This window comes from Nymphalis io, chromosome 22 (genome assembly GCF_905147045.1).
Source record: "Nymphalis io chromosome 22, ilAglIoxx1.1, whole genome shotgun sequence".
Lineage (NCBI taxonomy): Eukaryota > Metazoa > Arthropoda > Insecta > Lepidoptera > Nymphalidae > Nymphalis > Nymphalis io.
Genome location: NC_065909.1, coordinates 6,180,610 through 6,308,828, shown reverse-complemented (window position 1 = coordinate 6,308,828; position 128,219 = coordinate 6,180,610). Strand labels below are relative to the sequence as shown.

Here is a 128,219-nt window from a genome sequence, read left to right as displayed (position 1 = left end):
CGTCACGTGTATAAACTTTGCGTTTAATTATAATCGCACCTTTATGCCTTTTGTTTGTGTTAAATGAAATTATCTACCAACTAAATTCTATTCGCGTCTATCAAAAACAATATATTTTTACGACTAAGGATTTCAAACGACTTATGACCTTCATCGATCAATGTGATAGGACTTTGTGCAGGCGTTTCTGAGTGTCACTTATTATTTATTTACTGCTGAGCTATAATACTATTATAACTATATTTCATATAGGTTGAGTCAGCCAGTCGGAATCAGAAGTGCATAATGCACAGTGCCCGTGTCTTTAGACGATGCTGACCACTTACTATCAGATGTAGGGTTGCCAGGCGACCGATTTTAGTCGGATATTTTAACCTTATATGTATAAGTAACCAAATTTCCCTTTTTTTGCAAGAATTTCGTCTTTTTTTTGTTGATATTGATGATACAGTATGTACCTTTCGAATAATATATAAGTTTCATACCCCTACTTTTGTAATATGTTCTTTAAATTATATAATATTTTAGATTTTTATGCTGATCAAATATATATACATTGTAAACTAACAATAAAGAAAATTATCAGTATAAATAATACTATATAATCTGTACTGTTATAGTTATTACGCTTTGTTCAAAGAAAAAAAAACATACTTTTTAATAAATTTATACGACGCACTAAAAACTTAAATAAACAAACTATTTCTCATAAATACACTAGAAGTACCGACAGCGAAGAAGTTAAGAACGTATATTGCTGCGGCTTCTAAGATGCTCTTCGTTCATACTTTTATTTTGTTCTTTAGAATGTTGTCTTTCTTATGGTGTATTTCTATATTTACGAATAAAGTGTGAATAAAATAATTCTGTATAACTATTCTGTAAGAAGAAACTTATCGCAGAAAAAAGTCGTGAAATGTCATAAAGTGATAATAATAATAATTATAACATTTCAATAATACACGCATCAAAATAGTATACCGCCATAAATCGGTGGTCAACATTTCACGGGTGAGTAATATAGTGAGTTCTCAGAGAATATCACTGCTGATTCTGGAGGCAGAATTTTGGGCAATAATTTGATAGTCGAATGAAGGAAGCCATATCACATGAAATGCTTGTTTTAAAAACAATACTTATTAATTTTAAGCTGCATAGTTTAAAATATATTAATATTAAAAAAAGTGTATCAAAATTGAGCATTTTTGCAAAGGGTAGGGGACCATTTACTTGTAAACTACCTAAAAATATATATACACCTTAAAAGGCTTCACTCCAACTCTAAGTTTTGAGGAAAACCTTAACGAATTTCCTCCCTCCTTCCCTCCAAACTTCCACAGAAAACGAAAAATATTCGTAAAGAGAAAATATTTACATAATATAAAAGTCAATTTCTATGAACAATAAGTTAAGTCAAGTGGATCTGTTAGGACATTCCATTTTTTACGATGAGTTAAAGAGTATTTGTGTAATCGGTTTATGTATTTTATTAGTAAAACTTATTTTGAATCAAAAACATGACAATAAGTTTTCTCTATAGGTAGGACAAAAGAGGTTTTCTTCACAATGTTTATAATATGTAACACATTAACTCGTTATTAATCACACAAAGCTAGCAATTTTGCACCAAGATGTTTCAGAATGCCTTGGAATGCATGAGAAGGCGTTGCTCTTGCGCCTCTCTCCGGTCGTGACGAATTGCCGTCTCATCGGATTATGAGAATCAGTCGATGCATTGTGCCCATAACAAATATATATTGTGATAATATAAGTCACATATATGTGCGTGCAAGTATCACACACACATATTTTATCCGTGCAGTGACGGTGAAAGAATACATTTCACTGCCCCTCTCGTTCCCATGGGTGTCGTAAGAGGCGACTAAGGGATATCTGAGCGGCCATCTGCTCATCTGGTGGTAGGATGTTAAACATCCGCCTGGCTTGTTACTAACGTACGCATGGTGAAAAACTCGTGAAGTGGCTTGCAGCCGCGTTTCGAGGTCAGCCAGCGTACAGCCAGTGCCCGAGCGAATATTGCCGCGATGGGTGTTGGTCCAATGGAGACGGCTGTTGAACCAATGCCGGGGGAAACTGTATTGACCTGCCGGACAGGGAGATCCGAAGAAACGGCTGTTCCGCTGGCCGCCCGTGGCATAGTACAGGGGCCCGAGCGTGCCTAACCAGCTCGCGAGGCTGCCCCACCAGGCCACGCATAATCTCGGGGTGGACCGTCGTACTGGTTGGTGACCGGAAGGTGGGGTCCCGGCGGCCACTTCCGGGGGGGTTCGGGGGCCCTTCCGTCCGGCGGGTCAGTGTATTTTTCCTTTTGGCAACCACTTGGGGAAACACGCCTCCACACTTTGCCCATCCCTATAGTGGCAATACATCGCTCGCTTCACGTCTCTTTTCCATTTTTTTTTTCCCAAATGGCAGCGCAACAAAGCAGAAATGCACACACAGCGGTGCACACCCCCACCATACCCTCGCTGTTTGAGGTCGAGTTCTCTAACATCCGTGGACTCCACGCTAACCTCAACGCTGTCCACCACCATCTCGAGACAGCACGGCCAGCAATGTTGTTTCTCACGGAGACACAAATACTCCGTCCTGCCGATACCAGCTACCTTAATTATCCCGGCTACACGCTTGAAGAATCCTTCAAAGCGAAAGCCGGAGTATGCTTGTTCGTCAGGACGGATGTTTGCTGTCACCGACTGCGCTGCTTGGAGGACCCCTCCTTCTCCATGTTGGTGGTACGTGTGGACCTGGTTCGTCAGAGCCGAGTCTACGTGTGCCTCTACAGATCCCACAATGGTGACTTGGAGACAAGCCGATTATTTGACCATCTTAGTCGGGTGGCAGATGCTGCGCAAGAGCAATTTCCTAACGCGGAATTGGTGTTTTTGGGGGATTTTAATGCTCACCACGAATCATGGTTGAAATCCTTCAAAACTGACCATGCTGGAAGGACTGCTCATGCGTTTGCTCTCACACATGACTTGACCCAACTGGTTGATCAGCCCACCAGGATCCCAGACATTGATGGGCAAGCACCTTCTCTACTGGACCTTCTGCTGACTTCTCACCCGGTGGAATATCAGGTTGTGGTTCAGGCTCCTCTTGGCTCTTCGGATCACGGCCTTATATCTACCAGAGTGCCACAGGCCAAGCTGCCGCCACTAGCGGTATGCAAACGTCGCGTTTGGCACTATAAGTCGGCGGATTGGGACGGTATGCGCGATTACTATGCGTCGGTCCCTTGGAAGGAACGTTGCTTCAGTGGGAATGACCCGACAGCTAGTGCCGCTGCTGTTGCTGACGAGATCATGTTGGGAATGGAATACTACATTCCTAGCTCAGATCTCGTCAGTAGGGGTACGCGTAACCGTTGGTTCACTCGTGAATGTACCGATGCTGTATCATCTAAGCAGGCGGCATATCGCGAGTGGATCAACGGCTGCATTAGCGGGGCATCTAACATTGACTCACTGAAAGCAAACTACAATAAAAATTCCAAGTCCTGTAGAAAGGCATACATGAGAGCGGACGCACAGCGCATTGTACAGATTGGTCATGATCTTGTTTCGCATCCTAGTGGCTCCCGTAGCTTCTGGCGTCTGACCAAGTCTGTGCAAAACAATTTCTGCCAACCTTCGCTGCCACCGCTCAGAAATCCGGACGGATTGCTAGCTCACAGTCCGCAAGAGCAAGCTGATCTCCTGGCTAAACTCTTTGCCGATAATTCCGTCATCGATGATTGTAGTGCGCTGCCACCTACAATACCTTCATGTGGCCATACGATGCCTGACATCAAAATCAGGCAACGTGATGATCAGCAACGTGCGTGCGGAGCTGCAATCACTTGATGTACGGAAAGCTAGCGGTCCCGATGGAATACCAGCCATAGTGCTGAAGAAGTGCGCAGCGGAGCTGTCTCCTGTGTTACCGCGCCTGTTCCAACTTTCTCTCTCTTCGGGATGTGTGCCGGAAGCTTAGAGAAGAGCTAATGTGCAAGCGGTTCCCAAAAAAGGGGATCGGTCTGACCCGGCAAATTATCGGCCAATAGCTATCACCTCAGTACTTTGTAAGATGATGGAACGGATTTTAAACAACCAACTGATCCATTACCTAGAAGATCACTGCTTAATTAATGATCGTCAGTACGGGTTTCGACCAAAACGGTCCACAGGTGATCTTCTAGCGTACGTAACACACCTCTGGGGTGAAGCTATCGACAAGCATGGAGAATCGTTGGCTGTCAGCCTTGATATCTCCAAGGCTTTCGACAGGGTCTGGCACAGAAGTCTTCTCTCCAAGCTGCCGGCATATGGTCTGCCTGCTCAGCTATGCACCTGGATTGCCAGTTTCCTACACAAGCGTAGCCTTCGTGTTTTAGTAGATGGTTGCGCTTCACAATTCTATGTAGTGAATGCTGGGGTCCCCCAGGGATCTGTGCTATCTCTGACACTCTTTCTTTTGCATATCAATGATATGCTCTCTCTTGGGAACATACATTGCTATGCAGACGATAGTACAGTGCATGGTGAATACCACGGACGCGAAGTGGCTGGGCGGGCAGAAATTGAGGAGAGGCGGAAGGATCTTGTAATTGAACTCGATAGGACATTAGAGCTCATCGCCAAATGGGGCTCTGATAATCTTGTTGAGTTCAATGCCAAGAAAACACAGGTATGCGCTCTCACAGCGAAAAAGTCAGCATTTTCCCCTCTTCCCTCCCTCTGTGGTACTCCGCTGGTGATACAAAGCAAAATCGCCATGCTGGGGATCGACGTTCGCTGCGACCTTAGTCCAAGGGATTACGTCGAGGCTGTTATAAAAACAGCTTCACGGAAACTCGGAGTTCTGAACAAGGTGCGGCGTTTTTTCACGCCACAACAACTGTGCCTGCTGTACAAAACACAGGTACGGTCTTGCGTGGAGCTCGCACCTTTGGGATGGCTCCGCTAAGTACCTACTGGAGGCCTTGGACCGGCTGCAGCGACGTGCCAGCGAATTGCGTCGTGAGATAGCAGCACTGAGCGCTTTCTATCGACTGTATCACGGCGAGTGCTCTGAGGAATTATTCTTTCTAATTCCTGCTTCCCCCTTCCTTCTTAAGTCCACGCGAGCTGGTTCTCGATGTCACCGCCTAACTGTGACATCAATTCCATCGCGAACAAAGAAATTTGGCAACTCCTTTCTTTGTCGCACTTCCAAAAAATGGAATTCCTTACCAGCTCACGTATTCCCCTCCTCTTACAACCCGGGTTCCTTCAAACGAGGCGTGAAGAGGCATCTTGCGGGCCGGCAAGGCGAAGGCGGCTAGTGCAGAACGTTTTTCCCATCTGTACTGGCCGTCGTCGCGTTTGGACTCTACTACCACTTACCATCAGGTGGAGTAGAGTCGTTTGCCCTCCCGGCAAATATAAAAAAAAAATATGCACAATTAGTACACACACATATGTGTCTTATAATGTCTTATGCACACCCATAGTGCTTGTTGAGATTTGGACAAAAAGAAGAACGAAAACTTTACTTGCGCGAAATCGTGGCTGATCGCTATCAGCCACGATTTCGCTATCTTTTATATCATACCATATAAAAGAATGCCTAATCCATGGAAATTTTACGCTACCCACTTCTAGCGCGTATAAACATGATATTTACATAATAAATGGCTTAAATATTTCTGAAATGTACCACCAAATAGTCCACATATGTCAACTTGTCTTTTCACGTCAAACTCGACATCTATCTTTTTAAAATTCTAAGCACATGCGAATGCGTAAGTTGATTCCTGAAGAGGGTTGTGACAGCCGGGACAGGACGCACATTAATGTTTTACAACCCGAGTGATAGTATGTTGACACCTTAGTATGTATACAAGTCAAATTCCAGAGGAATTTCCACTCGGAAAGGATTTTTGACAATTCAATTGGATGAGAGACGTCAAACTTTCACAGAAATATTTCTGAGATCTTGAGATTGTTGGGATTTGTCATTTGTACAAGTCTATAATCATTCTACTAACAAACATCACAATAATTTGGATTACTGTGTTCTAGTTTGATAAATGAGTCATTATATTTACAGGTAAAAGGGTATACATTTAGTTTTTACATCTTAGTTTCAAGATTGGTGACGAATTTATCGATTTACGAATTAATCATTCCTATACCACTAGGGTATAGGAATGAGTAAAGTTTCTCACTATACCAATGCTTATGAGCGTTGGTAAACAATTGCCATTCGATCTCTTTCTATAATAAATATTCGAACAACCTATTGTAACGATTAATGATGACATATCTTGACCTTTTCTTGCTATATCGTAACTAAAGATGAAAATCTGGATAAGCATCCCTGAGCTTTTATCCCAGTTTTAGATTTATTTGTTACAAATTCATTAAGCATTTGATAATCGTTCACCATATTCACATACTCCTACTGTAGAGTACTACAAATACAGGCTTAAAGATGCGTTCTTATAGCTAAGCTGATCTTAACACGTTTTAATCAACCCACGTCTTTTTTATATTTTTAAAAGCAGCGGTCGAAAATATAAAGAACGTATTACTAACTTATGTAAAAGATTGAATGTGGTTAAAAAATTTTATAGTTAAATATAATTATACCAAATACTTATGAACATAAAATTTACATACTCAACACATATTCTATGCCAAATATCAATTCTTAGTATTATTCGGTAGTTGTCCGGTATGAAGGTTGAGTATAACAAAAGACACAATGGACATAACATCTTAGTTCCCATGGTTGGTGACGATTTGTTAGAAATATTTTTTTACATCGCCATGTCTATGGGTGGTGGTTGTTATCTAGTAGTTGGCTCATCAGAGTTCCACATATTTAATACACTTGGACAAACGCATAGTAGACAGAACGCTATTAAATAACTTTTTTTTATAGAATAGGTCGACGCAAATGAGAGACCTGTGGTCACCACCGCCCATAGACATTGGCGATGTTGGAAATAATACCCATTCCTTACATTGCCAATGCGCCACCAACCTTGAGAACTGAGATATTATGTCCCTTGTGCCTGTAGTTACATTAACTCCCTCACCCTTTAAACCGAAACGCAACATTGCTAAGTATTGCTACTTAGTGGTAGAATATCTGATCAGTGGGTGGTACCCACCCAGACGGGACTGCACAAAGCACAGGTAAATAATGTTAATATATTCAGTTTAAATAATCGTATGAAATTTTCATTTTTAAAATATCTCTATATATCTCATTACTTCGCTCGATTCGCATATAAGCACGTTTTTACTCTTCACTTGAGGTCACGAAATTGGGTCGAAAACCACGGTAATAACCTTTTACGAATGCAGAGCATTACAATTGTTGAGTTCGCCGGGCAATATAAAACAGACAATTTTAAGTTTATACTAAACATATTTTAACAAGCGGCTCTAGTAAAGTATTTTACATAATTATTACTTTATCGGGGCGCACTGCAACCTCTCATATTTAGCTTCATATAATGAACTTGTTGTTTTGTATTCCAAATACCTATATAGTCTAGGAAGTGGTCTCCGTTACCGTAGACATTGGCGCTATCAAAAATATTAACAATCCCTTATATCGTCAATGGAATTAAAATATTATAGTCCTTGTGGGCGTAGTTACACCGGCTCTCACAACCCTCAAACCGGAACACAACAATATTATATAATGCTATTTGGCAGTAGAATATATGAGTGGGTGGTACCTATCAAACGGACTTGCACAAAGTCCTACCACTACACAAGTATTGAAAGGTGTTATTCATTTAAGCATACAATAGAAAAAATTGTCATACTTGCTTTTGTATTAGAGAAGCAAGTGACGCGTTCAAACCAATACTTCGTTAATAATCTGTTCTCATAATATATTATGTAAGTTTATAGAATAGTTATACCTATATTATAATAATATGTAAATATATCAATGAATTCTCTCCGCAAACTCCCAAAGTACGCTGACAAAGGAATTGAATATTTTAACAAGGAATTATCTCTGAAAAACGGAATGACTTAATATTGTAAAGTTTCAATATTTGAATTTAATCAATTTAAGCTTTATAGCAATGTATATAGAGTTTAGTTTAGTATGCGATAAATTGTACCTGTTGCTTTAGCCGTTTAAATACGTGGAACGATGTTAGCCCTCGTTTACATACCAAATTTTCGTAGCATCTCCTACACGTTATGAGGCTCTGGTAGATTACTTTATTTTAGGTGTAATTTCAAAACATGCTTAAATTTTCTGAATAAGCTAATTTCAATTTTACGGATTTAAGCTTCATCAAAAATGTAGTGAAGTTAATTGGAAGATTTTTTATTTTTTACATGTATTAAAATCAAGTGTTGGTTTGTTTTTGTGTTATCGATAATCTCGAAATCCATCTGATAGATAATTTCGATGGAAATGCAGTGGCTGATCATTAATAATATAACTTTTATTGCGTATCTGTCTTGAAATTAATTTTTGTTGGTTAGATTTACATAATACTAATGCTCGATATGCGTTGATTTGCTGTATTAAATTGTATTGTTAAAAATCCTAACTAATAATATACCATACCCAGCCCCAGATTTATGCCTGGGGCTATAAGCACCAGCCTAATGGCAAGCTGATGAGTCCCACGTATCAAAAATAATATAATTTTACTCTAACCGCTTAGAAATAGGGTGACTTAAATGTCAAAGTGCATGGAGGCTTTGGATCTCTAAGTCCGGGCTTGCATATACCTATTAGTATATTGTTGGTGGATAAAGAATGTCGGAAGGAAATAGGATATCTTTATATAAAAGAACATTCCTGCGAAATTAATAAAAAAAAACTATAGGATTAATAATTAAGAGCTGGGATTTTGTACATTGACACTCCTGTTACCCTCTTGGGGCTTCAATTTCGCTAAACGCGATCTTAGCTGAGGCCTGCTCAGCAAAAAGAATGTATCATTCAAAATTTAAGTCTTATGTTCAAGAGAATTCATGACGATTGAGCGCCAGATATAAATAACCGTATGCAAAACTCTGTTATTATATATCTTTAAAATGTTATAAATATATAAAATTTTGCAAATAATTTCGATGATAAAAATATTAATCTTGTTTATTTGAGCCCAAAAAACCAGCTACCATCACCTTTTCATACTAGACCATGACAATAAATTAGAAGTTACTACAGTATAGAACTTAATACGAAATAAAATCTTAGTAAAGCCTACGCTAAAGTAGCCATTTTTTCAAAGCTAAGCCAATATTTTAGTAAAACCGTAACATGTTATCTAAATCTAGTTAAATCCGGTTGTAACCTATTATTAAATGCGGTGTATCAGGTTTTTTTTAGAAACTCACATCCGTCATTCGTTTCAGTTTAGACTTTCAAAGGGTTTTAAGCTTGCTATTGTGAGCGTGGATGGGAACGAACAATTTTTTGTGAATATGCATTTAATATCGGCGCCGCAAACAGGCAGAGTAGGTCACTTTGATGCATGCCATTTTTTCCTGTAATCCTGACACGGTAAAGTGATACGGGAAAACACGTTGTTAGCGCGGTATAAAGTTCGGTTGAATTAATTTTGAATTTAAAAAGCCGAGATGGCCCTGTGGTAAGAACGCGTGAATCTTAAGCGATGATCGTGGGTTCAAACCCGGGCAAGCACCACTGAATTTTCATTTGCTTAATTTGTGATTATAATTCATCTCGTGCTTTACGGTGAAGAAAAACATCGTGAGGAAACCTGCATGTGTCTAATTTCACTGAAGTTCTGCCACATGTGAATTCTACCAACCCGCAGAGCAGCGTGGTGGAATAAGCTCCAAACCTTCTCCTCAAAAAGAGGTGAGGAGGCCTTTAGCCCAGCAGTGGGACATTCACAGGCTGTTACGGTGAATTAAATTTGATATATACATATAGCCATATTGGATATATTGGATGTCATGTTTATTTAGAGTTCAATGTAGATAAAAAAGTTAACTGTATTTAAATAGATTCGGTTGTACCGCTGATACGTTTCTCGTTCGACTTTCAAAAAGAGGAAATTTTCAAAATTCTTTCGAAATTTGAAATAAAATTATATGAATAGGCATTGTACTGCAAGCGTGTATCTCTCAAATTTATTATCTGTAATCCTCTATCAAATATAATGATACTGGGCCCAGATAAGATCTCGTCTATAGAAAATAACTCATCAGTATGAATAGCGAAACTACCTAAGAAGGCACATTGAATATCAAATATGTATCTCCGCTATGCAGCTGCGAATCTATTATGTTCCTATGTAAGGCTTTAATAAGCCATCCTCGATCCTACCAGTGTTAGACATGACATATTACACGGTACAACTAATGTTAAGAGCTATAATTAATTGTTTGAGTGTAAGATTGCATTTTGCATTAATTCATCTTGTAACTAAATTAATTAATCTCAAATACCTTGTATATCTTGTATAAATTATTATTTTTTAATTTGAAACAGGTAGGCAGACTTGGCCAATTGACAAATGAATTGTAAGTCAACTCCGACTATAGCTGAATTGCAATAATGTTTTTTGTATTTAATATACCAATTTATGTGTTTATGAGAATAATTTATACAATATATATAGTATACATGTCGTAGAAGAATCATTTTCCTCGTTCTGTAGACTCGTCCTCAGAGGTTTAGTGGGCGCCATTTGGATCATATGCAAGCACAAAACATTGTTCACTTACAACAAGTGTTAATTAATAATAATTGTATTATTATTAGTATTAAGTAATAATTGTAAAATCAATTAATTTGTATAACTACTAACTAACTGTATTATCACTTCACAGTTCTTACCAACTTAAAATTACTTTACTAATACAATTAGTAATAAATATAACCGAGCAGCGGGTTCACGACACCGATCTAACACAACTCAAATCAATTATTCCATCTTTCAAATGATCCTAACCGATACCGTGTCTTTTTAGAATTCCCCTCAAAAACAAGTTAAAATGGCGCCTCGACCCCGCTCGACGCTAACCTTTACTCTGATTGGTCGTGACGTAAGACACAATATAGAATAAAACTGTAAGTTTTAAAACAATATATAAATTATAACAAATCAAATTAAATTAAATTTAAATTTGTAACTAAATATAAAAGTTCGTCCATTCTGTAACTACCTCCGACATGTATATAATATTACTAAGTTTCAATTATATCTAAAGAGAAAAAAAATTTTTTGGCGTTAAATAGCTAATTTATTTTATTTGATTAAATATATTTGACGCGGGTGAAATTGCGCGGAGCAGCTAGTAATAGCCGTGTGGTTTCTGGCAAAGCAAAAAAAGATGGGTTGTCCAAGTCAACCAATTTAGTGTCAAGCACAATTTTCATTGTTGGACTGAACTGAACAACTTGATCTTTCCTCGTATGGTGGTGTTTTCACCATACGAGGAAAGAAATAACTAAACAGCAAATTGTATTGCAACAAAAAACTTTTGTTAAGTTTTCTAAACTAAGCTGTTAACCTCATTTAAGTAAGGCAAAGGCAAGGGAATCAGAATATAAAACTAAATTAGACATATTGATATAAAATCAACATTTCCCTTAACCATGTGTGTAGCAACCTTTGTTTTTGAGAATATTAATGGTTATTTTCCTGTTTTATATCCATGGTCGTCTAATCCATTTTACATATTAACCCATTTAGCCGGCTAATAAATATTAATCTCCTTGGAACAAATACTGCAGGGTAATGAACTTTATGAATTAACGAAGATTTGTAAACCTATTATTATTTATGTCAGAATGTGTGGTTTGCGACATCAGGTGCAAACATATTTTAATTAATTTCTAAATTAATATAAAATTAACGCTTGTCACGTGTTTTATAAATTTTAAGCAGCAAATTTGCGAAGCGCAGCTTCTTATAAAGTATAATATTATATATTAAAAGCTTCACCGAAACGTGTTGTCTTCTGTCATAAGTTTTTATGATACTACCTACTAAATGATACTATTCTTTACAAAAAAAGAATAGTATAATTTAGTAGGATATTAAAATACATGATTATATAAATGGTACCTGTTTTCAACACCGTACAAACTCTTCGTATAACGTACGAGTATGATAGATCGTGTCGTTGCGGTTTTCTGTATAAAAAGTCACCGTTAACGTTCTTCCGGACTGTGATTTATCTTAGTGACGTAATCGATCAGACTTTTCTAACTTACTACTTTTTGTTTGTGTCAGAAAGTGACACAACACCTGAAGTTATAGCCTTTAGGACTGAAGACAAGTAAATAACCTCGACATTGAATGGACGCGATATCATTGGTATTGGTATCAAGACCTTGAATAATCTTTGATCTTCATTATAAATTCGCATGGAAGTGACGTTTTGCATATCAGTGAAGTTGTTATCGGAACTTTGGAAGTAAAATTAAAGTGGATATAAGTTGTTAACTGGAATATCATTTTCTTATAATCTAGCGATCCGTCCCGGCTTTGCACGGATGCAATATTTATCATTGAGATATTATAGTTGTATATTATAGTTTTTATGACGAGTTCCCTTTCGTGTACATCACGTATGTACACGAAAGGGAACTCGTCGATTTCAATTACTACTCACCGAATCCAAAACTAATAACCGTATTATTATTATTAAATAATTTTATTGCACACTAGCAAGGACAAAAAGGCAAATACAAGTCAAAAAAAGAAATAGTCATGCTATATAAAATAATTGCGGACTGTAATATGATGCATGCAAAGGGCGGAAAGATACATATATACATTTATATAGTAATCAGCAGTTATCATAATTACATCTTTTCACGTCTAATTTTGTTGGTAGTTTGACAAATTGAATAAATAAATAAATAAGTGACCGTGGTTGAAATGTATCTGGAAGATATCATGATCACCATAAGAAAACAATTTAGTTTATATAATGCCTACCATTTTATACATCTATAGTAGGAGCTGGACGCAGGTGTTATATATTTTTCAATTTACGTTTTCATCTTCCACGAATAAATTTTAAACGAAGCAAGCCGTTGAAGTCAAGTCATTAGTCGCATTTAAAATTTAATTTCCTGGCGGTCAGTCAAAGTTGATAATCAACCGCTACCGGCTTAGAGATAACTTGGCAAATCTAATCTTAAGCGCAAGATAACTTTACAGAGTAAAAACTACCCGTTGAGTATTAAATGAGAAGTTTAAATTAAATCGTTGATCCTTCAAGGTTATTCAAACATAGAATATTATAAAAGTTAGAACATTTTCTATACATGATAACAACGAGATGTTTGTTTGCGATGTTCTAGGAATAGAATGAATTTTGATGATTGAGGTTAAATTTCATTTTCGCCTCATAGTATCAAGTGACGCGAAAGACAATAGATTTTTTTTTAATTAGAGGCCGCAGACATGCTGTTCGTGCATTTTGTGTAGATTTACTATATTATATATTTATGAAAAAATCATTTTACTAATGACATTTATTTTATTTATTTTATTGACATACACTATAGTGCACTAATAACATACAATATACAATTGTAGGCCTTATAATAAGGCGTGTAGGCCTTACGAATAATTTTTAGCACAGAATGAACAAGATTAGTGTTATAGATCTTATTTTACAAATATTGAAAAAAAAAAAATCTCAATATTATGATATTTTTTATAAGCTTGCTTTTAGCACACTTGTAATGTTTGTTAGTTTGTTTAGGTCAAATCTTACAAGCTGAATTAGAACTACTTCCTCTTACTACTACGGCTTTGAAATTTTATATTTTGCTTCAGTTCCGATGACAGTGCATTTTTATGTTAAATTGATTCTACACATAGGATTGGCTAAAGACAAAGGAACTTCTTAACGGTCAACAGTATAAACAAGTTATTTGTTAAAGATTTTTTGCTGTTAATAATTTTACGATGCTTTAATTTTAATTCATTCCATAATGTAATTTTTAACAGTGTTACTATATCAACACTCTCCACTACGAAATATAAATGTAAAGCTGAATGACGTTTTTGTTTTAGTCTCCGGTAATTTATACAAAAACGGGAAAAATAATTAATTTAACTTTATTAGTTTTTATTTACAAGATTAGAATAACAAATAAATATATATGGAATATAATTACAATTTCAAACAGTATGTTTTGACTGATAAATCAGCTTGAAAGGCTATTTTGACTAATGTAGGAAAGGCCTTAAGGGCCTTAAGTTAAGACGTTGAGATTGAGAGTAATCCTTATTTAGGTAAGCCGAGAATTCTCTAGACGGTTTATATCCACTCCATATATATGTCATGGAATTTTTTTAACAAACATCGATGAAAAGAATATCGTCAGTGGAAGCAACGCTATGCTAATTGAGGGATATCTCATAGTAAATATTTGTGCTAAGGTGTTCGTAATGCAACTGCGCCGTCTATGTTATTTGTAAATTACTCAAAAACAATATGACTAACCCTCACAGGTAGTTAATTCTTAAGACGTTATTCGCTAATCGTATTGATGTCATTAAGCTTTAGATGAAAGAAATATGAGCTTTTTTAGAAACGTCAAAAGGTTTCATCGTTTTAATTTACAAACAAGCTTTATTGTTTAGTGATCTCATTTTAAGTACATTCTATAGTTAACTCACTTGATTCTGTAGATATAATTGAACGCCTTGTAATTAACAAAAATGTAGGCGCAAATGAGGTAGTAGTTTTAGTGGTCGTAAGGCTTTGTGCAGGCCCGCCTGGGAGGGTACCACCCACCCATCCGATATTCTGCCGCTAAGCAGCAATACTTAGTATAGTATTGTTGCGTTTTTCAAACCGAAACGCATAAGTGAGCCAGTGTAACTACATGCACAAGGGACAAAAACATCTGAGTTCCTAAGGTTGGTGACGCATTGGCGCGTCCTCCTGCCTATTACATAAAAAAAGCATTTTATATTACAAGTTGTAACAAAGTTAAAAGAGATAAATACATTTCCAATCAGGAAAAAAGTTATTTATTTAGAATGTATAGACATTTTTATAAAATACAAAATTAAAATAAATAGAACAAAATACACACTTCCAATCATTACTTTTGCTTACTATTGTCGTATTTTAATTTTTTTAATACAGTAAAAAAAACGGGACAGATTATTGATCCTAGTATCATAGACTAATCAATGGAGCCCTACAAATAAAGAGACATAATACTTAAATAGTGTATAAGTGTGAACGCCGAAGATCACCCTCTATTATATATATTACCTCATTCTAATAATCTAATTGAACGACAATCTAACACGACCGGAGATGCCCAGCACCAATGGTACATGTAAACTTATATTTCTAGACTTGCTACGGTAAAACAAATAAAATAAATTTAATTGACCCAACGCGGGGGTTGAATCCGCGACTTGAATTAGGCACATTTTTTCTTATTTACAATAGATAAGCAGACTGGCCAGCTGGTATGCTAAGTGGTCACCACCGTCCATAGAGATCGTCAAGTAGTTACACTGGCTCACTCGCCCTTCGAACTGGTAGAATATGTGATGAGTGGGTGTATTTATGTTTGGGTGGGTGGTACCTATCCAGACGGGCTCGCATAATACCCTAACAAGTAAATATTTAATAGAAAATAAACCTTTTTATTATAATTTATCTTTGTATATTAGACGTTGTGTTTAAGTTATTATGATATTAAATAGAAAGTTGAACGTTTAAGACGTTTATTTCAAACAAATTTAATTACATAATTTCCTAGACTCGCTTCCTCACTGAAAGTCGTCGCTGGTGATATGTATCTTTTAGAAATTGACACGTGCCTTGATAATAAATTAATAAAACATAAATTCTTGGTATATTTTATAAATTGGATAGAAATATTTTATAGTTTATTTTTTGTAAACTAGTTTTACATTATGTTAAAAGTAAGTACTTGAAACCCGATATACTGAAATACAGTTTTAAGCATTTCTATTATTTATTTATAGATTTGTTGATATTTATCAGTTGGTAAGAATTAAAGTCTATGTTTTCGGACGACATTGTGTGAGCTTACAGTATAGTACAATACGATCTATATATTCGAAACGTAGATATTAATACACAATATGTTTTAGTAACAAAACTCTTTCTGATCAGCGTACGCGTACCGGGAAATACATCGACGTTCGCTCGAAAAATGGGAAATGAAACAAATCGTTTTTTCAGAAACTTTTTCTACGACGCTTTTACAGTATAACTATTTATGATTACAAGTTCCTATGTTGTTATTTGTTGCAAAATAATGACTCCGGTGGGAGCGTTAGTGCAGAATTTGGCATTATCGATTGTGACTCGACTCGAGTTAAATTGACTCAAATTTGAAATGCTTAAAAAATTATATTCGATACATCACTAATTGATATTTATTATTCATCATGTCAGCCGAAAGACGTCCACTGCTGGACAAAGGCCTCCCCCAAGGATTTCCACGTTGGGGCCTGCCCACGCTGCGTCTTCTGGTTCGTGGTCGCCACTCGAGAACCTTTCTGCCCCAGCGGCCGTCGGTTCTGCGAACAATGTGCCCCGCACAATGCCACTTCAATTTAGCAATTAAAAAATGTGGAACGCTTCACGATTTTGGGTGTCATCCTTGCGCAGGGGCCATGCTAATCTTCTCTGTATCGTTCCAATTTTAGTATATGTACTGCCGAAGCAAGTACATATTTTGCCGTGTGGTGACGGCGACGAATATCACCACCCCATCTCATCCCGTGGGGGGCGTAGGGGTCGACCCGAGGGAATATACACCAGAGAACGGGCAGCAGCGTCTCTCTGAGTACTATGACTAACTTACTGCGATCGCCAACCCGTCTGCCAAGCGTGGCGATTATGGCATATAACCTCAATGATTCGCGCAACTATATTTATTATTATAATTATAAAAATATTTTTCTTATTATATATATAATAAATAAGAAAAATATTTTTATTTCATAAACGGAATCTGTGTTTTTGCCTATTTGATTCCATATTATTTTAGGTTTTACTTGAATTATAAATTATTTTAATAACCATCAATTACGATGTATCAAATCTGGGTGGGTATACCGTGTCAGTTTTTTTTACAAATAAATGTGTTGTTACCTACGAAGTTTATCAAAAGGTAAACCGCTTAATCTCACCTTTTTGCCTGAGCCTAAAACTAAACCGTAGGTCGGGATGGGGTTTACTATATTAATCTTGATTGACATAATTTTAATGATATTAGTACTAAAACTTTCGGTTGTTCGCAAAATTAATGCTTATAACAGATAAGAATTAAGCTGTTCTGGAATATAATCAAACTTAGAAATGACAAGTTTACAGTAAAATGCTAATTATATTAATATAAAAAAACTTGGTGTGACCTTTTTCGATACAGATGTTTCCTAATGATGTCTCATTGACCGATTTTGTCACGGATATCATTCTCGAGACAAGCCAAATGCGCAGGACAAATTATTGTGCACAAGTGTGTGCGCTCACACAAGTGCACTCTATTCCCACTCTCATAATCCGATGGGACGGCAAATCCGACATGACCGAAAAGAGTTTAGGCACGTGACAAATGACTTCACGAGCTCGTCAAGTCATCTGGCGAGACGGTTCGTGACGACCCTTGAGAACAGCATAAGCTGTCTAATTGACTCAGGAGGGAGATTGGACTGTAGTTTTTCAAGAGAGTTTACCTTTTTTGAAAAAAAGTACCACCTCACTCCCGTTCCACGTTTCCAGGGTCTTGCCATGTTGGATGACGGAATTAAAGAGGCTTGCTAGCTCTTTCAGGACCGGAGTCCCGCCTGCCTTAAGCAACTCTGTTGTGATTCCGTCATCGGCCGGAGCTTTGTTGCTTTTAAGCTGTTCTAGAGCCGCCCTAATCTCGCCTTGGTCAACGACCGGAAGCTCCTCGGAGTAATGGCGCATAAGAGGGGCGTGCTGGTCATCAATACTGATGCCCAACTGCCCATAAAACCTCTCTACTTCTCCGACAATATCAGGCCTAGAGGTAACGACCCCACCATTTTCAGTTTTAAGTTTTGTCAGACGCGGCCTCCCAAACTTGCAAGCGAACACTTTCGATCCCCGATTTTGCTCAATCGCAGCCTTGATGGCATGGGTATTGGAGCATCGGAGATCAGCAGAGAGTTTTGGTGCGCTGTCTCTTTTCTGTGGCGGAAAACACTTGCGGGATGTGTTTTGCAGTATATTGACCAGCGTGTCGGTTTACTCATCAATACTGCTTGCGGTTTCCAACGCGGTAAATTGATTTTGAAGCTCCATTTGGAACTTTTCGGAGCTTTGAGCAGCTTGGAGCATAGTAGGTCGGAGAGTAGACCTCATCATTCTCGATCTTTCAGCTTTGAAGTCGATATCTAGAGTGCTTCGAACCAAGCGGTGATCACTTCCGGTATTAAACCTGTTGATCACTGAGACATCTCTAAATATGTGCCTTTTATTGGAAATGATAAAGTCTATCTCGTTCTTTGTCACGTTATCGGGGTTTCGCCAGATCCACCTATAATACATTTTTAATAAAATTAATGAAGCTGCAAAATGTAAAAAAATTAATTACCCATATATGATATAGGTAGGTATGTATATTCAATTATAAAAATTTGGTTAGCTGTAATATTAGCCGCATATAATACAATTTAAATTTCATACATATATATAACAAGTGTATTTTATATATTATTAACCATATCCTGCGTACCAAAAAATATATTTAAATAAAATTTTCATAAGGTAAACAAATTACAAAACAATAAATAACGTGGGCGTCGATTATATTATACTGACAGTGATGAAGAGAAGGCAATTATTATCACATTTATCTAGAGACAGCCGTTATTATTATGTCTTTTTCCGAAAAATACAATAAGAATTATTCATATCAATTGTTTTATATTTTTACATTACAATATAAAGCCTTATTGGTACATGAACTTTCTTTAAAGACTGTTTTTATTGTGGTCTTTGTCATATTTGTATAAGAAAAGATATCACAACAACAATAAAAAAAAATCCGTACAAGTAAAACGTTTTTGCATCAGAAATAATGCCCTCAAAAACGCTACATAGTTAAACGTAGCAATTAAATATTACCTTGAATTTTTATTGCATTACTCTCGAAACAGTTTCACTTTCAAATATATGAAAATTTATAGATAAGGTTCGAGGACGATCGATTATCAAATTCGACAAGACAAAATAACGTTGTTCTAAATTTTTGCATTTTATATTATAAAGTAATCTGTGTCACGTGAGTGATTGCGGCTAAAGTTCGGACAATATAAGCTTTATGCCTATCGTAATAAGTATAATATTATATTGTTAATTGCTATCAAAGAGCAAATTGGGAACAGTTAATGTCAATATCTCTATTACCTGGAACAATCATGTTGTTATCGGATTGCGGTAAAAGTTACGCAACTATAGCTAAGCTAAGAATTATATTTTTTAATTATATATAATTATTATTATAATTAATAAGACTTCCATTGCTTCATTATTTTATTTAGACAATTTACAAATTATGTGACAAATTATTTTGTAGAAGACTCTATAATGTATAGAAATTATATATTTGACAAAACAAAGCAAATCGAAATATACTTTATTCAAATATCTTCACCTTTTTTGAATCGTTATTATAATTTTAATTTATAGTGACCATATTTATACCACTGTTTCTGAATGTTGATTATGTTAAGAACCGTCAAGCAACTTAGTAGTTTAAATAGACCTTAGAGGATATAAAGCAAAATTGCTTATCTTTTATTTGATTTTGTATGCGTAAACAATATAACGTTTACAAGGGTTCTCTAATCTTTACATTTCTTTGATTTATACTTGAATGCTTGAGACAAAAATTGCTTAATAAATTATCTAGGGCTGCTCTTAGTGATACTTGTAAAACCCTTTCGTTTTATTTCTATAACGGCAAGCTTTGGGCGCTTATTATTTTCTTTCCCCGCAAACTCATACTTTAAACATGTATGTATATTTAACGAACAAACACATACTATATACATGTACGTAATTAGTTTTTTGAATCAATCGCTACTTCTTTGATGAGAAGACAACGAACAGATACTGCTTCGTATTAACTATTGTCATATTATAGTTATAAGAACCAGATTCTCCAGAACAGTTTGTAAAAAATTGAGCATTAGAACACTGGTTACTGTTGGTAGGGCTTTGTGCAAGCTCGTCTGGCTAGGTATCACCCACTCATCAGATATTCTACTGCAAAATAGCAGTACTTGGTATTGTTGTGTTTCGGTTTGAAGGGTGAGTGAGCCAGTGTAATTACAGGCACAAGAGTGGCGCTTGGATATGTAAGCGATGGTTAACATTTCTTACAAAGCCAATGTCTATGGGCGTTGGTGACCACTTACCATCAGGTGGCCCATATGCTCGTCCACCTTCCTATTCTATAAAAAAAAAAACAATATATACAATACTCCAATATCGGTCGTTGTAAATAGAAAAAGCATAAAATGAGATCGCGCAACGTGAGAGGCGTTTAAGGGACGCGCGGTTGAAATCTGAACTTTTCTGGCTTTAGGTGTCCTTTAAGTGTGCTAAAAATTCTAACCATTCGTTTTTACATATTCCGACGATACTTGTCACTTTTCGATCATTTACAGAAAATAAAAATCGTGATTAACTCAGCATTAATGACTTTTAACAACTTTATATATAAACTAGCTGTGCCCGCGGCTTCTTCCGAAAATCAGTTTGTAAGAGTACATACATAAATACAGAAATCTTATTTTTACTGAAATAAAATTTAGACTATGTTACATTTGGATAAAGTACGAGTATCTTCCTACAAAATACACTTATAGCAAGAAGACATTCCAATGAATAATACTGACATACTTATTTTTATATAGCTACTCGTTTTCAACCACGGCTTTGCTCGCGTGATAAAGAGGGGGTGTCAGGTGTTAGGTATAAATAAAGCGTTTGTCCTTCTTTAGTGTTCAAGCTTGTTTTTAATTTTATCAAAATCGGTTTAGTCGCTTAGCCGTATAAGCGCAACAGACAGGCAGAGTTATTTTTACATTTATAATATTAGTACAGATGTTATTTTATTTCACGCTGATTTATAAACATCGAACTAATAAATACATAACTGGGGATAAGTGAAATTATATACAATTAGGCAAATTAGGAGACGATAATGTCGCCGTTGTTTTTAATTAATTAATTTTTTACTTTAAAATATTTTACGTTACGCGTAAGTCGTCAGCTGGTTGAGGCATTACAGATTTTATATAATTCTTGTCTCTAAATTGCCACTTTCGTCTTTGCGTAAGAAAATTGCGTTGGTATTTTTTAATAGCGTGGCGTTTTCATCTTTCATGTCTTTTTAAGTTTCTAAATGACAACGCGTACATACGTATAACGTTATCGAAATATCAAATGGCATCTAGAAGAACACCTTTTTAAGTCTTTAAGTCCGCCTTTGTATTCGTTTAAACAGGAATATAATTTTGTTATTTTTCAAATTTGTGTGTACCATACAACATTGATAAATCATTTATAATCTATTTAGAAAATAAAATACCCAAAATAAATGAGACCAACTTAAATATATTGAACTAAGTTAGCTAGGTAGGTATTAGGTAGATATGACTTGTTGATTCTACCGCCAAACAGCAATACTTAGTATTGTGGGCTGAGTGACCCAATGTAACTATGGGCACAAGGTACATAAATACTCATCCTCTTAGTACCTAAGATTGGTGGCGCATTGACGTTGTAAGAAATTGTTAATATTTTTACAGTGTCAATGTCTATGGACAGTGGTGGACTTACCACTAGATAACCAAAGTACCCATCCACCTGTCTATTTTATAAAAAAAAAATCGTATTGGTTACATTCTCTTTCGAAGTTCCCCGAATCAACCGCAAGCGATCAAACGCTAAAATATTACCAAATAAAGCGAAAATGTATTTTCTCCGAATAATCCGTTAATCTGTAACTTTATTTTTTTAGCTTCGCTTTTGCTCTGATATGTGGCTGTATAAGAATTACGCATGAATTTTGCCACCTGAAAGAAAATGCAAAATTGAACTTTATTTCAATGGTACTCAGTAAAAAAATCCCGTCACGTTCAAATTACACCGCCGACGATTAGGCTGAAAAGGATTCTTTTCCCCTGAATCTCATAATAACATCCTACAAACTCCCAAGTCACAGTAGTCTCCGAGACGCGGTAGAGGGCGGACGTGTCGCTCGCTTCTCTAACGATCTATGTGATAAAACCTGTTTTCCTGAGTGAAATATCTGTAGGCACATTTCAGTTTCGTGTGACGTGGTTACCCTGAAAACGTGCGTTTATTTCACGGTAAGTGACTGATCATTTTATACAAGGTCGCGCGTATACCTGTTGCTTAGTGTCTCAAATTGAGAGGAAGTAAATGGGAAGCGGTTCAATTTAAAACACGAAATGAACGAGCGTATGAAGGAACGATATATAATAAAATAATCGTTTATATTTTAATACTCTTGATATTGTGTATTGTTCACGATATTGATCGGCTCTTCACCACGTTACTATTTAGCCGAAATTTTTCATATAGACATGAAACGAGAAATTTGGCAATATTTTACGCGTGTTTAAACAGAAATATTTTTTGAAAATAAAAGTCTTAAATTACTTAAGCTTCATTTGTTTGGAAACATAATTATCTTGTTATAACTTAATTTTTATGTACTGCTTATACAAAATATTTATAAACTAATTATATACAAATTATTTAATTATAAGTTGGAAGATCAACATTTTTAAATTGATGAATTGTTATTAATTTCAATGTAGATTAATAAATCGTGGATAGAATATAAATGACTAACAAGGAGTTTTTGCATTAAAACATTTTAATTGGAACCTTTTTGGATACAACGCGAGAGAATGTCATAATTAGAATTTGAATAAATTATTATAAAAGTTAAATACATACTAGGAATATATTACAAGGCGTACAAAAATAATTATAATGTCTAAAACATATCATTATATATACATAAACCAATAGAATACTTAATATAAATGAAATGATATGGCACAGTGGTTAGAACACGCTAATCTTAACAGAAGCTTCCGGGTTCAAATTCGTACTTAATTTATGACATTTCATCTCGTGTTCGCCGAGATAAAAATCTATCGCATGTGTCACATCACATCCATCCGATACAAATAAAGTCAAATCGAAATAAACTTTATTCAAGTAGGCAATCACAAGATTAAATTGTAATTGCCTACTTATATATATTGAATGCTAACACCGTTTCGGTAAAACTTGTCGGTTATTAAATTAAATACAGAGACACATACAGATTGCAGCAGCCTGTTTAAATGAAACGGTTGGTGAAAGTTGGCATAGAGATATATGTCATTTTTCAATCGATTTCAAAAATTCAATCGATTTTATTTGGTAGACGAAATTCTTACGAAATATACCATCGCTCTCTGGACTGGTAATTGAATAAAGGTTATTTAGCGCTTGCCATTTGAAGAAGCCGTGGACCATTCTTCGTGTCATGCGGCGTTCGTGGTCGGTTAGTAATTATATCTTCTAGAAATAGGTCCCAAGGGTTAGCTACATAACTATATCTCCTTAGGACGACACGAAATAAGTCAAGGGCAGAGATACTGTAATAAATAAACTTAATAAAAGTCAAAGTTGTATACGACGTAGAATATAATTTATAAACTTTCATTAGACTGAGATGAGATAAATTTTGGGTACTCAAATTTTAATCGAGAAGGAACATTGGATTGAACATGTTCATATTAAACGAGGTAGAACACGATCGTGATGTATCAGCAAAGGATCTCACTTTACTTCACGGGTGGGTAAACCCGTGAAATGTTTTCAAACGACTTACGGTGATGGCTAATTTCAGCCACGGCGGCCAATCTCAAGGGAGACTATCCAACTGCGCAGGATTATAGTGCCCAAGTGTGTGCGCCAATACAGGTGCACTTTCTATCCCCTAACTCTCATATACCGATGGTAAGGCAAATCCGACACGACCGGAATGAATTTAGGAGCAGGATCACAATAACGGGTTTACGTGCTTTTAGCTTCCAGCTTCCAGACTCCGGACTGTTATAGAGAATTTTTTGACAGAGAAAAACCATATAACTTTTTATCGGCTCGACCTGGTGTTTGAACCCAGAATAAAAGTATCGAAATAGCGTGTCACCGTCAGTCGGCTTTCAACATTTCACGAGTGGTACATACATAGTAAAATCTTACAAAATAGCAATGCATGTGTGAGATAACAAAAATATATGTACTGAATGGACATTATTTAAAAAGCCATCCGATAATTAAAATCGCTTACTATTTAGCGTTTAACACTGTTGAGAATTATCTAGGAAAAAATCCTACAACATTAATTCCTAGATGAAAATTTCGCCTTATATGTAAATTGAATTACTAAAGCCCGGTTCCTATATTTAACGAATGTCTATTATTAGCTGATTGTTTCCGAGTTACGAATTCTTTCAAAACGTTTCTATAAATTACTCATTCTCTTCTTGTAACAAACAGTTGTTGGTTACTCAATTATTATTAGACAAGCATTCGTTGCATTTTTTTAATAACAAATAAGGTTATTCTTCTTTAAAATTAAAAATTTTTTATAATATCTATATTTGTAGTAGTAATATTATACTTTTGAACTCGAAGTCGATTCTTCAATTCTTAAAGTGTTTCCTTAATTTTACTCGATACTCGTTTATATATATATAGGCCTCTGCATCTTTGACAGATGATTTAAGCGGCATCGCGAAGGCACTTGCGTTCATGACTGAAAAGACCAATGCGAGAGAGGATCCTTCGGCCGCACTTCCGACAAGTGTATGCGCCCCCAGATGGGCGGGGGTTTGAAGCCCGCTCATGACGTAGGCGATACTCGTTTAGCGTTTATTTAATTATGATTAACTGTACAGTTTAATGCTAGAAACCAGCTCGAATCTACGAATAAAGGGAAACGTGACATTGGCGCCCCTCTGTTTCAAAATAGGAAACAATGGTTAAAATAAAACAATAATTAAATTGCGTGGAATTTTACGTAGCACTATTTTAAAAGATAAATTCTTTATTATTGGTTTAATCTAATTTAGTGAAAAAAGATTTTTTAAAACAATTTGATTCCCTCATTATTGCCATCAGAGCTAGGTGAGTTGCATATTCCCGGTTGGTTTACGCTCGGGAGTGCCAAGCAAGTTTACTTATTGGTACCGCCCATAAAAGCATGAAGACTAAACAATAATGATATAAACATCGATATGTTACCTATAAATGTTGATCAGGGGATCTTTAGTTACAAAATGTCTTCTTCTCTCAAATGTAGAATCAATAATGACAGAAAGAAACATAAGACCATAAATACGCAGCAAGAGTTACACATACTATCAAGATTATACCGGTACGTATATATATATACGTACCTACGTAAATATGTATGTAACATACACACACTCTTTCCGTCAGTAATAATTTTGCAAAGTTACTTTTGTGCTTGAAAAGTTTGAGGAGTTAATCTGACCTAGAGTTATTTTGTGGTTACTCACCGAAAAGGGTGTTGCTGAAGGTGATCTGGTACCTTAAAACGAGGGTTTCTTAACACCACAATTATAGCTGATACTGTTCAAGCCAAATATTTAGCAACTATTCTTATGTCAAGGTCATTAAAATGAATACTCAAATTGTTGAAATCAATGTAAAAATTATTTTATGGGTTTTGCTGGGATAAGCTGGTAGTATTTTAAAGGTACATTTTTACCTAAATTGCCGAACATTATTTATTTTCTATGCATATTTGTTTTGTGAGAGATGTTAGTTAGGTAATTGTAAAAATACCGTCTTGTATTTATATGTATTATATTGGCTATTGACTGCCTCGTTGATCTAGTGGCTTGATGTTAGGCCGCAGACCTGGAGGTCCTGGGTTCAATTCCCAGGTCGGGCTAGTAAAAAGTTATTGAATTTTTCTGTCAGAAAAGTCTCAGTAGTAGCCCGGAGTCTGGAAGTTGGAAGTGTGTTCACACCCGTGCCTCGGAAAGCACGTAAAGCCGTTGGTCCTGCGCCTGAACAATTTCCGCTCGTGTCGGATTGCCGTCCCATCGGATTATGAGAGTTAGGGAATAGAGAGTGCACCTTTGTTTGCGCACACACTTGTGCACTATAATATATCCTGCGTAGTTGGCTAATCTCTCTTGAGATTGGCCGCCGTTGCCGAAATCGATCTTATTATTACTATTACTAGCTATTAATTAACTATACAGAAAATGACATGAGTTCAAATGTCTCCAATGAATCATCTTATAGTCATCTCTCATATTCTTTGCGAGAAGTGTTACCGCCGTCCACGATACCGTACGCTAACGTATCGTCCTTACCGGTATGACCTCCACTGAAGGGCCTTGTTCTTAGTGGTGAGAGCGGCCAGCCATTAGGATACCCCGTACAGCGCTAGTGGATCCACCATACTGCGTTGGAGCAACATAACGTAGTTTTACATACCTTCTCCTTAAGAGAGGTGGAATGTGCCCAGGCGTGGGACATATACAGGCTGACTCTTTACGCTTTTATAAGATATAGGTAGTGCTTGAGAAATGTATTTCGAGGACACAAGGACTTCTTCGGATTCCACTGCATAAATAATTCAAAACTTCTTCTTATATAGACGAATCTCGTCCGAGTTTGTTAATTGAACCAGATAATCTTTAAGCTTATATATTCAGAAACCATTTGGGATATATAACTATAATCATAAGCAAGCTAATGAATATGATACTTTAATTGTTATTATCTTCTTCAAGATAATTTAATTGTGATTTTAGGGCAGCAAAATATACATACACCTACTTAAATTGTTGATACTCAACTCGTTACTTACTTTCTTCAGATACATTTAATCTTGATTCGTCTAACAAATTTATATTTATAATCCACTCACAAATGCCATAAAAGATTTGTAAGACTAGTACTGTAATCTTATTAGACAATTCTATTGTATTATCCGTTAGCAAAACGAATTTTTTTTTGAATTCAGAAACCAGGCTTAGTCACAGGTCATTGACATTTAGATTTTATTTAACCCCTTTAATAATAATAGTTCAAATCTAGAAAAGCAATGGAATAATAACAATTCGTTCATCACTTTACTAGATTGCCATACAAATATACAATTGCACGGAATGGCTAATTCATTAGGTTAGCCGAATACTCGATACCATGATCAATATTTATAATAACTGTTATTTTGGTAGACATTTATGCTATGGTGAATATTGTGGTCATGTTGTATTAGCTACCAGTCCCAACTAAGTACGGTTAAAATAAAGATTTGAAGAATGAGATATAAGCATTCGCTAACTGTTCTATTCACCAGTAATGTGATCCGTTTTACAATACGCCCCAACATTTTTTCTCGTGTTTATTTATATATATCGTAATATTATTTTTAACTATCGCAATATTATATATTTCCTTTTTTAAACATTATAAAGTTTACTGCGAGTTATCAATGTGTTGCGATTTTCTTATTGTTCGTAATTTATTATACCATAGACATATATATGACATTTGCATACCATCTTATGGTTGTTGTGGCAGGATTTTAACCATTGTAACATCAAAAATGAAGCTACGACATTACAAATAAATAATTTAAATTTGAATATAAACGTTTTAAAATGCAATAGTAACTATTTAACGCTAAAAGATTATTTCAAATCGCATTCGTAGATTCGTGCGTTCAACTTTATATGAAACTCTTCAGCTTTATCTGAAAATCTGACCTCTATCCATGCAAAACAAGAGCACGATAAAAAGTTATAAAGTGCTATTGACCTATTTAGAATGCTAGTTATTGATTGAATGAAAACGGTTGTATTCTGATGTTTTCTGTCTACTTCTGATCGGCCCGGTTTGCACGGTCAGGGCTGGCATGGTCTTTAATTAAAAAACCTTATAAAAATTAGACATGATTTAACACTATTATAAAAAAAAAACAAATAATAAAAGAGAGATAAGTATTAAATACATGCGTATGCCTTAAATGCATTTGCACGACCAGAAAAAGAGAAGAAAAAAAAAGAGACAAAAAAAACACAACCACACATAATCTAAAATCCGATCCCAGTAATTATCGGCCCATATCGGTTCTTCCGATTCTTTTAAAAATTTATGAAAGGATTATATATAATCGCTTAGAAACATTTTAGAAGTCAAAATTTCTTATATAATAAACAGTACGGTTTTAGACAAAAATCTAATACTCTATCCGCAACAGTAGATTTGATTACAAAAATAAAACAAAGTATTGATAACAAACAAATAGCCTTAGGAATATTTATCGACATTAAAAAAGCTTTTGACACTATAAGCCACAATCTGTTATTACAAAAGTTAGCGTCCATCGGTATAACAGGAGTTGCATATAACGATTTTAAATCTTATCTCACTAACAGAGTTCAGATTGTGAAAATTGGTAAAATACAAAGCAATCCTAAAAATATAACGTTTATATATCCTAAAAATATAACGGTATACCACAAGGATCGATACTGGGACCCCTGTTAAGAAATAGCGGGGGTCCCAGTATATATATAAACAACATCCAAAACATTGGATTAAAAGGTGACGTTACTCTTTACGCTGATGACACTTCTCTGTTTCATTTTGGTAACTTTATCCATACCATAATTTCAGAAGCCCAAGAAGACTTAAATAATTTAAATATCTGGTTCCAATATAACCTATTAAAACAAATTATTAATTTTTTTCAGCCAAAAATAAGAAAATAACACACCACAAGCTGATATGTAATGATAAATAAAAATAAATAAAACCTTTATTGCTGTTCTTATTTATACAAATAATTATAATAATATTTTTCCTTTTTGATGTATCCTAAACTTTTGAAGTAAGATATCGGCTCACGGTCGTTAATCTCCTACAGCTTGTCTTCCGACAAAGGCCTCCTCTAAAGATTTCCATTCTATTCTGTGTTTTGCTTTGCGAGTCCATGTTGGACCCGTTACTTTTTTAATGTCGTCCTCCCATCTCACCATGTCTACCTCTGTTTCTTTTGCCATCTCGAGGGTACCATTCCGTTACTAACCTTGTCCATTTTTCTTCCTTTTCTCTCATCATATGTCCTGCCCATCTCCACTTTAGTTGTTTATATGATGTGTATACATCTTTAAATTTTGTTTTACTTTTTATGTTTATTAGTTTTTCTCGGTCCTTTCTTTTAACTCCTGTCATACTTCTCTCTATTCCGTTTTAGCAAATTTTTATTCTGTTTCCTAATTGTTCTGTCAATGCCCAGGTTTGACACCCATATAGTAAACATGGTAGAATGCACATATTATATGTTTTCCTTTTTTCTTTCATAGGCATTTCTTTGTTCTTCATAATTTCACTAAGTGACCAATAACGTTTCCAAGTATTATCTTCTTTCTATTTCTTTCTGCATGCATTGTTCGGTAGATATTAGCTGTCCCAAGTATATATACTCCTGTACGTATTCTATTTGCTCATTATTTATTTTTATGATCTCTGTTTGCGAAGAATTTGACATTATTTTTGTTTTTGTTAGGTTTATTGACAGACCTGCCATTTAGCTTTCATCCGTTAGCTGTTGCAGCATTGTTTCCAGGGTCTTCGGACTGTCTGCAAATAAAATTAAATCGTCTGCGAAACGCAGGTGACTCAGGTTTTTTCCATTTATGTTTAGACTTTTGTTTGCCCATTCTAGATTCCTAAATATCATTTCTAGGACGGCTGAAAATAGTTTAGGTGAGATAGGGTCTCCTTGTCGTACACCTCGCTTAATCGGAAATTCTTTTTTTATACATTCTAGCGTGACTTGCCCAAGTACTCTTTGTGTAAATGTTTTTAAGAATTCGTAAGTATTTTGTTTCTATGCCTTGTGTAGCCAATGCATCCCAGATAAAGCCATGTTCCAATGTGTCGAATGCTTTGTTGAAGTCGACAAACCCTAGATAGTAAATCTTGTTATATTCTTTAGCTTTTTGCATTATTTGTCTAAGGACGTGGATATGATCTATAGTTGAAAATTTGCTACGGAATCTCGCCTGTTCCTTAGGCTGATTTTCTTCAAGGATATCGGTAATTCTAGACAGTAAAATTTTTGAAGATACCTTATAGATATTAGACATTAAGCTAATGGGTCTATAGTTTGCTATATATCCTTTATCACTTTTTTTATGTATCAGTATAATTGTCGACTTAGTCCAATCCTTGGGGATCTTTTCAGTCTTTACAATTTCGTTGTATTTCGGTGAGCTTCAGTGCAATCACTGGTAACGTAATTTTTAATAGTTCATTTGTAATGAGGTTTGGTCCGGGTGTTCTATCAGCCTTTTGTGAACTAATTGCTTTGACAGTTTCTTCTTTTAATATTTCAGGTATTTGTTCTCCGTCAGTTTGTGTATCGTATCCTATTACTGCTTGTTCCACTGTTTGGCTTTGATATAATTTCCGGTAAAATTCAGTAGCAACTTTTAGTATTTCGGATCTCTTACTTGTAGTTTTCCTATCTTGCGTTTTCATATTTAGTATCCAATCTTTTTTGTCATTTAATTTCTTCCATGCCTTTTTTATTCCTCCTGTTTTTTGTGTATAGTTTTGTATATATGTTAACCGTTTGGTTTTCCTTTCTTTCCGAAGTTATTCACTAATCGTTTTGCTTATTTCTGTTATTTTTTTACGGTTATCGTTATTTTCTCTTTGTTGTAAAAGTTTCTTACGGTCCTGCAGTAGTTGTTTAGTGTTAGGTGAAATTTCTTTCTTGCTGTTTGTGTTTGTTTGTCTTGTTACCGTTTTTAGCTGGTTTAATAGTTTATTATATTTTGCCTGTAATAAAGTGCATTTTTTTTATCGAGTTTCTCAGCCTCTAGTGATTCTTGAAGGTTGTTAAGCAGAGATTTGGTGTTACCTGTATATTGGATAGGCGTGTGCTTATTATAAAATGGTCTTGTTTTTTTGGGGCGTGCTCCTGCCGATGTTGCCCGAATCATCCTATGGTCCGTATTAAAATTTAAATTGTTTATAATGCATACATCTTTAAAATCTTTTCTATTGTTCGAAGTAATGTAATCGATTTCATTTTAAAACAGTCCATTTGGGGAGGTCCATGTAAATTTTTTTGATGGTTTCTTTTTAAAGAAACTGTTAAGAATACTTAACCTGTTTTCTAATGCAAAATTCACTAATCTTGAGCCGTTTTTACTTTTTATGCCAACTCCATAGCTTCCTATTATGAGCTCTTCTCCATTTTTGATTTGATTTTGTGTTCCAATTTGTCCGTTGAAATCTCCCATCACTTTGATATTTTTATGTGCGCTTTCGCAAGTTTTTTGGAGGTCTTCATAGAATTTCTCAACTTTTGTTATGTCTTCTTTGTTGTCTGGTTCTGTTGGTGAATAGGTCTGGATGATGGACCATTTCTCTTCCTTTTCCCCATTTATGGATATTTTTATATTAAGTATTGCGATGCGTTCTGAGATTCCTCTTATTTCTTCTGCAGCTTGCAAGATTTGTTTTGATCATGAATCCGACTCCATACAATCCCGGCGTCTCTCCTTTATAGTGTAATATAAAGTTTCCGTGATCTTCTATTCCTTCTCCAAATTTTGTCATTTTCTAGTTCTTGGAGTTTTTCAGGGGTTCTAAGAAATCGACAGTTATTAGTTGCTATATGTAGATCATTTGTTTTCTTTTTGTTGTGGATGTAGGTTAAATTTTTTATCTTTAGAGGGTAGTGGTCGTTTTCCCCCACGGGGACCAGTCGAATTGGGGGAATGTGGTATACTGTTGTTTGTTCTCTTTTCATGCTATGAGATGGTTCTGTTTTCCGTTTACCGATACTTAATTGTTATTGTTTATTATCTGTTACGGTGGTGGGGAGAGAATTAGATCTAATCCTCATTAGATCAAAAGCATTTAATCTGCTGGTGTTAGATGTTTTTAAGGTTTGTTGTTTCCTTGGTTGTGTATTATTTTGTTGTTTCCTTTGTTGTGTATTGTGGTGATGTTGACTCTTTTTCTTTTATCCTTGTTTGATTTATCATTTTTCCCCTTTATTATTAGTTTGTCATATTTTAAATATGCTATATTTCCTTTCTCTCTCTCCTCTGTTAGTTGTGCCTGTAGCTTTTTCCTTTTTTCTAAGACTTCCTTAGTATAGTCTTCTGTAATATAAACATCTTTGAGGTTTTCTTTGTTTTTAATATTTCGTTCTTTTTCCATCGGTTCACAAAGGAGAACAAAATAGGTCTTGGTTTGTCACTTGACTTTTTCCTTCCAATGCGATAAATGTTATTTACCTGGTATTCTTCAATGTTTATGTTTAAGGCCCTTTAAAAATTTCCTTTATTGATTTTTCTCCTTCATTCACTCCATAAATAATTAAATTGTTTTGTTTTTTTTTCTCTTTTCAAAATTTCTATCTCTTTCTTAAGGTTTTCTAATTCTGTTTTTAGGTTTTTGTTTTCTTTTATGACAGGTTGTAATTTTTCTTCTAATTTTTCCATTAATGTTTTAGTTAAAGAGGTTTTCAGCTCGGTTGTTTGATTTTGCATTTCTATTTTCATTTTTTCAAATAAAAGTTGAAATTGATCTTCCATTTTTAGTTTTTCCAGTAGTAGATTTATTTTTCTGGAGCTGGAAACACAAGGCGATAAAGGAAGATATGAAGGCGTCACTGACACTAAGATTGCTTTTGTCTATGTCAATGTGACTTATGCCAATTATGTGACACAATTCTTAACCTTTTGTATATATTTCTTTACGTAATGTATTATAGTGTCCACGATTTACGCATAACTAATATTTCCACCGCACTCGCAACACTTCAATATATGTTTATTGATTTCACAATGTGGTAAGGTGATCGTAAATAATTTTAAAACACTTTAAATCAGGAGCTGTACAGTTGTGATGTTTACGCTTTGACAACCGGAAACGGAACTCCGGAACGGAAATGATAAATGATCAAATTATAAATAAAGTAGGGGAAGAAAACTTACGTACTTAGGATTAATTTTAGATAGCCACTTAACTTGGAAACCACATCTTGACAAAATTAAAAGCAAATTAACATCATTAAACGGAATTATAAGAAATATTACTAGATGTCTTCTACGCCAAGTAAAGTACACGATTTATAACTCATTAATTAAACCACATTTAGACTATTTAATAGAAATCTGGGATACATCTGCCCCAACAAACTTAGCGCAATTACAAGTTAAGCAGAACCAATTAGTAAAAACACTTTTTAATTACGACTTTCTTACATTAACTCAAAAAATTTACAAATATACAAAAATAATGAACGTCGCTCAAACTTACGATTACTTTATTAGCATACTAATCAAAAAAATTTTAGATAAAAATATACACACAGAAATACAATTGAATAAAAACCAACAATCACAAAGAATGAAATTAAGAAACGCTAATAACATAAAACTATCAAAACCTCGTACTATTAACTATTGGAAGAAAAATATTTTGTTTGACGGAGAAAAACGATTTAATAATTTACAAAAAAATATTAAAGAAGCAAAACGTATACATCAGTTTAAGAGACTATTATAAATACATTTTCAAAATAATATAATATAACAAAATACATAATATGAAACAAACTGTTTAATAATGTAAAATTATTTATTAAATTTAATAGTATAAAAAGTAGCAATGAAATATAAATATATTTATTTAAATATAAAGTAAAATAAATAATAATAAATTCTCACTTACTCATACAACTTCCTAGCTGTACTTAATCCGTGTATTTGCGATAAGACTAGTCTATCGACAATAATGCAAAGTTTTCACAGATACCCTCTTCGAAATTGTATTTTTCTGTCATTTAATAATATCATGTATACACAATGCTTTGCCGTGCCGCTTAGCAATTGTTGTAGTAATATTATGTTCTCATTTAGTGAATGTGTTTCTTGATGAGAATAAAGTTTCTTTAACCCCAAATTTAGATTTTTTTTATGATTTTGGTTTATGTTGTTATTGCGATTTGATTTTTCATGGTGAAATATGTGTTTATAATTCTCGTGCTCGTTGGTAAAGGAAAACATCGCAAATAAACCTGAATACTGCCACATTTGCTTCCAACAACCAAGGTGAGTGAGCCATTGTAATTACAGGCAAAAGGGACATAACATCTTAGTTCCCAAGGTTGGTGGCGCAATGGCGATGTAAGCGATGGTTAACATTTCTTACGATATCAATGTCTATGTCCAAATCTACTCCTTAAAGGAGATGAGACCTTAACCCAGCACTTGGAAGTTTACAGATTATTACGTTATAAAATAGTATTTGTCAATAATAAAAGCATATATAGTGTCAATCTGTTCAAACATTAAGAAGTTATTTAACATTATGTAATTTAACATAAACAAATATTGTCTTACAAAGGCAAGCTATATATAAGAGATTTCTCTAAGCCACCCTAGAATGTGGGTAGCATGAATTAGTATGTAATTATACTGAGCAACAAGGCGGGCAAAATCTATCCATATAATAAAGCAGTAGAAGCCGAGTGACTGTACTTAGCAGTAGAGCCGAGATGGCCCAGTGGTAAGAACGCATGAATCTTAACCGATGATCGTGGGTTCAAACCCAGGCAAGCACCACTAAATTTTCATATGTTCAATTTGTGATTATAATTCATCTCGTGCTATACAGTGAAGGAAAACATTGTGAGGAAACCTGCATATGTCAACTTTCACTGAAATTCTGCCACATGTGTATTCCACCAACCCGCATTGGAGCTGCGTTGTGGAATAAGCTCCAAACCTTCTCCTCAAAAAGGGAGAGGAGGCCTTAGCCCAGCAGTGGGACATTTACAGGCTGTTACTGACTGTACCTTGAATAAATTTATCAAAATTGTCTGTCTGTCTGTTTAATCTAACTATTATAAGTGCTGAACGGATTTCGTGCGGTTAAAATACTTAGATTACGCTCAGCTTGGAGGAACATAAGGTTTCATTGAAATCGGATGACAGGGGATAAAGTTATCTTAATTTAAAGATAGTTTTAAATTATTTTTCCATACATATATTAAACTAATAGAAACTGTGTTTGTACTTTGAATAAATTAATCAAAATTCGAGTAGGGACGATAAAAAAGAGTAACAGGATACGAAAATGCATTTTTTTAATATATCGTAATAAAACCGATTTTAACGCCGACAAAGTCGCGGCTACCAGCTATGCTTATTTATTGCTTATCAATAAATAGTTAAATACATTACAAACAAATGAAAAGCATATGTTACATTCGATAGGTCTTAAAAAACAGAAGAAAAACACAAAATCCAATGTAGGATAATTAATGTTTTTTCTCGAGAAATTGTTATGTAAATGGGATTATGGCTCATTTGATCGACGAAAATACACGAGGAAGATAATTTCACTGGAAGGAATTAGAATTTTGAATTTAAATGTTGATTGTTTCCATAATTTTATATTTTTATTTATAAAATTGTGTATAGCCGTATGTCATAAGGTCTAAGGTTTGTTTATCTCTACTATAAACAAACTTAACTTAACCTTCTCATCTTATTTAATTCTTCTTGATCAGGAAATGTAATAATCGCTGCAAATGAATACACCGAAAAGAATCGTTTTATACATTGGTAAATCATTGTAGGAAAAACTTTGCACCCAATCAAATATAAATAGAATATATAAATTAAACACAGCTAAATATTAAAAAAAAATGTATTTTTACACGGTGGCTTTGAATACGGAAAATTTATATCTAATAATAATTTATATATATAATTTTATGTGTTGTATTTAAATAAATAATCATAAACGAAAGACATAGAAACCGTAGCATTTTTTATTCATCAGCAATAATCGATAATCGATACTACATACTAATTAAAATGTCACATGTCTAACTCCTAGTGATTATTTTATCTGAAAAAAGAAAATAAGGGATAGAGTTAATTAAATAAGATGCGTAGAGATAGTGCTGCTTTATTTTTAATTTGCTACATATTTTTATTTTTAATCCTGAAACGTAGATTGTGATGCTGCTTGTTAGTAAAAAAAACATCAAAAGCACGGACAATACGTCTATGTAGTTATAAATACAAGAATAATAAGTACAAAATTCTCAATAGCAACCCGGAGTCTGGAAGTTGGAAGTGTGTACACTCCCAAGCCTCAGAAAACACGTAAAGCCGTTGGTCTGAACTCTTTCCGGTCGTGTCTGATTGCCGCCCAGCGGATTATGAGAGTTAGGGAAAAGAGAGTGCACCTGTGTTTACGCATACACTTGTGCACTATAATATCTCTTGCGTAATTGCCTAATCTCTGCCGTTGCCGAAATCGGTATGGTATTATCTAGAAATATATTAATAATAGCTTTTCAAAGGTTTATATTTGTTATTATACAATTTACACATTTTCATAGAATTGACAAATCGACCTCCAAGCAATATTATTAAATGATTATTAACAATAATTAATTAAAATTTCTTCTCGTGTATTTTTTTTTGTCGGTGGTCGATTATTGATTATTTAGTAATTGTAATAATTCTATTAGTATAAAGTAAGACCTTCTTAAAGCAGGTTGACTATCTCTACGCATTTTATTTAATTAACGTATTTTTTTTTAAAAAACCTAAGTTTCATATTCTCAATAACAGTACATAGTTAAACAGTTCGTCACATTTCAATCAATAACTACGAATACACTATTTTCACGACATAGCATTAAACAGTCAATAATTCTATTTCGATACAATCGTATTTCTGAACGCACACAATTCATTATTAACAAAGGAAAGTAGTCTTTAGGATAATAGACATAAGGTTAAAATAACCTTAGTCAATATGAGGATATTAAATAGTTTAAGCTAAAAGTGCAAGTGCTCTTGCACATTCCAGTTTTTTATAGGCTTTTATTTTAGCTTTTGATGGATATATATTTTTTAAAATTTAACATGGGAGGCAGACTTTTAAATTATATAAAATTGATTATGTTCTGTGTATTATTTTAGATTTTTGTATATAGGGGTATTAATGCGTTTTTTTTTGCCGCAGGGCTTTGCGCAGTTCCGTCTGGGTGGGTACCACCAAATCATATATATTCTACCGCTAAGCATTTGCTCATCCGCTTGCCTATAACATAAAAAGATCTGAGATATTTGTTTTCAAACCGTTAGTTGATTTTTTGACAACCAATATATAAATGTCTTCTATATTGAGTAAAGATGTTGACCATGACTGACTTGATGGTTATTTTTGCACATATACACTGGCAATATACGATGTGTGTATGAAACCGCTTATTATAACCTAACGCGTCAACCACGTAGTCTAAGATGCTTCTGTCCTTTGTGCCTGTAATTACTATGGCTTACTAACCTTTCAAATCGGATAATAGTGTGATAGATAGGGCAGTGATCACTCAGACGGGCCTGTATATAGCCCTACCACCAAAAACTACCTCCATCGAAGTACCTCCCTTCTTAACTAACCCCATTTAAATATTTTTTTCTGCTGCGTATGTGCTAAAACAATTCTGCCAAGCCAGTCTAATTATAGTATATACATACCAGAGCCACATAAAACCGCGCATCGCAATTATAAGCAAATTGTTAGCGTTATAGGTTTTGCCTATTTTCTCTTTGAATGCTACTGTCATACCCTGAGCAGATATGGCAATTCATGCTTACATCGTAAACGCGAAAGTAAAATGCTTAATGTTATAAATATAAAACATTGCACATACAAATTTATTTTCTAATTCCATGCTTTAATTTAATTTAATTTGTAATTTAAAATAAACAAATAAAAACAATTCTTATCTTATCTTTATAATGTAACACACCTTTTGAATAAAACGATTGCCTCCATGCGAATCCAAATAATAAATATTATAAAACAAAAAAATGTTACGTAAATAAATAATCCCGCTTAGATTTTTCCTTTTATTTCCGTTCCTTTCAGGCCTTGCGGTATTTATTTCCGAACCGGTGGACGATTTTTGGCAATCAATAAGAAAGTGGAACGCTTTAATATTGAATAAAGATTTTGACTTTACTTGATTTTAACCTTGGCATATTACTACAAGCCGTATTCATAGCCGTAAGTACGTATGTTCATCTGTTTCCGCATAACTACTAAACTACTTGGATAATTCGATAGATTTTTATTGCCAAGGTGACATATGACTACGGTTATCCCCTGAATATCACTTTGTCTATGTATTAAATTAAAATATATTTATGTAAGTTGTCTACTTATTAGATATTTATTGAACTGTTTCTAGACAAGAATGTCAGAAAAAAAATTCATGCTTCGTACGTTTCAGAGCTCGATTTACATAATATATTAAAGGAATCCTTTTTGCTTTAATTTTTGAATACTAGCAACATTATATTACAGTTATTTTATAATTGGAATATCGAAATTAATCGTGAGTTATAATGCTATCATTTAATTAAATCGTCTTAGAGTGGATATGAATATTGGATGTAAAATAAGGGAGGCGTAAACAATATATATACTTACTTATAATTTGGCAATCAAGAGCTTAAACGAGGAATAAGTCACATAATATCGAATTAATTACAATTCGTAATCGAATAAATGAATACGTCGAATGAGACTTCATCGTTTTAATTATTATGTAAAATTTTACTAAACTATCATCCTTGCTAATATTATAAGCTAGCTAATTGTCCCGGCTTCGCACGGGTAAGTAAGAAGAAAAATGTATTTGTGTAAAATCCATTCTTAGTCTACGTCTACGTATTATATATATATATACATTTGTTGATTTTTGTTGAGTTGTTTGTTTGTTTTGTTTGGTACGCTTTTACGTCTTACCTACTCAACCGATCGTCTTGAAATTTTGCATACACATTGTCAGAGATATAGAAAAAGAAATGGTCGCCCCTCTCATTCAAGAGGCGAGCGGATGGAAACTAGTATAATCTAATTATTTTCATAATGGTTGATCTTCTTTACTGAAATAAAAAAACACATAAAAGTATAATTTTTGAAGATTTTATAAAATTTTATTTAACAAAATACTCTACGGTTATATTAAATTAAAATATTCAATTTTAAATGTAGCGTCTATATTTTTATTTTACCAGACTCCGGATAATCCAAACAAAAATTTACTTAAAAGTCAGTAGCGAAACCAACACCGTCTACCATGGAACGCAATTTACATCAGAAGAAGCGGTAATTTTCCGGTCAAATGCGACCTTGAAATCTTCCCTTATATATCTAGAGTATAATATTCTTAGAAAAACGAATATCTAGCAGAACTCTGTTCGTCGAAAAAAAATTTTAAGTCATTTTTTTCAAGACTTTCTGCTCAAGTTCAAGTGTCTATATTCTTGGTCCACCTACAGCACTTTTCTTAGCAAAGGTCAGCTGAAATGCCGCTTTTATCTAACTATATTTTAAAGAGAACATTGCAAACGGGATCTTGTCTATTTTGACGTTATTATTTTAACTATCTCTTTTTATTGGGATCTATCCTGTGCTGTATCAGCCGAGGTGGCTCAGTGGTAAGAACGCGTGAATCTTAACCGATGATCATGGGTTCAAACCCGGGCAAGCACCACTGAATTTTCATGTGCTTAATTTGTGATTATAATTCACCTCGTGCTTTACGGTGAAGGAAAACATCGTGAGGAAACCTGTATGTGTCTAATTTCACTTAAATTAAAATTAAAATTGCGTTTGGACTCTACTACCACTTAACATCAGGTGGAGTAGAGTCATTTGCACTCCTGGCGAATATATATATATATATATATATAAAAAAAAGAAATTCTGCCACATGTGTATTCCATCAACCCGCACTGGAGCAGCGTGGTGGAATAAGCTCCAAATTTTCTCCTCAAAAAAAGGTAGAGGAGGCCTTTAGCCCAGCAATGAGACATTCACAGGCTTTTACGGTACCTGTACTGTATATTCATACTTTATATTATTGAAATGATTTTGTGTTGTGTAGTAAGTTTGTAAAGTTTTTATATTATTTTAACGTATTTTTTTAAATATTTCAGGGTAAGATCAACCATTAAAAAATAAGTCATTTTCTTAACATTTATCCAAATTACTAAAAGTTTTAACTTTTCATAGTTCGTGCCATTAATGACTTGTTTGAAGAAACTTATATCTATGAGTGTTCGAGCTGGACCGTTTCTCAAACTATATGTAAGACGCATCCAATGGCTTTCCGCTACCCTCACAAGAACGTCGGCCCTCCTTGTACCTGCCCCCCTGCGTCTCCGTATTCAAGAACTTTTCATACTATATAATTTATTTGCTTAATTTTTCTTCACATACTTCGATAAATGTAATAAGCTTTTTCGCACGGATTTGAATTAAGTTACTCTTATTTTTTCTGCTATCTTAAGTCTAAACTACTATATCGATAAATAATAATTTACGTAAAGTACAAAATCGACTTCAAATAAAATTCGAGTATATTAAATAATTCAATAAATTAACTAAAACAATTTTTTTAAATTTCATCTGGTCAAAAAACGAATCGGGTCTCAAAAAATTCAAATCGGTTCACAAATGACGGAGTTCTGAAGTAACAAACATAAAAAAAAAATACAATTGAATTGAGAACCTTTTTATGTCAGTTAAAAATATTTCTTCATTTATTATTTATTAATATTAGTATAATAATAATATTAATCATTTATTTGCATGAAACATAGTTTTACAGATGTTATGATTACTTTATAAGAATCTAATACATTTCGCCCACGATAGGCACGCAAATACATTAACAAGTAATTAATATAAAATATTATTTATTTATAAAATAATAACATCACAGAATCACCGCCACCTACTCGTTAATATAATGAAAAAACCTATTGGTTACATATGTTCATTTGTTTGAAATATAATAGTGCAATAATACAAAAGGCTGTGTAAGTTTTAATACTAAAACGAGAACAAAAAGCGCTAATCGAGGCTCGATCCTGCGAACATTTCATTTATCTCCAAATCAGACGGCCGCTATCTCTATTGGTGAAAATCAATACATGCATTGGCGACCTACGCACATTACGAGCTCTATGAAACAGTTTGATAGGAGAGAATGTAATGTATTATTACTGGTTCTTACGTTAGCATTTCTTTGTTTTATATTCATTATATATTTTCGTGTGTATGTGTGTAATGATATTTGTATCAATGTAAATTGATATTCATATGAGTGAGGAAACAGTTTCTCTTGAAAATAATTTTATTTTTATTTTGCATACTCACTCATGTTTTTGTCTGCAATACCTGAGTTACTTTAATAAATATACATTTTGTGTTGGGCAAAAAAGTATTTAATAAATAAACTATTTGAGCTTGATTTTATACATCATGTAATCCGTAAATAGATCTTTTTTTACATATGAAGTAGGGTTTTTAATAACATCTAGAAATTTTAGCCTGTAATTAAAATAACAATTATAATATATATTAATTACTAGCTGCTCTCCGCGTTGAGCGTTGTTGCGCCGTCTTTGGTCTTACCGTAATTTTATATAGTTTATAAACTTTCTCAATAAATGAGTTATCTTATGCAAAAAGATTCGTTAAAATTCGTTTGATAAATCGTAATAGTAATGCATACATATAAACAAACTCTTAAGCTTCTTATATTAACACAGAGATTATTAATACCATCAGATTACCGTTTCGTGACTTAGTTATAAGGTAAATTAATATATAATATATTCAGTAAATTTCGAGTGTTACGTAATTAAAGAGACATAAAGACAGGTAACGCAAGTCACAACTATATTATTTAAAATTATTTTAGCATTACAGTGCTGGATAAAACTGTTTATACATATCCAAACCGCACCGCAGCTGCACCGTGGTCGCGGCTTTATACCGCCTTTATACCACAATTTCCCTTTTATAATAAACCAGAGAGCTTAGTGCAGTAGGACAAAGTACAAGTACATTTTTTAAACCATGTACTAGCAATGTACAGGCACTTAGAGCGGGACTTATCCACTAAAACTCCTGCGAAGGCCGTCTTCGGTACAAATCGGAGAGGCTACGGAATCATTTCGATATAATGCTGCTTCCGTGCCATGCTCCACTAGTGGTACTCAAGCTCTTGAAGGGGAGAAAGGCGATCTTGCCTCCCCATACTTCTCGCTAATGCTTAAGGCACTGCGAGGAAATCCCGGCTCCCGTGCTCCTCAGGGCCGCTTAAAATAGCACTCGCGAGGGAAAAACAGAGAAAAGGTACATTACGGCCTGATGTGATCGTTTCATACCTACTATTACTTTTATAAAGTCGTTATTTGTATAACATTTAGCATACAATCGTTCTTTAACAGTTTTTTTTGTCTTTACTATTGAAAATATTGTGAAAAACACGAAAAAGATATTATATACAACACTGTCGTTTTAGATAAAAAAGCATAGAAATGAGATCGTGTGTCATGAGGTAAGGGACGCGCGGGTAAAACCTGAAATTGTGCTGGTCTGAGGCGCGCTCTTAATGTATCCTTTTTTGTGGCGGTCTGTATGTTTTTGATTGCATTTGAATGCTATTTTAAAATCATTGTGATGTATGGTATTGTAAAAGTAATGATAGGATTGGTTTTGGATTTGATTTTGGATAGGATTAGGACATCGGGGAAGGAGTAAATGTGACAAATTTTAAGTCAATCGGGCTTAAATTTAGGAGATTTCGTGATGAGTAGTATATCGCTATATATATATATATATATCAATAATATTCAAAACAATATTTCAAACAAGGCATGAATACCGGAAGTGATATCTCGATCATGTTACTGCCATCACCTAAAGGTTTTGTTTACCTTTAGTTTGTTTTGTTTAGATGTTTAAATTTATATTTAATAATATGTTGATGTAATTGTTGTTATAAGTGAATTATATACTACTACTAGTTATTATATTTAATTTTGACATTTTAATTTACAGATAATATTTCTTAAAATGTCGTTTTCGCATAAGTTCTGATATTATAACCATTAAAAAACACTAGTGTTCGCTTAGTGTTCGAAAGTCAAAAAATCATTTTTGAGTAAAAATTTAAAATTAGCATTTTTTAAACGTTTATTTGTGACTTTAAATGTATTTTGGATAGGATTCAAATCAGTTGACAAACAGAAGAGAATTAATTATTGAACGATTTTGTCTTTGGTTATTTATCGAAACAGCCTGTGAATGTCCCACTGCTGGGCTAAAGGCCTCCTCTCCTCATTTTGAGGAGAAGGTTTGGAGCTTATTCCACCACGCTGCTCCAATGCGGGTTGGTCTATTTATGTATAGATATTAATAATAATATCCTGGGACATTTTTCACACACGGCCATCTGATCCCAAATTAAGCTTGTACAAAGCTTGTACTATGGAAACCAGACAACTGATATACTACATATACTACTTTTCTTTTGTAAATACATACTTATATAGATAATTACACCCTGTCCTAGGTGGGAATCGAACCTACAACCTTTGGCGTGAAAGGCAAGTATCCAACAACCACGCCAACCGGCTTGTCTATATTTAAATATATTTATATCCCAACGAGAGAGGCTTTGTATTCTTTGTATTGTCAGAGCATACCTCACATTTTGCGATAAAATGGATGTGAATAAACGAAGTTAATGGCTTGGGAAAATCTGGACAAGAAAAATAAATTAATGTTGCGAACGCTAAAGATGTCTTCAAAGTGATCATTATTTAGAAAGTGTTGTCTATACATTATATTTTATATGTTTGTTAAATTTAAATATTTCACTTTATGGGTACGGCTTTGTGCAAGCCCGCCTGCCTGGGTACCACCCAATTATTACATATTACAAAACAGCAAAACTTATTGTTGTGTTCCTGTTTGAAGGGTGAGCAAGCTAGCACTGAGGACAGAAATCTTAGTCCCAAAGGTTTTTAAATGGTTAAAGTTGTAGTATTGGAGACAGAAAAATAAGTTTGAATGTAAAAGCAATAAATGCATATGGCGTGGGGTACGCTGTATATTTATTAGCAGTGGGTAAGTAGTCGAATACGGATGGCAAATTGGTTGATGCGATTCATGTTTTATTATATTTCATGCTTCTTTAGTCTAGTGGTTTGCTTATAAGGCTGCAGATCCCGAGGTCCTAGGATCAAATCCCGAGTGGGGCTTTTATATGCGGGTTTTCTTTCAAGAAATTCTCTGGAGTCTGGAAGTTATGTAATGCACGTTTCGGATTCACGGTGCGAGAATCGAAGTTTCACTTGTGTTTGCGCACACGAGCACAATTATAATCTTATGAAATCCTGAATTTTATTGACTTCATACCCGGATAAAGATTGAGGCTGTAGTACGACATAATTTAACAATTTCGACATGTGTTCAATAAATATTATCCGACGATATAGAATGTATCATGTATATGTATAAAGAAATACCCTAGTAACAACACTTTAATTCCGACGGTTTCGAAGGTCATTTGAACTTTGATTTTATTACAATAAACTTTTTTAATATGTCAATTTTGTCTTGCAGTATATAAGTTCAAGAATAAATTGTTTAGGCTTTATAGCATTTACCGTTACAGGTAAAATTATGCGGATAAGGTTTATTTATATAACTCAATAAACCATAAGCCGAGGTCTATATGTGTGAGAACTACACGAGAAACTATGGAGGCTGGAGCGTAGGTTGGCTGGATACCTACGTAATAAGTACATACAATCAGCTACGAATAAATGTAAGTTTTATAATTATCTTTTGAATTAATATAATTTATTCATTCATTCGGTTTAAAAAAAAGAAATTTTAATACTATGAACTGCGATTCAACAACGTTTTATTATAGTTGTTAAATAAAGAAAAATAAGAATAACTGTCGGTATATAAATGGTAAATAGCATCCACACTTTATTATTACATATTTTTTGACAAAAAACCAAGCAAAAACCTGTACAAATATAGATTTTAATTTAGTCAAAACAGCAACTATTTTTTATATCATTAGGCGAAAATTTTAATTTATAAAAATATCTGGATGAAAATGTTCTTTGTGCTGTGTCAATTGTTTAATTTGTAATATATTTTTGCCGTGAACAAAATTTTATGCGTTTATGTAGATCAAAATAATATATAGATCTTTTATTGATAATATGGCGAATTGACGATGTTGTGGCTGACTGTACTGTACGAACGTTACCCAAGATACGTACGTCAGCCGTAGCCAACACTTTGTTCGCGGGAACTCTGGTACGGATCACATTTTGATCTATTCAACAATATACATATTTTTTGCTTTGCAGTATAATATTTTTTTTTTTTAATTTTTATTTAAAGATAAGGAAGGCGGACGAGCATATGGGCCACCTGATGGTAAGTGGTCACCAAGCGCCCTTAGACAATGGCATTGTAAGAAATGTCAACCATCGCTTACATAGCCAATGCGCCACCAACCTTGGGAACTAAGATGTTATATCCCTTGGGAAATTACACTCACCCTTCAAACCGGAACACAACAATAACAATTAATGCTGTTTTGCGGTGGAATATCTGATGAGTGGGTGGTACCTACCCAGACGAGCTTGCACAAAGCCCTACCAACAGTAAGTAGTATTTATATGTATTCACAATAAGATAAGAATAGTTGATTTCTCAAATGCTCTATTTAATACGCCGACAATGTAACCGATTGTTGGTACGAGAAAATCTTCTATTTTACGTGTGAAGGTTTTATGGGTTGGCCTTATTTTATTAAATAGCTCGTCATCTTTACTCATATTATAATTTCGAAAGTGAGTTTATTACTTTGTTACGCTTTCACGGCTTAACTACTCAAACCATCATAATGAATTTTTCTATCTAACACCCCGCCTTTATTATTGTAAATCTTTTTGTAGCTGACTGTACAAGCTCATACGTATACCGTGCGTATCGCGTAAGCTAATCTAACTAGGTACCACTCATAATATTATTCTACCATAAGCCGTGTTTTTTGCTGCGTCCCCATTTGAAGGTTTTGTGAGCCAGTGTAGTTAGGTATAAAGGAAATAAGGCTCTAATAATTGTAATAACGTCACATTGGTATTGGTTGCTTACAAAGTGTATGGGCAATTATGACTGTTTAAGAAGGTCCTTAGCTCATTAATCTAACAATAAAGGTAGGCAGTTGCTTGTCTACACTCACTTTAAAAACGAGAAGGGAATTACTCGCCGTATCTATGATTTCGTTCTTATTTCATCGAGTGATTTATAAGTTCATTTAGATTAATTACATAAGACAAATATTTTATTTATAATATATAATTTATTGAAATGTTGCGTGGGAACTGTGTGATCATTTTGATTCAATATAGCCGTTCCCTGATTTAGATAGAAATATTATAACTAGTATGTGAATTAGGTACGAAAAAAAACATGCAAAGATTGTTTGTAAGGAAAATGAAAAGTTGATACTGTGATAACATTGTGTAATTTATTAATAGCGTCACACTTCTCAATTTTCTAAATATATATATATAATAAATTCATGTTTTAGTTATTTTTTATACTGATTTATTGTATCATTTAAAATTTATTTACATATATTGTTATTTAATGACAATAGACTAAGGAGTCTATTGCGACACCATAACTTTACATTGCAAATCGCCTCGCTAGCCATTGCACTATTGACGCTTATTTCTATATACATATGTAATAAACAAATGTGTTTAGTATACGACGTACGCTTCCTAGTAAACAAAATAAACTATTGGTATCTAAAAAGGCTACACTTATTTCATACATTTGAATGTTTCACCAACCCGCATTGGAGCTGCGTGGTGGAATAAGCTCCAAACATTCTCCTCAAAAAGGGAGAGGAGGCCTTAGCCCAGCAGTGGAACATTCACAGGCTGTTACTATACATAATATCTGTATAAAGTTAGTCACTCGAAGCGATGGTATAAATATCTGAACTCGAATACAATATATGAATACAAAATATTCAAATAACAGATTAAACGTCATAAAAGTATCCATTTTCGTTATCAAATACCCAATAATTGGACACTCGATTCATTTTTTTTCATTCACTGACGTTGAAATGGAAAATCATCGGTATTTTGATCGTTATTCTACAATGGTTATTAAGCTTCAATTAATTTGATTTATTTTATGAACTGGACAATTTTAAATGTTTACAGTTTTTAGAATTGAAATGTTATTGTGTATTTCCTATGATTGTGATGAGATATATAAAAAAATGTTCACTCAGGACTGGTGTTTATTTCCGAACCGAATTTTTGATAATCAATAAGTAAGTAACGTTTGTATATTGAATAACGATTTTTATTTTGTATTTTGATTTTTAATAATTAATAACTAATATATTTTTAAATTATGTACAGACATTTTTATAAAATACAAAATGAAAATAAAAAGAATAAAATACACATTACAAATTTAAAGCAAAAACACGCCGTCTAAAAGATTGTCCTGTGGCATTGTACCCAAGACGCTGGCAACATTGCCTCTGTGCACCGCTAGACTCAGCCTTTGGGCTAAACAAGCGCCAGCTCTTGGGTCACCAGAAGTGTGGACCAGTTTCTTAGAAATATCTTTAATGATTATACTTTTATAATAATTTAAATACCTGTTTCACGTTCGTTCACCAAGCTGTTATAAATATTTTTATTATTTATTTACCAATAGGCATTATAACAATTTACTCTCCTTAAACAATTTTGCAAACCAAATAAATAAATACTTATTATAACAATGGGTAGTTAATTAAATTTAAATAACAACACGATATTCTACAGTAACATCTATGATTAAATTTTATTGAGAAGATAATATTCGCCTCTTCTCTCTCTCTCTCTCTCTGTGTCAGTGTGTGTGCGCGCGCGCGCGCGTGTGTGTGTGTGTGTGTGTATGTTTGATTTGATGTACTCATGTAAAGGATTTAATTTAATGATCGCTTCGGGCTTAGTGATTAAGTATAGTGATGAATACTGGCTAAAAAAAAGAAACTATTATCAACGATAAATGACTAGCAACTTACCAATCTTGTTCAGTAAATTTGAATAAAATCGCTATTTTCATATTCTATTGCTTTGGCTAGTTACCCTTGCGATCGCATCGATTAAATCGCCACTACCCTAAGCGTAGCATGTAAGTAAGTGTGCTGAGGAAGGCATAGTTATTTTAATTAGTCATAAAAATGTACGAAAATTACGTACATTTATATGTTATGTAAAATACGATATGTTTGAAGAAACTACAGTTTTTGTAGCAGATGACATAACTCGATTGTCTATGCAAGACCCATTCCTATTGAAATTCCTTCGTATAAAATAAAAAGTGTTATATAGATATTGGCTTTATTGGTTTATTGATATGATACAAAATGTTTTGTTCTATTTGCTCCACAATAACTTTGTTCTTCCATATCGACGGGAATATGGGTAAATGGCGCTAGTCATTGGTAACTGTACCTATTTGCCCGCTTAAACCTCTGCGCTGGCCGTCTTCGGCACTGGTCGGAGATGCGGAGATCGGAGATACGGGATAATTCCAATATAACGCACGTGCCGTACTGTGCTCTGATCGTGACCTAAGGAGTTAGGGACATGAAAATTTCATCTCACCTCTCCACTCTCCTTACTAGTAAGTATGGCTCGAGACTAACCTAGCTGAAAAAATCTTATGAATAATTGAATAATCGTCTGAGTGTAATATATCATTAATATATAAATTAATCAATAAAGAAAAAAAAATTGACACTTTCTTATAAATTGACGCATACAACTCTTCCGTACAATATTTTTATTATGCTCATATTAAAAAGAAAGTAATAGAGAAATACAATAATAACAAAGAAGTTTCGTTGTCGGATTCTAAAGATACAAAAATATATATATATAAAAAAAGTACATCGTATATATTTTTAGTTTATTCTTATAGTAGAGAAATGAGGCCTAACTACTTTTCAGACCAAAACTCAAACAAAATTTTCAGACAAAAAACGAGAACTTCTAATTCTTAGTCAAAGATATTTTTAATTTTCTAATACAGATTAATCCGCGTCCGATTAAATTGTCTAACTGGTAGTAATATTTAGTTGGAAAGTAAATAAGACTTAGAATAATAAAATATCACTTGGTGGTAGGGCTTTGTGCAAACCCGTCTAAATCATCGGTGTATTAACTAGGTAAAAAAATATTATGCAACTACAAGTATGTACGAAAACACGATACATTCTATTCTTTTACCTGACGAGCCGGTTGGCGTGGTTGGTAGATACTTGCCTTTCACGCCGAAGGTTGTGGGTTCGATTCCCCACCCAGGACAGACATTTGTGTGCATAAACATGTCTGTTTGTTCTGAGTCTGGTTGTAACTATCTATAAAAGTATTTATTTAAAAAAGAAAAATAGTATTGTAGTATAACAGTTCTTTGGTTTCCATAGCACAAGCTTTGTATAAGCTTATTTTGGGATCAGATGGCCTTGTGTGAAAATATCCTAGGATATTATTATGTTATTATTATTAACTAATAACGTTCTTTTATTCTCAAAGTTCGATGAGATGGAACTCCAATACGACCGATGAGAGATCATACGTGGGATCCGTTAAGAAGCGTTAGACTATCCACAATTTTTTTTTTATGAAACAGATAGGCTGATTGGGAAATGGATCACCTGATGGAAAGTGGTCATCACCACGCATTGCATTGAAATTTCCGCTTATAGATATTGGTGCCATAAGAAATATTAACCATTCTGTTCATCGCCAATGCGCCACCAACCTTGGGAACTAAGATGTTATATCTTTCGTGCCTGTAGTTACACTTGCACGCCCATCATTCAAACCGGAACGTTACAATACTAAATATAGGTAGGTGTTTGGCGGTAAGTCCTACCACAGATTATTACAAAAAATAAAGACTTTTTTAAATTAAAGATCTCAACAAACGTAAAACGTGCGTGGTGTCAGCCTAAGGGCATGATTTATTGTATTTTTGTTATTGTTTCTGTATCAATACCTACCCAGACGGGCTTGCTTAGAACCCTACCACCAAGGAAAAACATATAATATTATAGCATCCGTAATCCGCATGCTCCGTTCTTTTATCTTAGAAATACCGATTAAAACAAATCAATTGAAGCGTGTTATTTGATCTCAGTTCTTAATAGAATGAATGAAAGATCTCATCTTAATCTTCATTTAATTTATCGCTTGAGAAGTTTTAATATACTCATCAATATGGCGGTTGTATGTTTAGATTTGATAATTATATTAAATTTTAGTGACCTTAATATTGAAATATTTTTTTTTATTTTTATAGAATAGGAAGGCGGACGAGCATATGGGCCACCTGATGGTAAGTGGTCACCAATTGTATATTCATATAAATACAAATACATATATGAATTAATATATCTGATTTCTAATAGCTTTTTACAACATTTGTTATAACATTATTCAACATAACTCGTGCACCAATGATTTTTTATAAAGAATCCCAGTCGAATCACAGAATGGTTATTTACGGTTTAATTTGAACATTTTTACATGCAGTAAAAAATGTTAAACAATCTCGTGTAGCGTTTATTTATTTTTTAATTTTTCATGGAAGAACCAACACAGAATATAAATAATATTTTTAGATTAAATTTCGAACAAAATGTACCTACCTAACTTTCCATATGTAACAATATTTTTTTAAAATAAAAATACATCCGAAGGTAAATGTGAAATAAATAATCGTATAAATCAAAAGCGGAATAACTTCGAAAACTCATTATCGGTTCTTGCTCGCAGACGATTCGATTAATAAATTTAATATAAAAACCGATTAATAAAATGAGGTGCTTGTGACAATTACTTGGCGAACTTCTTATCGACTTATTTCCTAAAGTTTTCATATTAACTTATTCCTATTACGAATATTTGATAGTCAACTTAAAGATATTTTTATAATCTTTAATCTAAATTTACATTTGATATTATGTACAAATTTACAATGTCATCATATCAGCCGAAAGACGTCCACTGCTGGACAAAGGCCTCCTTCTTCTTCGTGGAAATCCTTGGGATTTCCACGTTGGCCGATCTTGCGCTGCCCGCATCCAATGGCTTCCCGCGACTCGTTCTAAGTCGTCGGTCCACCTTGTAGGGGGCCTGCCCACGCTGCGTCTTCCGGTTCGTGGTCGCCACTCGAGAACCTTTCTGCCCTAGCGGCCGTCGGTTCTGCGAGCAATGTGCCCCGCCCACTGCCACTTCAATTTAGCAATTCTTTGGGCTATGTCGGTTACTTTGGTTCGCCTGCGGATTTCATCATTTCTGATTCGATCTCGCAGAGAAACTCCGAGCATAACCCTCTCCATTGCCCTTTGAGTGACCTTGAGCGTTCTTATGAGGCCCATTGTGAGCGACCACGTCTCTGATCCATAAGTCATCACTGGCAACACACACTGGTCGAAGACTTTCGACTTGAGACACTGCGGTATTTGGGATGAGAAGATATCGTGTAGCTTCCCGAACGCTACCCAGCCGAGTTGAATTCGACGATTGACCTCTTTCTCGAAGTTGGACCTACCTAGTTGGATGGTCTGACCTAGGTAGACATAGTTGTCTACAACTTCGAGTGCAGAATTTCCAACCTTGACTTGAGTGGGTGCAACATGGATGTTCGACATGATTTTCGTCTTGTCCATGTTCATTTTTAGACCCACTTGTTGGGAAACCCTGCTGAGGTTATCGATTATAGTGCCAAGGTCTTCTAAGGTCTCAGCCATTATTAAAATGTCATCGGCAAATCAAAGATGAGTTATGTACTCGCCGTTGATGTTGATGCCAAGTCCGTTCCAGTCCAGAAGCTTGAAAAGATCTTCCAATGCAGCGGTAAACAGTTTCGGAGATATCACGTCTCCCTTTCTTATACCTCTCTGCAGTTGGATAGGTTTTGAGTTCTGATCCTGGAGTCGGATCGACATGGTGGCGTTCTCGTACAAGCACTTTAACATCCTGATATACCGATAATCAATTTGGCACCTTTGAAGAGAATTCAGCACGGCCCAGGTTTCGATCGAATCAAAGGCTTTCTCATAGTCCACAAATGCTAAGCAAAATGGCTGGTTATACTCCTCAGTCTTCTGTATAACTTGCCACAGCGTATGTATGTGGTCTATGGTGCTAAAGCCTTTCCGGAATCCGGCTTGTTCGTCGAAGTCGTCAAGCCTTTGCTCGAGACGATTCGTAATGACTCTCGAAAACAACTTGTAAACATGGCTCAGCAGTGAAATTAGGCCTGTAGTTCTTCAGAAGGGTTTTATCACCCTTCTTAAAGAAAAGTACCACCACACTTCTGTGCCATGCCTTTGGCGTTTGACCTTTGCCTATGACGGAGTTAAAAAGCCTCTGAAGAGCCCTGAGGATCGATGTACCACCCGCCTTCAGAAGCTCGGCTGTAATACCATCATCACCAGGTGCCTTGTTGTTTTTGAGTTATTCGAGAGCCATTATAATCTCGAAAAGACTGACGTCCTGAAAATCTTCAGTGTAGTGTCGGGTTAGTCTTGCTCTGGGATCTGCAGCATGACTACTGACAGGTGATTGAGCTGTTGTGTACAGCTGACCGTAGAACTTCTCAATCTCTTCCAACAGCTCAGATCTTGACGTGACTATTCTGCCATCCTCAGTTTTCAGCCTTGTCAGTTGACTCCGACCAACATATCTCTGGCGAACTCTTTAATGCGCATTGTATTAAATTGGCGAGTGTCGCGAGTTAGAGACTTTGAAATCTGTCTGTTGATCAGCCGATAGCTGGCAGCATCAGCTGGGGACGTCAGAATCATTTTCCGTCTTTCCTCCATAAGCCGTAGGGTAGAGGCAGAGATCTTTTTGGTTCCTTTTGTACGGCTGGGCTTGAACGTCTTAGACCCAGCCGTATGGACAGTTTCCACAAACCAGTCGTTGTATGTGTCCACTTCCTCGCAGTCTGCTAGGCAATCGAATCGGTTTTGGAGTTCGAGCTGAAAGGCTTCGGGATTTCGGATTTGAAGAGGTGATGGTCGGAGCGTAGACTGCATCAGTCGGGACCTCTGGAGCTTAACATTGATATTTAATGAGCCTCTTACGAGTCTGTGATCGCTCCCAGTTTTGACTGCATTGATCACGGAGACGTCATTAAATATTTGTCTTCTCGACGACAAGATGAAGTCTATCTCATTCTTGGTTTTCCCATCAGGGCTCACCCAGGTCCATTTACGTTGACCTGGCTTCTTGAAAAAGGAGTTCATCATAAAGAGTCCCTCCTTCTCCATAAAGTCGGCCAACATCTGGCCCCGAGGGTTGCGGTCTCCAATTCCATGTGGTCCCACCTTTAACTCATCACCGAATCGTTTGTCCAGCTTCGCGTTAAAGTCCCCCATTACAACAGTGAAATGAGTCTTATTGGTATGTTTGGCTTTAGATAAATCCTCATACATGACCACAACCTCATCGTCGGAGTGTGTCGAAGTCGGTGCGTATACCTGTATGACCTTCAAAGAATACCGCTTGGTGATTCTAAGTATAAGGTACGCCACCCTAGTCAACACGCTCTCGATTTTCACAACGTTGTTAACGAGGGACTTGTGGACTATGAACCCGACACCACCTTGAGACAGTTGATCGCCGTCTCGGAAATAGAGAAGGTTACCGGATTTCAGGATCATCGTATCCTCCCCCTGTCTTCGAACTTCGGATAATCCGACGATATCCCAGTGTAACCTGCTCAGTTCTTCCTCCAGTTCGATGATCTTCTCGTCGGTCCACAGTGTACGCGTGCTATATGTTGCCAGGGCCAGAGGTCGTCGGTGTTGACAACACGAAATCTACCGGGGATTCTTAGCACCCCATGCCCCGCCGTTACCACAGCTGTTACCAAGGCTAGGAATAGCAGGGCTGCCGGGGACTAGGAGCAGTGGTTTAGTTGCGCGAATCATATGCCATAATCTATATATATAAATAAAATTTACAACGTATATTACGGGTATAAAAACTTAAAAAACAAGATATTATATATGACTGATGACTAAAAAAAATATAGCCTTTTCAACAAGTTTTTTAATTCGAAAATATATTTAACCGTGCTTATTGGTTTTGATGTATTAAAAGCGTAATTGAATGAGGCGAATGGATGAATACGCAGCGCATACAAAGCATTATAAAGCAAAGGTCTTTCTCAAATATGTTATAATTTAAAATGTCATTCAAAACTTCGCCTTTATGATCTAGGCATATTAAGCATCCATGACATTATTATCGATACAGATAAAAAAAAATGTTGTTGGTGCACGAAAAGGATTACTGAATGGAATTTAATGACATGGTATTATATAATATCGCCTGAATATGCACTTAAAATACTTCATTTCCTGGAAAATTTATATGAAATATTAATATAATTTCACTTTAATGCAATGAATGACGCACGATTGTTCATCTATTATAATGTTACAACTACATTTTACGTTATATAATTTTAATTTAATCAGCTCTTAAAGATATGAAAATAATGGTCTTACTTATAAACTTTGTTTGGTGATCAGATTTCTCTCTTTCTATTTACACTATTTTGATATGGGAAAGAAGAAGACACGGCATTGCCTAATCAATCACGCCTTAAACTAAAGGTAAATACAATATATTTTTTAAATGAGCTAATTAAAAAATATTTCATAATATATAATATTATTTTATTTACATAATCTGACATGACTTATATCTGTTTGTTTCCTTTATTCTAATTAATAAGTCTAAATAATAAATAAATAAATTAACGAATTTTAAAGTGAAATAAAGTCAATTATTTGTAAGAAAGCGGTGGCAGCAAAGGTCGGTAATACCAGTAAAGGTCAGTCTTGGCTGAATGAAACATGATCCTTGCCTCAGTGGGAATTGGCAAGTATAAATAGATGCATTAGATTTACTGGTTTTGCACGGTCGTTGATTTGTTTCTTTTTTTGTCAATTTTGAACTGTCCAGAGAGTTTTTTTTTTATAAAATTAATCGTTTTGGATATGTATGTTTTATTTAGGTAGTATTATGGTAGAACGCTTTAATTTCAAGAAGTTCTTCCAGAATAATTTAAAATAAAATAACTTTAAAATTCTACTATGAAAAAGAGGGAATATATAATCTGTAAATTAAAATAAATTATTGGTTGTTACTTTAAATCGACTTCTTTTTCATTATCAAGACTCTGTCATTATTATGCGGCCTATCGATTGCGATAGCTCTCGTTATTTATGATAATAATGATATTCTCTTGACAGATGTTAGCGGCCATTTTATATAGAGAATAGTTATTAGCATATTATAGTGCATAAGTGTGTAAGCAAGCAAAGTCCCTCTTTATTTCATCACTGTCATAGCTCGATGGATTGGCAATCTGACACGACTGGAGTTAGATAAGGAGAGTAAAACAGCCAACCAAAGGTCCTCAAATTCCCTACTGTTACGACTGGATACGAGCAGTACGTAAGAGTACCTTATGATCTGTAATAGGCTAGCTATGAAACCAACGAGTTAACTCAAACATCTATCAATATAGAGTGAAAAATGCTTGTGTTAATCTTTGTATATAATATTGTTATACAATATTCAAAGACTGCCTCGTTGGTCTTGTAGCTAGTAAGGCCGTAGATCCCGAGACCCTTGTTTCGATACTCATGTCGGGCCGTTAAACGTTATTTTGATTTTCCGTCCGTTGTTTAGTTCTGAACTCCGTGGTACTTTTTTTTTACATTCAATTTATAAATAATTAAAGAAACTCTAAGTACAATTGACGAGCTTGTTGTTTGTATAAATGTTCAGCCAAATAATCTTTCAATAAATTTATTTTAAAATTGTTTAGACTTAAAAAAGGCGATCGTCATCACGATGACGAGAGGTTGGTGTAGATACTTGCCTTTCACGCCGAAGGTTGTGGTTTCGATTCCCACCCAGGACAGACATTTGTGTGCATGAACATGTCTGTTTGTCCTGAGTCTGGGTGTAATTATCTAAATAAGTATGTATTTACAGAAGAAAAGTAGTATATGTAGTATGTCAGTTGTCTAGTTTCCATAGTACAAGTTCTGCTTAGTGTGGGATCAGATCGCCGTGTTCGAATAATGTCCAAGGATATTATTATTATTATCTTTACAGTATATTATTACGAACTTCAATAATAACGAGTATCTGTTTTAAATTTTATTAATATTCTAACAATTAAAACATTATCAGGTTTATAATATTATTTGATGCTTAATATATATTTTTATAACCTATCATAATAGCTGTTTTACAAATAAAAGTGGTTTCAATTTAAGCCTTTGAGTACACAATAAGAATTTAACGATAATTTGGCTCTTACAATATTACCATCGTTTTATTGTGCTTGTTTATATCACTATTAAAAGTGCATAAAATAATACTTTGTCATCATTTCATACCAATTACGTCTCCCGGAGTTTTATTGGGACCGCCTAAGTGTTAGTTGATTGGTTGATTGGATCGGATAACTTGACCGTAGTCTATGGAAAAAACTGCAAAAATATTTCAAAAATAGAATACACATAATATGATATATATGTTAATGAAATAGGATATAATTATAATATATTTTTTATATTTATTTTATAATTTTAAGGAAATAAAATTTTCGCGCGTCAGAGCGCGATCATCGGTTAAGATTCATGTGTTCTAACCACTGAGCCAAATCGGTCAGTCCCTTTTTTAATTTTTTAATTTAATTCCTGACATTGTGATTCTTTTCATTATGTATTCATTATCTGTGTACATTGTTTGTATACATAATAAAGTTATACTCGTTCTTTCATTCAGCACGCATGTTCTTTATTCTGTTACCCGATCTTGATTAGCTTGTTAGTCTACTCGGTACAATCCATCCAAGTGTTAGCTTGATAAAATAATCTTGTTTTAATTTCAAATAAGTGTTGAACATTTTGTAAAGAATAGCCAATGCCTATTAAGTCTGCATTATGAAAACAATGTAATAAATTATATTTTATGTTATTGTTATATTTACTACAAAACGTGATGTTTTTTTATATTGTGTATTTAAATATTTCGTATTTTTATTATTTAGCTCTATTTTGACTACCGGTTCCGATGAATATTATATTATTATTAGTCAAATGAGCACTTGATATAATTTCTCATTTTTTGTTTTAAAAGTAAGAACGGCAATCATCATTGAATCGTGTAAACAAGTTGGTTGTTAACACTGTTGATATCATATCGAGTTGTATTAAAATAATAAAACCGTTAAGACGGCGAAGAGTGTTGGGTTTTAATACCTGCGAAGTGAAAATATTTTATACAAGAGTTTTATTTTGTAACATGAAATTTCTTTGAGTCATTCATTCTCCTAATAAAATTGAGATGTAGTGTATCACAATTTTATTAGAAGAACTGCCGCGTTCGTTTAGTGGTTAACTGCACATCTCGAGATCCTGGATTCAATTTCATAAAACATGTCTTATATACTGAAATACTATAGGTCTGGTCTTAGTGATTTATTTAAGTTATACGCGCGTGAAACCGAGAACTCTGCTAGCAGTGTACATATATATATTAGTAGAGCAATTATTATTATTATTAAAAAAAAAATCTATAATGACAATAATTTACATTTGTTCTGTAGTATTAACGAGTAAGACCTTTGTTTAACGCCGGCTGTAAAAACAAATAGCTTGTTACAAAAGTCGTTACATTTTATTGAAAGTATTGGAAAACTCGTGTCAGTCATAAAAATAGGCGCGCTCCTAAAGAAAACGTAATTTACTTGAAGAACCGTTTTAATGTCGTGTTTGTTTTGGATATTCTTAAACAATGATTTAATGTAGGCTTACAATGAGAACGACTTATTTACTTAGTGGATAAAATACGTGGATCTGGAAACCTGATCGTGGATTTAAATTCATAGGCGGACCGGTCAATGTTTTACCTGATAGTAAGTGGTCACCACTAAAATAGACTAGACGCCGTAAGAACTTTTAACCATTTCTTACAAGGCCACACCATAAATATACCTCCAACTCATTTATCCTTCCAAACAGAACACAGCAACACAAGTATTGTTGTTTGGCGGTAAAATATGTGATGAGTTTGAGTATGAGTACCTACCCAATCGGGTTTGCACAAGGCCCTACCACCATAATAATATTTTTAAAGTTATTGTTAATCCTCAACTAAAATAAACAATAAATAAGTTTAAGCCTAAGGGCATGCTTTATTACGTTTTTGTATCAATTGTATTATGTAATATGTATAAAGCGCAGGTCGGTCCGCGCATTTTATTTTTCGTAAACTTAATGATAAAGACATAACCACTCCTTTCTAATAAAGTGATAACAAAAGGTAGTATAATAGTTGCAGAATAGATAAATGACAAGTTTATCGCATCATCAAGGATCTAGTGGTAACTAAAGTAACACGTCGCCACCGCTTATAATGGTCATATGGGCAGGGGCGACCGCTTCCCATCAGATGACCAATTTGCCAGCTTGCCTACCTATTACAAACAAATCTTTAAAAAAAATGTTGTTCTTAAAACCAGAATATAAGTATGGAAATGTATATTCATCTCAAGTTTATTAGTAACTTTGTTAATTTCGGACGGAACTGGGCCACGAGAACTTTTTACTTCCTCGAACGATTCGAGCGAGAGAAACTTGGAAATTGTTATTTCGATCTGCGTGTTTTTTCCCCGCTACACTCTCCGTCAACATAAAATGTTTTGTTTCGTTGGAGTCTTTCATTGTCTAATTATAATCGAGCTGAGAAAATTTTCAGTTTATATAATATCAAATGATTTTTGAAACATTTTAATTTTAGTTATAATTATTAAATATTCATCTATTCACCTTAGCATTTAGAGATTATATAGAATTGCCACTGCAAGAAGCTCAGAATGACTCCGAACACGGTAATACCCTTTTTTTACGACGACGGCCAGTAAAGTCGGGAAGAATGTTCTGCACTAGCCGCCCCCGCCTTACCGGCACGCAAGATGCCTCTTCACGCCTCGTTTGAAGGAACCCGGGTTGTAAGAGGAGGGGAACACGTGAGCTGGTAAGGAATTTCATTTTTTGGAAGTGCGACAAAGAAAGGAATTGCCAAATTTCTTTGTGCGCGATGGAATTGATGTCACAGTTAGGCTGTGACATCGAGAGCTAGCACGAGTAGACTTATAATGGAAGGTAGAAGGAAGCAGGAATTAAAGAGAATAATTCCTCAGAGCACTCGTTGTGATACAGTCGATAGAAAGCGCTCAGCGCTGCTATCGCTCCCTGCCTACTATACTATACTATACTACTATAGTATAGTATAGTATAGTATAGTATAGTATAGTATAGTATAGTATAGTATAGTATAGTATAGTATAGTATAGTATAGTATAGTATAGTATAGTATAGTATAGTATAGTATAGTATAGTATAGTATAGTATAGTATAGTATAGGTCCCTCAAAATCTAACTCCACGTCCGGCATGACCATCTTTGCCACGTGAGGGACGGACATTGGTAACTTTTAAGTTCACTAACCAATGACCAACAGAGCTCTAGTAACCCAAAAAGGAGATATGGAAGGTCATTTAAGAAATACACGTATAGAGTCGCTTCCTGGGGGCGATCGCCAGGACACGTCTGTAGCTGGTGTCAGACGTGACAGAATGCTAGCCAGTGACTCCCGGCTTGCCGTTTGGACGGGAGTCGGGGATAAGGGGGTTAGGGAAAGATCCTCAAGGACTACAACCGATGAACAAGGCGATATGGGTGATACTTTGCAGAGCAGGGACTTGGCTCCCGCAAGCTCAGCCGGTACATCTGAAACGACCACTGACTCACAATATGAAGATGCAAGAAAGAAGTGGTCATCAGTAGAGTTAGAAGAACTTATGTTTTGTTATTTTAAAGCCAGAGCCGGAGGACCTTATCTTAAACGATTAGAGACATTTTTCAAGGAAAGAAATCCGGACAACCCTAAATCAATTAAATTTACTGGTAACGGGTTATCAAATCAGGTACGTAGAATCATTAAACAAGATGTATTACCTAAAGACACACTAGATAGAACACAAAAAACCGCAAAAAATATAATACAACATACACCAAATAGTGTACCATTAAACACACAAAATTCTGACGATCTAACAACAATCACTCCATCTCCATCATCCACTTTAACCCAGTCAAATAATGAACCAGAACAAAGTAGAAGCTTAGTATCTCAACATTCTTTAAATATAAATAAAATAAACTCCAATGACGATAGAAGAAGAAAATGGACACAACAAGAACAAGAAGAGATAATGTTTTGCTACTTTGTAGCGAAACGTGAAGGTGTGGCATATATCAGTAAATTGGAAGAAATTTTTAAAAGCAGAAACCCAGATAATCCTAAAATTCACAGATTTAATGGAAATACACTGTCTAATCAAGCACGCATTCTGAAACAAAATCTTTTTTCTCAAGAATTACTGAACCGAATCAAGCAGCGAGCTGATGCCGAGATACAATATTCTCACCATACTGACCCAAATAATCAATCGAATGCAGTATCGGCGTCTGTTACGGGTGGTATGGTGGGGGCCCTTGAAGAAGACATGGTGGGTGTTGAGAGTGGAGGTGAAAAGGAATCTCCAACTGGCCAACTTCCTAAAACATCTCAAGTTGAAGATGAGGATCCCATCGAACTTCAATTCCTCAAAATTTTTGCAGAAGTAAAAGAAATACCTATCGAAGAGCGCACTTACTTGGCAAAAGCTAAAATCAATAAACAATTCTTACACAATCTTTCAATAATTTAAACTATTTACCCAATTTATTGGCAAGTAATTGTACTCTCTGAGACACAAATTATTTGATTTATGCAGCAGCTAAAACACTAATAGTTAATAATAAGCAATCTCCTTACTTATTAAGAGAAGTAATACAACCCTATACAGACCCTCTATGGAAAAAGAGGATAAAAATTAAAATTGAACATCTGAGGAAAAAATTAGGTCAAATGGTAGAGATCTCGAGAGGAGTTAACTCACGAAAAATGATAAAAATCAAAGGCAAACTTTACAAAAAATATAATATACAGAACGAAACAGAACATAAATGTACAGAAGAAACATTAAAACAAAAAATAAAAGCACTAGCAGGCAGGGTAAAAAGTTATGAAGATATAAACAATAAGAAACAACAGAATAAAATGTTCATTGAAAACGAGCATAAACTATACAAAAGTTTAGATAGTAAAAAAGAACGTGCAGATATTAAAACACCAAACAAAAGCTGTACCGAGGAATTTTGGAATAACATTTTATCGCAACCGGTCGCATACAACCATGACGCAAAATGGATATCTGAAATAGAACAAGTCAATAGTAACTTAAACACGAGCACTTTTGAAGAAATAACTGTAGAACATATTAAAAAATCTGTTAGTAAATTGCTTAATTGGAAAGCACCAGGGCACGATAAAATTCAAAATTATTACCTAAAATATCTCACTAATATACATAACCACCTAGCACTGTTATTTACCAAGCTTTTGAAAAACGAAGAACCTCTAGAAGACTGGCTCACAACTAGAAAGGTCATTTTAATACCGAAAAATAACGACACCGAAGACCCAAAAAATTGGCGTCCTATCGCATGTCTACCTAGCATGTATAAGCTTTTAACATCGATACTATCCGATCAACTGTACACTCATTGTCAAGTAAACAATATTATGGCCCCAGAACAAAGGGGATGTCGACGCGGAGCCCGCGGATGCAAAGACCATTTGATGGTAAATAAAGCTATCCTAGAAAATGCACATAAGGGACAAAAAAATTTAAGCATGAGCTGGATCGACTGTAGTAAAGCGTTCGATAGTATATCCCACGAGTGGCTGTTGCGTGTACTTGACATTTATAAATGCCCACATCTAATAAAATCTTTTCTTGTAAGAGCAATGCTTAAATGGAAAGTTATAATGACGGTTAGGGGCTCTAGAGAGTCTTATACCAAGATGCCCCGTCGTATGTAAATCGGTTCAGATTTACATACGACGGGGCATCTTTCAGGGAGATTCCTTGTCTCCATTGTTGTTCTGCCTAGCTCTTAACCCAATTTCTACATTACTAAGTAAATATGAAATGAAAGGATATAAACTACAGGATAAAGTGTGGATTAATCACCTAATATACATGGAAGATATTAAAGTTTATGCAAACAATAGAAATAACTTAAAAAATTATTAATAGAAATAACTTAAAAATTTTACTAAATAGTGTTGAAATATTTACGGAAGATATAGGCATGACTTTTGGTTTAGATAAATATAACACACTTCACTTAACAGCTGGACACAGAAACTATACTGATGGTAACGAGCATGTACTGAACGGAGATACTTTTAAGCAGTTAAAATTAGATCAAAATTATAAGTATTTAGGTATTAATGAATCCGGAAAAAATATTCATAGTGACGTTAGAGATCAATTAACTAAAGAGTATTTCAGGAGAATCAAAAACCTAACAAACTTTTTCTTAAATGGGCGCAACCTAATAAAGGGGATAAATACATACGCCATTCCAGTTTTGTTGTATTCCTTTGGTGTAATCCGATAGTAGTGGGCGCCATAGGAGTAGTGACAAAAAATCTAAAGCGGTACTGCGACAAACTAGAGACACACGTTAATATCAACATCCCCCAAACACAAGCATCACTCCACTCAACCACAATAATCAGCAAAGTTCTTGGAGACACAATATTTGTAACAAGCACACAGACTAGTTACAGTGAGAACAAAAGTCTTACATCTAACAGCACTCAAGAACCACACTGAAGCTGCTAATAGATTTTGTATAATTTACTCTAATACACTCACCTACAGACAATAATCATATCATACGTCCAAACTCTAGTTATTATACATCATTTTTACTCAGGCAGACCTGTTTAATTATACATTATTGAAAATATAAAAGAAAAAAATAATAAAAAAAAGATAAAAAAAAAACAAAAAAAAACATAAAAAAATGCACATTTAAAAATAATAATAATATAAATAGTTTGGTAAGTTTCATGTTAATGTATATATATTACTTTTTTGTCATTATTAGAGTAGTAAGTAGATAATAGGGGAAAAAAAAGAATACTTTATTTTTTAAACATTAAAACACAGATGGGGATATAAATGCTCTTTTTCCCGGTGACCGGGACGGAGTATTTATCAAAGCCGACTCAAAAACGTCGAGAAAGTACAAACGTGATGTACAAATATGTATACTATACCATACTATACTATACTACTATAAGTACCTTAAGTCTTCACTCAATTTTCAAAATATGTAATATGTTTGACGGCAAGATAAGTAATGAAATTAAGCCCTTTTTTAAAAAGTTAAAAAAGTACCTTATTATAATGTTAATACATTATACTAGCAGAAGATTTCGTATCTGTGTTTATATATACATATATATATATATATATATATATACTGACGAACATGAGCAGTTGTAATTACTGCAACGAGGTATGTGGCCACTTAGACTTACTTACGGTTGGTAAGGTATTTTTTTTTTTTTTTGGACATTTTTCACACACGGCCATCTGATCCCAAATTAAGCTTGTACAAAGCTTGTGCTATGGAAACCAGACAACTGATATACTACATATACTACTTTTATTTTGTAAATACTTATATAGATAATTACACCCAGACTCAGGACAAACAGACATGTTCATGCACACAAATGTCTGTCCTGGGTGGGAATCGAACCCACAACCTTCGGCGTGAAAGGCAATTGTTCTACCAACCACGCCAACCGGCTCGTCATTATGCGCCGGGAAGTATGTTCTGTTTTAGCCGTCTCCGCCTTGCCGGCCCGCGCGAAACGAAAGAAAGCGCTCAGTGCTGTTATCTCGCGACGCGATTGTAAAGGTTCAAGGGTGTTTGTGACCTTTACGTCGCCAATAATGCGTACTGCTCGTCGCTGAAACCGGTCCAAGGCCTCTAGTAGGTACTTAGCGGAGCCATCTCAAAGGTGCGAGCAATATTCAACGCAAGACCGTACCTGTGTTTTGTATAACAGGCACAGTTGTTGTGGCGTGAAAAAACGCTGCACCTTGTTCAGAACTCCGAATTTTCGTGAAGCTGTTTTTATAAAAGCCTCGATGCCCTTGGACTAAGGTCGCAGCGAACGTCCATCCCCAGCATGGCGATTTTGCTTTGTATTATCAGCGGAGTGCCACAGAGGGAGGGAAGAGGGGAAAATGGTGACTTTTTCGCTGTGAGAGCGCATACCTGTGTTTTCTTGGCATTAAACTCAACAAGATTATCAGAACCCCATTTGGCGATAAATTTGGCGATAGCAATGTATGTTCCCAAGAGAGAGCATATCAATGATATGCAAAAGAAAGAGTGTGGGAGATAGCACAGATCCCTGGGGGACCCCAGCATTCACTACATAGAATTGTGAAGCGCAACCACCTACTAAAACACGAAGGCTACGCTTGTGTAGGAAGCTGGCAATCCAGATGCATAGCTGAGCAGGCAGACCATATGCCGGTAGCTTGGAGAGAAGACTTCTGTGCCAGACCCTGTCAAAAGCCTTGGAGATATCGAGGCTGACAGCCAACGATTCTCCATGCTTGTCGATAGCTTCACCCCAGAGGTGTGTTACGTACGCTAGAAGATCACCTGTGGACCGTTTTGGTCGAAACCCGTACTGACGATCATTAATTAGACAGTGATCTTCTAGGTAATGGATCAGTTGGTTGTTTAGAATCCGTTCCATCATCTTACAAAGTACTGAGGTGATAGCTATTGGTCGATAATTTGTCGGGTCAGACCGATCCCCTTTTTTGGGAACCGCTTGCACATTAGCTCTTCTCCAAGCCTCCGGCACACATCCCGAAGAAAGAAAAATTTGGAACAGGCGCGTTAACACAGGAGACAGCTCCGCCGCGCACTTCTTCAGCACTATAGCTGGTATACCATCGGGACTGCTAGCTTTCCGTATATCAAGTGATTGCAGCTCCGCACGCACATCACGTTGCCTGATTTTGATGTCAGGCATCGTGTGGCCACATAAAGGTATTGTTGGTGGCAGCGCACTACAATCATCGATCACGGAGTTGTCGGCAAAGAGTTTAGCCAGGGGATCGGCTTCCTCCAGAAGCTACGGGAGCCCCTAGGATGCGAAATAAGGTCTCGCATCCTAGGTACCAATCTGTACAATGCGCTGTGCATCCGCTCTCGTGTATGCCTTCCTTTTTTTTTTTTTCCGAGGAGGAAAGGCATTTACGCCTGCCGCCCGGACACGACCGGGACGGGTATGTGGGACTCACGGGGCAGAAGGCCACCGTCCTACCCACTAAAACCTCCTCGTTTCCTTCTCACCGCATGGTGGCGGGGTTACGGGAACGCGTTAGCACACCACCGCGACCCCACCTGCGGCCGTCGCTTTGGGTGAGCGACCCACCTGTTGTTTTTTATTGAAGTTTTCTCCTCTCGACCCGGCCGGTGAAGGCAAGGCCCTCGGTCCCACCACAGGCTGGCGCCTGGATGGGGAAACGAGTTTGACCGAAGTCTGTCCGCCCAGCATCGACACCGAAACTGGACGAACCCGCCTCTCCCTCCTCCTCTACTCCTCTACTCCTGTCTCCGGCAGCCCGAAAGGACTCCAGAGACCAACTCCTCCTCTCTCCGGCGGCCCAAAAGGACCCCGGAGTCCTCCTATTTGCCACGAAGCCGCTCGCTGGTCCACTCTGCGCAACAGAGAAGTCCCAGGAGCGGCCCGCGACACTTCCGCCGCGTCAGTCTCAGCCGCGATCGACAAGCATTCCGGAAAAACATCGGATTGCTGGTCGACCCCGTTGCCTAGGGTGCACCACGTGGAGGTGACTGACATGCACCCCCGTGTATGCCTTCCTACAGGAATGTACTTCCTACAGGAACTTGACAATGTAAGGTGCAATTAAAGCCTCGCATAATGCCGACTTGTTTGAAGAAAATAGAGTTCTCTATGTCCCTTTTAAGCATAGGAAATGGAAGTAAAGCGAATACAATATAAAACATAAATTGATGCTGAATTAAATCCTCTTTTCTAAATGAGAATGATATTATTCAACTTTAAGTGCAACCCTATTTCTCTGATTTATTATAGAAAATAGGTAGGCAGACTGGCAAATATGCTTCTTGATGGTAAGTAGTCACCGATTCCCACAAAACAACCACCAACATAGACACTTTAAGAAATATTAACTATCTCTTGTACCAGGGTGCCACGAGCCAATTTTTTCAAGCTAGGATAGTAAGCTATCTACAGTACTATACTATTCTGGCTTGCTGTGCTGGCTTGGAACATGCTAGTACCGATTACATGATGCCAGATAATTTTAAGTCAGTACAGACTGAAACGGTTACTGCTTAAACTATGCCACTACGCATTAGACGAATTATTAGATGTGTTACAAAAACGTGTCTTACGTCTTTGGTAGTCATTTTTATACCCGTTGTTAATAATTCGCCACATATTTTACAGCACCTTATCAGACAAGAACTTGTCTTTGTGAGATGGAATTGTGGCGTTCCACAAATATTCCTCGGTTCAGTACAACTGTACAAATTTAAAGTTGATTTCGCTACTTAGTTTGGGCATATTGATGCTCTCTGTAATACAAAACGCGTGGTTATTGATCACTAGCCAATAGAAAACTAGCTTTGTCAGACACATGAAGCCAGTATAGTAAAATCAGTGTTACTAGCTCAAAAAATAGAACTCCATTCTTTTAAATTATCCTAGCTTCTAGTAGTTCTTAAAAGTATTTTCAATAGTAATGTAAAGCTACTTTAAATTGAATACGACTGTTTGGATTTTTTCGATTATTATTATTATTATATTTCGACATATATCATGTATTAATTACGTGATAAATATTTTTTTTTCTATTATTATTTAAGATTATTCACACAGTAATTAAAGAAAAATTTAATAGCAGATCTTCTTAATGGTCCTTAACAAATTCTTAAGTTATTAAAATATTGCTAAGCTATTAATTTCAAGTAAAAAACAAATTAATAATAAGATAAAATTAAAATCAAAAAAGTTTTTATGCGTTTAAGTCATGGAGATGCCAGGGATCGAACCCGGGGCCTTTCACATGCAAAGCGAACGCTCTACCACTGAGCTACATCCCCTTATATTACTTCAATTCAAAACATTCATCATATGATAAAAACATAAATATGTAAATAAATAACTTTAAATATATAGAGTATAGGGTACAATGTGAATTTTTTCATCAGCTGATATCAAGAATTTGCAATTCACATGTATTTTTTTTGACGTAGATTGTGGACATTATCCGATGTGACGTATTCTATTTCTGTTGGTTTTTAATATAAAACTTAGTTTTTATCAAAAATGCAATATTTTTTCCGTTATATGTGAAAAGAAAATATATTATTGTATTGTAATTTACAATGGTCGGCAGCTATCCATCAATTAATGACAATGACAAATTCGCATAATAGTTATGTAGTACATATATATTATATGATAAAATAAACTTATCACATGTTGATATAAAATTCATACGATAGTGTGGTTTTCATGTACACAAAACGAATTGGTCCAAACCTGGACATTCAAATTTGGTTAATTTCGACTACACGATACTAGTATGATTAAAATGAGAGTATAAATAATTTTAATTGAAAATTAACCTTGGCGGACAGTTCATCCTCATTTGATATAATAATGTAATAAATTCGCGACTTAATTCGAACCGGTCAGTTTTATTGAAGTTATTCGTCAAACTGTACGGCAGATGAGGACGCAGTGGGACAGAGATTAATTGACCATGCTTTGGGAGTTATTTGGGTCACGTGATTGGGGGTCGACGTCTAAGGATTTAGGGATATTTTATGATCTTTATTTAAACTGCCTCGTTGGACGATTAACTTGTTTATACAGCTGCAAATGGTATGACTACAACGTAAGTGCAAAGACTTCTGAGTTTCTTGTCTTGTACACGTACATTCCGAATCGGTGGTAGCTTTACATTAAATTTAAGTTTTAAATTAAATGGAAAAATAGTACACAAAAAGGTATATCTCTATAAAACGACCAACATTTGTTCATTGTTTTTATTGTAAATACCAAAAATATGAGTTGTTGACCCTTCACCAGCACCAGGCCACAGATTTATTTAATACAAATGTTCACTATGCCATGTCGATATCTATATATTTTGTTAAATATAACATATAAATATCAAAAAATATTTTAAAGTAAATTAATGTTTTGTAATAAATTTGAATATATTATATAAGAAAAGAGAATTGACGAACAAATAGATTTTTTTTTTAAATAGTGATTAGTTGATGATATTCATATTAATCTTTATTTATTAAGCTTAAGTTTATTCCTAGTTTAGGAGGTAGTTCGCACAGGTAGAAACAATTAAAGGATAAAGTGGAAACGAACCTCAATTTTGCCTCCAGGTCGGAGTTCGGTAATTGGATTTTATGAGGTCAGATTTCCACGCGTGTGAATTTTCAGTATTTTCAGCTTCTAGTGTGGGATTTATATTGATGCGTGTAAACCGACAAACTGATAGTCACTTTATAAGGAGCATGTATCAGTCAGTGTGGCAAATTTGATACAGTAATGACATTATCAAAAAAAATTATATGTGTAGCTTTTTAGTATTTTTGTGCATTCGATTTTACCTAACAGTTAAATTTTAATAGATGATTTAAAAATAAATTATAAATACAATAGTCAGAAATGTATTTGTTAAACATGTCAAACTATTTAAAAATGCTTTTTTCAAAAGAGATAAAAATACAACTCAAAACTACCTAAAATAAAATATACACTTACAAACACAAAAACATACACACGCACTCACACAGATTCTTTCATTAGATTCTTATCTCTTAATAGTTTTAATTTACTTACAGTTTTTTTAGTTAGTAATTCAATTTATGCTAAAGTTAATTGTGTAACTCTATTTTGGTTTTAGTTGCACGTTATATAATATCTGTATGATAAATAACATATGTATGTGATTAACTGTTGGATTACCAAATAAATAAATCAAAGTATTCATTCAAGCGCTTTTCGATCAAATCAAAGTCAAATAAGTATTTATTACTTCGTATTATTTTGTACAAATTTAATTTAAGTATTTTCGACATTATAATTTTGGTAGCATAACACAGCTACGATGCTCTTTTGTGAAAATAATGAAATCTCATTTAGGTAATTAAATTCCTGGAACATACAAATAGTTTAAATATCCTTAGTGCAAGCGTCGTTGGCTGTTTTCAATTTTGCATTACAAAGGCGTATCGTGTATTAGTAATTAATTTATTGAATAGTATGGAAGCCTTGCCATTAAATAAAACAATTTATATTATATACAATTAATTTAATTAATCATAAGAATATAACGAAGCCGTAAAAGATCAACATGTGTAATATAAAAAGGAAATTAATAAAGGCACGGACGCATCTCTATGGAAAACGAAATGAATTTATCCAACCTTTTTGCGTTGGACATACATTCCAATTTACATATCAAATGATTAGTAATGTAGCAATGCAGATTCCGTTTAAATATTATTAACGTGAGTTACGAGTATATATGTTTTCTATTACGGCGTAGATAGAAGATTGTAAAATCAATATTTTTATCGTTTGATAATATTGTTATTTGATAATGATACGGTATGTTTTGTTATAATATACTATTGAATTTCTCGTCGATTTAGTAGCTAATTTATAAAGCCGAAGATCCCAAGGCCCTGGGTTCAAACCCAGGTCGGGTTAGTAAAATGTTATTGGGAATTTTTCTCGAAAAAATATAGGTAGTTGGAAGGGTAATCAGCGGTGCCTCGAAAAACACGTAAACCTGTTGGTACTGCGTCAGAACTTAATATGTATACACGTAAGTATAAACACAGCTTTACCAATCATATTGTGGTTAAGTAGTATATTACGGTATGTAATCTTTCAATGTCTCATAAGAAATTCAATAGCGTAGCCTTAATTTTGATAAAATAATTTCTTTGAGACACGCAACACTGTAATTGGGAATTTTAGATAAATAGGGTAAGGTCGTTACCGTAATAGTCTTAAAATACTTTTATGCTTAATGCCCTAAATGGACAAAAATATGTGCGTCATTTGCGTCATTACTTTATTGCTGTGTCGCCGTGACTTCACTGACTTAAAGAAATATAGTTATATTGATCTTTAAAAGTAAACATTAATAACTCAGTAAAAACACATGAATCTTAAGCGAAGATTGCAGACCACAGAGTACACAATTTAGACACTCAAAATTCAGTGGTGCTCCTCGGGCTTGAACCCGCTATCGTCGATTAAGATTCACCTGTATCTGTACTGAGCCATCAAGGTTCATGAATATGACAAATCTCTTGTTTTATGTCAAGAGCTTTTTTACTTTAATACTTTTTTTTATAGATATTCGTTTAAGTTTTCAATTAAAATATGGATTTTAATTCATTCAACAATTTATTTGATCATGAAGTCCAACGAAGCTAATGAAGGCGTGAAAGTAGCTCGTAATAAATAAATTTGTTGGAACAATTTAAAATGTTATCATTGTTTAGAATATCAATCAACGCCTGTCATCTCCAAAATCACTTCTCACGAGAGATTTGTATCTATAACGTTCGATCATTCAGGGCTTCTTCAATTTTGTTGCTATTAGGATTTTATATGAATAATATTAACTTAACTGAATAAAAATGTCAAACATTATTTTTAGTTATAAGTAATTGTATCAGCAATGGTAAATGTACTCGTAATAACGGTAAGCTAATGGAAATGGCCAATAAAGTCCTTAAGATCCTTTGTGGAAAAGAAGATTTTTGCACTCGCAAACCAATAAAGGAGGTTAAGTGAAAATTGACAGCTTAACCTATCACATATATTTAACAATATGACATGCATTTTGAGCAAGAATAACTAATCTCTTAGACTTAACTCTTAAACTTTGAGTTCTTCTTTCTTAAACTTCTTAAATTTTAAATTTTAAATCAATTCAATTTTGGCACTAATATGCGCTCGAATTGAGTTGTTCGAGGTTCAAAGATTCGAGCATATCTCGAGATGTTGTAATGATGATGTCCTTCAAAGCGGTTTCGGCCACGTTGGTAATTGATTTGAACATTTCCATTTTATTAGAGCAAGCTTAGGCGAGAGATTTGATAATTAATAACACTGCCAATTTCCATTAAAAATATTGTTGATCATAACGCATTTTTTTTAAATTACAAAGATGACAAAGAGATTTGCAGCCTCATAAGCTAGCCATCAAACCAAAGAGGTGGTTAGTTTACGATGACTTAATAATCCTCGAGAACTACCCTTACTCCGTCTCGTCACGATAGCACAAGACATTGCACTATCGTGTTCTCTGTAAATAAAGAACCCTTCTCAAGCTAACGAACACATAAAGGTCTTAAAGTATATTAAGTTTTACTGGGAGCGCATACTATATTGACTTTAGAGTAACATTTACTAACGTTATTTACTAAACTGTCGAGTCATTTTCTCAGCAAATATTTAATGTTTCATAACTGTCTCACTTTATTGGCTTGAGGTGCTTTTAAAATTGTTTGTTGAAACAAAGTTTCACATAAACTCTCTTCTGTCGTAATACCTTTGGTATTCTTGAGCTCCTATGTGTTTATTTCATATTGTAAATTAGAATTTTAAATTGCTTTGTATATAAATTTCCTTAGAAATTCATAGGATTTGAAATCTGCATGTCAGGTGAAATTTTGTAACGTATGTACGCTAGCCTGAACTGTATCAGCTGGTGGAATAAGGAGGAGGTCCTAAACCAGCAATATATTTACGAACTTATAAAACATCCGACAACAGCCTCTAATTGTTACATTTTAGAATAAGGCGTCTAACCCTTATAGGAAGACTTTTAGGAACTCTTCGAAGCACGTTTTCTCGCACGTTCATACGTTTTCGATAAATGCATTGCAGGATCAAATTTAAAAGTTATTGGTTTTTTCTCTCAAAAATTTTCAGTAGCAGCCCGTAGTCTGGAAGTTGGAAGTGTGTACACACCCATGCCCCGGAAAGCACGTAAAGTTGTTAGTCCTGCGCCTGAACTCTTTCCAGTCATGTCGGATTGCCGTTCCATCAGATTATGAGAGTTAAGGAATAGAGAGTGCACCTGTGTTTGCGCACACACTTGTGCACTATATTATGTCCTGCACAGTTGGCTAATCTCTCTTGAGATTGGCCGCTGTGGTCGAAATCGGTCTGTACGATATTATTATTATGTTCATTTATTAGAAAGAACAGATATGATTGGATGTTTTATTCTAAGGGTTTTTTTTAAATTTGGAAATGAAGAGGACTCAGATTCTATTTAACAACTCTTTCTAAATATCATGTTAGAATCATGGATGTAATCGTAGACTTGAAGTATTAGAAAATCAATGTGAAACATAATCAATTTGTTGAGAGTACACAATATTTAATGACCCAGTAGTTTACGTAGTTTAGTTTACGGTTTAAAATATAAAAGTCCGTTTACCTGTGTCTGGTAAAGTAAAGTAAAAATCTGGCGTGTCAATGAACCGACTAACTTAATATTCAACTAGTTTACTTCGAAAAAAAAGATCTTTGAATAAAGTCATCGTATAATGAAACTGCTATCACAGTATTAGCATACGTTTCAAATTAAAGTGGCTTCAAAGTCCAGCTTACACTGACCCACTCGTTTTATTATACCGATAATTATTATGAATTTTATGGTGACGTTCTAAGAACTATCCGCCTTTAATATTGGTGCGGTCTAGAGGTCTCCTGAAATTGGCTTGGTTTCCTTTGATGTTGATTTCTGCTTGTGTCGGCGGAGGGCTCGAAAGACAAATTAGATCCGCTCTTTACAATTTGTGGTTTAATAAACAGCGAAAAGCGAAATTTAGGGTATAAGGTAATGATAATGGAAGTGTTTACTCTGAATTGTTTGATAAAAGCTAAACACTTAAAAAGAGCTGAATAGTTATAAATTTCAGAAATTACTCTATTAAGTAAGCAGAGACTTTTAATTAAGTAACCTTAACTTACAGTAGTCAGATGAGAAATGGGTCATTTGATGGTAAATGGTACTTTTACCTTTCTACTTGTACTACCACTGGGCCATCTTATACCATTAAAACCCAGCCGACAACGGGATATCAGAGGTTTATCCCTTTGTGCCTATAATAATACTGGCTCACTTACCATTCAAACCTTAACCTAGCAACACATAGAATTTGTGTATTTAGTTACGTAATGATTGCTATGACTGGTACGAACTTTTGTAATTAAAATTTTACATGAAGACATTTACTATATACATATGTATGTATACGTATTTCATTTGTATAACAATAAACTTTCTTAGTAGATAATGTTACTATATAAAATGTTTGGTGTCGTGCAATAAAGTTTTAAATAAATGAAATTATATGCCTTATATTTAATATGAATATTTTTTCACGCATTATTTACATAAGTATACACGTGGGATTCGGGTATGTAACAAAGAATTAAAAATGAAAGGAAAGATAGATAGCTAAAGAATTTTTACACAACTAAATCCCATTTGTATATTTCAAAGTTCGCTCTCTCCGACCGTAACCATATTCAAAAGGTGGAACTTTTTGTTTGAACTCTCTTTGCGACAAAGCAAAAAGGAATATCAAGTAAATATTTTAGGTTGGAAACTAATAACATTGTTTTTCATACTTTATTTCTTTCTACAAATAGCATTTATTTCTATTGGAATCTAACGACTAGATCGTAAGTAAATACTTTTATACTTTGTGAATAAAATATGTCTATTTCGCATAAACATAGTATTGAAATAATTAATAATTCTATAAATTTTTAACAAACAGGTTTTTAAAAACACGCCTCATGTCAAAAAGCCGCTTAAACCACTTCTATTCTGTATTCATTTTGTTGGTTGTCAGGTCCTAAAATGTAATAGCCAATCTAGGTATTCAATTAGCTGTATAAACTTTAGTTTACTTTACTAAGAAAGCTAGGAATAATTTTTATAACATTTTTCGACATTGCTTTAAGCCGGCTCTACACCCGCCCATGAATCGCGGTCGCGAATTTCAGCCGGGATTTACGCATGGTCTGTACGCGAAAAATATGTCTCGCAACGCTCCCTTTAATACCTTTGTCACTAGACAATAAACCGACACCGAACACCGCGAGGGCTTTAGAGAGCTTTCGAGTTGCATGTGTAGAGCGACACACACACATACTCACAGAAGGGGCGAGAGAGAGAGACAGACACAGGCAACGACATATGAAAATTCGGTGACGCTTGCATGAGAAGTCGACTAGTGTTTCGTTAAAATAATTTAAACGCCTATAAGTCAATTATGTTATCCGCAAGGAAAACTTATCGTTTTGGTTTTAATATGGAAACCGGTCTGTATAAAGTATTATGTTTAATTGGCCGTTAAAATCTTTATCACTGAGTCATATTGTTACATGTTAAGAACTGTATGAACTATTCGTATTCCGTAAAAGCCTGTGAATGTCTCACTGCTGGGCTAAGGCCTCCTCTCCCTTTTAGAGGAGAAAGTTTGGAGCTTATTCCACCACGCTGCTCCAGTGCGGGTTGGTGGAATACACATGTGGCAGAATTTCAGTGAAATTAGAAACATGCAGGTTTCCTCACGATGTTTTTCTTCACCGTAAAGCACGAGATTAATTATAATTACAAATAAAGTACATGAATATTCAGTGGTGTATCGGTTAAGATTCACGCGTTCTTACCACTAGGTTATCTCGGATTATATCGTATTACCATTCTACTACTGTCCATTCGTATTCATCGTGTGATAATGCTTTAATATCCAGGTCCGCGACCATTTAAATCAATAATACTTTTTTAAGCAAACAGTAAGGAATAGTTAATATGCGAAAATAACTATGTGACAGATATGTTATGTGTTCACTGCTAAACCACTGAACTGATCCAACTTCAACCCTAAGAAGGATACAGTATTTTTTTTTAATTTACCCGTCGAGATGTAATAATATTGGGTGAAGGTTTGTGTGGAAATTCTTTAATTTTGAAATTTATGATGTATGGGTATTAAAATGGTTTGTAAGTTTTTGAAAAATATTTTTAAAATATGTAGTATGTGGTTTTTTTTAAGATAAATTTCATTTATTTGGGTAAATCTAAGTTAAAATAAAATGATTATAAATTTTATATCAACTCTACCCTAAAATGGTATGTGTAAATAATATATTTATTGTATAATAGTAATGTATGGTATGGTAAATAGGGGGATGTAAGATAGAATGAAATTTCTTTCGTAGTATATAAAAATGATAACCAAGATGATTACTTGAATTCTTTATAATAACAAATAATAGGTACATAGATAAAATATTATTGTAACGACACGATCGTTACAATACCTAAATAATAATAATGTGCCAGTGCCCAGAAGGAGAAAGAAGAAAGAGTTAGGCTGTCCACCACGCTCTTTTAATTTCACAACTGAAAAGAACTTACAAAGGATAAATGATAAAAATATCGGTTCGTGGGGAATTTAATAACGCTATGCAAACCTTTACTATTTGGTATATTGAATGATGTGCCTTTGTGCAAAATTATTTGAAAATATGATCACGAATAATGTATGATAAAGCAATATTGTTATATTTTATATAATCTGTTTCTCGAGCTTGGCTTACATGGAAATAGTTCTAACAGAAGATTATTGTAATACAAAACATATGCAACGATCCAAGCAAATTTTGTTAATTTTTGTTATAATATTATTTTATTATTATCTCTCTCGTTATTATTAATTAAGTATTAACTCGTTTTATTTGTACATAAACCACAACAATCAATCAAGTTTTATGTAAATTACTAACATAAATAAATGTCTTCCTCTAATTAGGCGTAAAACTTGTGTTAGGAGTGCGAACGACATTTATAACAAGGCGATCCTGCGACTTTTAGACATCCAGTAAGCCATTGATACTTAAAATTAATTAATATTATCAAGATATTGACAAAAGACCTGCGACAGATCTATTCTAAATATATAAAGCTGTAGTGGTTTATCGTTTGTACGCTTTAAATTCTACCATTCAGAATTGAAAAAATCTTTATTAGATTAAGAGAGAATAAGTAACATCACGGGCTACTCCACGTGGGTGACACCGCGCGGAGTAGTTGGTATATATTAGATAAGCGCTGTCTGCGTTTACCAGACAAAAAACGACAATAAAAATACTAAAGCCCACACAGCGCCGCATGTCGCCTCAAAAACATCAATATGTACGATCACAATGAAAGATCGTTTGAAATAAGTCAGTATCTGTTTCCTTTTAGTAATCCCTTAATATGTTTTTGTAGATCACGAATAACAATTCTGCCATTAATCGATTCTATATTCTACAAACACTTATTGATAAGTAAATGTTTAAATTAAATGTAAATTAGTTAAGTTTGTCTTTAAATGTACAATGTAATAATTTTAGAAAGATAGTATCTTTAAAGCGAAACATTTATATCTTTATTAGGTTATTATTTTTGGACGCTTTCATTAAAAAAAAAAGATTAAAATACATTTTTTTTACTAATTAATAATAAAATGAGAACGACGGATAAAATACCAAATTACGAACCGGTGCAGGTTTGCATATAAAAATTAGAGTGCATTAAAAAAAGTGTATTTTTTTAAATAATATGCATATTACACAAAACAAAGCAACATTCGATAGAAAAAAAGCATATAAATACTATAATACTAAAATAGCTTTCAATATAGCTTGACCAATAACAATTTGTTCTCAAAAGGGTACAGTAATTTAAGGGCGCTTGAAATAGCTCAATATCTGTTTCCCTTCACGGATCCCTTCGCATGTATTTTTTATAACATGATGGTGAAAAACTATCTCAATTACATCGACGAAGTCCAGACATATATTTCCAATTCCATTTCTAACTTTTATAGAAAGACGGATTATGTAGAAAGGTAATTCATATGAGACAATGTTATATTTAGTATTTGTTTTCTTTTTAACATTCATATTCGAATTTTGATGATCATTGCTTTCAATGCACCGCGTTGGCCCAGGTGATAGATGAGACTTATAACCGACGATTTCGAGTTCAAACCGAAACCAGTACCACTGAATTTTCATTTGCTTAATTTGTGGTTATAATTAATCTCGTTCTCGACGGTAACGGAAAACATCGCGTGTAAACCTGCATATGGCGATTGAAAATGTACCCAGTGTATCCAACTACCCGCATTAGTGCAGCGTGGTGGAGTAAGTTCCAAAAATCCTCTGCAAAAAATATAGGTAGTCTTAGCTCAGCAGTGGGATATTTACAGTCTCATTGCTTGCAAAAACATTGGTATTATTAAATTTGAAAAATAGACTATCTGTGAGTCATATTAGTTAATTTAAAACAATAATAATAAGGCATTCTAATGAAGTATAAATTTGTATGAAGTTTTTATATTTTTAATTGAAAAAACCCCGCGTTTACATTAACGACAATAACATGATGAGTAGTTATGTACTTAAATACAAAGGAGTAATATATACTTTACTATCTAACATTTCACGAGGTTTTTAATGTATTAGTATAAAGTAATAAACGATTTCACAGAACACATAGTGCGATTTTTTTTTCTTATCCGATAGCGTTGACGTTAACTTCGATTTGTATGTATTTCTGATTATTGTCACTAGACGGCGCTGTTTATTTCATAATAATTAGGCACAGACACTAGGTTCAAATCCAATCGTTGCCACCCAGGTAACCATGACATACGTAGACAATAACAATGAGCATTTAAATAATTTTAAATAAAAAAAATATTCATTACCAACATGAAATAAAAATACAAGTTTGGTTTTAAAAAAGAATCATACCTATTCATATTCTTCGTTTTTTTCACGATCATTGTGTGGTCCGCCATCTTTGGTCTTTAGAAAAAAAATAACAATACCTTATATGAACAGCAGAACATTCTAAAGGACTGCTCTAATTAAACATCTGATTATATACGTCTAATATACTTTCTTTCATTCGTACGTAAAAGAACAGTCATATGTTTTATAATTTTATTCCTTCATATGTTTGTGTGTGCACTTATCATAGACTTACTACATGATGAATGTAGATACATTACTACAAAATATTTTTTTAGTTTCGTAATATACATATACGGCGACGACACACGGGCACATTGGCTACGACTGCCCATAGACATAGACACTGTAAGAAATATTAACCTTCTCTCACACAGTCAATGCCGCACAAATCTTGGGGACTAAAGTGTTCGTTGTGACGTGCAAAATTAATATAATTCTATATTTAAATTTAGTCCAAACAAACAGGCAGAGACAAAAAATAACGAAAAAAGGCGATTTTGAAATCACGCTCTGCACTTTAATATTTTTTATTTATATAGATGTCTTGCGTATATAAAAGTTTTAAAACGTAGTTAATTAGTGTGAAAGCCCTTTACGACAGAATTATCGGAATAAATATAATATACCGCACATGGCTTTATAATTAACGTTGCTTTTAATTCATTGCCAAACGAATTGGGATCGTAAATAAACAAATTTAATCTTAATTTTCGCGAGTGAAATTAATTATTACCTTCTGTTTGATGCAAGTGTTAAAAATGGTATTCCGTTTCTACTAAACATTTAATATATATACCACTTGATGGTTAGTGGTTACCACCGCCCATAGACATTGGCGTTGTGAAACCATCCCTTACATCTAATGCGTCACCAACCTTGGGAACTAAGATGTTATGTCTCTTGTGTAGTTACACCGACTCACCGTTTAAATCGAAACGCAACAATACTAAGAACTTGCGGAAGTATATCTGACGAGTGAGTGGTATCTACCCAGACGAGCTAGCACAAACCCCTACCGCCAAGTAAAACTGATTGTTTTGGACAAAAGTCGATTCACTTTTCACTTTCGAAATTTTTACTGTATTGCTTTGAGTAAATGGAGCAGGATATACATCTTAATATGTCGATTTAACATTGGAAGGAGCGTTAGCTTATAATAAATTGACAGATTGTAAACGACGGATGGATACAAGCGAGATGTGTCAGTGGTAAGAACGCGTCAATATTAACCAATGATCTTGGGTTCAAACCCGGGCAAGCACCACTAAATTTTCATGTACTTAATTTGTGATTATAATTCATCTCGTGCTTGACGGTGAAGGAAAACATCGTGAGGAAACCTCCATGTGTCTAATTTCACTGAAATTCTGCAATATTCCACCAACCCGCATTGGAGCAGCGTGGTGGAATAAGCTCCAAACATTCTCAAAAAGGGAGAGGAGGCCTTAGTCCAGCAGTGGGACATTCACAGGCTGTTACTGTAAACGACAGATTGTAAACTGTTGAAAAATTGTGAATGGAGCGTTAAACTTTAGGAAAAATGCATACAACGCCTTATTATAATCTAACGGCCCATACAACTATCCGGTAAGATCATTAGGTAGTTATATACCTTTTCAATTTGAGGGAATCCACCATTTGTTTACTGAAATATATGCAGCTTATATGATTCATTGCCTTTTTTCATGAATTGAAATTAATGTATCGTCTGTGGCCAACATTTGCGCTTTTTTACGTTATGTGACCAATATTTTTTAAACATCTTTGGCGCTGGTTTTAAATGCTAAAATTCTATTCGGTGTGTTTTTATAAAATATATATATATGATATATTTTTTTTAGTCAGTCATAGTAAATCAAGTGAGCAAGTTTTGTATAATAATTAAATTTTTTATAACAGATAGAAAACGAACAAAATTAAAATATTCCTCGATCACATTGTTTTAGCTGAAATCTTTTACAGAAAGAAAAGAAAATAATATTAGTTATGGCTAGTTGCGTATCTCCTTTCATACCAAACACACAGACATACTATAGTATCGCGAGATCAAGCGCGTGAATTATGAACTGAAAGTTTTTTTTTTAATCTTCATTTTTTTGAGACTTTTGTCCATTTGGACATGTTAGCCCCATCATATCTTAACCTATACAATACACAGATCATTCATTAAAGTATAAACAGAGTCACTAACGAGAAGAAGCTATTAAGTCATATATGGCTACCGCAGCTTCCGAATTTGGAAAACAGAGAATACTTTGCGCAGCACCTACATTCATACAATTAACATTGTATGTTGCCATTAGGGACTCCCTTTGTTTTTTATTCTTACTACATTCCATAATCACATGATACACATCTTCTAACACATTAAAGACATCGCAATTTGGTGAATCAGTTTTTTTCATTAAATATGCAAACTTGTTGCATGGGTAGTGTCCCGATCGAATCCTTACTGCTAATTTGATATATTTTCTGAAACTGAAAGTTCTTTGCTGGACTGGATTTTAAGTAATACGTAGATCTCATTTTAACATGTATTGTATCAAAGAGCAAATCCGATAAAAAAACATAAGTATTAAATCTCACGATCCTTATTCTGTAACGAAAACAAGTAAATTTAGTCAACTTTGAAACGTGAAAGTGCTTATGACATTATATTCTTCTTTTCAGATCACGAGGAAATGAATCTTATGTCGTGGCGTTAAAGGTGAAAATCTAATAATGGCAGTGAACAGCCCCAGTGGATATCCTCCACTCTCTCCAAAACCCCTCACTCCAAAAAGTCCCCGACATTTCATTTTTCCTCAAAAAAGTCCATCAATAACTTCTAGCACGTCGTCTTCTGGGTATTATACTCCTCAATCCGGTTGCAGCTATGATAAACATATTCCCCCTAAGAGTCCAATCGCTCACGGGCATCGGAGTCCGGTGAGTCCGAGGCACTTCCACTTCCCGCAAGTTGCAGAACCACTACCTGACCGCACGAGTCCATGCAACTTCGAGCGATCCCATCGCGGCCTTCATTACACCACATCTCTGAAGCACAGTCGCCGTGAAAAATCTAGATCACCGAAGCCTCCACCAGTGCATATTCATACCAATCCTGGTTACGTATCTCCTAATCGAACGAGGAAACTATATAGCTCTACCTCCACAGTGAGCTCACCTCGACTGGTGACGTCGCCGAGTATAATCTCAAGTCATACGGATGATTCCATTGACGCGATTCCTGGCACGCCATCTGCGATCGTCAACGACGCGGATGATGAAGCCACAGAAACATCTTCTCGGATTAGGAAGTCCACATCTGATTTGACGGATTTAACAGACGATACTCCCCAAACTCGTTCTACAAGTATAAGTAGACCATGTTCTCCGATGCGTCGAGGGTCGATAAAGGGTGGACTGGCATATCTGGCAAGTAGACGCGGCTCGCGGGAGTCTACGGTGTCCAACTGTGATTCGGTAGAAGATATTGGTCCTCTCAATTTCCAAAATACTATGCGTGGTCGTCAAAGACGGACGTCAAATTTTTTGGAGTTACCAGGTGAGCATATTTTTTTTTTAAACTTTTGGTTATTTATTTAATGAAAGGATATATTCGTTATAAAGAATATGCGTTATAAATAAAAACAAACGAATTCATACAGAACGCTCATTGTTTGCTTCGTACATAACATATATAGAATTATTTTACAAAGAAATTTTACCTTAATATTAATAATATTTTTAATTAAACATAAATCTATGCACTACGTGCTTGACACAAAAGGCTTGTAACCTTCGCGCTACCACGCTGTTTTAATGCGGATTATCCGAAACACATTGTTGAAGTTTTATTGGTAAATTTACCAAATGAAAATTTAAATTACCAGGGTTTGAATTCATAATCTTCGTTTAAGATTGAGGTATTTGAAATACTAGGCTATCTCGGCTCTCAATTTGTGATATTAAAATTTGATAAAATTCATTTAAATTTTTAATATTCCCCAATCAAAATTTGCTCCTGTCCCAGTATCAGATACAGACCGTGCAAGACTGCTAGCTGCATCTAAAAGAGAGACAGGCTTCAGGCTTTCCCTTCTAAAAATCAGTACTTGATCGGGCAACGATACGCATCGCCGTATGCCTTCGCTTAGGCTTAAAGGTGTGCGAGCCTTACACATGTCCCTGTGGTACCTGGATCATTTCGGACGCCATGGACTTAGCTGCCGCAAAACCCCTGGCCGTGCATATCGCCATAGATCTCTTAATGACATACTTCATCGATTCCTATTACTTTGGAACCTAATGGTTTATTCAGAGATTATGGCAAGACACCCGATGTAGCGACATTAGTACCACGATCGATGGATCGTGTTCTTGTGTGGGATGCAACTTGCGTAGATACGCTGGCAGTATCTCATATCAAGAATACGTCTTGTAAAGCCAGTGCAGCCGCTGAAGCTGCTCAAATACTCAAGCGCCGCAAATATTCACTTTTACCAACGAATATGAATTTACGGGGCTGGATTTTGAATGAAACATTGGGTCCATGATCGTCCGATTAAAAAAAAATATATAAAAGATATTTCTAAGAAACTGGTCCACACTTCTGGTGACCAAAGAGCTGGCGCTTATTTAGCTCAAAGGCTGAGTCTAGCGGTGCAGAGAGGCAATAGTGCCAGCGTCTTGGGTACAATGCGACAGGACAATCTTTTAGACGGCGTGTTTTTGCTTTAAATTATTAATGTGTATTTTGTTCTTTTTATTTTAATTTCTTACTTTATAAAAATACATCAATCAAAATACAACTATGTACAAATTCGTATTAGTATAGCTCTTGACAACGAAAACTCGTCAATGTAACGGGGACAAATATTTACTATAGAATTTCATCCAACAATTTTCTCGTTAAGGGATTTTCGAAGAGGCCAATGCCCTATTGGATCATGGTGAATGAATATTATTTGATCAATGAAAACATTTACACTGTCGTTTTTCTTTTTGCTACGTATATTTTCATGTTTATATTTTCAACTTGCTGTGTGTTCAAAATGAAGAAAATAAATCTAGAACTTCCACAATATAAGAATTTTGCGATTACATTATAAACTTTAGGTATAAAATAATTTATTCAAATAAAACAATACATAAATAAATGAAATATAAAATTTTACTTACTATGGTACGTAAACGTATAGATATTAAATAATAATAAAAACAACAAATAAGAGAAATTTAAATATACCATTGCACCATTCATAATTAAAGTAATCATATATATAAACATGTTTTTTTTTTCATTTTCTGGCTGGTTTTGGTTTTTTTAATAAATATATAAAGTAGCTTCTAAAGCATTAAATAAAAATATAAGAAATTCATAAAAAACAATTTTTATCATTTTGAAATTGAAAACATTTTAAATAAACTTGGTTTTGAGCGTTAAATGATATGGCACAATTCGAAAATAGAATTTTAAACACCAAATCATATAAATAGATCTTAATTATTCACCCAGTTACGCTTAAAAATTCAAATACCACAATTGAACACATTCAACAATCACAAGCCGCACCAACAATGAATTAATTACCTTTCGACCCACCAACAAAATCGACACTTTTTTTTCAACAACGCTGTTGTAGGGATCAAGGAATCTCCTAAATAAATTAAATAAATTATACAATAATTTAATGTGTCCGAAATGTTTGTTGTAGCGGAGGCATAACAAATACCTCAAACAGTTCATTATATATATAATTTATTGTAATAGAAAATAGTGATAGCGCGATTCAGGCCACTATTGAAATGCTATCATTACCCATTTAGTTTTATTACAAAGATATAAAACAAAGCATTATAAATATGCACTCGAATAATATCAGAAGGCAGTAGCGATATACGGCTTCTTGGAAATCAGGTCATTCGGTTTAATACTCAACCTGCATACCTTAAACAAATAACACGAAAGTGCATTGTTTTGATTGATGAGAAACTTAGCTAAGCTGAATAATGGTAAAATAATTTTAAATTATATCAATGATTACTGAAAGATATTTGTGTGTATTGTTTGATATTTAATTAGTAGTAATAATGCCAGAAAACAAACTAATTATGCCGATGTCAAGACTTTTCAGTTTTTACTGCCAAAAACATTCACCACCAATTCTAAATAGGTGCGCAGACTGGCAAATGTGTCGTTAGAATTAAATTGGTTATAAAGCCTGACGACGACACTATGAATAGTACTATTCAGAGAGATAATATTAATTGTAACTAGAACATTTTTCTATAAATTGTGAATTGATTTATAAATAGAAAAAGTACTATTAATACAAGCTTGCTATTCCTATTATCTACACTTAGGTAACTATTTTGTGGGGCAACGTTTTTAGTCCAGGATCCCAGAAAATGTTCTCAAATAAACAATTGTAAAATTAATAAAAAATAATGATCACACTTTGTTCATTTGTTGTATCAAGTCAAATCAAAATAATCTTTATTCAAATGGTCACAAGAAAAGCACATTATCGTTATATCATTGAATTAAATGTAAATTAAATCTTGTTTAAGACTAAGACCAATCCGAGAACGCCCTACATCGCACTGTGGAAAAAACATCCCCACTTTATTTATAGAGGAGATGCACTAAAAATATATTTTTCAGGATTTTATTTTACCACTTTGTGGGCGTGACTAATATCGTCGCTTAATAGAAAAATGAAATATATCTATTGTCTAAGCTACGATTATTTAATAAATCAATTTATTATCTTCTGTATTTTTAGAGGAAAAATGACTATTCATAAATTTAAACGTCAAAGTCACTAAAATGTCACAAGTATTATTTCTGTACTGATCCGTCATTTTGATTGTTGAAAAACGTTACAGTGTCATTTGTAACCCATACACGAGACCGAACATATGTGCGTTTCATAGGAATAATGAAGATCTATGATATTTAACACTTGTAATATTATTTATTTGCAATGCTATTTATATAATGCGATACTGCGCTATGTTTTATTGTATTACTGGTCTTATCTACCTTAGTTAAGGAACTGGAGCATTGAGTTTCTACCCATTGAATTCATTGTAAGTCGTGTTCACGAAACCATATAAGTGTTTTCTAGTTGGAGATAACGCTTGACTATGTCTGTACTCGGTAGGTCTTTCATAATGATTATGTGCGGCCAGTATTATTTTTTAATGGTTAGAAAAAAAATGTACCTGTGGAAAAGTCATTTTTAAATTTTAATATTGACGTAGTATTCGTATCGGATGATTGTTTTGGAAAAATATAATATTGTAGTTTGTTATAATGGATTACAGAGGTTAGTCGCTAGTAAGATTCCCACCTCTTAAGCTCTTGGACAGATGGCATTGATAACACTGAGATAGTAGTTAGATGACCAGCAGTTGTTTAATCTTGTGGATCAAAAATGGAGACACCCACCACACAGTTTTCTACCCTTTATAGCCTTTCTAGCCAGAATATGAACACTATCTACTGAAGCTATTGTTAATATTTTTTCCATCAATAATATGCATTTCGTTAAGTTTATATACATATATACAGCATGCCAGTTTTTTTGGAGTACTTGATATGCTCTGCTCCAAATAGCTACAGAACCAAAAATTATATAATATCAATACCAATCCTCTATTCCTTAGGAGATTTACAAATGATTCTTTGTTTAGGTTCAAAGTAAGTATCCAAATGATCAGCTTATTTCGATATAAAAGCGGCTCATCCGTCTTAATCATAAAACGTCCGCGTTTCTCTGCTATTCATCTACTCAAATCGGATCATTTATTTAAAGCTTCCTAAAAATCTAAATGACAAAAATATAAACCACATCTAAATTCATCAAATACTTTGCAAACCGTATGATACAGGCTAGGCATATACATTCCACTAAAATTTAAATACGTGTTTTTTTTTTTCAAGCGTGAGAAGGTTTGATTAGCTTACTAATGTTATTTTGTATTTACCATTTATTCTACCGCTATTCAGCAATAGATATTGCTTAATATTATTATTTTTTGGCTTAAAGGATCAGTGAGCGAGTGTAATTACAAAACTATATTAGTTGTATAATGTGGTTTATACTTTTAACAGCATTTTCCTTACTAGCTTTAATAACAGGAGACTCTTCGCACTTCCTAAATTGAAAAAAACCTTATTTTTAGTTTTGTAACCAATGAAGCTAATATGAAATATTTTATTTTCTAGAATATTCCATAATATGTCTAATTTATAGTATGTTTTTAATAATGATTTTTAATGGTAATAATTTCTTACAGTTGTCGAGCACTCCAGACCCAGAGTGTGTTCCCTGCCTGAGAAGCCATATAACCCTAGGTTGTCGGATGACCTGTACAGGCTCCGGACATTCTCCATAACAACAAAAGGTGGTGTGGTGAACTGTGGTGATTCAATTTGTAACCGTCGCAGTCGCTCTAACACATCCGTTAATTCTACCAACAGCAGGTAATTTTTTATATTTTTAAATAACACATTTGATCAGCGATTGCAAATCCACATCGCTAGGTATAAATTTAAATAAATCAATTACGTTTTTTACGTAACAACTTGTAAGCGAGAAACTGCTGCGCAAAGGAGGCTCCTCTAGATAAGATCCTTAAGAGCTCATTCGACGTCTCCCCCAGTGCGGTGAATATACATGTGGTACCGCCGCGCACGAGATGAATTATGAACAAAATTTACGCACATCAAAACTACATATGATATATAACTACTATTTCGTATTCATATACTAAAAAGTAACATATTCTTACATAGCGTATATTACAGCCAGAAATAACCATCATTATTTGTAAATAGTATGAGCCTGGTTAATTTTGATTAAGTAATACGGTGTTAAGTTTTTACTAAAACAAATAATAAATTGTGAAATTTATTTTAATAAACCATCTTAATCCATCAAAATACTCTTAAAGCAATTCAACGTCTAACAAAAGCCTATTATATATAAAAAAGTTCTTTGCGTATTTTCTTTAATACTCTTGAACCGTTAATCTGATTTTCGTACTTGATTACTAAGTTGCGTGACCGCAGCCGATTCGGTTGCTGTTCTCTTTACAAATATACATAATAGTTCTTTGTAATTGATGATGCCCTGGTATCTTTACCACGGTATCTTTATTAGTACGTAAGTAACAGTAAGTTTTCAAACTTACTGGTTTTTTTTGAACACAGACAGATTTCTTTTTTTTTTTTTTTGTTTTTTTTGTTTTTTTTTTCAGCCTTTTGCCGTCCACTGCTGGACGAAAGCCTCCCCCATAGAACGCCAACCATCCCGATCTTGGGCAGTCCGCATCCATCCCGAACCTGCCACCTATTTTTTAGATTGTGTATTAAAACGAAATAGAAAAAAAAACAATTTTGACGTTATCAAGCATACACATCGTTTTTTGATTTAAATGGTCCCTATATGTTTAAGCTTAAGCCATGCATTGATAGTCAGTCAGACCATAGTATACAGGGGTTATTAGGCGCTAAGTAAAAACGAGAGCACAACTAGTCATTAGAGCTAACCAGCTTCTGTAACACACTTTAAGTGAGTAGTAATGAGTGAAATTCTTACATACAAAATCAAAGTCAAAACATTTTTTATATATAGTTAAAAACTTTAACTTGGTCCTTTATTGGTAGACCTAAAAAAGTCGGCGAAAAAACTCATTTTTAATTAATATAATATTAACAATTATTATTATAAGTTTTATAAAACCGCCGTGCAGACATGCAATTGTGGTGGAATAAGTTCCAAATTATTTCTAGGGGAGCATTTAACTCAGCTGTGAGCTATTTAAAGACTAATACTATACTTTCGTGTATATTCGTGGTAGGGCTTTTTGCAAGCTGATCTGGGTAGGTACCACCCACTCATTTGATATTCTACTGCCCAACGGCAATACTTAGTATTGTTGTGTCCGGTTTGAAGAGTGAGTAAGTCAGTGTAATTAAAGGCATAAGAGACATAACATCTCATTTGTGCCGCATCGCAGAAATCATTCATATTTATTACAGTGCCAATGCTTATGGTGACCGCATTACGTGGCCCATTGGCGAGAGCATAACTATTTCATAAAAAAAAATTAGACACGACGTTTTTATAACACCATAATATAGCAGATCTAGCTTACACCGAAGATATCGGATGACCATTATATGAAAAAAACCAGGCCACGTTTTTGTGCTATCGTCACCAGGCAAGATTTACAGCTGAATTGCGTTCCTGAAACAATATCCACGCATGGTCGCATAGGTAGTAGTAATTTTAACTATATCTAATTGTAATATTGTATTCACAGAGCATCCGATAGATCACCATTCGATGGCTCATGCTGCTCCGGCTACCGGCCAGTCGACTCCGCCAGCTTAGACACACCTGACGAAGATGACCTTGATCCGGTAACATACTTAAAAAAAAACAGTTAAAATATAATCAAGCTTATCAGTAGCAGGTACAGAATTAAATGATATATTAAATAAATTAATAGCAATGACGAACGAAGCCATAAAAGATCAAAAACCTAGAAATTTTATTATTATTAATAATAAGTTAAATAAAATATAGGTTTTATTATAATAATAAAATGTTTAGGTGGTAGGACACTGTGCAAGTCCGTCTGGGTATCGCCCTCTCATCAAATATTCTACCGATAAACAGCAATAATTAGTATTGTTGTGTTCCGGTTTGAAGCGGAACTTCCCTTGTGGACATAACTTTTTTTATTTTATTTTATTAAATAGGAACCCAACGCTAGATTATTCTAGAGTACAATCTTAAATAACATCTTAGTTACAGTAAACCCAAGGTTGGTGGCCCATTGGTGATGTAAGGAATGGTTAATATTTCTTACATCACCAATGTCTATGGGCGGTTATGACCACTTACCATCAGGTAGCTATCTAAAACATAAAATAAAGGTGGGAAAATAAAATAATTAAACACGAAAAACTTTGAACCATAACCAATCAAATAACAAAAGGAATTATAAAAATCGATTCACAATCGGCAAAGCTATTCAGAAATACACATATGTGGCATAAAAATAAATAAACCGAATTGATAACCGACCTCCTTTCTGAATTTGACTGAAAACCTGCAAATAAAACGTATTTCCGCCGTAATAACAACTTTTAATGATTTCCATGTTCATTGTCTATAACACATTACTCGTTCGGAAAATTCAAGCTGACATAGAAAGTTAATCGAGTAAGGATACGTCGGTCGTTAAATAGAATTTAATATGTACAGGTGAAATAAACTTTTACGAAGGTTTTAAGCGAGACAATGCCGTTTTATTCGCTTTTAAAATTAATGAGCTTGGGTCAGCGAGTTGAGTTATATGATCATGTGATATTCTGTTTTAAGACGTTGGTCAATATTAATAAATATAAGAGAAATAAAAAGATATAAAAACGAGTTTTTGAAAATTAAAAAAACATTAGCCATGTCTCTGCATAAGTTAATAATAGGTTTTAGCCAGTATCACTCGGGATAATAAAATAATTCCAACGATTCTTCATTCATCTAAATCTGTTCAGACATTTAAAAGTTATGATGGAATAAAGATACTCACAGACATACATACATACATTTATGTAAATAGAAAATTCTTAAATGGACAATACAATAAATAATTTTTAATATGTCTATTTGGAAATCGTAACAAAATGGCGGTCTCTTTGATTGTATATTTCTTAATAAGAAGAAGTAGAAATAAGAAAACCATTCGTTTCTGACTAGATATTAACTAAATTAATAAATTAAGTGCAGCTCAACCTTGTACTACTTCGTGAAACTTAATTATAACTATATATAACTGTATTTATTATCCTTATAGATACCAAAATATCGGGTAGTCCTGCTCGGTGACGCGGGTGTCGGAAAAACGGCCCTCGTATCACAGTTCATGACATCAGAGTATATGAACACATACGACGCCAGTCTTGGTAAGTTTTTTTTTTATTATAATTTTAGATGTTTAAATATCCAAGATCAATTTAGGATGTTTAATAAAGAACTATCAAGACAAATATGATCGTCCAACCACTTATTTTTAAATATATAAACCTTTCTGTATAATCAATAATTCTGAAATTTTGATTTTAAAATTATTTTTTCAACTTAATATGTGGAAATGAAATTATGTAGCCATATCAGAAATAACATAAATTCAAATAATAGGAAAGATCCAACAAAGGCACGGACAGAATGTCTTTGAATGTATGACTATTTAGAAAAAAAAATTTGTATAGACTTTGCTTTTGCTCGGGCTTTTTATTGGTTGCTTTTTCATGATTAACCAATCAAATCTTAAAATCCGAGTCTTAAATTTCTTACCTACGTCAAACATTACTAAAACTAATATAATTATAAAGTTCGGAGTCACCTTCGATGCGTACCCATAATTTGGATGAAGATCAACAACCAAGATAAAGTTGAAGGTTGATTTATGGTTGGACAATCAGTTTGTTGATTTTAAGAAAGTCTGAACCAAGCATAATAATATATACGACGAATACTATACGTAAACTTTACTCTCTCACACTTAAAACATAAACAGTTTTTTATTAAACATATTTTTTTACGAACTACAGTTTGTTCAAAATATTTTATAAGATAATATAGCTTTTAGAAAACACGCAAAGTCATTAAATTAATAAATTGTGGTAATTTCTATAGGATTTAGAATGCATGTGGCACGTCTGGTCATTTATTATCGCTATGTGCTTTAGATGTGAAAAATGCGTATATTTTTAATATAACCAGCTTTAAGGAAAATTACTTTCTATAAAGATAAATATTTTATTAATTATTTACTTATTTTGTTGAAATCTCTGGATCTACTTTGTTCTATTATTATTTAAATTTAGAAATATTACCGTATCAATCAAAGTGTAACAATTGAAATCATCTTTTTACATCGAATACTTCTGTTTATAGACAATTATTCCTCAAAAAGACAATACTGTCACTTACATGAGAAATGTTTACGATTTTAAAGACAATATTATGCAGGTAGTTCTTGTAATATTAATAATTTTGTGAAAGTAATATAATATTAAGTATGTTATATAATATTAATGTAATTATAAAAAAAAGTAGTATCGTTACGAGTATAAACAAAAGAAAATAATAATTAAACTGGTAAACAATACGTTGGTAGTAGGTGTGTAAATAATTAAAATTATACTTTGGAATAACAATAGCAGAGATTTTTTTTTAATTTACACTTACTTTTTGCTCACTCTTAGTTTATTTGTTGTAGTAAATTTAAAATTATTAACATTGATCTACTTTTTATATCTGTTAGCGCTTTGAGTAACAATTAAAAAATGTTATATATTATAATGGTTTGTTATATGTATATGTACAACCCATAGTGTTCTCCAACTAAAAATCGCTTAACGCGCCTTAAAAAGTTTTCATTCATAAATGAATTAAAATACTGAAGATGATTTGTAAATTCTCCAGCATTTGTCAAAAGTAATAATAATTGAGGAGAATTACTATCAAAAATATATGTTTTTTTTTAATTACTTTTTTTGTTGAAATATCTGAATCTACTTCGTTCTTTGTTTGTTACCATGAAATTAAATTTCTTTTAGTTTTGCCGATATTATAAAAGAAAATTGCAAGTCTCCGAAGATATCTGTGAAGGTAGTGTCTAAGCATTCTTTAGTTGAAATGCTTTCGAATATCAAAGTGTTTTCTCTATTATTTCCTGACGATATTTCTTCGAGCATTTAGAATCCATTCTCAAGAAATCTTCCTGTTTTAAATAATTCATAAGAGAAATTTTGTTCCTAAATCACTACTCATTATCCTTCTTTTCTTTTTTGTATTAATAATACAGTAATTAGGCTGATTTCTACTTTTTGTCCCCTTACTCCCACTGTAGCTGTCTGTCTGTCTGTCATTCATAAGCGAAATACCACTCATCACCTAGGATAAGAGATCTCCTAAACTATTCGCCAGATTGACTTGAAATTTGTCACAGTTACTCCATCCCCGCCGTTGACGCTCTCTAAGAACGGACTTTACGCAAATCCTATCCAAAATACAATTTTCTTCTTAATGCGAAGTCGATTTGCTAGTTGCATATTTATTTATTTAAGGCAAAACAACAACGTAATACAAAATATGTTGACATTACAAATACAATATATAGACAATAGAGTCAATTACTGTTTTCCATTGAATTATACAAACCTAATGATAGTTAACGGAAGTAGCAATACACAGTTTTAAGAGTAAGAAAATAATAAGTTAAAAAAAAAAAAAAACAAAATAAAAAAACAGTACAATTCAATTAGGCGACACAGACTATTTTGTGGGTGTGTGTGGTAGTGCTGTTACACTGTATAAAATTAAATAGTCAGTGGTAGTTAATAGCCTACAGTATGTTTGTCTGTGTTCACTATCTCGTAGTTATTAGAAACATTTCTCTCATTATAAGTTCGTTCTCGTTCCCCCGTTTGGAAGATGGCAGCTGAAAATTTGAAAGCCCTGCGCTTGAATTCACTCCGGTCCTGTCGTACGAAATTTATATAATCGCTATTTTCGTATCATGATGGAGAGCTACGAGAGATAAGTCGTTATCACAAGAAAACAAAAAACCGATATTTACTCCCCTTTTTTAAGATGTCGGCGAAAGTTCTTTTGGGTGACAATGTCAAGGTAAGCTTTTCTAAAGCATACATAAAATCTAAAAATAGGCTTTTCGGTTCAAATTTATTTTGAAATATATATATAATAATTGCACCAAAATGATAATTTGTGCTTGTAAACAAACAAGTGCTTGCAAAGCCTACTTCACTAAAGTAATATATAAGATTTGATTGAAAAAAACGTATTTAAGAACATCTTACTGGTGGTAGGGCTTTGTGCAAGCTCGTCTGGGTAGGTACCACCCACTCATCAGATATTCTACCGCAAAACAGCAATACTTGATATTGTTGTGTTCCGGTTTGGAGGGTGAGTGAGCCAGTGTAATTACAGACACAAGGGACATAAAATCTTAGTTCCCAAGGTTGGTGGCGCATTGACTATAAGCGATGGTTGACATTTCTTACAATGCCAATGTCTAAGGGCGTTTGGTGACCACTTACCATCAGGTGGCCCATATGCTCGTCCACCTTCCTATTCTATAAAAAAAAAAATCTCTTTCGATATTAAATTATACAATTAATTATTAAACTGTGTAATTTATCTATTTATTAAATGTATATAGAGTATCGAATGAAATTGTTTCATGTAAATTTAACCTAACAGTATTACGTTTTGGTAATATCGAAATAATGACGTTAGCTCCGTCACTAATAACCTTATACAGCGTGCTCTGAAACGTTCGTCATGAAATGTTATATTGTCGTCAATCATGGTGTTTTAGATGTAAAATGGTGGTACTCGTAACAACATCACGAAATTCTAAATTTTTGAATGCCTTCGATCTGTGACACTTATCTACTCACAAAAGGAATTTATGATAAACGGCGATACGTCGCAAAAACAAAGTAACGTGCCCGTCGGTCTTTTACAGATTTATGACTTAATACTTCTATGACTTCTACTATGGGGCAACTAGAAGCCATGAAAGACTACAGCCCACGTCATCGACATTCCACCTATAGGCTAAGTTTTGCTTCCTCATCTATTCATTTATTAAATTCAAATTACTTTATTCAACATGGAAGCATTACACTGACTTATTGATTGTCAAATTAGAAACTACCACCGGTTCGGAAAAGGATCACCAATCACTGAGAAGAACCGGCGAAAGAAACTCAGTATTCTCTCTTCGTAGTATACCCGTAACACACACACACGAGAGAGTAGGGAGAGGAAGCATGACAGGAGAACTTAACCCTCACGGCAGGCCGGTACACAAGCGCACCAACAAATGTGACAGATAAATAAAAAATATTAATTGGTATGGCCTGTGTAGACGAAACTAAATAAGTTATATATATATATATATATAGCTCTACATTTAATTCAACTGTCAATTAAAATGATTTTTATAAAGTTTACATATTACCTTTGTGCCACAGGCACATTTATGCTAAGGTAATATAACACTGAGAGTCGCTTGTGACATGTTTATAGAGTGTCATGTCTCCGATAGACGTCATAATTACAGGAGATAGCCCAAATCGCGTATCAGTTCGTTCGATCGTTAAGATAGCTTGGTCACGTGACGTCTAAAATTTCAACTAGTGTAAATAATGATTGTGTTTACTACGCTTAATGAAATGAAACCAAAAACTCAAAAGTCGTTCTGATAAGCAATATTGACTCGACACATTACAATTTTAAATTTTAAATCTTTTAGATTTGGAATGTAAATTCTACCGAGAAAAACCGACAAGAAACTTAGTAGTTACTCGTTTTGACAAAAAAATAAATATCATAATCATGTACTATTATATTTATATATCTTGTATGAACATCAACTATTACATCAACATTTAACTGGTGGTAGAGCTTTGTGCAAGCTCGTCTAGGTAGTTACCACCCTCATCAGATATTCTACCGCAAAACAGCAGTACTTGGTATTGTTGTGTTTCGGTTTGAAGGGTGAGTGAGCCGGTGTAATTACAGGCACAGGGGACATAACATCTTAGTTCCTAAGGTTGGTGGCGCATTGGTGATGTAAGCGATGGTTAACATTTCTTACAATGCCAATGTCTATGGGCATTGGTGACCACTTACCATCAGGTGGCCCATAAGCTCTATGGCCACTATATATATAAAATTTCTATAAAAAAATACTAACTTCAAGCTTATATATTACTTAGTCTTATTATAGGTTTGTTATAAATTTACACATATTTATTAGACGTTTTTATTTATATTAAGTACTATTTATAATAAATAAATAAAATAAAATTTTGTTCACCTTAATAATTCCATTCCAGCTTTTAGTGAAATATAATTTACGCGCGCCCGATTACACTAAGCTCTGTCACCCGATATTCTGTTATACAAGGTTCTGTATTGATTTAATATTCCTTACACTAAATAGAACCTTATGGACATTGGACATAAAGCTGAGTTTTTATTAATCTTGCTTCGAGGACAAAAAAATGTGAAAGTATCAAATGATCATCATTAACGTAATGCAGAGTATTTTTTTAATATAGGAAAGCAGATGGGCCATAATGCCATATGGGATAAGGCCATCTGATCGTAAGTGGTCACCGTCCCCCATAGACATTGGCGATGTTAGAAATATTAACCACTCGCCCGTTAAATCGCCAATGCGACACCAACCTGGAGAATTAAGATATTAAATCTCTTGTAACTGTAATTACACTGGCTCTCTTACCTTTCAAACCGGAACACAACAATACTAATTGCTGTTTGGCGTTATACAACGTGATACATGTGGATAAAAGTAGAAAACAGTGCATAGACAATAAAAAAGGACAAAATAAAAATCTAAACAGTGATACTCGTAATTTTTATCGTTTAAAGTTCATATCAACCACTTATAACATTTCAACAAAAGAACGCACTTAGTTCATCAGTTTCATTCATTCATGGATTTAGCACTGAAAACGGTTCTACGCAAAGTTGGGCAAAGAGGTGTATGTAAGCTGTTTGCGCTTGGCGTAACTTCTTTCAGGGTAGTTGTTTGAGTGAAACCAGTAAGAGACATTACTTGGTCACACTAATGGCTGCCGCTGAACACCTAGATGTTCGGTCGCGGGATCCTTTTCTTACCACAACCAGTTTGTCAAGATTATCTGGTTGTCGGCAGGCAGCGTGACCCAAATAACTAAGGGTTCTTTGAAACCATACAGAGATTTCATTAAATCAATTGTTTATGATACATACATACAATTTGTACAATTTAAAGTTCGTTTTTTAAATATCTTGACTCAACCACGTGTATCAAAGGTCACGATAAAAAATAATTAAATACAAATAAAGTTCATTGTCCTCTGAACAATTAATTAAAAGCACGGTGAAAGTATTTTTGATTGAAATAAATCTTACTAAGAATAGAATAAACAATTCATTGTTTGCCCTTTTAATTAACAAGTCAATATATTATCTATTCTAGTAGGCTCTTATAAGCAATTTAAGTACATTATTTACTTTGTAACATAGATGAAAAATAATAATATATAAGTACTACTCGTGGCTACGGTATTAAATCGGTGTCTTTTCATCAAAAATAGGCTACTATTTCAATCGAAGAAGAGTTCGTACTAATCTTAGATAAACATAATCCACTCGATCTTCTAATCGCTCTATAATTATGCACTATACAAACATCTTGATTAATATGTATTTATATATAATTAATAACTGTTTCACATATCACTATTCCACTTAGCTATATCCACTTACATATTTACTTCCAAAGTTCCGATCACAACTTTGTCTATATCTAGAACGCCATTTTTTCAAGAATCCATAACTGATTATGTATTAAAATCGCGATTAATGATATCACTTAGACTGATATGAGTGTATTTGAAATATTTATATATTATAGTGTATTTGATATATAGTATATATATATATATATATATACTATATTTTTGTAATTTTGCGGCTTTGCAAGTTAGTCTATAACCACAGTATGCATTTCTGTTTCTTTTTGAATGGTAAGAAAGCCAGGATATTTACAGGCACAAGGGACAACCTCTTAAGTCCTGTGGTAAGTACTGACGGTGAAAGTAGTAGTATATATTTCTTACAATATCCACTCATTTGCTATTGCATTTGCTTTTATTTTATTTTTTTAAATAGTTATACCATCAACTTATCACTAAACATATAAAATTAACAACTAAAACAGATAATCTTACGAAGTTAACAATGTCTACCTTCTAAAAGCAACTTTTTTTTATATAGAGTAGGAAGGGGGACGAGCATTTGGGCCACCTGGTGGTAAGTGGCTACCAACGCCCATAGACATTGGCATTGTAAGAAATGTTAATTATCGTTTACATCACCACTGCGCCACCAACCTTCGGAACTAAGATGTTATGTCCCTTGTGCCTGTAATTACATCGGTCGCTCGCTCACCCTTCAAACTGAAAAACAACAATACCAAGTACTGCTGTTTTGCGGTAGAATATCAGATGAGCTTGCACAAAGCTCTACCACCAGTGAACAAATTACAACAAAAAACACATAATAGCTAAATTCGAGCTTAAAATTAGAATACGTTTCAATAACGTTTCAGTTACATCGTGTAGTCGTTCACAATAAAATCCCTTCTCGTTGCGTATACATAAAACATTTTGAGGGAACAATTCCATCCCAGCCAATATCAATAAGTTTCGGCGATTCTATCCACTCCGCGAAGGATCCGTAAAATATCGCTTCAACGACAATTTGCCAGTAGCGGTACATATATTCTTCGTGTATTGCCCAAAACCTTTATGTGAGTGACAAAAGAGTTTCTTTTTATATTTATTCGTCTCATATGATTCCGGGTATTTTATTACGATATGAATTTAATTATGAATTGTGGGTTTACAATGTTGGTAAGTGGAAAAATTTTAACACATAAATCCACCATAAAGTGGTATGGAATTCCAAGTAAAATAATCAACTAATTGAGGTATACATAGCACAATATGTGTTAAGTGGTAGGGTTTCTTGCAAGCCCATCTGTTGAGGTACCACCCACTCGTAATCTACTCTACCGCTAAACAGAACTACTTCGTATTGTTTTGTTCTAGTTTGAAACGTGAGTGAGCTAATGTAATTTTGTGTGCATGGTAACTTCTTAGTTCTCCAATTTAATTGCGTGAAAAATAAATAAATACTTGTAAGGCTTAAACAAAGTTTGTTGTTTGCTTTTGTGTTACATACATAAGATATCATAAATAGGCAATTTTATGTAAATGTATTTTACTTCATGTATTTCCGACAGAGCTCTAAAGGATTGGCTCAAATTTGTATTGAAATAAGGTTTTCCTTTTCAACTTTATATACATATTCTGTCTTAACTGTAAAAAAGCAATTCTTGACATAAAAATTCTTAAAAGTTATGATTAAATATTAGAGCCGAGGTACTTTATATAAATATACAATATATTGCAACTTTCAGACAGTATCCTTCTTTCCGTGGTGACACTTCCGACGTGTTCTTCTCCCCTCGTTATAAGCCACAGCGTCTTCTTTTTTCATATCCAGTCTTAAGTTAAGTACATGCATATAACACATTTTCAGGAAATAGCTTCAAACTGTAGTTACAAACAAAACATCCACATAAATTGAATAAAAAAAGGGCATCTTTGCTTGCGAGCAACTTTTTAACGCTTTAACAGTTAAGGTGTGCCTTAAAACGTTGTGGTCTAAGGCGTGTCGTTTGCTGGTGTCACTTTTTAATTTAATTTCAGCATTACAGTCAATATTATTTGTATTGGTACTTAGCAGAAATATTACATTTTCATCAAATATTATTTGCTAAGCGCTTTGCTTAGCAAATAATATTTGATGTTTAATAATGTTTAATTTTAATATTTTACCTTAAAAAAACAACTGACTATCTTGTTTTGTATTGTATGAGACTTGTCAAAACATACCTAGTTAGGCCAAGATGGCCCAGTGGTAAGAGCGCGTGAATCTTAACCTTGCAAATGTGCGGGCAATCACCACTAAATTTTCACGTGCTTAATCTGTGATTATAATTCTTCTCGTGCTTGACAGTGAAGGAAAAAATCGTGAGGAACCCTGCATGTGTCTAATTTCACTGAAATTCTGCCACGTGTGTATTCCACAAACCCGCATTGGAGCAGCGTGGTGGAATAAGCTCCAAACCTTCTATTCAAAAAGAAAGCGGAGGTTTTAGCCCAGCAGTGGGCCATTTATAGGCTGTTACTGTTACTGTTTAAGGCATTTACTAATGTCCATTGAAAAGTTTTTTGCCGGTCCTTTCAGTTGAAACCATCATGCTTTACGTTTAATTTAATATTATGACATGATTTAAAAGTACCTAAAAAAGAAGAGACAAGCAAGTTTTTTTTAATTTTAATGAAATATTAACTATTATTTAATTAGAAAGTATTATTCTTGAATAGTAATATTATTCATCATCAGAATTGTCACTAAGTGTGATGAAAGTCACTCGTGAATACCAAATAGGTCCAAACTTACTTTTAATATAATTACAATATAAAAAGTGAAAAATTCTACGAGGGTAATTTATAAATAGCTTACGAATATTAATAAAATTATTGTGATATCTATTACTAAAGGAATTCTTTTCATCGTCATTTTATATTTGTTTATTAGATCACATTCAGTGATAAGTAGATATTTATCTAATCTAATTTATAGATTTTTGGTATTTCAAACCTAGCAACAAATATTAAAGCTCCAATCGATCAATGGTATTCGGTCCTCGTAAGGCCTTTATAATACCCACTCTTCATAGAAGCTTCACGATTAATGGGTGGGAGAAATAGTATATTAGTAATTTCTTAAATTTAAGCATTAATAGTACCTTTAAAATATTGTTTTTTGTTAAATTGATACAATTATTTTTTAATATACTTTCAAGGACAAATTGTTATTTACACATTTTATCGTTGCTTGAAAATCGTTCAAAGTCTATTAAGCTCGAATAATGCAAACTAATTTTAATCATTTCATTGATTGTGTAAAGTTCGTCGACGTTTCGCGTGAATTTTACCTTCGATATTATTTCTGTCTGTTTCCTAGAAACCTTTTCAGTAATGATAAAAGTAATCGCCAATGGCTTTATTTAGTCGTAGAAATAATTATGTATGATGCAGGCTCATAGTTTTGCTTTCCAATTGAATTTTGTACGGTTCTTGGAAGTGTGAGTATATATATCTATCCCTCTTTATTTATTTAAACCCCGAAACAAAGAGAGGTGTGTTATAAGCCTAACGTGTGTGTCTTTGTGGCATTGTATCTTCTAAAGCGTTCAACCAAAATTGATTTAATGTTTTTGACTGAAAGGTGACTTAGAAGACCATTAGCCCTTTTCTAGTAGTCGAAGGGATGTGAGCAACTATTTTTTTTTCAGCCTTTTTCCGTCCACTGCTGGACGAAAGCCTCCCCCATAGAACGCCAACCATCCCGATCTTGGGCAGTCCGCATCCATCCCGAACCTGCCACCTTTTTTAAATCGTCGGCCCATCTTGTCACAGGGCGTCCTACACTACGTGAGCAACTATTACTGGTCTGATAAATTCAAAATTTAGTATCTTGTTAATTTAATAATATTACATTAATTAACTCGTCATCTGAAGGATATACAACTCTTTACCAACTTATAGCTTATCGTGTTTAAAATCATTGGAATGGTTTCAATGAAATCATAAATATACTTTTAGAGGTATTTCTTGATTGGGAGATTTTTTAATTTATAAATTTGAACGCGAGTGTTTATCAAGGTTTATTATTTTTATTTTTTCAAGAATTTTATAATTTTTTATTATAAAGATCTAATCCTGATTCGAGGAATCTTTGAGAATTCATTAAAAGTTATAAAGTATATAGTAATATCAGCTAAAAACCGCGGAGACGGAATAGTAACACTTAACGGAAGGGAAACTGCGTGGAGCAGCTGGTAGCTGACAAAAGCTAATATATTTAGTCATTGAATTCGAACCATTTTTTTTCAGTAAAAATCTTTATGTTTAAACTATAGTGATTTAACATCAGTAAAGTAACAGAGTTAAATAAACAGTGTAGCTAGTAAGCTTAAATCCTAATAAAGCTAATGGAATACAAATGGAAACTTAACAACAATATTGACTTAAGGAAAATTCCGTTACTTTGATAAGGTAATTTCAGAGCCTTAATTAAATGTTTAGAATTAATTAATTATAATTTCAAAACGAACATAGAATACAATCGAAATTTGAATCAACGATCATTGGTTGCCTAGGTATAAGTTGGCACTGTTACTTCGTTATTAAAACCTTTATCTTGATTTCTCGAATGTTCTTTAAAGTATTAACTTTATCGCTTGTTAGAAGACGATAAATAATTTATGATTCGTAGACAAGAGCTCGTCACGACTTGGTCTTGATTTATTGTGGTATTTTAGATAGGAGAATTGATATAATACAATCATTAAAGTATAAGAGAATAATTGCTTTAAATTTTCATAATTGCGTAGTATGTAATGAACAAATGGTAATTCACTGGTGGTAGAGTTTTGTGCTAGCTCTTCTGGGTAGGTACCACTCACTCATTAGATATTCTACCGCAAAACCAGCAGTTTTCTTCTTAATACTTCTTAAAACTTCTTAATGCGAAGTCGATTTGCTAGTTGCATATTTATTTATTTAAGGAAAACAACAGCGTAATACAAAATATTTTGACATTAAAAATACAATATACAGATAATGGAGTCAATTACTGTTTTTCATTGAGTTATGCAAAACTAATAATAGTTAACAGAAGTAGCAACACATAATTTTAAGAGTAAGAAAATATTGAGTTAAAGAAAAAAACAAAATAAAAAAACAGTACAATTCAATTCAATTTTACTGGTGGTAGGGCTTTCTGCAAGCTCGTCTGTTTTTATTTAATTATTATTATTTCCGACACGTGCAGGCTTACAACAACATATAAATAAAAACACAAATCAAACATAAATACTCAGAGGAGCTCCCCTGATCTTAAATTATTGAGTCATTTCGACTTTTTGCTTAGTACAACTTAACATAAATAATTTAAGTATATGTACGTAACATTATCAACAATTTAAGAATAATTCATGTATCACGTGTCGTGATGACGAGAATTAATATTTACATTCTTGTAATTTTAGGTAAATTGAGAAAATTGAGGGCAGAGATGGCCCCGGGGCATCTTTACACTTGAATTTCAACCGAAGATACAGAGGGGGTAAATGAAAGGTGGTACAACCCCGAGAAAGCGTCATTGTGTTTTCAGGTTTTTAATTTACATTTAAATTCTCGTGAAACAGAGAGCATCCATCTGATGAAAAAGCGTGGTGGAATAAGCTTCAAAACTTCTTTCCAAGAGAAAAGACGGCCTTAGTCAAGCAGGGGTACGTTTACGGGTTGTTACTTACTATAAAAAATAGAATATATGGTTGGGGAAATTACACTGTAATTAATTCGTTTTTTCATACGCATAATAACTAGGTAGGAAATATCCATGATTAATGTAAAAGTTTGTTTAATAACTCAATCAAATAATATCGTTTAATTAAAGTGTGACAAGCAAACAATGAATTGCTAATCGATATGTTAAATCTTGTAATAATTTTAATGTTAAATCTTGTAATAATTTCACTCATTCATTTTTAAACCTATATACGGTTGCACAAATTCCTAACTAACTAGTTGATATATTTGCGAAGAAAACATGAACCTTTTTATTGATTTTTAACAAAAATTACTTAATTCAAACGCCCAGTATATATATATTTATAGTATCCCTTGTATTATAAAATTTCTTTTATAAATGAGAGCGTACAGCATTGTTCTCTATTATTATTAGACCGTGGCTTTAAATGTGCTTGATCACGCCTACCACTATTAGAAAATCGCTTCGTCACGAAACTTTGATCTCGAATGAAGTAGTTGTTCTACAGAATAATGCCCTTATTTTTTCTTTTTTAAATATGTAATTATTTCAAAATAAGTTGATGTTTAAAACAGGTTTTTATTTTATTTCTTATTTAAACCCAACATTTAGTATATCAATTTGTTTTGTGCTAATTAAAATGTGTAGAAATTAAATATGAAGATTTGACCCACCCATACAAACAAGTGATTTTTAAAAATTTCAAAATCATAATATAAATTAAATTATTACATATGATATTAGTATTACTGATATAAATTAAAATAAAATGTTTTTATTACAGTAAAAGTAACAAGTCGGATCTTTATTCATTAATTTAATTAATTTACAACTCGTTATATCGTTAAAATTTAATTTAGTAATATGATTGTATTCAAACAGTATATCTAAATTATAGGCTCCGTTTATTTTATTAACTAAACATAAACAATAAATATTTATATTGTTCATTGTTCAAACAGATATATTTTAACAGTAAACATATTTGTTTTAACATGTTAGGAAATTTGTTTACATTGGAGTTAGCTAATCCGGGCTTATGTCTGTTTCAAATTAGATAATAATCCTTTTAACCTCGTTATTTTAATTGTATTGGCAACACCAATTTGAATTTATTTTGTAGATTAATTCGCTAATGAACAGCTATCCATTACCAATTTAAAAATTTAATTGGTGTATTACGGTGTAATTATAGTACCTACATACTTCACTCATTGGTCTAGAAGCTACGTTATAAGGTCACACACAGTACACGAGGTTTTGAGTTCAAAGCCCGAGTTAAGAATTAATAAAAATAGTAGACCGAAGTATGGAAATTCGTTTACACCCCTTTGTCTTGGAATGTACTTAAAACTGTTGATTTAGCGTTTGAACTTTTCGGTCTTATGTAATTTGCCTGTTAGGGCCTAGATAGCGCACGCGTTTGTTTTTATTCATATATTATTTCAGTTATTAGTTGTTATGTCTTCAAATCTTGCAGCTGTTTTTAATACCAGTTCCTACCAATCTATTGAGCTGAAATTTGGAATATATATGCAATTTAGTAAATGCAATAAAATAGTACCATGAAGGTCTCATCTTGTCTGTTTAACATATCTCTCTTTTTTTTTTGTTTTCTTTAGTAAATGACATAAATGTAAATGTAATTTTTATTAGGTATTTTGTATTAGTTAAAAATATGAATATCTTCGTCTTTAAAAGCAAAAACAAATGCATAAGCAATACTACTTCGATCTTAGAAATGAGGTCAGTTTCACTTAAAATAAATAATGCTGTACGCCTCGATCGATTCGCTTAAGCACGTTTTTCGATTCCGGAGAGATCAAGCGAGAAATTTAAGTACATGTACATAAATACTTGTAAATGTAATGTTCTAAAATTTATCTTATTTATAAGAAGGTTGATGTGAAATTCCCGTGCATTTTTAAATAGAATAAAATAAAGCGGCTTTTCGTATTTATTTGTTCACATATTACTGAATTAAAGACGGAAATTGGTTTGATTTTTAATATAATTATAGTAAAATCATTTAGAAGTATTTAGTATGTAGTACATTATTATATGTCAAGACCCTCAAAGAAACTTTAAGGGCACTACATTGCTAACGAAATTACAATAAAAATTACGTCCTTTTTAATTATACCGTAAAATATTTCAGTTTTAATTTTATAGATTTAGATAAAAGAAATACATGATATTAATATGTTTTATTTGTATATAACGACTCTTTTGTTTGTTGTTTGTATACGATTGCAAATTTTACACTAGAACGCCAGTGTAGAAATTATGATCGGAATATTTAAATAATTAAAAAAAAAACTGAACAACTTTTATATTAATTTGAATTTTATTATTTCGGATTCTTATTTACTCGAGAAATAAAACCATCTGTAGATGCCGGCTTTGGTAGGATTGCTGGTGTCAGTCAGTCTAATGAATTCCCTTGTCAATCAGGTTTCAATGGGTATTGTCTGCATCACAAATTCTTTCTCACATATATTTTTTGCGTTAAGAAAAACAGCGACTAATCAAACAGCTATATGATATTGTAATAGATATACGGTTTAAATGGATTACGTAACATATGCATTCAACTAAATATCTTCAAATATAAAATTCCTTGGTATGTTTCATTCATCTTTACGGCTCGACCGATTTTGATGGTAGTTGTACTTATTTATTTGAATAGTTCTTAGCTAACAGTTGTTTAATTTTCCGACTATATTTTGGTTTTCTCACATAAAAGAAAAACATATAATCACATAAAAAAATATAATATTTTCAGTCTCTAAACACCTATCTTTGTCATTCAATACGTTTTTACTATTCTTCATTTATTGTACCCTTATGAAGTTGGGAAAGGCAGCTAGTAGTTGATAAAAACATAATATTTATAGATTTATTTTCAGAATAATATATAACATTTATTTTAAGGTAAGTAAGGAATATCTTTATTTGGCGGTTCTTCTCAATAATAATAATGTCCTCCAGACCGATTTCGGCCACGGCGGTCAATCTCAAGAGAGATTAGCCAACTACGCAGGTGATATTATAGTGCACAAGTATGTGCTCAAACACAGGTGCACTCTCTACTCCCTAACTCTTATAATCCGATAGGACGACAATCCGACATAACCGGAAATAGTTCATGTGCAGGACCAACGGCTTTACGTGCTTTCTAAGGCACGGGAGTGTACACAATGCCAACTTCCAGACTCCGGGCTGCTACTGAGAATTTTCTGATAGAAAAACCTAATAAATTTTTATTGGCTCGACCTGGGAATTGAACCCAGGACCTCCGTGTCTGCGGCCTTACATCAAGCCATTAGACCAACGAGGCAGTTAAAGGCTTTTACAAGTAGACAATAAACAAAAATTTGACTAATGTATACGCAATCGTTGACACGTTTTAAGTCTGTAAATCTGAACTCAATTCATCGACCCGTTATGGAAACATAATTGACACATTCATTGTATATTTATGATAAACGGTTCTGTTCCATTATGTTGTAAATATGCATAAAGATGGCCTCACTGTTAACTAACGAACATTTGCATTTACCTAAAGAGACATTTGACATGTGTGAGAGGGACGATGCGCGTGTGTGTTTACGTATGGGTAACCACTGACAAGCAATTAAAATACAGCTTACGTTAATATTATATTTGATTTCATATTCTAACTGATATCTATAGTAAAAATATGAAAAAATAAATTATATATTCGAAATTTTTCTGTTGATAAGAAGCATATTATATTCATTGATTTATATTGTTATATGTATGGTGTATGGTGTTCTGTGTGAGTACATACTACACACCCGAACAGATTGTGACTTTCCTTTTAAGTCTTTTAAAACGTATAATCAAAAATCGCTTGGAAGAGTGATTAAGTCTTTTTATCGATTGATATTTATGTTTAAAAAAATCTAAATTGTAAGCGCTATAAATACTAAGCCCATAGAAATATCGTTTAAAACAATTGAGAATAAAATATATACAATCATTTCAAGTTTTACTTTAAATTGCGTTTTCATCTTTTAAAATATAAGAATAATAATTAAATATTACCGTCGTTTCTAGTGATAACAAATCTTTATATAATCCATCAACTTATACAAGTTTCTTGGCTAAGTAAATAACTGTTATCGTGTTGGGTAACTTTATATAAGTTTCTGTTAGCATTTAAACTTATTCGCGGCTTCATAGGACGTTCGTCGTATCTTTGATGTAATACTTTAAAGGTCGCTTTTATTCTTGTAATGAAGTCAAAGATGACTTTTTAACAACAAAGTTTGACTATAATTAATTAACTAGTAGTTGAAATAGTCTGTTAATTCGACTCGTGAATAAATAACTCCTTTTGAGGAGGTTTTAAAGCTTATTCCATCACGCTGCTCAAATGCGGATTAGTGGTTACAGACGTGGCACATTTCCATGGTGATTTTCTCAGGATGTTTTCTTCAATGACGAGCATAAAAGAATTTATAAACACGATTTTTGAGTTGAGTTGGTAAGTTTAAGTATTTGAAGGCAATCTGAGAATAGTATTTTTCTGTTTAGTTATTATGTAAGTATTAAATAAAGTTTCTCGAAAGTTTTGATACATATTTTAGTTGCGAAGAAGTATTAGGAACGTGCTCACGTAATCCCTCTTTTACTACATACAACCCTGGTACCATATAATGCATTATACAACTATTGTTCATATTACTGATTTTTAAAATTCGATAAAAAATATAATATATATTTATTTAACTATTTAACTGGTATAATAGGAAAAATATTGTTGCAAAACAACTTCACAGGTAAGGCTTGTTTAAGTTTGTTTGTTTGTTTGTTTACTTCCTCAAACTGTTGTTTGCGACTTCCGATTGTAATGTTTCGTTCTATAGATAGACAGATAGTTATAATAAGTCATAATTACTTGTTCATTAGACTCTGGCCTACTTTGAAACTTTCAAAACAGAACAGGTTAGAAATCAATAAACTGAATAAATCACTATATTGTAAAAGTATTTTTCAAGTGAAATTTTGTTAGGGTGCGTCCAGATTTGATGAACGCGAATGCGCTTGTCTTCTTTTTTTTAATTGGCAAACTACTAAGGTTTCCAAGGATTAAATAAAAGCATAAGTGAAACCACTACTTAAAGTGCGTTTAAATTTGGTGCATTCGCGGTGCATTCGCCATATCTGAACGCATCCAAAGCTTTCAAGGTCAAATTTGATTTATTATTTATATTTTTACTCGTAAATCCAAATCTAAAGCATCCTTTAACCCATCTTTGAAGCGCAGGGTTAGATAAAGGAACAAAGCGATTGTCAATATTGTTTGCACAAAACGTCAAAACATATGAAAATGGTATATGCATTCGATTTATCACGTGATAACAATTGACGTATTAAGTCAATAATTTTGACGAAAGTCCGCTTCGATATTTGTAAATAAAATTTAAGTGGGATAGTGTAATGCAAGTCACGAACTATGTAAAATCATTTACCTACAGTTGGTAGCGCATTGGAAATCTAAGATATGCCTCCTGAATTCAATACCTATGAGCATACTTGAAGGCATTCCTCACATCGCTTGAAGCTGAGATGGCATTTCTCTTGTGCATATAATTACAAAGGCTTACCCACAATCCAAGCTTAAATAAGATAATAAATAAGGTTCCCAAATATTTTGTTTATCATGAAATTCCAATTTGTCGCTCTTTGTAATAATAGTCATGCAATTTTGTTTTATTATTTAATACACACATATCTAGATACATACACACACATCTAAAAACACGGATTCCAAGTCTCGGTAGAAAACTTGGAGATTTATAAAAATTTGATCCTATGAAATTGGCCACCTGATGGTAAGTGGTCACCAACGCCCATAGACATTGGCATTGTAAGAAATATAAAACATCGCTGCTTACACCGCATTTTATACTTGAAATATATTTATATATATGATCGAATACTATAATATGTTCCACCAGTGCCTTCATCGATATGCGTTTTAATAAACATAATTTAACAACATAAATAAAGCTCAAATCTAGGAGTAAACGTGATTTTACAATTTGCATATTGCATCACAAACTCAGACAACCCTGCGTAGCATTGACGTAGCAGTTGTAGAACTTACGTATGTTTGACGTAGCGCTTGAAAATAATTTATAAACACAAGCGTTTAATTTACAAACATATTTAATACAGTTTATTTCGGAAAAAATATTTTTTTTTTAAAGAATACGCTGCCTGCCTATTCCATAAATACGGGCAAATGGACCATCTGATGGTAAGTGGTCACCACCACCTTGAGACAATGCACCACCAACGTTGGGAACTGAGATGTAATGTCTCGTGCCTGTAGTTATACTGGCTCACTCACCCATCAAACTGGAATAAATTACCTAATAAATGCAAATTAAAAAGTTTCATGTGAGTTGTGAGTTTTGAGATCAATATACTCGACAGGATGAATAAGCGAAGGAATTAATTAGCTTAATTTTATATATTTATATATCAGTTAAAGCATATTGAAATAAATAGCGTATTTTTATTTCTCATATACTCAAACTGATGTTAAATCAGAAAAAAACGTGAAAATTAAAAGGGAATATGACAAAGGTTTTTTTTTTAAATAATATATATTTAAGCGTGATGGAATTCCTGGCAGATAGACTAAGCCCCTAATATGTAGTTTAAAGCAAGGCAGGCAAGCTTCACGGGTTATTTATTTGTTTTGTATGTGTTATCTGATTTGGTAATCTATTATAAGTTATAAGTTTCATATGATATTTGTAAAAAAATTTTAATTTGATTTATTTCTGTACCAGGCCTTAGGCCGCAAACTTATCAGCCGCCCTTCGTATGTATTTATAAGTGTAATATTCCAATCTAGATTTTTTTATTTCTTTTATATAATTTGTAGATCATTGTTAATAATTCTGTAGATCCAGAGATTAATCGCAAAATAGTTTATTTTATCTGATAATTGTATCTACATACGTAGAAATATATGTAATACGAAGTTATTTCATTTCTCAATATATTATTCGATACAAATAAATTAAATTGTTTTAGTATTTTGTGTTATTAAAGGAAAGTAAATTGGGATCTAAGACCTATAATCCTAGCTGAATTTATACATAAGAACTTATTTACGTTATTAACAAAACATGGTTATTTAACTACAGTTGGCTATGTAGTATGTAGATAAAGGCAAAATATATTAGTGATTTTTTATCTGTGCCTTAATGTCCCTGATTTGAATGAAACAGAATTTTAATCGTATTAAAATTCTGTTACTAGTTCTTAGAAATCACACAAAAGGTAAACAGTCTCGAAAATCCTTGACTAGACTACCTAAGCTAATCTCTGATTTGTATGCTGTGAACTTCACGTTGGCATGATATTAATTCCATACACTTAAGGTTTAATGCACTGAAAATTATTCCAGGCACATAATTTCATATGATTTTAAAAGTACTCGACCATATAAAAATCTGGTAACTTACCAATTTTAATTATTTTTTCTTCTATTAAACATCGATTTATTTCTTTCTATCATCAGTATTTTAGAATTTGAATAAAAGAGACAAGGCGTTCTGTAATTAAACAACTGCAATAAGACGTTTTTTAGTAAGAGTTTAATGCATAGATAGCAAGGTTTAAACTTGTTTATATAGTATATTTCATTGGCAAGAAAGTGTTAAGAAAAATAAACTTTAATTTACAAATTAAATGCGTTTTGCTAATAACTCTGCTATATTATGCAATATTTATTTGTTTATAAGACACTGTTCTAATTACCTTAAGTGTAATTTAAAGTGCAGCGACTATTATAATATAAAAAAATCATTAATGTATGCTTCGTATTAGAGTTCCATTAGGCCAAAACAGACATCTTTTTCACACACGTTGCTAAAGCAAGTATTAGAGCAGGATATCGATATATTTCCAGAGCGTCGTTAATGCTCGTTACATTATGGATAATAAAAACACAAAGAATAAATATAGTTATATATTATTAATGGAATTTAGCTTATCGCGTTGTTATTTTCACTGTCGATTAACTTTCCTTTGTGTTATTTATGTTTTGACAGTTAATATGAATTGTTCAATAGAATCTATTGATTATTATAATTTCATTTATAATTGATTCATGGTTTTATTATTATCTAGAAGGTAGACGTTCACATTTCTAACTGAAATAAAGTAATTAAATTGAAATGGTGAATAGTAAAGAGAGAGAAACAACCGAGTTTCTTGCTGCTTCTTGTTTTTCTCGGAAGAAACTACATTTCTAACCGATGTTTAAACTTGCTTACTTGAATAACGTATGTTTTGCTTTAGACCAACTAGTAATCGATTTTTGGCGGTAACATAACCTATAAATACGACCACATATTAAGAGAAAAATACCTAATATGTTTATAAATTTATAATATAAAACTCTTAAAATAAACAAATAACAATTTTAAATCAAAGGATTGTAGTTTTAATTTATTGGTAGTATTTGATAGACAGGATTACACTATGATAGAAATTTAAATTTGATCACGTACAAAAATATGTGAAACAGATTTTTTGTGACATTTTTTTATGTATAACGTGATAATATTTTTTTTAGTTATACGTTTAATCTATATAGGCTTAAGTATTATAATTTGATTAAAATCAAACAATTGTTTTAAAGAATTGTTTTATTATAAATTCGTATAATAATTTATCGTATAGTAATTTTACTATAAGACTAGCTGCATTAACGTTGTATGGAATTTGTCACAAATTAAATAACACAATGGAAAGGTTTCAAATATATACCATATACTCAGTTTTTAGTTGTATCTTGTATTTGGCTGGCTATTGCTCTTTTGTAAATAACATTACTTCTTTTTACTTGCTATCTGGTGAAGTTAAACGCGGTAAGTTCACTTTCTTTTTGAATGTGTATGTTTAACCCACACATGTAGATTTTGTGTATTGTGAAGATAATTTCTTTAATATTTTTGTAGACTTATTTTTATATGTAATTTTTTTATTTATTTATTTCTAAGGTTGATTTTCACCCCTACATTACCAATTATATTCGGTTTTTAACCGCGGTCATATCGATTTATTATTACTCGCGTTCTCTCAGCTTAATTTTGTTATTATATATATATATATATATATATATATATATATATATATATATATATATATACACACGTTTCGAACTTTCTACTCTTATTTTCATTTTTTTATATTTATTCATTACATTAAATCTTGTCAATAGATACGAAAGAAAAAAACAGATTGACTAAAAAGGTGAAAAAATTGACTGAACTATTTATGTCAAAAAAATCCCGATGCTTCTACAAAGTTACATCAGTCATAGTTACAAGTTGATTGCATCAATTGTGTTACAATATCCCAAGTAACTGATGGATTGGATATCAAATTATTTTTAGAGGTTTTTATTTTAATTTTAAACGGTATGTTTTTGTTAAGCCACTTCCTCGTTTTCCAGTGTATGTTATGTGTTTTTATGTAATCTATCGGTGTACCTAGTTCGAGTTGTTTGTATTTATTCATAACGTTGGCATTAACTGCGATTTGTATGGAATTCCGATGATTGTCACAAGACAGCACTGCTTTAATTCCATATAAATTGCGGTTAATGCTAACGCTATTAAATTAGTAAAAAACTCGCACTCGACACACAGACTTTAGTAAATGTTAGCGCTTTGTGTCTTGACTTCTGTCAATGTCATTCATATTTATTGTTGTTTTAACTGTCAAATGTAGTTTCTAATGTTATATATTATTATCTGTGTTAATTTTAGATAGTAGATGTTATGGTTTTTGTATATCATAATGAGTAATCTCAAAAAGTCAAAGTCAAAAATCTTTATTCAATATTGAAGCGTTACACATACTTATTGATTGTCATAAATCTACCACCAGTCCGGAAATAAACACCTCATACCTGAGAAGAACCGGCGAAAGAAACTCAGCGGGATAAAATAGCACAGTATAATTAAATAATAATTAAAAAAAATAGCACGCACAATTACTTTAGATAAACATTTTATTTTAATTAACTTATGTCGTTATATTCAAGCTGTTATTTATCTGATGTCTTAATTTACACTTACTCACACAGAACACCACATATAACAATATAAATCAATGAATATTTTATCTTATCAACAGAAAAATTTCAAATATATATTTTATTTTTTCATATTTTTACTATAGACATCAGTTAGAACATGAAATCAAATATAATACTTAACGTAAGCTGTATTTTAATTGCTTGTCAGTGGTTACCCATACGTAAACACACACGCGCATCGTCCCTCTCACACATGTCAAATGTCTCTTTAGGTAAATGCAAATGTTCGTTAGTTAACAGTGAGGCCATCTTTATGCATATTTACAACATAATGGAACAGAACCGTTTATCATAAATATACAATGAATGTGTCAATTATGTTTCCATAACGGGTCGATGAATTGAGTTCAGATTTACAGACTTAAAACGTGTCAACGATTGCGTATACATTAGTCGAATTTTTGTTTATTGTCTACTTGTAAAAGCCTTTGACTGCCTCGTTGGTCTAGTGGCTTGATGTAAGGCCGCAGACACGGAGGTCCTGGGTTCAATTCCCAGGTCGAGCCAATAAAATTTATTGGGTTTTTCTATCAAAAAACTCTCAGTAGCAGCCCGGAGTCTGGAAGTTGGAATTGTGTACACTCCCGTGCCTCGGAAAGCACGTAAAGCCGTTGGTCCTGCGCCTGAACTATTTCCGGTCGTGTCGGATATCCATCCCATCGGATTATGAGAGTTAGGGAATAGAGAGTGAATCTGTGTTTGCGCACACACTTGTACACCATAATATATCCTGCGTAGTTGGCTAATCTCTCCTGAGATTGGATGCCGTGGCCGAAATCGTTCAGGAGGACATTATTACTTGTAAAAGCCATTTGTATAAGATATATCTTGATTTTAATTACACCTATCCAGGTAGTCTGCTCGAAGTTACTACCGAAGAAAATATTAAGCTACATTTTTCTGAGATAAACAAAAATATTATTATTCGATAAAACTAAGTTTTTAAGGATCCTCAAAGTGAACTCAGAAGTAATGAAGGTAGGAGCACTTCTCTGGAGATGAAAACTTATAATGTACATTTCTTTTAAAGTATTGTATAAACTTGAAAATTTGTTTCGTAAATAGACGTTTTTTTTTATATTATCAAAATGAATTACTTTGCGTTAGGGCCATTTCCATAGATACTAGCCACTCATCACGTATTCTAAACAGTAAGTACTTAGTATTAATATGGGTTCTGGTTTGAAGGGTGAGTGAGCCAGTGTAATTATACGCACAAGAGACATAATATCTTAGTTGCAAATGTTTGTTAATTACACTGGCTCACTCACCCTTCAAACCAGAACAAAACAATACCAAGTACTGCTGTTTTGCCGTAGAATATCTGATGAGGGGGTGGTACCTACCCAGCCGAGCTTGCACAAAGCTCTACCACCAGTAGCAGCAGTACCACTTACATGTATAATATGTAATTCGCCCACATCCAACACGCATTGGATTAGCGTGTTGGAATAAGTTCGAAACCTCTTCAATGGCAAATGTATGCGTTACTTTCCTTTACATATGTTTTAATTACAATAGTATTATATTTTAAAATACCAGCATGAATTAAATTATTTTATAAAATATTTAATGCCAATAATAATGAATCATAAATAATTCAACTTTTAAATAAACCGTGCATGTGTTGGTGAATACATATCATTTACGCACACATATAAGTATCTCATTAGCAGCAACTAGAATACCCAATTAGTGGTTTAGAGAAAACACTCCGTTGCTGTTGAGTGTACAGAGCCTAAGACTGCCTTCAATGTATTTAACAAAAAGTTTTGAATATGGTTAAGCATTTAAATTTAGCTTAAAAATTAAATGGATGAATATTGTTTGAAATAATTTCTCCGAAAATTAAAAAAAGTATATTTTATATAATTTTTTTGGTTATTTGGAAATCTTTATTATTCCATTTTCAGCCTTATTTTTTTAATTTATTTTAGTTGTTTGTTTAATTTTCTTAAAAACACTACAGTACAGTAACAACCGGCGAATGTCCCACTGCTGGGCTAAGGCCTCCTCTCCTTTTTGAGGAGAAGGTTTGGAGTTTATTCCACCACGCTGTTCCAATGTGGGTTGGTTAAATACACATGTGGCAGAATTTCAGTGAAATTAGACACATGCATTCCTCACGATTTTTTCCTTCACCTTCAATGTAATGAGATGAATTATAAGCACAAATGAAGCACATGAAAATCAGTGGTGCTTGCCCGGGCTTGAACCTACGATCATCGGTTAAGATTCCCGGGTTCTATAACCACTGGGCCATCTCGGCTGTCATTGTCACTATTTAATCTGAGATGTTATACTGCTAGTGCTTGTAATTACACTAGCTCACGAACCAGCCAAAATGACTGTTTACAGTCGAATAACTTATGACTGGGTAGTACAGACAGGCCTTAAGGTTATAGGTCATATTTAAAGCATTACTAGTGATTTTTTATTCAAAATAGGCAGACGGACGAGCGAATGGGCCACCTGATATAAATGGTTATCACCGGCCATACACATTGGTTCTGTAAGAAATAACTTTTTTTATATAAACCGAAAAAGCAAATGACTCCACTCCACCTGTTGGTAAGTGGTAGTGGAGCCTAAACGTGACGACGGCCAGTTCAGTCAGGAAGAATGTTCTGCACTAGCTGCCCCCGCCTTGCCAGACAGGCTTGCAAAAAGCCCTGCCACATAGTAAAAAGTGAATATTTTGTCGATTACTCTTTGTAGAAGCTATGTTTTGAACCGGAGGTAATTTGAAATGTTATTTAAAATTGTAAAACAACTTAAGAGCTTACTTGAATTAATTTTATTTTTACATATTATGTTTAATTAAGTGAATTCCGTTCCTTTTAGGCTTGGAATTTTTCCACCACTCTAATGCGGGAAGGTGGGCTTTCAACTGATACAAGCATATCCTGATATTTTCTTGTTTGAGCACGAGATGAATTATAAATACATGAAATGCCGCTTACTTCAACCCACTGTCTTCTTTTTAGAATGTCATATCTAACCCCTGGGACATCTCGGCTTAAATAAATTAAAAAAAAAAACATTATTAGAATGTTAATAATAAACTAAACTCTATAACATATCCTATTTCAGCTATTAGTGCCGCTTCGATAAATTGAGAGCGTTAATTTATAATGTGGGTAGCGGTGGGCGGGTTGTGGGCAGACGAATTTTATTTTATATACTTTATTGTTCTTTTTGTTATTATTCTTCGTTTTGTTTTAAAACATGAAAACATAAAATATATACTTAAATATTAAACACATAAAAATCCAATGGCGTCTGATTTATGCGTTATAAGAACATGAGATATTGTAATTAGTTAAATTTAAGTTGTTCAAAGTTCTGTTTTTAATCATTTTTGTCCAACTATTTATTTTCTGCTTCTTATTTGTAGTAGATATTAGTGGGACTTGATTGGTTTATGTGTTATTTTATTTTTATTTAATATTTCTGTAATTGTGTTTTTTGTTGTAGCATATAACCTAAGTCTACTCACCTATTACCCCACACTTTTCTACTTGAAAGCAGTTATGAAATAAATGCCAAATACTGTCTATGAAATCATGTGTTGACGATATTTATATACATTTTCATTGTATTTTTCTTGATATCTGATTATAAAAACAATATTGAATTCATTGGTCACATTTTATTTATTTATTATAATATCAACACCAACAAAAAGTACACTAATAAACTCAATTGATAATATTATTGTTTCAGATGATGAGTTCGGAGAGAAATCCGTATCGGTGCTATTGGATGGCGAAGAATCAGAGCTCATATTTATTGACCATCCCAGCACTGAGATGTCGGTAAGAATAAAACCATGTATCAGTAACAGCCTGTTAATGTCCCACTGCTGGGCTAAGGCCTCCTCTCCTTTTTGAGGAGAAGGTTTGGCTAAGGCCTCCTCTCCCTTTTAAGAAGAAGGTTTGGAGCTTTTTCCACCACGCTGCTCCAATGCGGGTTGGTAGAATACACATGTGGCATAATTTCAATAAAATTAGACACATGCAGGTTTCCTCACGATGTTTTCCTTCACCGTCAAGCACGAGATGAATTATAATCACAAATTAAGCACATGAAAATTCAGTGGTGTTTGCCCGGGTTTGAACCCACGATCGTCGGTTAAGATTCACGCGTTCTAATCACTAGGCCATCTCGGCTTGTACCATGTATATTGTTTTATAATCGTTTTAAACAAAAACAATTTAAGTGCATTTTGGTTAAAATATGAAAAATTACTAAAGATTTAATAGAGATACATACACACACGCATACATACAGTTATTTTCAAACATGCAAAATATATGTATGTAGTTAAAATTAAACTGGAAAGCAAAGTTTGTTGAAATATAAATTTTCAAAAATCGAACCCAGTGCAGAATTTTCCAAATGACAATTTAAAATAAAAACTATTAAAAATAAGATTTTAGTTGATGTAAAAATGTATTTGTTTATTCGATGTACTGTCCCAGCGAAGTAAACGATCTGACAGCATTAAGGCGCCATTGTATTCATTATAACGTATGGATTGAAAATGACGCTACGTGTTATCATTTTGTTTCTAATAAATAGGGCAAAGGTCGTTACCCTTTATCACACGTATTTTCTTGTTTACGTCATCAAACGGGTTCATGACAAGAGAAAATTCGATTTCAATTTGCAAGTTTGGCATTAGTAGGATTTAATATTAGTTAGTAGGTTCAAGCGAGCAACCAAGTAAGGCTTATTGAACATACTTGTTTTTAAATTAAGATTATTAAATATATATTCATAAGCTTAGTGTAGTTATCTTCTTCTGCCTAGCGTTTTCCCGGCCTAGTAACACCAGGGTCCGCTTTCCTGCATCTATGCCTCCACTTTGCCCGATCTAAAGCGTCCTCCTTAGTGAGATCGTGCTCTCTCATATCGTCCCTCACAACATCGAGCCAGCGCTTCTCGGGCCTGCCGCGGGATCTAGGGCCTCCGACAACAAAGTTCAGGCATCGGTTCCCGACATAGTCTGGTGGTCTGCGGCTAATGTGGCCAAACCAACGCAGACGGCTTTCCTGCAACTTATCCGCTACATCGCAAACTCCAAGGCTACCACGGATGTGCTCGTTACGAATGCGATCTAGTCGCGTAACGCCACACATCCACCGCGGCATCTTCATTTCCGCGACGTGAAGTTGCTGAACGTGTCTCGCGAGAGCTGGCCATGTCTCACTGAGTTATGAAATACATTTAAGCATCTGTTTCTAAACCAATAATAGTTTGTTATTAGAGACCTCAGCAGTCATTGCATATTTTATCTGAGATCTAGTAATGATGAATATGCTATATTTACAATATCTGTAGTAGGCTACTTCGTTAATTATATTATTGCCGGCCAAACGTAATAACCGCAAGGCTCTTAGAATGCATTCAGCAGCTGCGTCTTTTGTTTTTGGTAGGATAATGAATAGGTAATGAATGATAGTTGTGATTTCCACTTATTTTTCTCACATGACTGCAAGTAATAAAAAGTGTTTTCAAAATTCAATTTTCGTCATCAAATTGTTTTTAATTTTCGTCTTAATTAAATGAATAATTCTGCCAGAACGCCGCATTGCTAGTAGTATTCTAGCATAAACTTAAAGAAAATATTTTTAACATTAGTGTAAAAGGGGTAGTTTTATTAATGGGACGGAAGAACTTTCGCCAGAAACTACAAATGCTAACACATTTCCCAAGTTCAAAAGTTCCCAAGTTCAAATACTGCCCAGTGACGTCAGTGGATGTGGAGCGATCGTTTTACACACTTATCTTATACTGAACATTTGGAATGATACTTGATTGTTAATATTTACAAAAATGATAAGCAATTGGTAATTTTGTTGTATTATATCATATATTAGTTCCTTACATATGAAATTAGCGTTTTGTTATACTGACCACTTTGATCTGAAATATCTCATAATTTAACCGTCTTATTTTATACCTAAATCTTCAAAGAATGACGTCTTAAAAACATATAGACGAAATTTAGTGACAGTTTTATTTTATATATGGATTAAACTTTCAACAATATGATAAATCAAAGATCTCACACTGCTGAGACAAGCTTTTATCCAAGGATCATAAATTTACTATCCTTGTCTAACGATCGTCTGCAACTCAATGGCAATGAACTAAACATTTCTTTATAAATATCTAACAACGTTGAACTAATTGTTATATTTAATTAATCATTAATTAAAAGTTACAAGTAACAAATATCGATGAAATCCAACGGCATATCAATAAATCTCATATAAAAAAAAGTTAATAAATAAATACTAACTAACGACGAGCCGTATGTCGTGGTTGGTACATACTTGTCTTTTACGCCGAAGGCTGTGGGGTCGATTCCCATCCAGGACAGACATTTGTGTGCATGAACATTCCCTGAGTCTGGGTGTAATTATCTTTATAAGTATGTATTTACAAAAGAAAAGTAGTATATGTAATATATCAGTTGTCTGGTTTTTACAGCTCTATTTAATTTGGGATCACATGGCCGTGTGTGAATAATGTCCCTGGATATTTTTTAATATTATTATATTAGTAAGCGATTAGATACTATAATACATTATATAATAAATAAAGTAATAAAAAAACGTGCCATATTAAATGCAAATTTTATAATATGTCTGTTTCAAAATATAATAAATATGTTGTTAGGACTACACAGAACAATTAGCAAATTTATTTATATATTTTACTAGAGATTATAAAAATGTTACACGAGTTCATAAGAGTAACATCACTTTTCCGAATAAATTTAATTTAGCGGTTATTTTTATTCTCGTTTTCTTTTTAAATCATTTTAAAAAGCGTGAATATATAGAAAAGCTAAAATTAAATATTTCTATTAAAACCTTTTTAGTTAGTGTTTAACGTGTTATATTTTCGGTCTGTTTACATTTTTAATAAAATGAAATAGAAGTTGAATAAGGTTCACACATTATTATTTTTTTTTTTTTTTTTTTTTTTTTTTATAGAATAGGAAGGCGGACGAGCATATGGGCCACCTGATGGTAAGTGGTCACCTACGCTCTTAGACATTAGCATTGTAAGAAATGTCAACCATCGCTTACATATCCAATGCGCCACCAACCTTGGGAACTAAGATTTTATGTCCCTTGTGCCTGTAATTACACTGGCTCACTCACCCTTCAAACCGGAACACAACAATATCAAGTATTGCTGTTTTGCGGTAGAATATCTGATGAGTGGGTGGTACCTACCCAGACGAGCTTGCACAAAGCCCTACCACCAGTAACTAAATATTATTTATATTTAGAACATAAATATTACGTACAGGACTGCCTCGTTGGTCTAGTACTAGGCTTGATGCAAGGCCGCAAACCTGGAGGTCCTGGATTCAATTCCCAGGTCGGGCCAATAAAAAGGTTATTGGGTTTTTCTGTCAGAAAATTCTCAGTAACAGCCCGGAATCTGGAAGTGTGTTCACTCCCTTGCCTCGGAAAGCACGTAAAGCCGTTGGCCCTGCGCCTGAACTCTTTTCGGTCGTGTCGGATTGCCGTCCCATCGGATTATGAGAGTGAGGGAATAGACAGTGCACCTGTGTTTGCGCACACACTTGTGCACTATAATATCTCCTGCGTAGTTGGCTAATCTCTCTTGAGATTGGCCGCCGAAACCGAAATCGGCCTGGAGGACATTATTATTATTATTATTACATATAGAATAAAAAATGTAGTAATAACGAACAAAATTTCGGTATTGGTTAATTTGTGATGCGGCAAACCATTTAGCCATTACCGACACATTTCAATTTTACTGTCGTCGCTTAAAACGTGTAATGAAGAGAATAAAGAATTTAAAAAATCTATCCTAACCTCATACAACATTAATAAAAAAAAGTTTCACAAATACACAAGAAATAAATAATAATAATATTTTCTAACTACATATAAAATATACATAAAAGAAGCCACACAACATTCATTTATTTAATTAGTAGTGATTTTGTCAAATTTCACCAATTAATTATAATACTTAAGATAAGAATACACACATAAAAGCAATTGCAGTAATAATTCATTATCCCTAATAAGAAATTTTACTAGATATAACAAATCCTTACAAATATCAATTAATTAGGGCAAAAATATAATAAGGACGCACTAGAAATAAAATATACACGTCTATTATAAAAATGTATAAACAATATCAAAATATTTCCCATAGGTCGAAAATTGTCTATCAACGTATGAACCACACGCATGCGTGGTCGTATATTCAGTGGTCGCGAAGAGTTCCTTCATCAGAGCTGGTGAACTTTTGTCCTACTTGGCAAGAGAGCAATTCACGGTGGACAGAACTGTAGTCCTCGTCGGTAACAAGGCTGACTTAGCGAGAGCAAGACAAGTTTCTACAAATGGTGAGTGATTTGCATTTATATTTGGTGGACTTTAAATTTATGACTTTACATTTATTCATGACCAAAGTTAGCATAGTTCAAATGAAGCACTTGATAGTTAGTGGCCAATGAATATGGAGTAGTAGGGCTGGATAATTCCTATCACCGTATCCTTGAATGGCCGTAGAATAATACCACTCTACCTAGTCGCTAAAGGTTGTATATTGTGCGTTTTTTTTAACCCCACCCAATTTTCGAATATAATATGTAATTGAGCAAACATAAAAATTTAAAAACCTTTAAAATAAAAAATAATATATATTAATTAAAAAACAAAGCTAACTTTCTCGGTCTAGCGCGTAATTATATAAGATTTATTCTTGCAGAGGGCAAAGCCCTGGCGACGTCAAGGGACTGCAAGTTCATCGAGACGTCATCTGGAATCCAGCATAACGTGGACGAGCTGCTTGTGGGCATCCTGAAGCAGATACGATTGAAAGAGAGCCGTGATAAGAAACACGCAAAGAAAAGTGGGAAACCGGTAAATATTTTCATATTAAGGTCATTGCTATTTTTTTTAAAATAAACATTATTTAATACAAAAACATTCTTAAACATTGTTTTTGGAACAAAAATAATGTTATTAATAATACGACAATGGTTTTTTATTATAATTTTTTTTTATTATGTCGTTTTTATAATTAAGAAATTTAATTAAATATCATTGGTTTCAAGATAAAATACAGTTGGTTCAAAGAGTGAACTAAAACAGAATATTTTATATGTAAATTTATAAACTTCTTATATAGAAAAAACTAGGAACCTTAATTTTTTTTTAGTTTCCATAGGTATTTTAGGTCTTGTAGTTCTATTTATTTGTGTTCTTAGAAATTACGTCCATATTTTGAGTTTTTTAAGTACATTTTGAATAATTTGCACTAACTGTTTATTATATTTACTCCGTAAAAGCTCTGTTTTTTCGGCTGAGTACAACAAAGTACCACATCAATTCAAACTGAAGTTTCTTAAGAACCGACTAAGGGGTTTTTGTTAAGCGCAAATATCAATCGAACACGTAAGCCGTCACGGTTTCAATCCACAGCAAAAGTATTCTCCAGGAATACGTCAGGCCATCTTAATACTAAAACGTTATACGTTAGCGTCAGACTGTTCGTAAAAGTCTGTAAAATCCATTCTATATAGTTGATAGACTGCGCTCTCTTCTATATAAATTGGGTAAGAGGAAATGAATGATGAAAATATTTAAAGTAATAGTTAAAATTTAACATACTAAGTTTACTGTGGAAATACTAACACGTTACAATTAAATATACAGCTTGAAGCAATATATTATTATGGTAAAGAAGAAAATGAAAGAAAAAACAATAGCCATTTGAAGATTTTAAAGTTAATTGAGTTAGACACTTCAACGCTATCGCACTGATACGAAGTCACAGACCGACACCTCCTAAATGTTATCCAAAAAAAATTTTACTTTATATTTTTACTTGCGCCTTTTCACGCGCCTCAGTGTCCGGCACACGCCACCGATGGCTACCAGCTTCATAAAACTCGGACAAAAGGAAGACAGTTAAAATTATTGTGTCCATTGACCTCTCATAGCGGCCATCGTTAACTACAGCCCGCGGTGCCTGCAGTCGATGGCACGTATAGATGATATAAGTTAGTTTATTTTCGACAATAGACATTTATCTCCTTGTAAATTATAACCAAACGCTTTGAAATACTTTCACTTATTTTAATGTAAAGTGTATTATTAATATTGTCTTGATGTCTGTGCCAAAAATGTGTATTTGACGTTGGAAATATATTTCACACTCTTATCGCAGATGAGAAGGATGAATAAGATCGTTATAAGAAGTAGGTATGTTGATATAAAAAATAGGTTTCATTTCTAGTAAATTATATAAAATAGGAATTCTCTTGTTTTTTGCACAGTTACAAACCGTCTCGTTTGTCCTTAACTTAACTGTGAAATACATAAATACTTTTATGTATTACAAAATAATAAGATTTTATACAGTTCACATTTAAAAAAACAAAGCGTTTAAAAATTTTTTAGGTTATATATTTTTGTGAGTTTTTTATTCCACCATAACTTTTAAATACCTATACAGATTTCGATGTATGGGATATCGTAAGGATCCTAACATATCCCGATTAAATCATCGCCATAGACACTGGCTGCAAACTTTTATGTTTTTGACAGGGGACAGTCGTGCTTTTTAAGTTTTAGCCAGTATTTGTTATTTAATTTAACCTCTTCAATTAAATAAATGAAATTCATAAGAAGATTCCCTGCATAAGTAGACATTCTATTTGTTCAATTAATTAGATCATACTTGATAAAATTTCATTAAAATTAACGAAAGAGCTTCTGTCAAAAGCTCGACATAAGCCTTTGTTTGTAAACGTTTCTTCCCGCGATACTTTCAAGGTAACAGCGCCGATGGAAATTAAATTTTGCTTGAGTAAATTTTGACACGTTTTCTGTGTCAAAAATTTTATGTTAATACATATAGAATTGTTATAATAGACTTATGTTGTTGAAGAACATAAGGCCTTAAAAGTACCTTATAGGTGGTGGTAGTGGTGGTAGCTGTTTCTAATTTGACAATCATTATGCGAGTGTAGTGCTTCTATGTTTCACTTGTGGTAGAGCTTTGTGCAAGCTCGTCTGGGTAGGTACCACCCACTCATCAGATATTCTACCGCAAAACAGCAGTACTTGGTATTGCTGTGTTCCGGTTTGAAGGGTGAGTGAGCCAGTGTAATTACAGGCACAAGGGACATAACATCTTAGTTCCCAAGGTTGGTGGCGCATTGGTGATGTAAGCGATGGTTAACATTTCTTACAATGCCAATGTCTATGGGCGTTGGTGACCACTTACCATCATGTGGCCCATAGCATATGGGTTCGCCTTCATATTCTATATAAAAAAAGTTAAATAAATGATTTTGATTTGATTTAATTTATATTAGTATTATATACTTAGTTATGTATTAAATATATATACACTTTAAAAAAAGTGGTTATACAACAATACAACAGACAAACAGACAGTGAAAATCATTAAGGTAGGATGACGGTAATTAGTACTAAAGAAAAACTTTTGATAATTAAATTCAAACCGACATAATAATAGATTTTTAAAATATAAATAAATTAACGACCACATACATATATTTAAAATAATGTTAACGGTTTATAACGTAGTTTTATTAAACGGTTTTATTTAGTTTGCTCTGCTTTAAACCATGTAAGATGGTGTTGAAAAAGAATATTAATATTCAGGATTAGATACTTATATAAAAACAGTTACACATATTTTGGAAATAATTTATTTTCTCTGACCACAGGATGCAAAGCCGTCGAAGCTAGCCAGTTCCCGCACACACATATCACTCAGCATTGCTCGGGAACTCCTCCAGAAAATTTGTATTAATGACATATCGAAATCAAAGTCATGCGAGAATTTACACGTCTTGTAAAATCCTATCCACTTTATTTCAAAGCGCAACTCCAATATTAATCATTTTTGGAATTTGAAGTTTTTATAGAAGGCTTAAAAATGGAATCGATTGAAATTAATTCACCCACAATTCTAATGGCAGAAGAAAAATACGTTCCCATTGGAATGCCGTATACAATGCAGTAAATTGAAAAGAGAACAATACTATATTGGAGGAAATATGAATCAATACCAAATGATAGAATATTTATTTCGAATAAATATTTAGTCTATTTTGGTCATATTGCTAAGCGACAACTCTATAACCTCGAAATACGGGTAAGGTGGCTGCCACTAGAACAGCCAAAGAGAATAAATAATAGTTTCAAAATTATTGTTAACAACGTGACGGTGGCTTTTCAAGATAAAACATGATTACAAGCACTGAAGAAGATCGACGGCCAAGAAGATGAAGAAAAAATTGATAAAAATGTATTTGATAATAAGTTAATGTTTTAAAAGAATCTTGTTGAAATTCTATGCCTATTATCCTATTGAGGATCTTTATATGTAAGAAACAATTCTTAAAGGATTTTTATGTATATTAAGAACTAATTATGAGCTGATTTCGTTTTCTTTCAATCATTTCTTTTTTTATGAATAATTTTTGTCTTTATAATTTTTTTATCTACAAATAAGAAATTGTAGATAAATGGTTCCAATAATTTATATTGACATATTGTAACAGTCTTCTTTGGATAAGGAGGACCATCTCTTGAACTAAATATTTCAGGCCCTGCGATCTCCGGATACCTCAAAAACCATGGCTGTCCAGTCTTCAAAAATTCTACTTTTGTTTTTTTTTTTTGTATGATTTTTTGTACTTTATTTAATATTTCTTAAAGAGCTTCTAGTATCAAATTATTTCTAATAGCGTCTGTTTGTTCGATAAAATAAAAATAACGATAAGTTCTCAGGTTTTATGCGAAAAGTAAATCTTCTCTTTCTGTCAAAATAGACGTGTATTTAGTAAGTGAGACGAAACCTATTTTAATTAAAACTCGTTTCATAGTGGTTATGAACATAAGTTCAATCAGAATACTTATTAATTCATTATTTATATGTAGATGAATGTGTTTCTTGTTATTCCTATAAACGTTCTACAAGCATTTTTCGGAGATATAAATATCCATAATATTTAATATCCCATAATAGGACATAAAGACAAAATTTTCAATTCAAAAATATTCCAAATTAACAAAAAAAAAGTTTTTTTCGTTAGTATAATGAATCGCCATAGCTCGTTTTCGCGTACTACATTTTATATAAGAGTATACATACATGAAAATGTACTGTTATTTGTTTAGTTTTGTGGTTATGCTGGACGTCTAGACAACTGGACGGATATTGATATTTGGCAAAAAAGCCGAGTTGTACGAATGGAATATTTATAAGGCATATATTTTGTACAACATTTTAATTTACGTTTAGTAACGCCGTCGCGTTATAGCTTAGACATCGTTATATAAAAGCGAGAAATGTTAACAGAAACGTCACTATCCTTATTTATATAAGTCTTAACCTTCAGCTATGCCATTGTACGTGATAGAACTGAAAATGCGCACTCACATTCGACCTTGAAATTTTACTTTCATCGCACTCTGAGAAGTTTCCATTCAAAAGTGCGAAGTTCCTGTATAGAATATCCGTGTTTTTATTTATTTAATGTGTTGTCGTCTTGTAAAATCACGAGATTACTTTACAAATATCATTGAGTAAGCATTCGATTAATTGAATTTGAAGCCAGTTCTCTAATCTATTAAAATTTTGTAATTGTAAATTTTGAGATTATTTGTTACAAGAAGTTGTTGTTGTTTATTAAAAGTTAATTTAATATCAACTTATTTATATAAAGCATTTTCTTAAAACGTGAGCCTAAAAATTTTCATGCGTTTTACATGAGATAAATAGTTTTACCGTTTTTGTAGAAGGCACCGTTGTTAAAAAGAGATAGATAAATGTTTCTTAATGCGTTCTTGCATATTGAGACGTACTTAGTATTCGTTTTTGTATAATGTTTTTACTATTAACAATGTAAGTAATTTGACGACTCCAAAACGAAAATTACTATTTAACATTTCCAATCAGCACAAATAGCCTAATTAATAATTATTTAAGTTGGAAGCAAAACCTTGTTATATCAAATATATATCGACATGAAAGTGAAGACGGTTGAAACCGAGTACCAGGAGAGCATAATTTGATAGGATCAATAATAATAGGTCAATACGACCCTTTCAACTTTAAATATTGTTGACAATTTACGAGTATTTATCATTATTGTAAAAAACATAAGTCGTTTGAGTATATTTATTATTCGAACTTATATTTTCACTCTTTATTCACTTGATATATATACTGACGAAAATAGGTTAATACATAAATATTATTATATATATTTGTAATATATTTGTAACTGACAATTAGCTTTCAACTTTCGTTCTTTTATGAGACATTACAATGCTTGACGTTTATAATTTAATAAACTTTTCAATATTATTCTCGAAAAAATACTTAACCTATTTAGACTTTTAGCCTAAACAAATCGTGAAGTGAGCGTTACTTTGAAGCTGGAAGAGAACCTTTAAGATATACCGTAATTTTCTAAGAAGCTGATTTTCAATGGTACTTATATAAAAGGAGTCTAAGCTCAAACCGTGTAGGACGCATAGCCACTTCAATCCAAAAATGTTTTGACGCAAGTTTTTATTATTGATATATTACAATAATTTTTATTCTTCTAAAGCAATATCTGAACGACGTTTAACATTTCCTATGATGTGATTATCATTTGAAGCAATAGATGCTATATAAGTAAGGGATCGCAGTTTTTGTCAATAATAATTATTACGTGAAATATAAAATGACCTTGTCATTTTTGTCATACTTTTTTTAATATCTAACAACTTTTCCGGGAATTTACATTATTATTTGTATATATAAACATTTCCTCTGAAAAACATCGATAGAATTAATAAATTGTTGTAAATGTAGTAATCACGGAATTGTATTGGGATTTAAGGTAAACCAAATACAACAAGGCGGCATTTGCCACCATCTTGTAAAAGACGTATCGATTAAAATTTGAGAATGATAGATATTATTTTTATTTTGTTTAAATATTTTTCTCTTCGAAAAGGCAAAGATGTTGAACTATACAGTCTCGTATTCAGAACTTTTCAAATTCTAATTTTAATTGTAAAGCATTAAGCGAAGACTTTCGAACTGACAGATATTAAATTAAATTTTCTTTTTTGGATTAACAGAAAAATTACAATTTTAACACTTACATTATATATTAAAATGTCGCTAGAAATTATATTTTATGAAACTTTACATCTTTATCTAAATAAGAAGGCTTAGTTTCTTTTAAACTTTAAGTTAATAATATATCTTATCGTAGTGTATTTTCTTTAAATGTTAGAGAATACATAATACATATTATTAAAAAAAAATATAGATTTTTAAGTGTACTTAGACGTACTGTCAGTATTACGTAATTATAGCAAAATGACGCTTGGTTAAATAGTAATTGTAGTGTTATATGTAAGTTCATGTTATTGTTAGTAAACTAACTATATTTTTCTATATAAAACTTTCTACGAACTTTTTATATTGAATAATCCGTTTTACATTTTATCTGTGCCACAAAATTATTATCTATCTTTTCTTTATTTTTTCTTAAATTAATAATCTGTCAATTTCTTGGCACAGATAAATAATTTAAGAACTTTCTGTTATAATTTCTCTATAAGTAAAGATTTATGATAATATTGGAAAGATAGACTGAGTAAAAACTATTTTTTTATATACCGTATTTACACATTCACGCAAGTGATGATGATTGATGATGATGATTCACAATGAGAGTTGTGAGGCGAATCACGAGCAAGAGTAATGTGTAAATGGGGTATGAAAG

At 33.5% G+C, this 128,219-nt stretch overlaps 1 protein-coding gene and 2 non-coding genes across 3 annotated transcripts; 1 reads left to right on the top strand and 2 right to left on the bottom strand.

Annotated features, from left to right (window-relative positions):
• Nucleotides 1-16,598: 16,598 nt before the first annotated feature.
• Nucleotides 16,599-16,705, bottom strand: LOC126777406 (U6 spliceosomal RNA). The gene has a single exon (XR_007670048.1). It is a non-coding gene; the product is annotated as a U6 spliceosomal RNA (small nuclear RNA).
• A 5,623-nt stretch (nucleotides 16,706-22,328) lies between these two features.
• Nucleotides 22,329-124,280, top strand: LOC126777184 (uncharacterized). The gene is made up of 9 exons (XM_050500150.1): nucleotides 22,329-22,387; nucleotides 80,798-81,674; nucleotides 86,417-86,603; nucleotides 88,448-88,547; nucleotides 89,987-90,095; nucleotides 116,099-116,190; nucleotides 120,596-120,788; nucleotides 121,154-121,308; nucleotides 124,149-124,280. Exons 2-9 carry the CDS (start codon nucleotides 80,849-80,851, stop codon nucleotides 124,278-124,280), a joined length of 1,794 nt encoding a protein of 597 aa, XP_050356107.1. The 5' UTR covers nucleotides 22,329-22,387; nucleotides 80,798-80,848.
• Trnaa-ugc (transfer RNA alanine (anticodon UGC)) lies at nucleotides 67,267-67,338 on the bottom strand. Its single transcript has one exon. It is a non-coding gene; the product is annotated as a tRNA-Ala (tRNA).
• Nucleotides 124,281-128,219: the final 3,939 nt, after the last annotated feature.

Excerpts from the sequence above, each read along its gene's own strand:
- LOC126777184 (XM_050500150.1), top strand. The coding sequence starts at position 80,849 with ATGGCAGTGAACAGCCCCAGTGGATATCCTCCACTCTCTCCAAAACCC. Across the intron at positions 88,548-89,986 it reads ACGAAGATGACCTTGATCCG|ATACCAAAATATCGGGTAGT; the intron begins GTAACATACTTA and ends TTATCCTTATAG. Across the intron at positions 121,309-124,148 it reads CAAAGAAAAGTGGGAAACCG|GATGCAAAGCCGTCGAAGCT; the intron begins GTAAATATTTTC and ends CTCTGACCACAG.